Consider the following 144179-nt stretch of genomic DNA (forward strand, 5'->3'; position numbering starts at 1 on the left):
AAACTGGGGCCAACATTGTAACCTGAAATGCCATCACTTGTCGATCTAAGACGGGTACTTGATACACTGGGTTGGGTGTGTACCCACCTATACAACAGGTCATGCGTGCATAAAGTTAGGAAGAGAAATACTGTGTCGGTCTCTGCAAAAAACAAAAACGTCTCATCCCTGGCCTCTGGGTTCTGGGGCGCGCGCGGGCTCCTAAGGGGAGCGACTGCCCCGGGAGCATTCCGCTTTTAATGAGCTCCCCAATCAGCTCGCGAGGGCCAGCGCGCTCCCCCCCTCGCCCAGCCCGCGCCTCGCCTGCCTCCGCGCCTGCACTTCGCTTCCGTCTCCTCCCCGGCTGGGCGCGAGGGAGTCCCCGGCAGGAGCAGCTTCCCCGCCTCGCAGTCCGAAAATCCCGCCAGGGCAGGCGCCGAGCAGGGGAAGACCCAGAGGCGAGAGGGGGGAGGCCGGAGCCCGGCGAGTCCCCGGCCCGCAGGAAGGCAGCAGCCGCCGCGGCGCGAGCAGCCACCGGCCACCTGGCCCCCGAGCGGAAACCTCGCCCCTGGCAACAAAGGCAGCCGCGCGCCCGCCGCACGTTTGCAACTCAAAGTAAGTAAGCAGGGGCGCGCGGCACCCCGAGGGGCCGGCCACCCAGCTTCCCCCCAGCCCGCCACTTCTGGGGGCCTGCAGACGGCGGCGGTGGTGGTGGGAGAGAGGCTGCATGCCGTCTTCGCTGTAGGGGCTGCTTTCAAAACCGATTGGTCTGGAGGCAAACTGAGGCATATTCTGTGGGTTGGGGGGCCAGGTCAGGGTCGTCGGGGTGCCCTTCGGTGAGCCAAAGGGGGGAAGCTTTTGTGTTCTGCGTGCATGTGCACAGAGCTCCTGCACCACTTTGCTCTTTGTACGACCTGCACTGGTAGGTGTGTCTGCGGCTGGGCGGGGAAGCGAGCTAGTAAGGCAGCCTAGGGGGCTAGCAGGGGCTCGTTTCCCCATCCTTTCTCGGCCTGCCCCGGGCTTGCTGGCTGAGGACCCTCAGCTGGGATTCTAGGTAGGATGTGGGCTTGCTCCTCCCAGTGCCGGCCGACGGTCAGCGTCTGCAGAGCCGCGAGCCCTGGAAAGGCTCGAGAAACGGCCAAATTCGAAGTTTAAGAGACACACCTTAAACCCCTTCTCTCGTTTGAATGCTAATTTTAATGCTGCCCACTACACAGACACTTGAAATTTGTTTCACTCACGTGAAGCAAGGCATACTTATTAATCTGCCAGATACTTAGTTTCTGAGTTGATGTGTCTAATTAGTTAACAAAATATTTTTAAAGCGAGGAATGTGTTTAACTTCTTCCCCACTAAATAAAACTCCCTGTGTAACACACGCACACAAACACACACGGAGTTCATATACATACTCTATTGTTAACTGCCCCGTCTTTGTTAACTGCTGCTTTGCAAGTCGGGACAGGGTGAGAAAATGGGAGTGGCAAGTGGGGGTGGTGGCAATAAGCAGGGAATCAACTATGTGAGGACATCAAGGCACCACTCATCTTGGGGCATTTTGCTTTGGCGCGCGCGCGCGCGCGAGGGTGTGTGTGTGTGCGTGTGTGTGTGCGTGTGTGTGTACGTGTGTGTGTGCGTGTGTGTGTGCGTGCTGGAGGGGAGGGCCTGGAAGGAGACTCAGGCACTACCTCGAAGAGCTTTTGAACTAACCTAATGAAGCAGGTTCATGATCCCAGGCAAATTTGCAGTTGATGAAACAGTAGAGCCTATTTTAGGCCCTTGCTCACCTGGGGATGAATTGATGCATGGAACTGTTACAAGGTGATAGGAGGGAAACAAAAGAGCTGTCTCCCAGCATAGAAAACATAGCGCGGATTTTCTCCCTGCGTTGTGAGCCTTTTTAGGTCAATTATACACTTTACAGCAGGAAATAATTAAAAAACGTTTATAGTCCAGTCAAGTTAAAAAAAAATTAGAGTGATATCTCTTTTCCCTTCTTCGAGACATGAGTTACCGAAGTGGCAATGATAGTACTTTCTCATTTAAACTAGATGATGAGACTTTTTAATTTTATTAGGAAAAAAACCCTAATGCTGTTATTCTGTGCTTTAAGAAACTTTTATGCTGTGAGTTCTCTAATTGTACTTTATAAGTTTAGAAGGTGATCTTTTCTTTCCTGCCTCCTCATTTAGTGGACAGCCTCTGTAAGGAACGGCCCCCAAAAGCCACACAAAACTGCACGAGCTGCTGGATTGTGGCTGTTTGCTTGTGGATGTAATTGCAGTATATTTTCAAAGCTAGAGCTGTGAGGGAAATTAATTTCTGTTTAGATATAACTTTTTATTATCTGACTTTTAAATGAGGTAATATACAGAAGGCAAGTATCATATATTTAACGGTATATTCAGTATAATCTATATATTATAGAATAATACATAACTGGTTTCCTAGGTCTCCTCCCCTGATATTTGGAGTAATACATTTTCTCATTTGTTGAACGTTCACATGTACTTCATTTGGTCATTACATACCGTGATATGTAGCAGGATCCACATTTTTTTTTTAAAGGGCATTTTTGTTTTTTTTTTACCCTAGCAAAGTCAGTGGCCTGGTTTGAATTTTCTCAAAACCTGATCATTGGAAATAACTGAGAGAAATAAGGTCCCCAAAGAGTTTAATTGCTGTTATTAATACACTCAATCTTCAGTTTGAATGTTTTTTCCCCCTTTCAAGATACTCTTGGATTTTCATTTAAATGACATTCTCACGCGGATTCTGATCATATTCCTATTTTCCATGTGGTGCTTTTATTGCTAGTCAAAAGTGTCAGGAGACTGTATTTAGTTGGTTTGTTCAAAATGGTGTACTAGGATGTGGGTGGTGTCTCAGAATTAGAGAGAAAGGCCTCATACTTGATCTGTAAAATGGGATAGTGTCTCATGAGCTCTAAGATTATTATTCTATTATTCAAAAATTATACCTCTTATCCTTAAATCTAAGATATTTGGTTGATGGGAGCACCAAATAAAATACACTTTTATTAGATGTGCTATAGCTATAAATGAACAATGTGCTTGCAAAAAAAAAGGTATAGTTAGTGGCAGATTGGCAGATTGAGGGCCAGAAGTCAGAATTCAGAATAGACATTGCCATTCTCCAAACACTTATGCTTTTTAATATGGTGGCATAGTGATGGGGCAGTTGTCTTGACATCCCTCATGAACATAATGACTAAACTGAGATCACTGAGGATGATCAGAGAGCAGACGTGCTCCCAGCCCAGACTGCGGTGTAGTTCACGCGGAAGCATCAGGCTGACCGAGGGCTCTCCAGCTGCCCCCGTCCCACCGCTTGGATGCTGAGTGGAGCTTCTCTAGAAGCTGTCTCCTCAGGCTGCTGTTCTAATGAGTAATCATGGCACAAGGCCATGTCATTGCCCTGGGGTAGAATAATATTCAAATATGGACCTTCTCTTTGTGAGCTGAGCCTGCTTTTTTCCATCCAGAGTTGACTGGCTTGAGTGGAATCTGGACCATGGCCTCACTTAGGAAAGTTGTTCTCCATTCCTGATGCTTATGGCCCATTCGCGTTTCCATCCCCTGGGCCACGGTGCCATGCCTCCCGCCAGTCTTGTGGCACGGTTCTCACGGCGTCGTATAATCCTTCTGGACTGTCAACCATAACAAGCCTTTGTTCCTCCCTCTTTCAGTATTTGGTACGTAAGAAGTTAACATTTTTGTGGTTGGAAAGGGAGCTGTGACGTAACATCAGAGGGCATTATAATTATATTGTGGATTTGATTATGTAGGTCGCATTCAGCACAAACCCCGATTTCTTAAGGGTAGGCAAGGAGTACAGTGATCAGTTCATGCCTGAGATATGTGGAGAAATGAAATTTAATTTCTTCTATTGGGCTTAATTTTTGAGCCATTTCTTTACAGTAGGTTTTGATAAAGTGACATTTCAAATTAAAAAAAAAAGATCATCACCATGAGGTTCCTAAAAACAGAATTCTTAGATTCTTAAACTTCATACTTAGTAAAAAAAATCCCCCAAAACTACTGCTGTAAATTAACTTGAAAGAAGTGAATCATAGTAACTGACACTTGAGCTTTGAATTCTAAAACTTGTGCTCAGTAAAAACCAACCCATCATTTCAAGCCAACATGCTGCACCTCTAACCTTTTGTTCCCATTTCTTCCAATTTTTCCTTACCTATTTCCCCCTACTCTGGCCCTCATTCCTCCTTCCGCTGTCCAGTTGCCACTGTTTCCTATCCAACAAGTCCCAAGACATCTTGCCCAGTGTCTTCCCCATGTCTGTGATGGTGTATATCTATTTATGCACATACATATCGGCGATGCTTGTCCTTATCTTGTGAGCTAAAATTTAGATGTTTTTGTGACATGCTTCACCCAAATCTGTTTTCGGGGCCAATGTACTCTCTATCCACTTCACTGGGTTTTCTTCCCTGTTGACTCAGACCATGGCTAAGGGCAGCTTACCCATGCACCACTGCAGTACCGTTGGCATCATCCCCCTCTCAGCTTCTCCACTGCAGTGTGGTGGGGGGCCAGGCTCGCTCATCTCCAAGACACCCTCCCAGGGCCTACTTCAACACCATGTTCCTTGGGGCTACGACGGTCAATTAAACAGTAATAAACAATACTTACTGTATATATGCTGGATGCCTAATACTGTGCTGGACCACGTCCTATTGCTAAGAAATACGAGGTTTCTTTTCTGTAGGGCTTACAGTTTTACAGTCCCAAACACTTTGTGTAGGTAAACGGTGCTAACTTGTGAAGTCTTTTATTAGAAATTCATTAAGAGATCTCAAACAATGAGATACCATTATGCTCCCACCCACCTTTGGAAGAAACACTCTAAAAGTCACTGGTCCTTTCATCAAACCAATGACTTTTGCATTTCCTTACCACACAGCAGAGTTGCCTGCTAACACCGCCTTCTTGTGATTATCTTTCACTGCGTCCTCGACGTATTCTCTTAATTTTGTTCAGCTTCTTTGGCCATTCTTTTCATCTTTTTCTGTTTCCTTTCTCTCCCCTCAACTTCCCAATGCAGACATTTACTTGCAAATAATTCAGGTTTTCTCCTTCCCTCTCTCTTCAAATGCTTCAGAACTAGTCAGGAAAACTCTTCTTTGAGTTTCTGCTCCAGTTTTCATTGAGAGTGCTCTCAGATCTCTCCATTCTTTATTGAGTTCTAGACTAACATTTTAAATTACTTTTTGAATGAATACTGAAGGGAATAATTTAAGTACCATCCTATTTGAGGAAGGAGACTGAAGTAAAGGACTTCTTACTTAATTCTTATCCCCAACAGATTTCTACAGATCCTGGCTGCCCTGTGCTATATCACGTAGTGTGATGGGGGTACAGAGTAAACAAATATGCATTCAAACAGCTTATGGTCTACTTAATGTGTCTGTGAATAAGAAAATTAAACACAAATTACTCTACAAGTTAGAGTAAGATATGTACATACAATGTTTTTGTCCTAAACAGTTCCAGTGATAAACGGATAAAAATAATTTTTATGAGAAAAAGGAAAATGTAACTCACAAAAGGCTAAACGGATAAGATGATAATATTTATTTCAAAAGCCTCTCTGTCTTTTTGTTGCTTTAATGTCATTCTGGAAGAGAAATTGAGCTCTCAATTCTTTTGTGTTTTCATTTCACGTTTGCTCCATAATAGAGCAGAAAAAATGATTGAAAGTGACATTCTCTGAGTTCAGTCTGAGTTATTTAGAATAAATGTAATATTAAAGGCTTGACACATCACCCTCAATGTTGTTTTCAGGAAAATAATACCAGACATGAGATACTATCCTTCAGTGAAAATACAGATATGGAGGAAAAGAAAGCAAATTCCCCAGGGTCACTGTGGTATGTTGGCAGAAGTGTAAATGAGCTGGAGATTGGAGATGCCCAGGGAGAGAGTTTTCCCAGGCAAATCCTCCCTCTAGGTGGAGCTCAGATTCTCCCTGCTCTTCCTGGTCTCCCCATCACTTCTTCCAGTGACTTCAACTCCTGCTTTCCCAGAAGTGTTGACACTGGAAGAGCACATCTTTTAATGGAATTATTTTAATGGAATTGCTCACCATTACCACCAGCTTCACTCCCCCACACCATACACTGTTGAAGTCCAGGACTCATTCATTCATCTCAAGAACCCTAGAATATGTAGCATAGGTCCACTGAAAATGCCCAATACACGTTGGGGTGAATGAGTGAAAAAATAAATAAATGAATGAATACAATCTCTTTGCTCCTCATTCTGCAGTGACCTGGACGGTCTGTCCTCTGTACCTAATTCCTTTAAATACCACCCGTTGCCAATTTCCTCTAGTAGAAATCTCCTCCTCTCCCTTTTCTTCCCCTCTTCATTTCAGAGGTCATAGTGGCCTGCTACGGAGTGTCTTCCTAGTCACTCTCCACCTCATTCATGTTAAGGCCCCAAACCTTGTATGGTGTCTGACTCATGGCTACTTCCATAAAGGACAGGAATCTGACCCAACCTCTTTAACAAACCACATCCTTCAAAGCTACAAGACTGATCACTTGAAGTATTATTTTCATCACAACTCCAGTGTGGCTGTAAGACATTTGTCTCTTCAAGCCTTTTCACATTTATTTTCTCATCGTATTTGCATAACAATTCCACTTAGGCTGAGGAGGATTTTTTTTTAACTGATGTAGACACTTAAGCTTAGGTTAAGGTGACCCCATTAAATGCCGTACAAGTAAAAAACCAAAGGTCTTAATTCCTAGTTCCTTTTCCCCTCTACAATGTGATGCCATTTCTTCCTTTGGCTAATTAATTTTATCTGCCATTGCCTCTTATATCAAATCTAAACTCCAGTGTATGTACAGTAAGAGGCCATATAACCTAGGGTGGCAGTTCCCTATCTTGAGTGTTTATCAGAGTGACTAAGAGTCTTGTCTTAGCTTCCAGATGCTTAGGGCCCATCCCCAGAGATTCTGGTTTGAGAGGTGGAATCAAGGATCCTGGCTACATGATAGGCCATTTAGATGCAAGTGGTGCATTGGGAACATTACCCCTAACACCTCCAATATTTGAGCTCCAAGGTCAAAAAAATGGAGATATGTACCATAGCTGTCCTTCTTACTAGCTTAGTGACTGTCAGCAAATACCGTGGTCTTTCCTGTTTCAATTCCCTTATCTCTAAATGAAGGCACTAGTACTTACCACCTAGGACTGACATTAGTACCAACTGAGAAAGGGAATGTGAAGGGCCGAGCCCAGAGTCTAATTTCTGGGGAGTGCTTGATGAGAAAGCTGCTGCCGTCCTGGAAGAAAGCCCCCTGCTCTCCCTGCGCCCCTGCTTGTATTTCTCATGCCCGCCCAGCTGGGTTCTCCAACAAACAGAAACCCAGGTGAGGCTGTGCCTCTTGAAATGCTCCTCCCCTCCACACTCTCGGGTCATTCTCTCTAAATGCACGTCCGAAGCTCCTGCCTTCTGTGATCATGTGATCGTGCTCAAGGCCTGGTGGTTTGACGTGGAAGGGCCCCAGGTCAGACTGTTGGCCCTGGCCTTTCCCATGGTCTAGGAGAGCCTTGTGAATACGGGGTGCTCCCAATCCGAGGTACAGCCCTGGAGGGGATGCCCATAACTACATTCTCCCTGGCCCTGCTACCCCCATGAGTCATCGGCTCAGTGAAGGAGTCCAGGTTCGGGTGCAGGAGCCCACATTTACTTCATGTTGCTTGGTATGGGATGCTGTGTAAGTCACTGAATCTCCTGGAAGCTCAGGACTTTCAGCTGTGTAAGAGGGCAATGATGGCACTGATATTGCCTGCTCTGTCTACCCGGCAGTTTGCAGACAACGGTGAATTGTGACAATGTCATGCTTATAGATGTAAGCTATTATGCCAAATGTGAGCTATTATTGAGAATATCAGTGGGGCCTCTTCTTTCTCTTTCCCCAAGTCTGTTGCTTGTCATTGTCATTTTCTTAGGATGCCTGGTGATTGCCTGCAACGCCAGAAGGGAAGTTTGACCCGATGAAGTGAGTCGGAGGAGAGATGGGTGGTGGGTGTGAAGAAAAGGAAATCTGAGTCATAGAGGAAAAAAAATCCTGCATAGACAATCCCCAAAAGGCTGAATTAAATGGTTATGAATCCCTTTCCCAAATGTTATGTTATAGTTCTTTCTAAGAGTTGTAAAGGAGACAGACATACTAAGTTTTTCAGTCAGTTATGGTCACTACCTTTGCGCCTTACCATTGACTAGCCACCCTCGGTTTATGCTTTAGCTGTGCTGCTCACACTTTATTGTGCACGTCAGTTACCTGGGGATCCTGCTAAAATGCAGATTCTGATTGAGTCGGTCTCCATGGGCGCTCAGAGTATGCATTACTGACAGGCTCCCTGAGGAGAGCGGTGCAGCTGACCCAGGGACTTCACCCGGAGTAGCCAGCCGCCTGTATTTAGTCTGACACCCTTGGGAGAATAGGAGAGACCTCAGAGCTCTCCCACCATGGCACCCATGGCTAATGTCAGTGAGTGTCACTGGCGGTAACATGTCCTCTACACCCAAAAGCTGCTCATACCTGTATTTTTGTGTCCAAATAATATTTACCATGTCTGAGTTCTTAAAAAAAAGCAAAGCAATACCTGAATTGCTGTTGACTCACTGAAGCACCTTCAGCGTAAAAGGCCATTTGCCAGTCACGTTGTTGGGTCTCTTTACCAGCGCTTCTGGGAGAGCCTTCCCCTGGGAGGGCTTTAAGGGATCCCAACCCTTCTTTCTGAATTTGCCTTAAAAGCTAGGGAGAAGTACTTAGGAAACTTCATTCTTAATATGAAAAGGATATGCTGTAATTTATTTCCTTTGTGCTAGAGGGCTCTCTTCTTTAGGGTTTGAACATCTCTCACTCCCTTTGAGTGTCCCCTTCTACCTGTAATGGAAGTTGAGCAGGTGTCATTCATGACTTCCTGGGAGACACGAGACTGCTCAGAGCAGGATCCAGGGATTTTTTTGCCTCAGCATCTGGATTTAATCAATGAAGAACATATCTTGATGACCATCTTAGGTAACAGAGAAAAATCTTCGCTCAAGCTAGACCAAGTAGAGACCATACAAAACTTTAAAAGAATGTTTTCATAATGGCCTTCCCTGTTTGCCAAAAATATGGCCTTTTCTAAACCTAGCCATGGGATTCTTGCTGTCTACAGCAGAGAATCATCTCTGAGGTTTTAACATAGAGCGGTCCTCACTTCTGAGATTAAGAACATCAGAGGGGCATCTGTCAGCTGGCCAGATGGGGTGTCCATGTTAAGCCAAAAGTTGGATCTTTAGCATAAAAAAATACCGTGCAGCTTTGGAGACTCTTATGCAGAGCTCAACTTTGTTCTTAAAAATATTTCCTCCAAAAAAATGTTGTCTTCTGTGTGCAATATATTTCTTTAGATATGGTCCAAGGGATTCAAAGGAGGAAGGCTGAAGCTGCTGCAGGAAAGAAAGCAGGTAGCTTATTAGATATTTTAACAGGTGTAGGTGCTTACATTTTGAAACAATAAAATAAAGCCTTTCTTCCTATCCTTGTTTCTTGTTTGCAGTATACCCCTACCTGTGAAATTCGATGTCTCTGACAGTATGCAGAATCTTATATATAGCTTGATACACATCAAACCTGTGAAAAAGCTGACATGATTAAAATTCTTTTGTTTATTATTCAAATTATTAATCATGTGAAAAAATTATGAAAAGGGTTTTCTTCATTATTATGTTTGTTATCCAGAAATCATGAATATACATAAGAAAGACATTTCTTCCCATTCTAGAAAAATCTATGCTCAAGGTACAACCTACTCAAATTTTAAAAAATTATAAAGAAGGAAAACTCACTTATAATCCTGCTTAAAATAGACATCACTATTAACACTCTGACATGCTTTTGCCGGTTTTCTGATGTAGTTTTTAACAATAGTTGTATGAATAATTGTGTCTCGCTTTAAAAAAAATCAACATTATAATTAATGTGCACTATATTTTTAATAGCTTTACACACATTAACATGTGCATTTGCTTCTACTAACTGGGCCCATTAAAATGGCAATTCAGTTTGTTTAGTGTGACATGGGTAAATGTGAATCACAAAAAAAGCTTGGTAAATTAAAATATGGACTCTCATAAAAAAGTTGGAAATAGAAAAATGCAAACAGACCAACACAATCCCAAGAAGGAAACAAAAAAATCTTTGTCCCAGCAAAGGGTGTGCTGTTTAGACAGGAACAAATAATCCGGTGGAATTTAGTGCGTGCCGATCAAAGGTCAAGCTGAGTAAACACTATCTTCCATTCTTACCCTTGAGGACCTGTAGGGATACATATCCAGGGGGAAAGTCTCCCCGGGGGAGCCACAGCTGCCGGGTTCCGCCCAGGTCCAACCTGAGTCCCATGGCAGGTCCCAGGAGCCTGGGGAACTTCAGCTGCTCTGGGCTGGTAGGCGCGGGCCTCGTGCACCACAGGTGGGCGAACTCCCGGCACAGCGGACCTCTTTGATGCGTGTCGCTGCAGGGCTTGGCACCCTTTGGGGAGTTAGTTATTTGCTCTGTTATTATTTGGAATGACTAGTGTATACAAATTGGCTCCAGTTTAAAGTGAGTCAGATCAAATTTGGGTTTGATAACCGCATTCCTGTAGAGGATGGTGAAATTTAATCGCCTTTACCGTCTGTGCCAGTGTTGGGATTCCTACCCCTTTGAGCCTCAATTGACTTTTAGCCTTTCTAAATAGCGGCTTAAGTCTGAAAATTAGGGATCGCAGAGTTAGTCTGCCTTCTGGTATGTGATATCTGGGGAGTTGAAGATGTACTTCAAGGCTCTCAGAAATGAGTTTGGTTTGGGGAAGCAGATCAAAAGCAATTCAGCAGGAATAAGTGAGTAGAGGTGGCTTTCTACCAAGTTCTAACTAGATCCACATTTCCTAAAAGCAGGCATATTCTGTGGATTTCTAATGTCTCATCCAGTGATGTGCGCTTGCAAGAGCTTATAATGAGAGCAGTTAGCTTCAAAGGCAGCAGAACCAAGAGGACAAAAGAAACAGAAGTGGCCTTGAACCGAGACCTTAGGGAAAACATCCAGACATCTGACGGACAGAAGCCCTGTGGCTTCTGTGGCTTGGTAAGAGAAGCTACAGACCTCACAGAAAATTCTGTTAGCTAACACTGAGATTTCTTCCATGTGGATGGGCTATGGGGCAACTACCTCTGGGTCCTTTGGGCCCACTGGGCTCTGGTGGGGTTCGTGAGGAGATTTCTCTGGGGTGCATTTGTCGTTTTTGTTTTCCAAATCTCCTGGGCTCTCGAGGCCTCTTCGTGGCATACTGCCATGCAGTCCAGTCCAGCTCTGCGGAGCAGCCCTGTCCCCTCCTTGTTGTTCTCAGAGGAAGCATTTGAAGACAAAACAATGTCTGTTGTTCCAGTGAAGAGTTCCTGCATCAAATGGGACCTGAGCGATCCTGGGTGCAGGGCCGCGAGTCAGACATCTGGTTGCTGGCGCCCTCTCTTCCATAAAGCTGCACACCAGGTCTTCCCTGCCCTTGGGGATGGGGGTCGCTACAGGAGATCCGGGGGAGATGGAGAGGCTCCTTTTCCTGGGCTTTCCAGTAAGCTTCCTGGTTACTTTTTTTTTTTTTTTTACCATCACTTCCGTTTCTAGCTGTCACATGTGACTTCAGGTATCTTGTTTAAATCCCAGAAAGTTTAGGTCTGGGCATTTCCATTATAAAGTCCAATTTTATTTTGAAGAACAAATATTATTCCCTTGTCTTTTTCCCCGTCTCAGATTGACCCCTTCTTGTCTGTGTTCTAAGTACACACCAAGGGTTAGCCAGGATTATCATTAGCTGTTAGAACTTGTGAGCAATTGCAAACAAGTGCTGAACAGAGGAAGGTGTGAGGATTGGTCTAAGGCTGCCTTAACATTTCGTTGTGAGGAGGGCAGTATACTTTAGACCTGCAGAGAGGGAGGGGCATCTGAATTAGAAGAGGTGAGTAACATGGCAGTGAGGAGCAGACCAATTCGTTAGGCTTTAAGGAGCAAGTAACAAAATTCTCCCAGAGGGTGAAATGGAGAAACTATGGAACTGTGGCTTATTGGTAAATTTGGCTTTTAGTGAAATGAGGACAAGGAAATACCCACTGAGAAGCCCCATGTGCAATTGAGGGATATTTACGGTACGTGCTAGAAAGGATAAGACATGAAAATACTGACTGGTGTTTCGTGAAGCAAATCTGCAGGTCTTATATCCTCAAGATAGTATCTAACTGGTATTGTTTCCACTTGTAGGTCTCTGTATGAAGATGCTTCAGTTGTTAAATCATCTTGGATTGTCGGTCCTTTGGGTTTAAAGGGAGTCACTATGTTAATTCTGAGTTCTAATGGTCATGTATCTTGTTTGTAAACCTCTTCTGCTAGGTCATTCTTTACTTGACCTCTGCTCAAATGGCAACCAGCACATAGTAGGCATACATTCCTGTCTATTGTTGCATAGAATTAGGATAACCTTTTGCCTAGTTCCTATCCACCTGTCGCCCACCTTCCCTCTAGCAACCCTGGCAAGATTTAATATTAACTGGCCAAAAATTGTGACATGAGCATCATGTTCTTTGGCCTCTCCAGCTTTTCCTTCCTGCTCTATCCGTCATACCCAGGGATATTTCCATTGTCAGTGTTCTGGCACCCAGAGGCTCACCCCCTGCTAGCGTAGGAGGGCACCTTGTGTGCAGGCTCCATGCTGGCCATTGCTGTCCCTAGCTCCTTTGATGTGCTCTGGGAACGTGGGGCAGGCAGTCAAAGTTCAGGACCTGCCAGCACCTCTGAGGCACTGTTCCTAGGAACTTCTAGGGCCACACTTCGTCCCTTATCACCAGCTGCTTCCAGAAGTTCAAGACTTTGCTTTCTTATTATTTCCCCCCTTTTTCCTTTCTGAGTGCAATTCACCAACTTTAATAATAATATCTATATTCATTGGGTGTTTTCTCCCAGGTGGGCCCAGCACGATAAATTTACATTCAGGGCTGGGTTAAATGCTCCCAATAACCCAGGGAATAAAGGCTATTTTCCTTCTCAGTTTAAAAATGAGGAAACTGAGTCCACATGGTTATGTAACCCATCGAGGATCACAAGCTAGTAAGAGGTAGAATTGCAATTGCAGCCCAAATGTTTCTGACCATAAAGCTCATAAACATCATGCTTTTCTACCTCCATCCTTCTAGGACAAGATATTTTGGTTCAATATTGCTTCCTCTCCCCCAGCCAGCATCCAGGACAGGCTCTCGTACTATGCACTTTATTTCTGCCTCTCATGCGCAGGAGAATACCCTCTCTTGGACAAAGAATCCTGTCATTAGAATAGACCTCTTTGACTGAATATTATTGTATATTGGTTAATCCTCTATGGTTTTTTCAAGTATCAGTTTACCCGGCCTGGTGGTTCAACTGGCTTGTGCTGAGGCAGGGGACGGGGGGAGTGTAGGCAGGAGGGCGTCTGGCTGAGGCTCTGTCTGTTCCTCCAGCCCGCTATCACCTGACTAAATTGTTTGCTGGACTGCTGGGTTCCAGGCCTGGGGGAGACCACAATGCCGTGTTTGTGTGCCTATGAGAGTCTCTGGCTTTGATTAGCAGCTAGTTCCAGTGCAGCTGGACATACAATGGGGACCGTAGGATGGGAAAAAAGTCCTGCCACAGTTTCCCATTGGAAAGCATTCACCGTCAAGCTTGGACATCCAACATGGGGCCCAGAAGGACAGAGGCTGGGAAAGGTTAGGCCTGTGTGTGTGATGAAGCCACGCCTACACGTGAAGTGTCAAGCCTGTATCCCTCTCAGTGTTTTTTATGCTTAAGGTTTGAGGCTGGTGTTGATGGGGTGTGATGAGGGGCAAAGCATGGAAGGCTGAGAGCATGCAGGAGCTCCAGGGCTACAAAGGCCAGGGTAAAAACAGTGAAAGGGGTACACTTATCTGAAAAGGCAAAGTCACACAGTAAAAACAAAACAACAAAAAGGAGTCGTTACTTTGGCTGCATGGAAGAGGAAAAAATAACTATAATTCTGTCAATGAAAGAGAGAAGTAGGAAGTTTTTATTTCATAACATAGGTAAAATTAGTGATTTCACAGCATAGACAAACTGACAAAAATAGAATTTTTTCTTCTCATTAAATTAAATCTCACATCTCTGGTAAGCACCCCCATCTACTGGTAGCTGGATAGTAAGATGTCTGCCTGGTGAAACCTTCATGAGAGTGTGTATCAATCATACCTTAATAAAAAATTAAAAAAAAAATTACCCCAAAATAAGTAAGTAAATAAATAAAAGTTCACAGTTAAAAAAAAAAAAAGATGTCTGCCTGAAGTAAAGACCTCATATATCCTTAGAGGAGTGCTTAATTTACTGAGAATTTCTAGTCAATAGACTATTTATCCGTTCCTATCTCAGCCTATAGGTGCCTTATTTGGGTGCTCATAAGGGAGACAAAACTGACTTATAGTTAGAAAACTATGCAATGATGAAATGGTAAGAGAGGGTTCAGTCCAGTTAGCTAGTGGAAGAAAGCATTCTCGTCTGGAGCTGAGTGAAGGGGTAGGATTTTTTTTTTTTTTGAGAGGGCATCTCTCATATTTATTGATGAAATGGTTGTTAACAACAATAAAATTCTGTATAGGGGGGGTCAATGCTCAATGCACAATCATTAATCCATCTCAAGCCTAATTCTCGTCAGTCTCCAGTCTTCTGAAGCATAACGAACAAGTTCTTAGATGGTGAACAAGTTCTTACATAGTGAATAAGTTCTTACATGGTGAACAGTGCAAGGGCAGTCATCACAGAAACTTTCGGTTTTGATCACGCATTATGAACTATAAACAATCAGGTCAAATATGAATATTCGTTTGATTTTTATACTTGATTTATATGTGGATCCCACATTTCTCCCTTTATTATTATTATTTTTATTTTTAATAAAATGCTGAAGTGGTAGGTAGATGCAAGATAAAGGTAGAAAACATAGTTTAGTGTTGTAAGAGAGCGGGGTAGGATTTTTAAAACCGAGCGGTTCACATATGGCAGAGAGGCTGGAGGAGCATTCCAGCTGAGGGATGGAGAGAGAAGAACACCAAAGAGATGATCAAAAGCAAGGTATGTGGGAACAGAGAGCATATGGGCTGGATTTGTACAGAGAGTGAATGGCCACAGAGTGACAGGTAGGATTAGCTAACAGTGTTGGGTAATAATAGCCAGACCCTTGAGATACAAGCTGACCTGCTTGAATTCTATCATGTTAGATAGTAAGGAATCACTGAAGGCTCCCCACAAGCAAGGAAGAAAAGAAAAACTTGGGAAGTACAAGAAAGATTATTTTTAGAGAAGCAACAGATTAGAGGTGGAGAGAATCCATCCAATTTTTAAAAGGAATCCTCTATGTACCACCTCTCCCCCACAAGCCCTTGATCTTTCCGAATTCTGGAAATCCTTCATCACTTTGCTTAAATGATATCTCCTCCGTGAACACTGGCTTTATGCCCCTAGCTACAGCGCATGCTTACTCTTCTTGCTGTTCCACAACTTTCTGTGCTTTTTATTTTACAGTTTCTTATTCATTCACTCAAAAATGTGCAATGCACACAATATGCTCGGCTCTATGTTAAGTATCAGGAATACAGAAATCAATACAATAAGTCTCTGTCTTAAAATCTCACATTCTAGTTGGTGAGGGGCAGGGGGCATAGAAATAGCTAATCAGTGCATTGCACATTTCACATCTAGATAAGCACTTGTGAAAATCCACTGGACAGACCTAATTCAGTTGGAAGTGGATTCAGGGCAGGCTTCCAGGAAGAAGTGTCTCCTGTCTCATGTTTAAAGACTAAAGATAAGGGAGAAGGTGGGAGTTCTAGGTAGAGGTAATAGTGTGAATCATTAACTGCATTTTTGTCATGTAACAGTTACTTGAAAGGACAATCTCTTTGCTACTGAACTATGGAGCCCCTAGCCTTATACTCTGCACCAAACCAAATGGGTGAAACAGTGAATGAATGGACAGATGTCTGGATGAATTTCTGATGCCTTAGTGTAAGTAGGTGCTTAGGAAGAATTATTTCTGGAGACACTATGAAGCAAAATAAAAACCGTCTAAAGTCTAGATGTTAGGAAGGGAGGTAGGTACATCAAGAGTGAGTGGAAAATGAGATGCTGAAGCTGACCAGTTTGGGAGAAGTCTAGTGCCGTCAGTGGAGAGAAGACATCCACAAAAAGAGCTGATTGGGGAAGAGGTGAGTGTCCTGGGCCTGTAGGATTTGTGGAGAGACGTGGTTATCCTCAGAACCAAGCATGCACTGGACCCCAGCTTCTCAGGTCCCTGAACTTTGTGAGAGGCCTCAAAGCCTGGGGAGGCAGCTTGATAAAAATGAGCCTCAGGCTATAGGACTCAGGCTATAGGTCAGTGATGACCAGTGATCATCAGAACACGAGTTCCCAAGCTCATTCCTGTATCTTCCTCCCCAGGAGGTCTTGCAACGTATTTTAGCTAGAATGAGAGCAGATCATGTTAACAGTTTTATTTTCTGGGGACTGTATTTTATGACTTTGCACCTTACTTTAAAGTTTCCTTGGATGTGTCAACTTTCAAGAAAACTATAGTCAGGTCCCAGCATTTCACACGCACGTGGAACCATTTGAAGTCACATCTCCCAGAAGGGATCACTTGGCCTCTGAGAGCCTTCTGTAATTTGAGTAACTGCATTTTTCATGCACACTGGTCATCCACACTGAATGGCCTGCTTTTTTTCTTGAGACCACTCATTTTCCTTTGTTCAGAGGAATGGTCTTCTGCCAGTTGTGTATAGAGTCATTACTTCTGCAGCCAGTGGAAAAAGTAGTTACTCATGGAACTCAACACCAGAGTGACAGTAAATGCCAGATTGTATGGCTCAGCAAATATTGTTTAAAATATGTGGAGAAAAACAAGTGCTGGGCTCTCACAGGGAAAAAGTTTCTTATGTTCTCTGTTGAAAGGGCTCCTGTCCTGGGAGGATATTTGCAATACCATTGCTGCTTTTGCTGTGCAAAGTCAGCACCTCTTCCCCATGAGTCCTGCTGGGATAGGAAGACACTCCCTTCCTTTCCAGTATTTTTTCTTTATCCAACTCCAGGATCCAACTTCATGGGGTGGTGGGGGTGGGGGGTGCAGAGTGGAGCTACATGGATCATTTTCATTTTTCTTTCTTAAAAATTAGTTTTTCAGCTTTGCTAAGAGAAAAGAAAGTTCAGGAAGTCAAAATTGCCTGGTTTCCAATCCTCAATTCATTTGTGATTTGGAAGAGGCAGGAAGTGTCCTGGGGACAGAGATTAGATGAGATATTTTCTAAGAAGTCCATTCAGCCCAGGATATATTATATTTAATATTGTTCCAGATTAGGGTTCAGACCCTCAGGTAATTTGGGGCCCATGAGGATGAAATCTTGAGAATTCATGGAGCCTTTGCCTCTTCTGGTTCCTTTGACCATTAACTAAGCTCCTGCCAGGATGAGCCTAGTACAATACAATTAAGAATCTTTTATCTGCAGGCTCCCCATGTGGTATTTATTTTTTTAAATCATACTCCTTTTAGTCTTCTGTATAATGAAGCGAACAGCTAAAATCCGTGTGATATTTTACCATTTGCAAGTTGCTTTCATATCTCTTATCTCATTTTATCCTCAGAACAGTTGTATAAAATGAGTTTTAATATCTTTACTTCTTATCCAGATGAAAAGGAGGCCCCAAGCATAGAGGAGATTTGTCCAGATTTCTCCAAGAAGGGAGATTAATGGTTGCCTCATCCACCTCATAGGATAGGCGTGGGAGTTTTCATAGTCTGGAGGTGTTTTATTACAAATTTTCAGAGAGAAGTTGGTATTGTGTTCTTCGCTGTGTATAGATTCTGTGGCTGAACACACTGGCTTACACAGTTCTAGAGCACTATTTCTTAACAGTTCATCTGCATTTGAATTCCATGGGGTTGCAATCTAAAAGTGCCTCCTTTTCTCCAAATGACATCAGAACCTTTAAATGAGGGCTTAGGAATGTTAGTTTTTAACCTGGCCATTTCATATGCAGTGCAGTTTAAGAAACTCTTTTCGTGTGTGTGTGTGTGTGTGTGTGTGTGTGTGTGTGTGTGTGTGTTCACCATATGCCTGTTGAGAATAGGATCTGTTATGATGCTTCCTGTCTTCCAGAAGTTATTGGAAGTAAAGTCTAGGTTCTAGACCAGACTCTGTAACTTTGCATTTTAATTTAAGCAGTAGAAATTTGCAATAGAATTCCTTAATTCTAAACCCAGGGGTGTAAACTGAGAGATCACTCAGATGCGCATCAAAGCTTTGATTCAGTAAGCTCTTGCCAGATTTTGGTTCCCTGATTATTTCCTCTCTCCCTGTGGAATACCCTTCTGAGTGTGATTAAGTCAGTGGTTCTTAAAACCCGGTTCCTGATCTGCAGGATCAGTTCCATCTGGCAACTCCTTAGAAAGGTGAATTCTCAGGTACTCGTAAATCTACCGAATCAGAAACTCTGCGGGTGGGGTCAGTGATCTGTGTTTTAATAAGCCTTCTGGTGATTCCAGTACACGATAAAATTGGAGAACCACTGGTTTAAGCATTTCTGATTCTGGCTAGTAAGTGCAAATATAAACCTATGTAATTACAACATTTTGTTTTTCTAGATCTGTGCTATGACTAAAAATCTGTAGTCTGTTTCTCAGGAAAAGACGTTAAGAAGTATAATCTCTCTGCTTTTAATACATGACTTATGAAGATAAAACCCAATTTGCCATGTTTCTAAAGTAGCTTTTCCCATACATAGAGGTATTTAGAGGTCATCTGAACATTTGGTAGAGAAATGAAATTTTAAATCATAGGCAGTTTTTGCTTTGCGCAGTTCCAGTCTGCAAGACTTTCGGTCACCATGGTTCTGTTAATTAAATTGACACCAAACCCTTCAACAACATGGCTCCAGTAAATTATATTAATTATTAGTAATTACATAGAGATTTCATGGCTAGGTACTCAGCCTACAAAACACTATATAAATTACAGATTTGCCTTGTAACCTGTGCTCAGTCACATCCCTCTTTTCATTGCTTGTCTGTCACTGGTCCCTCTGTATTTGTCAGTCCTTTTATGCACAGACAGCGATGTGTGTCGTATTGCTGCCTCCTTGTCCTCCAGTGGAAACCCACATGACATTTGTCAAAAGTGGCTAATTAAAAGATGGAATTGGCCACCCCAGGTGAAAGTGCAGGCAAGAAATGAGAAGTGATTTAACACTGCAACTGAAATTCAGACGAAACAAGAGTGAAGTTAGGCAAGAAATGAGAAGTGATTTAACACTGGAACTGAAATTCAGACGAAACAAGAGTGAAGTTAGGCAAGAAATGAGCAAAGGTGGGAACACTGACATTTCTACAATTTGAGACTCTGCAAGTGCAGCTGAAGACACCTAGTGAAGACAGACTTGTTAGAAATGAGGAAAGCAGATAAGAAAAGAGGATGGGGATGTCCCAAAGGAATTGATGCTGGCAAAGTAAAACCTCACTTTGATGGAATTATTGAGTATATTTTAACGCACTGAAAGCATGAAGAATAAAATCTCGGAGGCTAATTCAAACCTAGAAAGGTGTATGACAATTTGCCATGGCACAGAAAAGATGCCCACTCTGTGTTTTATAACTTACACAATGAGACAAAGAAAGCAAGCTGTTCAAAGCACCTTTGATAAATATTTTATAAAAAAATGAAACACTTTAAATATGTCTAATGATGTTAATTGTAGTATATTAAATAGGTATAGGTTTGCTCTATTTTTAATTTTCCTATGCATTTAGAACTGATAGAGTTTTTAATGATTCAGTCAACATTTTTTAAGTTCATAGAGGAAAAATAATTTTTCCCCAATGATGGTGAAGGTTGCCTCCCAGGGTTTCAGTTGACATGATCATTTTTATGGTCCCACATGACTGTGCAAAGTGATAACTGCCTGTATATATCTGTTTACATAACTCACTCCTGAAAAGTAACTACATGAAATTATACATTTTACATTTTCAAAACAGGGCATAAATGTCACCACTTGAACACATGCATCCAGTTATTCACTCATCATATATTTAGAGGATGCCCACATACTATTCTTCTAAGCCTTGTAGCATGGCAGTGAAACATAAAAGGTACTTGCTTACATTGGGCTTTCATTCATTATAAATGAGGGAACAAATAAGTGGACAGAATTTCAGTTCATGGTAAGGTCACGAGAATATTACAAGAGGGTCGTGTGATGGAGAAGGACTGTGGATGTATAAGGGAGGAAGGGATGGTTCAAGGAGAGGATCAGTAGAAGGCCTGATGGGTTCCCCACAAACACAGTTCTGTCCCTGGGAAGGGATAAAACAACCACTAAGTCTCATACAATTTTAGTGACTAAGTCCAATCTTCTTATTCTGTAACTTGTAATACAATGTATTTACTACAAAATTAGTGATTAATATTAAACATACTATTTTGATTGTCCTAGTCATATATGGCCTGTTTTTTAAAATAAAACAAACAAAAAACCAATAATGAATTTATAAGTAGAATCTTAGCCAAGACTATGATAATTTTTTCTCCCATAACTTAAGCATAAAACAATGTTTTGCTTTCACCAATTATATATATTTAAACATTTCATCATATGTTTGAATTCCAAAGTCTGTGTCCATACCTCAGCTGAGAAATGAATATTAAATAGTGTTTGGACAAGAAGAGGAAACCATGTTTTGATGTTTGTAAAAAAATTTTACAGACATTTTTTTATTTTGTAAGCTCTACTCAAGCTTTAGTCAATATCTAGCAAAAACGATACTGTTACAGAGAAATTATAAATTCACATAGAAAATATCTTTTATCACCTATCATTGAAGAACTTGGCATCAATGATAAACACTATTCATTAATATGACAAGAGAAATATTACCAGTATTTCATGTGAATTTTCTAGTTAGCATGTGGGCATGAACAAAGACATTGGATTACATTTTTAGGTGGTGAAATATGAAACTAAATATACATATATATATATATAATATACATGAATAGAAATTTTATATATATACATGCATATATACAAATGTGTACATACATATATATAAAGAGAGAGGAGGAGTGGAGAGAGAGAAATCTATATAAAAGTATTTGGTTAAAAACTATTTTAAAGCCAAACAGAAATCCAAACTATATTTGGTTTAAAGGAGTTTCTTCTTACAAAACAAACTTTTCTTTGATTCTCAGCCAAGCTGTGAGCAGGTAGAAAGCCAGCCCTGAAGCCAGTTTGATGAGTGGAATTAATCTCAGAGTTTGGAGGGAGAGAGGGTGACTAGCAACCCCGCTTCTCCGCTTGTTCAGCTGAGCATGTGTTGTATAGTTCAGCACCGCCTGGAGCATAGAAACAAGATTGGTGGTAGCAAGGGAGGGGGAGGCCTACTAGCTGTCCGGTCATTTCCTTAACTCTCCATTAGGTTGGATGCTCTGAATGGGACACCTGTGGACACCGAGTGCATTCTGGAATACTCATTACAGAGCCACGGCACATATAGTTCGCCTTAAAGCTGACTTGGTGTCTGTGAAAAATAAAGCCAGAAGTTATGACCCAGAGGGTTCTCGCAGTCCCAGCTAGCTCTTTAAAATGAAACACAACCACATCAAGATGTCCAAAGAGGAATAACAAGGTCTCCTGTGGGGCAGGTTGACAATAAGCTGCAGGACAGGTGAGGCCAGAGTGCTGGTCTGTGTAAGGCTATTGCTGTTAGGAATGACATTCAATTCATAAGCCAATGTCAGATATTCAAGAGAAAGCATATTATGTGAGCTTGAAGAAAACCCCTGTGTTGTACAATGTAGTTATTTTCTCTATTCAGTGTCACCTTTCTATTTCTTTCTGCAGTCCTCGTCATTCGCGTATTAGCTCTTTTTAACTTATTTAAACACTTTCCAGAGATTTCTTTTCCCCCCCTCCCAACATTAACTTTAAGTGTGACATGGGGCAAAAGTGTAACAAACACATGTCTATTAATGCTGAGATTAAGTATTAATCCCTTGTAGAAAAACAGCAGAGCAAACTTCCCTGGAGTGTGGGATCATCCAGTCCATACTCGGGTGCAGTGGGTAGGATGGTTAGAAAATGTAGTCCACACTTTCAACTTAACACTACAATGTTCTGCTTTAAAGGAAGATTTTTATACTTCATGTGTGGCTCTCCTTTTCTCTCTCAGGTAAGTGAGGAGTGAGTGTGAGCATCGGGGAGGTGGCAGTATGGGAGTGTGTGGTGAATCGTGGTGAAAGATGAGCCTGAAAAGAAAAATATATGACTCTTTCATTCCCCTGTGGCATAAAATAATAATAATAATAATCAAAATAAAATTGAAGATGCTCAATGGTACCATTCAAAGATTAGTATATATTTGTGTCTTCCAACTGAACAAGCTCAGACTGAGCAGACATATAGTGTGCAGGGGGATTTCAGAGCTGGAAGGAGGGAGAGATCTGTTTTTTTGCCTTTTATAATGTCGTGGGAACACAGACAGGTGGATTCCTAATTAGCAGAATATGTATTAAGGGGGCGTATGTAGGAGGGCAGTAGTACTGAGTGTAGACAGAAACAATGACCTAGACCATCTTAACATTCCTTTTGACCCTTTGTTGTCACTGGCATCCTACCCTAAGTGTAGAAAAATACAATGCCCATGGGTCCTAGCAAAGCTACAAGAGGCGGCAGGCCAGGCTGCAGGGAGGTGACACAAGTCTGCGTCCGGCCTCTGGGTCCCCAGTTCTGGGCGGTTCGTCCTCTTCTCTGCAGGCTTTAATAGCCTCTGTGGATACAGAAAGACAGTCTGAGATCTCAGTCAGATTCTGATAAAATGGAAAACAAAACCCTACAGGGGAGAAATACTGAGTTTTCCATTTCAATGACTACAGAGGAAGCTGCACAGCCAAAAAAGAACCATGAGCTGTGTAGCAGGACAGCTGTCTTGGTGAAATGACAAAGAGATGTCTGCTTGCAGTCCCTTGGAGAGCCCTGATTCAATGTCAAGTCTTAAGAAAATACTCAAAAGGACTCTTAGGTTGTGGGTATTCAAGTCATGCACTCTTTGGGGACTTAAGCTTCTTTAGAAGACATGGAAGAGAGGAAAGAGCTAACCTTTGTAATAACCAATATTTTTTGAGCCAGGAACTCTGACAAATGCTCTGTGTATATGACTTCAATTACTCCTTACAGTAATTCTGTAAGGGAGACAAACTGCTTCATCCCATCTGACATGAGAAAACTGAGGCCAAGGGTTGCCAAGCAAACTGCACAAGGTCTCTAGGTTAGTAAGTGAGGCTTGAAAGCAAGTGTGTGTATTACTCTGCAACTCAGGTTGTCAGCAGTTATGCCATATCCATAGAAAGACATAGCTTGGATATTAGTGGGGTAAACTTAGAGAAATAGATGGGTAGGTAGAAAGATGCATCAGAAAGATTCTCCCTTTAGAAAGACACAAACGACACTAGTCACTAAAATACCAGAGAACAAACAAGGGAACTTGGGTGCTGGTTGGGGAGAAGTTAATTCTGTGCACTGAAGGCCCTGCTTCCTGCTTCCACATGCCTCATTTCACTTGAAGGGTTATTATCGCGTTGCACCAATAAGGAAAATGAGGTGTCAGGAAAGTTAAGTAAGATTTCTCAAAGTCATGAGCCAGTAGTTAGCAAAGGCTCCATCTGAACGCTGAGCCCCAAGCCCGTGCTGTTGACACTCTCGCGGTGAGGGCGAGCAAACCCCCCTAGCTGGGGGCCGGGTGGCGTGCCATTCACAAAAAGTCTGGGCTGTGTGTCCGTCCACCTCATTCATTCAAAGGGCACACATTCGCGGTGGGCCTCCGAAATGAAACGGAGAGCCTACAACGTGTGGTGTGAAAGTCTTACACAATGAGCTCAAAGTACACAAAAGTTAATATCCAGCGTGGAGCTACTTAACGATAAGATGCCGTATGAAATAATCTATCGAATTCCACCTGACTTCCCTATTCTTTGAAGTCTGAAACTGCTGGAATTACTCTCAGGGCCAGCATGGGAACGATGAGATCATGAAATTCTTGGCTCTTTTCACAGCTGCCCCTCCCGTGTGGGCTCTCTGCCACTGGGTTACTTCTTATGAAGACAAGTTCAGGTCCACCTTATCCAGGAAATCTTCCTAAACCTTCCAGCTGACATGACCATCCACTCCTTGAGTTCCAAGGGTCATTCATGTTGACACTTATTCCCACATTACATCACTCAGTTTCCCAGCTGACACACCTTCTTCTTGCAAAGACTGTAAACTATTTCATAAAGGGACTGTGCCTACTTTTTTTCTTTTTAACATTGCACAGTACCCTGCAAGCCATCACTGTTCACCTACTGAGTGCTACACCATTAATTATTTTAGTGCGTTTAATTAAGGTATGCCCCCAGGAAGGCTCTATAAAATCCAGAGACAGAAAGAGAAGAAATACATGGTTATCCCCTCTCTGCGTCCGTTGATGTGGAACCGGAACACTGGAATTTCTGGGATAGATGAAGAGGACATTGGTAAAGGTCCAATGTCTATAGGCTTTCCCCAAGTGGGACTTCCATGGGCATGTGGTCAGGAGTTTGGGGTGTAGAGGATGCCACATTGGGGACCTCTGGGATGCTTCTCCTATTCTTTACCCACTGCTTGGTGAGAAAATTTAAAGAAGAAACTATGTTTCTGGACGTGCTTGATCACTTATGAATTCTTGATTATGAAATTTAACTCTCAACCACATGGGAAGAAACCTAAAAATCACCCTCAGACTTTTGAACTGAGAAAGGCAAGGGCAGAATGACAAAAACACTTGTGATCAGGAGGCCAGGACCTGAGCCCGAGCCTGCCTTCCTGGCTGGCTGTCTCCACGCTCCCCCATGGCCTCCTGTCATCAAGCCTGACAGACGGAGGGGTGGACTCCCAGGCCCAGTCTCAGAACGCTCCAGGTGACCGATGTGATTTCTGATTAAGATTGCTACGCATATGTGGAAATAAGAAAAGGAGTGAGGGAGAGGGGGAGAGAGACCCCCAACCCGAGAGGAGCCCATGTCCCACAGAGAGGCGGACTTGGCGACGGACAAAGCAGTTAACTGTGAGCAGCTCCACGAAGGGGCCTGGGAGACTCGAGCACAGAGGGGCAGCTGTGACCCATTCGGCCCAGGCAGTGTTGGCCTTGCGTATTTCAGCATCCTTGATGGGCAAACACCTGGGTTACCTCATGAGTGCAGCCCTGTTCTTAGAGATTTATGCTGTTTACCCAGCCTGACAGCTGGCTAATTTGTAGGAAAGGTAATGCTTTGGGAACCCACTGTGCAACCCGATACTCCCCAGGAGGGCTTTAGTCTCCTGTGCCTCTAGTTCTTGCTGAGTTGCTGGCCAGTTTCTCTGCAAACAAAGTGCTTTCCATTCTCCTTTGGGCCCTCTTGACCCTCTGGTGTCTGCCATTGGTCATTTTTGAAATCAGCCCCCTCCTGTTTGGAAGACAGGAGGTCCTTGTTACTAATGTGAGGTGACCTCGGCCTGTCTCTATAAAGTTTTCCCCATCGCATCACTTGACACACATAGTTGTGGAAAATGCCTGGCTCTGCATTTCTCAGGAACACTCTGTGTGTGTGTCCTCCCCAGGGTCTTCTTGTGTGATTTGTATTCCCTTCCTATGGAGGAGACTCTCAAGATAAAAATCCCAGGGATAAAAATGAAAGCAGAGGGTAAGCACCTTGTTCCAAGTGCATGAGCTGGAGACAAGTGTAGAGCTAAGGCAGTTGGAGTTTAGATTCTGGAACATTTCATTTCTGTTGAGTCTATGGGTAATATGATACTGTCGGTCTGAGGAACACACTTTTAAGAACAGGTACTTCAGACATGAAGAAAGAATCTCAGAATCAGTTACCTTCAGAGAAAAAAGGGTCTTAAGAGATTGTTTTATTCAGAAGTTTACTATGTTCAGTAGAGCCTTAGGATTCTGAAGAGGTGCTTCAGGACAGATGCTTGGGCAAGGGGAGGTCCCCCACTTGGGTACAAGATATAATCAGAGCAGCTTGTTTTTGTCTGTGCTATATATTGGAGTTTTATAGACAATTTTATTTGATGAGATTTTCACTACTTAAAGGTGAAACTACCAATCCAGTCTGATATTTTCTTTTGAAAATGAAAATGCAGGAACAGAAGCAGAGACTTAAGATCACAGAACTGCAAAATGGACTTATTTAGGATTATCTGTCTTTCTGATGCATTTTGCTACCTCCCATACTCTATACAATTTAGTTGCACATTTGTGCTGGGTATGACGCTCAGCTCTCAGCTCCAAACCCACACTTCTTACCCTCATCCCATGACGCTGTAGTTTGCACACTACAGAGCACATTTCTGATTTACCAGCTGGCTCCAGGTTAGGCTGTCAACAAAGGGCCCCAGAAAGTGCCCCATGTGAGAAAGTAAGAGTGACTCAGAGGTTTAAGAGCTTGGGTTGTATCTGAGTCCAACTAGAACTCCCCTTTCCAAGCTTCAGGAACTCTGCTTCTGAAGCAGTGTCCTAACTTGCACATGAGAGAGCTGATGAAGTTGTGACTTTAATGTAGCTTGTAATCCTGTAATACACCCAGTTCATATTGTGCTTGATTTTCAGTGATACCAGCACCCGGTGACAAGAGATGAATTTCTTTTAAGGCTGCCACATAAGTTCTCTTTGGTGATTTGTGATAGGAATTTAGACTTGAGCGACAGTTCTTTTTAAAATTGCTCCATAGTGCTCAGAAGAATCCAGCCCCCACCACAGTCCTCATAGTCACCATCCCTGCCATAATGGTCAAGAACAGCAGCCACCTGGGCTCTCAAGGTGCTTGCTTCAGTAGGTACTTTATCACAGTCAGCTGCAGGTGTTCGTTGATTGACTCTGATGCCATGGCATTCATTGCATAATTATTAGCTTCCTCTTTTCCTCTGGCATGGAGCCCATCACTGTGTTCAAAGCCAAGAACACAACCAAACCAATCCTAAATGCCATCTCTGAGGGTCTAATTCCTGATCTCATACCTGTGATCAATGTCTGTACTAATCAGGGCCAGCAAAGAGATAAACCACACCAATTATTTTAAAAGAGAAGTCATATAAATATTAGTTAACTAATAATATATAAAGTTATTAACTAGGAAACTGAAAACAAAACACTAAAGAATCATGGAGCCTCACAGAGCAGCATGAAGAAGGATGGGTTTGGACCTACGAACTTAAAAATAGGCATCATGTTACTGTACATTTGTGTATTTAATTGCCCTTGACTTCTAAGCCTATCAAATCTCCTGACACACAGTCTATATTCCTCTGACACTCCCCCCTTACTTCTACAGTGTCAACTTGGCACTGTGCTATAAATACCCCACACAAGTCTATCTTCTGTTAACATAGGTACCTCAATGGTGGCTCTTATCTCCACCACATAACCTGATACATGGAACACGTTGGCCAATAAATGTAGAAAATAATGAGCCATGATACTGCTGCACCTGCCTTTGTTAATGGAGTACTCAGTATAGACCCTGTTCCAGAGAGCATGTTTTGGGAGTCTTTTAGGGTAGTCGACAGCCTTCTGAAAATTTTGGCTGTGTTGTACAGCTTGAAGCTATCCTTCAATGACTCCCAACTAGATACTTTCTTCTGCCTTCCTAGTGTGATTTCCCCATTGCTGTTCATCATCTAGCAGCTGATTGAAGAAACTAAATAATAATTCTACATCTGGTCCAGTCCAGCAAGATTGTGTATGATGAGCATCCAGTGCTGAGAACGGGTGTATTCCAAGAGGGTGTAGGTTCTCAGCTGGAGTCCTAAGTGGATTAAATGAAGCTTTTTAATCCAACAGATAGGATATCTATAGTACACTAGGTTTTAAAGTTCATTGGAGATAGAGAGGACCTGGCTTCATGAATTTTCAGAATAGGTACTCAAGTGTGAATTAAAATAAAAAATCATAAATGAATTTATTCCATCCTTTGACAGTCATGGGAGGGTTGACTGAAAGTGGAACTTGATAGAGGAAAGAGGAAGTATAGGTGATGTGTTTTTTTTTTTAGTTGCAGACAACAAAATCCTCTCTGGCTAGTTTAAGCAATAAGAGATTGATTAAGGGGGAGAGATAGTTTTCACAATTATTGAGAGAGCTGAAAGAATAGATTCTAGGCTGAACTTCTGAGAATGACTCTTAAAAATACACTGCAAAGCTGGGTCACTATAGCAGTTTGTTTTTTTGCCACTGCTTTTGCCACAGTCAAAAAACTGAGATTCAAGAAGCTTTTACCACAATGACTGGCTCTAGAGCCATGCCATGTCTGTCGGGAGCAGGAGGAAGGGCTTCAGGAGCCCTGGCTGAGTCACGAGGTAGTGATCACGGAGCTGCTGTCCGCAGAACCCACGGCCAGAGTCCTCATCCACGCACCAGATCCTGCACCCGTGGTTGTCCCCTCATGGCTTTCTTCCCAAAGCCTCTGATGTGTGCATCTGACTGGCACTTTCCCAAATCACTTGCAGAACAGCTGTAAGATAAGCTTGGAAGTAGAGTTTTCTTTATAAAATTAGTTTTATGTTTTTTTTTTTTTTACTGCTTGTTCCTTTTCCTGTTTGGCATGCTGGAATAAGGTTGGGGTGGATGGGATAGATATATATCTATACATGATATAGACTTGAAGATGAAGAAGTCAGATGCTTCTTTAAAAAAGTATCTCTTTGGAGACATAAGGGTGCAGTGACGGCATCAGGAGGGCTCTGGGCTTTAGCACAGTGGGTGAGGGACGGGGAGGTGTAAGGGAGAAAAAGGGATTGGGACTGAAATATCTGCCTTGAAACCTCCAGGTGTGCTTTGTAACAATATAATAGTATGGATAACATGTACCATGGTATAATATTATTTTGTAAGTTTTATTATGCTCAATATTTTTAAAATTTGATTCCTCACAATCTTGTGAGTACAGAATCATTGCATTAGTTTTAATATCAACTAATTCCCTCGCGCCCTGATTTATCTGTTTCAGCATTTGTTTTATAGTGAGTTATTTTGAAGTGGAGTGTGAGTCTATTTAAAATTTTATTTAAAAATATAGAATTTTTCTAGCCTTTTCTGTACCTTCTTTTGTCTCCCCCGGACCAGATGTTGAAAATCTCTCCTGCATTAGTAGCTTCTATTTTTCATTAAATATGAGGGAGGGATGGTGGAGTGTTTTTCTTTTTTTTTTTATAACGCAAATTAAATTGCAACAGTATTTCAAAAGGGAGTATTTAAACTGAATTTGAAAGCTGAGATAGAGTGTGGCACAGGAAGTGTGGAGATGCCAGGTAAGCATCAGGTCAAAAGTGCGAATGGGTGGAATAAACCACCCAGACAAAATGTTAAACCAGGCAAAGATTATCTCCGAGCATCTTCCATTTCTTGTTTTAGTAGGTATCCCACTGCTTAGCTTCTGTTTCATTTACTGCGCTGTCTGTCATTGGAAGCAAAGTAAGTAAAGAACCTCAAATAAAACTGTCCTAAGAAATGTCCGCTGCAGAGATTCCCCAAAGGGAAATGGGTGGATTCATTTGGCTGCCTCTTTGCTGCACACCCTCATGTTTATATGTATATTCATTTTCACTGGAGAATGATTACAACTGTATAATTTAAAAACTGGCTTTGAAACTATTGGCACCAAAAATAGACAATAATTAATATACTGTCCTTCAAATCAGAAGACATCACACTGCTTCCATGCTGACAATGTCTGGTCGGTTTCATAGATTTCACAGAGCTTCAGAATTGCCACCTGTTATCTTAAAACCAGGTCCATCTACCTTTGTATGACATGGCCAATCAATGATATAAGCTAATTTTCTCAGGCATTCCAAACACCCATTTCCCAGAGAAATTGTATCTAATTCTCACTCTTTACTCTGCTTTAGGATCCGTTTCAGTGTCTATTTTGGAATCATCCTCTTACTTTCTCTTTCAGTCCCAGCTTCATATGGACATTTGAATGTCAACCCCTTAGGTCTGCAGGCAGCTTAATTTCCATTTGTTCTTGTCAGTTGGCAAAATTCTAATCTCAGACAAATAAGGGTAATTCAGGAAATTAAGGGTTAGCCAATTGAGCAAAACCTTTATGCTCATCCTAATCTTTACAATCCCTAAAATAGTGTCTAAGTTTCAGGGAACTTACTGAATGCCAATGTGCATGTGGAGCAAGATGGAGAGATGAGTTTGGGTCAGGAGCATCTTATTCTTGGTCGTACTGTTTGCTGCAAAGATTTTAAGTCTTACCTGTCTTAGGGTATAGACTGTGATCATGACCACATCTCCCCAGGAGTTCCTATTGTGATATCTTTAACAAAAATTTCCCTTACCAAGCTCTGAACCCCAAAACTCCACAACCCCAAAACCAACAGCTTTGCATAACATCCCATGAAAAGGAAATACAGCAGATGGTTAACCCTGCTAGTGGTTTCAATAGGTTTTCGTTAGCTGATTTGAGACTCTAATTACCAGTGATAGGATATATGAGTGTACATAAGTATGTATGTGTTTCTATGAAGTAATAATGTGAAATAGAAGATAAATTCTGCACTGATTTTTTTTTTCCTACTGGTAAATCCACTCTTCCTATATCCCTTCTTCCTTTCAGCAGCTAGACAATCCTGAGAGCGTGGTTATGGCAGATCACAGGAAGAGAGAATGAAATTTATGACTTTTGAGTAGCAATCAATTTTGGTGCCTCCAAAGCCATGGGGGACTCAGGGCATGAAAGGTATAACAATAAACCATGAATTGGCTCAGTAGGAGATAGTTCTTCCTCCCCTGGGACCAAAGATTTTACAGGCTGTAAGAAAAGCAAGTCAGAGGGAGCAGAATTGCTAAAACGTAGGGGTGTTCCTCAATAGAGAGCTTGTAACTCTTCCCTTCCTAATCCTAGATAGTTTAGAGATTCCACGAACAGATGAAGCTGTATGTCACTTCCAAAGAATACAGCGAATCTTGTAGTGTCCTTTCATTCCAGCTCCTGGAATTTTTCTGGAACAAGAGCAGGGTAGAAACTGCGGTGGGGGTCAGGGGTTATGCAGAGGAGTTGAAGACCTGCTCTGGCCCTGGCTCCGCCCCTCATCAGTGACTTTGGGCAAATTACTAAGCATCCCTTTCTGTTGGGCAGTGGTGTTGGTATTATCAGATGACATAGTGTATCTTAAAGCATACTGTGAACTCTCATCTGAAAATTACAAGCCATATTACACACAGAAAATACCAAACTGGATGACCCACATTAAATGTATGTATGTGTGTGTGTGTGTATATATATATATACATGTATGCATGCATTTGGATAAGAGAAACTTTCAATAGAAGTAGAACTACACATGATAGAAATACCATTGGCTTAGGTGTCTTGATATATGGGTTCTGATTCCAGCCTCAGCACAAGCCATGTGTATGATTGTATGATTTCGAGCAAGGCATTTCATCTCATCTCTCTTAGCCTCTTACTTCTGAAAAATAAAATGGGTAGACCAGATGGTCTCAGTAATCTGTTTCATCTGTGCATCACCATGATTTTGACTATTTATACTTATGTGTTTAGTCTGAGTTCTTAACCAGGCAAGAATTAATTTTAATTCGTTGGTTTGGTCAGAAATAAAAATGAGAATAAATGGGTTGTTGGAAAGAAAAATTCAGTATGAATAAGTCAGCCCTCTATCCAGTTAGAGGCATTCTCAAAAACATTTAAGTGGCCTTTCCATTCACAAGTTTATGTAGTGACTTATTTTAACAAACATGCATTGAGTGATTTCCAGGTATCAGTTCGGGGATCCAGGTCCCTTCCCTGTCCTGCCCTAAGAAGGAACGTAACATTGACAGGAGTTAAGTAGCTTTCACATGCTGAACCTCAGTGGATCCAGCAGGATGTGGTAATCACGAGTTGGGACAGGGGTAGCAATGAACCTTCACGGAGGCTGAGACTATCCATTAGGAAAATGAAATGTCAATACCCACCAAAGCCCAAATTAAAAATTTTATATTCGGAGTAACTGCCATGTACACCATTGATATCTGGATTGAATTTTAGCTGTTCGCCTGAGCATTGACTAGGTGTGGCATGGATGGCAAATTAGTATCATAGATCGAGTGGTACTAGTTGATGGTATACATCAAACACCAAACCTGTTATTTTCCTATGAGGAATCTGAGGCCTTGGAAAGTGAAGTGACTTTCCAAGAATGTGTACCCATAAGTGACAAAGCCAGAACTAATGGCCTATATTTCTGTTCCTAGTGCTGGGACTTTTCCCACCATATTTAGCCCTACTACCCAAACAACAGCTTATTATCATGACCTCTTAACACAAATGTGATCATCCTAAAACACAAGTCAGATTTCATTTTGAGGATATATTTAGATACCTGGACATCTCAGGAGTTCTCATATTTAGTGATGGAAAGTGAAGAGAAGTAGATATTAGTAAGGAGGTTAATAAATTCAGCATATATTTCCAAATATGCTGGAAGATGAAAACTCAGCTCTTTTTGTTATCTTTGGTACAGGTTTTTCTGTTTCTATTTAAAAAAATTTGTGTGACCATTGGTTTTGGCATTTTTTCAAGGGTTTCTTTCATTTTCCAGGAGACCTCATTTATTCCTCGCTCTCCCTCCTCCCAGGGTTTGGAAACTCAGCCAGGGCATCTGATTTATATCATTAGCCTTTCGTGAGTATGATGGCCTCTCGCTCCAGCATGAACTGAGGTGAATTTGAGGAGAAACACTTTTCCTTTATCCCCCTCCTTATGCTCCCTCCCAATTCTAGTTCCCATTTGTTACCCAATTTACCAGGGAAATCAGTGACTCTACAATCTGATGTGATCTCACCCTGTCAGAGCTTTCAGCCAGAAAGACTTAGAGCCCATCAATTTTATAATAATGGGTGTATAATGACGGTCCCTTTGGTATTGCTCTCACCCAAATCCGCATTTAGAGACGGCGACTGGAGGGACAAAGGCTAGTGTTTCAGGAAGGGCAGATGTAGGCTAGATCAGCCATGGAAATCAGCATCGGCTCACATATCCAGGACCTAATGAGAACCTGGCAGCAGCCCAAAAGAAACTGAATCCACTGCCTCTGCATTCTAGTCCCGACTTCAGGGCTTTTCATGAGACTGTAGAATTCTAAGGGGAGGAGGTAAGCAAACAGCACAGGGAAGGGATAAGAGTATTTGCTACAGGTCAGTCTCTGCCTTTCTAGTACAGTGATGCCTATGGATAGAGCTTCTGATTGGTTCTTCTATAAGGGGTTCTTCCACATTCATCTCTCTCTGCATCCCGTTTTGTGACTTTTGGAGATGTTCAAAGGAAAGCTCTTGAAGAAAGGTTGCACACTTGAAGCCCATGAGGTTTCCATTTGATGATTCGAGCTCCTGTAAATTTGCCAGTTTTGCTATTAGCCTCATTCTTATGTTCTCCCGATCACAGTATATCACCTCTTAAAAACTGGACGGTGTTAAGTATGTAGTCAGAAAAGTATCACTAGAGATGAAAAAAAGAAAAGGAAAATACAAACAGATATTTAGGACTAATGCCAAATTTTCTGGCAAAATAGTTTTTAGAATTCCATTTGAAAGGAACTGCCATGTGTCAGTGAGGAAGTAGGGAGACTTTGTTTCCTGCAAATACAGTTCTTGTCGAGCTGAATGGTGTAGGTGATGTCCTATTGGTGGAAGAGAAATGGACTGATAGGTGGTAGAAACACTTTCTTACCCCCACATTTTTTATCTGAATACATGTAGTGTTTTGTCTGATTCACATAAAATGAAAACTTTTTGGAGTATTGATCTCAGAGATTACAAAAACAAAACAAAACAGATTTTTGGTTCGAGGATTAATAAATTAGGAAATGTTTACATCGCATGGGAGCAGATACAGTGAATACAGTAGAATGATTGGACTCTATCTAGTTTTGAGATTGATCTGAATTGAATGCTCATGTCCCCCCACCCCATCTAACATTCTTATGTTGAGAGGAAATACTCTCGTTTGCCAGCCTCTGTGCTGTTATCAAGTTGGTTGATTGGGAGGACGCCGGCCAGTTGGATGTGGGTCACCTTCTTATGTTGATTTTGGGCACAACGAATTTGCCCACCTGAGGTTGTTGGAATAAAGATTGACTACATGTGTGACTCAAAGACTATACATCTGCTACAACTTGCTTTCTGACCTGTAAAAACATTCTCTCTGGATGAAGGGGGGATTTTATGGGAGTTTTCAGTTCCCAACTCTGAGCTGTGCCACCACGATGCCTCTGGAATGGCGACCCCAGAGGCGCCTCCTTCCGCTTCTCCGTCAGGTTGTGCTCTTGTTTGGAGAAGGTGTAGTAAGAGTGACGTGTGCTCCGTTTTGAAACACGGTTACCCGCTACGTAACTCAGTTTGGGGAAATACTCAGCGCTGCCTTTCATCTTGAGGGCGTTTCTTTCTGAGCCCCCGCGACGTGCCCTCCTCCCTAGTTCCCTCCTCCGCTCATCTCTTTCCTGGCGCACCTCCTCTTTTGCTCTCCCTGTTTCTTGGCTTGCTTTTCGGCCAATAGGGCTTTCTTCTTCATCTCCTGCTTATTGATGAATGAGTTTCATTCATCTTTCTCTCTCCTTTTTTTGTGGGTGGGGGTGGTGGTGGTCTGTGAATAGCTATAGACTTTGCCTGCTCCCATTTTTCCACTTGGCTATTCAGTTCCATGGAGACAGAAAATGGAGGGGAGCAGCAGGGTGGGAGGCACCAGGGTCAGAGGTCAAGAGTGGCCACCTTTTAAATTAAAGCTTCTCATTTCCACTGGGGATAACATATTGTTACTCAAAGTAACGGTGCAAGCACTTGGCTGTCAGAAGGCTCAAAGCAGAGGGAGGGAGGAGAAAAGAGGTAAAGATCAGAGGGAAGGGGAGGAATACAAACCTTGGGGTCAGTTAACATTATCTGCAGTGCTTTTTAAGATAGCGCTGGGTGACTGTATGAGAGCCATTATGCTTTGTACCACTTTGCTTATCTTTCCAAGGGTTGGTCCTGGGACATACTGTGCAGTCTATATACAGAAGATTATAGCTTTCCTACCTTATAATACCACTTAATTTAAGACTATTTAATTAGGTAGGTAGCAAACTATTCTGCAACATCAAAGCTTTCTTTGGGTTATTTGATGTGTCAAATGAATTGTCACTTTGTACTGACAGCAAGACCAGCAGCACTCAAGAGGCCATTTGTCCTCTATTCACCATTAGATACACACTTGAGTTCATCTGTTTGAAGGCCTCAGTGACTGTCTCATGGCTCGTCTGCAAGAAATTCTGTAGAAGGAGGTCAGTGCGTGGGCTTTGCTTGTTTTTCACTCACATGTGCTGTCTTAACACCCTAGATACCATGTTGATGAGGAAAGGATTCACATCAAAATCACATTGCAGTTTGCCCACTGAATTTTTAAGGGCTTGGTCTCCTTTCTGTTTGTCTTCATTCATGTAGCCAGACCTTAGCAGTGTTCGGTAATTGTGTGTGGAAAGAATGAATGAGAAACAAAGGGGATTTAAGATTTTTCAGACGTCTTAAGCACTTTCTATATGCTAGGCTATTACTTGCTTTCTATCAAATGATCCTAATACAAATCGAGAGTCACACCAGGAGAATTTTTCATGCGATTAGGCTCTAGTTCTGTCTGGGGAAAGGTTTTCATTCTAATAATACAACAATAATCCATTAACAATACAACACAATAATACAATTAATAATAGTCTGATGGAATCCTCAAAATATAATGATTCAACCTAAATCTACAATAAAATCAAAGGACCTTCCACAGAACAGTCATTTTAAAGTCTGGTAACGCCTCAGAATCACTTGGGAAACTTAACTGTCTTTCCTGGGTTGGTGAGTCTGATGTATAACCTGTTTTGTAAACTATCCTAGTGCAGAGAAAACAAAGAGGGAAAAGGTCTTACAAACCAGCTCTCCAAGTCTGCAATATTTAGTAAAATTCTGAGCCATATACTACAAAATCCCATTACAACACAAAAGTACAAAGAGAGGGTTATGAAACCAAGCTATTTCCATGTTTCCTGCAGCTGGCCCATAGAAACAGTGCCTTATTGATATGATTACAATAAATACTATACAATGAATAAACATTAACATCAAGTGCTTCTCTTTGAGGCCATATAAGTAGTAGCTATTGTTTCATGAGGGAATTAAATTGTATACAGTTTACATTGAGATAGGGGAGAGCAGAGCTGGACTGAACACTTTTTGAAATATTTTGAGATATTTCTGTAACTGTGTCCTACCATTAAATGGCACAAGTTGTGTATTTCAGCCACCTACCAAGATAATAAAATGAGATGATTCAAATGGAAATGCTTGAAAATTGCAAAAGCACCAAATAAGTGTAATCTGGAGTCCATTCCTGCATTCTTTTTAACAAAATTTCATTTCAATAACAGCAACAATATTGGATATCTCCTAAAATTCTTTATCAAAAATATTAATCTGGAGAACATACCCAGAAGTGATTTGTGGGAGAGGATGCTGATGGTCCAGAAACTTCTTGTGATATTTGTCATTGGTTGGTGGTAAATTCAACTCTTTGCATCCATTTCTGATTTCTATTCTTCTGTGCATTACCTCAGCTATTCCTCTGAATTTTTTTCACTGAATTTCACCTGATTGCTAGACTGTTTATTTTCCTTTCAAAAACAACCAGATTCTTCCTTTTACCAGCATTTAAGTGTTGTGTTATGATGTCCACAACATTCAAGCTATTTGGTAACTAAGAACCAACAGATACGGTATGTTGCCCTGTCTCTGTTTCTTAGCAGCTGTGTCAATTTATGACATTTAGCTTCTCTGAGGATTGGGTTTCACCTCCAGAAGATGGGGGTAATACAGATTGCTCTGTTTGCTTTATGATGGGTTCAAACAAGAAAAGATGCACAACATTCTTTGTAAACTACAAATTACTGAACAAATTCAGAGACTGATTAGGTTGTAGTTCCTTCTTTCTTATATTGACTTTGGTTAAATCTCTGCATGATTTTTATTTTACACAAAAATCATTTCTCTAATATGTATTTCTAAAAAGAATGCATTTAAGATGTATTATTTGAAAAACCAAGCAAAAAAAAAATAATAAGTTACTAGATCTCTTAAGGGACATATATGAATATGGTGATTCTTACCCTGGAGTTTTGACAATCAGAAGTAGAGAGTTTTGGAGTTAACCTCTGCTTTGAGAGGTCCTGATTGTCAAATGCTAAGATATGTTTTTTAATTATGACAGTAATTTTAAAAGCAGAACAGGACAAAACATATTGCTATTGCATTCAAAGAACAAGAAAATGGTTTGCATGTTTTCGTCTGTTTGTTTGTTTTAATCTGAGTTGTGCTTATTTTATTCTGCATCTGTCAGGGAGTTCCTGGTCGTTTTCCATGCGAATCCAAAATGTAGCCATCTGTTACAGATGGTGTTCCATACCAAGTAGGCTTGCTATACGTTTCTATTGACTTCATATACATAATTAGCCTCTCTTGGCATCATACAGGAAACCCGGGGAGCCTTCTATTTGTCGTTCACCTATCTGAGTTGACCAATGTGCTTGCTAGTCCTCTGTCTTTTTAAAGATCCAGTCCAATCATTAAGTGAGCTGGTTTCCCTCCAGCACTAGCACAGCTCACACTGCCACCTCTCTCCTCGTGGAAATGCGGACAATTCCAGTGAAGGTCCTGTGAATGGCTGGCTCCATGCCCACCTGCAGTGGCCTCTCTTCACCCACAGAGCCTCATGTGGCTTGGGCTCTCCCTCTTGCTTTCTTTCCCATGGCAGCCAAAATGCAGACTGCTTGAGTTCCACACATCAGTGTCATCCCAAGTTACCAGGGTTCATTTCTCTCTGACACACTTGCACGTCCTCAGGATATTGTTAGGAAACTCTAGTTATATGAGGATGTTGATTGCCAGTGCCACATTTTTAGCAAATATAGCACAATTCCCTTTGTACATTTTCTCTCCAGAGTCTGGTCTTGATATCCTCAAAGAACCTGTTTGCACAACATTCAAAATGGAAATGAGGGAGAATTCCACTTAGGGCACAAGTAGAAGAATTAAATTATAAAGGAGCTAATCCCTAATAGCAGGAATAGGTTAGAGAAACTTGGTGCTATATTCAGAATAGGATTTTGAAAATGGACCCTTCAGCTGGGCAAAGTGGTGCTCAGCAGTTGGAGTTCTGATCCTTTGGGGTTGAAGCAGGATGAATTCAAAAAGCCAAAATATTATGAAGATAATTTGAGACATGAGATCTGCTTTCATGCTCTTACTGCAGCCCCCTTCTCCAAACCACCTCTGGCCTTCCCGGTACCCACCGTGCTGAGCAGGCCTGCCAGGCTCAAGCACCCCTTTGTCTCTGCTGTTAGATCAGGTAATGCTGACAACTGCACATCCCTTCCAGGGGCCACCAGGCTTTACTATCTCTGAAACACCTTCCCTAAGTCACCCCTGACTCCCGAGGAAGACTAAGGTCTGTGCTCTTTCTCCGTCACCATCATGCCCCAATACCTTCTCTATTAATGTTGGCTTATTTGTTGGTTTCCTCTGCAGGTTGTGACTATCTTGAGGGCAGGTACCATGCTGTGTTTTGCTCTGTGTCTCTGGTCTCTAGCACAGTGGCTGCCCCCTGTGAAGTCCTTGATCAATATTCATGAGAATGAATGCATGAAGGAATACGGGGACAACTGTTGAGTTCATTTGAAAAAGCTGATGCATTTTTATGCTTCTTAAATTATATTGCTGGGATCAGCCACCTCTGCCTTAGCTGCTGAGGCCACTCTGATGATCACACAATTCTGAACCATTAGCATAAAAGATTAGAAAGTGTTTCAGTGGTGAATTTTAATGCAGTGCTGATGTCTGTCCTATCATCTATCTGTCTGTCTACCTGTAGATAGAAAAGAAGCAGCCTTGCTGCTTTGGAGGGACAGTCATGTCACCTGAGGCCGATGGTCCCCATGCTGCCTCAACCACAGACTCGGGGCAAAAGGCCTGACTCTCCAGGCAAGGAATTTAGGCTTAGATCTGATGAAGGGGACTTCTAAGGATTTGGCTCCTATGGTAGAATTTGGGGCATCCCTGGCTTTTAAAATAATGAGTGCCTTTTACTGGGGACCACTTTGATTCTAGGGCCAGGATGGGGTCTCTGCCAAAAGAGTCAGAAGATTAGTTCTTCAGGATTTGTTCTCAGGCAGAGAAGTTACAAATAGAAGGGTAATGTTTCTTGACATTTGTCCCTTTCACAAGGGTAGAAACAGGAATGTGCAGTCAGGGCAGATGCTCAGTTTAGGTCAAAGGTTACACATTTGACAGGGATGTGTCTTCCGTACCAGAGCGTAATAGTGACAGTAAAAATATTATCAGCTCTGCTAACAGTTTCTGCCTCCTCTTCAGAGATAACTGCCTGCCACATCTGGTGGGCTCGTCAGGAATGCCCTTTCTGTCCTGCATGGTGCTGTCCCGTGGCCCTCAGGCCGCTCAGAGGTGCATGCCATGGTGTGCTTGGCACTGGGTGGCGCGGTGCTTCCGACTTTGGACCTAGCTCCTTTCCTTGGGAAACTTGCCAAATGACTTGATCGTCTTAAAACTCAGCTTTCCCATTTGTAAAATGGGGGGTTAACAGTGATGAGTAAATGAGATAAGAACATACAAAGCATTTAGTATTGTGTCCAGAACGAAAAAGAGAGCAATAACAACAAATAGCAGCTAATGTTAACTATTATACTTAGAAATAGCCCATTCTGGGCACTGGGATCCCTGAAGAACGTGACCTCAGGAGCTGCCAAAGGTTGGACATAGGGCTGGACATACTTTTGGGAAGCCATGTTCCAGCAGCGAGTGCCCACTGGTAAGCAGCAGGACCCACATGGGCGTGTGAAAGGCTCAGTGCAGCTTTCTGTTAAATCCCAAGGGGCAGTGAACATTCTCTTTGTTTTTAGTACTTAATCAAATATTCCCTAGAGTTCCCCCAGTTGTTTCCGATCAGTCAGGCTCACCAGGTCTCACCTGGAACCGATTCCCACAATGCCTACAAAAGAAAGCAAGAACTGAAGTCTTGCCACTCACTCAGTGCTATTAGCCAGGCCTGCCGCCGTGTCATTTCTCTAAATCCCTGGATATATTACAGATCTTGCTTCATTTCTTTGCTCACAAGCTAAGCTCTGGGTAAGAAACCAAAACAGAGTCAGCTTTTTTTGAAATTCCTGGCAGTGAACCCTAACCCCTGCAGAGAGGTGGTGCCATGAGCAAAGTGGGTTGAAAGAGTTGGAGGTTTCCTGCTATTCTGGGCAGGAAGGCAGGAAATAGTCGTGCTTTACAATAATTATGGGCAACAGGGTTAAGAATAAAGCAGGGCTTCTATTAAAACAATCTGTTCTCAATATGGTGTGCTGAGCCCCACGAGTGTGCACAGAAATTGGACTGGGTCTCACTGTGTCTTAGTGGCCAGCTACCCAGTGGCCATGTATTTGTTAACATGACTTATAATAAGAGTTTTGTAACTCTTTCATTACAGACATATATATGTTACAAACTATGGAAAGATCAGAAAATTTGAAAAAAAAAATCACATTAAATAATCTACCATATTAAATGACTGGGATACTTTTCTCTGTTTAATGTCTACTCAGACAGTCAATGAGCTTTTAGATAGTTCAGGAAAATACCTGACTGTTGAGAAAAAGAAAAAATGAAAAAAATGTATTTATACTCAGCTAACAAATACAGATCTTGGGATGAGTTCAATCCAAATTTGGATTAACACAAATTTTAGGATTGTAGAGAGCTCAAGATTAGAAACAATATATATATATATATATATTTTTTTTTTGAGAGGGCATCTCTCATATTTATTGATCAAATACAATAATGCTTTTATATCTGACAATCTTATGGTAGATTTACAGTTGCACGTGGACGTATTTCTTATTCATTCTTGCTCCTTAATCCTAGATTTAGGTAGTTCATGTTGAAAGTTGTAGAACGCTGCTTTAACGGCTCTTCTTTGCTGCCTACGGCCTGAGCAACCTCTGTCATGTGAACGGTAGGGATAGATTCAGAGCATGCTTGTGACAGGATAGGGGGTACAGACAGGGAACATGAACATTGCCTGTGCCCGCCCACCATGTAAAGCTTCTAGCCCCACGATGTCCTATTGGTCTAACTTAATAGCTCTTTGGGATATGCTCTACGTGCCCTTGCAGCAATCCTCCCCAGTCTTCTCTCTCCTGCTCTGAATACAAGGAGGCTGCCTTCATGGAAATCACCAACAGCTCCCTTTGCCATCTGGCTTTCACTTGCCTTTGGCCAGTGGAGGCACTGTCAAGAGGTCAAAGAGTGGGAAAGTAGAGAATATGAGTCCAGACCATTCACTTCTCTCCCTCCATCCCTGCCCACCCCTGAGTTCCCAGAGATTGACCTTCAGGCTGTCCTTTCCCATAGTTCCAGCTGTCCAGAGGCTTTGACCCTGTCCACCCCAGACCTACTGGTAGTGAGACCTTCTAGTGGTTGCTCACCTCAGTATGTTGCAATATTCCCCTTGGTTTTGCTGAACTCTCCTTGCATCATTTTAAATAACACATGCATTAAGCTCTCTTCCAAGAGTCCGCATGGGTGTGCCATCTGCTTCCTGTTGGGACTCTCCTCTCTATGCCGTTCATGAAACCTCCATTGCATTCAGACTGAGTCTTAAATGTCCTCTGTGACTTTCCCACCCCCACATGTGAAATGCCTGTGCCCTTTCATACCACAAAACCATACCTAACTTAAGCATGCCACCTGGCTGGCCATTGTAGAGGAAAGCAATGGTACAGGTTCTTTGAAAAAAAAAAATGATTATGTGCTATTTTATAACATATCCTATTAAAAAAAATTTTCAACACTATCTGTCTATGCCTTATGGATGCTTCTTCAGGCTAAGTCCATTTCTTTCAATTCTGCATATTTCCCCATGATGCCAACCCCTCTGTCATGCTCACAGCAAAATGTATACTGATTTAAATTAGCTCCAATTTGGAGTACTTTTTGAGTCTTTTGTGCAGTCAAATAAGCATAAAACAGCTCAATTTTCTACGTATCGGTAAGCTTCCAGACTACAGAAACACAGCTGAAGTAGGACTTCTGAGGCTGTTGGATCTGCCTTGATTCTCAGGGTTTGATGGAGACCAGGAATGTTAGGACTGGCTCAGATACCCAGAAAAATAATCGTGTCTCTGTGTTTCACTAGTGGGCAATTATGGGCTAAGTGGTGTGGTGCCTGGTATTGCTAAGCCAGAAATTGTACAAAGTACCCTCTGTTTCAACAAGCTTCAGCTTGCACAGTGTGAAATCAGAGGCCTACCACCCACCTTTTATTACTGCAAAAATATGCAAGCAATTGAACACAATATAAATAGGGTGGATTTGTTTTTTACTCTGTAGTATATATAAGAGAGTGTTCATTGGAAAGGCAAGTAATATCAAAGAGATCTCTTGGCATCAGGAAAGGATACAGCTGTGAACTCCAAAACCAAGCTGTCTCAACTCTTTTACATGCTTCTACTCTAAGTCTCCACTCCTTTGACTTATCTCTTCTTTTATCAACCTTATTATTTAAACATTAGTATTTTAATATATCTACTTGGGTTTTTGTTGTTTCTGAAGTTTCCCCAGAATATGGTATTTTAGCCTTTCCACCTCAAAAGTTCTCTTGATTGCTTACGAAAGTATTTATTACAATTATTATTATAAATGATAATAGTGGCAATATGGTTTATACTTTATCAGGTGGTTCCACATATGTTTATCTTGCTTACTACAATTCCTCTGAAATAGAACAGATTATTATTGTATTTATATAATGTATATTATTGTATTTATAAAGAGCTGGAGATTCCGTAAGATCTCATGATTTGCTCTTGATCTTTGAGTAAGTGAGAACTCTCTGAGACCAAAGAAATCAAGGTTTTCTTATTAATAGCTCCATTGTATCATGTATCATGCTACCAGATATTTGAATCCTGTTCACTAATCATTCAAGGTATAAGTGATCCTCAAACAGAAAAGGAAAGAGGGAGAAACTGAGGCAGCTTATAGTGCCCTCGTTCGGTTCAAGCTCCCCCGTCAGTGGTTCCACAGTTTCCTGGAGGGCAAAGCTGTACCTGGGGTAATGATTTGCATCAGTGGAACGGAAAAAAATCCTTAAGAGAAGTGCAGGCCAATAAAAATATATGAGTGACATATGTCATCTTAATTTTTCTTATAACCACATTAAAAAACATAAAAAGAAACAAGTGAAATTAATTTTCTAAGGTATTTTATTTAATCTGATATATATAAAATATTGCCTTTTTAACTTGTAATCAATATAAATATAAATGAGATGCTTTATATTCATTTTCATACTGTCTTTGAAATCTAGTATGTATTTTACACTTACAGCATGTCTTAATTCAGACTAGCCACATTTCAAGTGTTCGCCTGGGACAAGTGGCTCTTTCATTGCACAGTGAGAAATCGCACATTTCCCAAGTGGAGATTGGTAATGTACTCCTAGCACACATCCCTGTCCTTCACTTTGCAGCAGGGCTACAGCGTGTCTGTTTGGAGAATATCAGAAGAGTAGTCCAAGTATTCATGGGAAAGGGCAACCAATAAGGGAAGACAGTTTTCAATAGCATCTACTGGACTCCAAGCTGCATGAAGGACTGAGCTTGTCTAATTCATTGCCCTATTTTCAGTGAGTAACACAGTGCCCAACTCTTGAATGAATTAGTGAACTATTGATGGAATGTATGGAACAACCATATTTGAGATATTTCTGCATTCTTTTTTGTTCATACTAAATCTTGAAATTCTGGTGTGTGTTTCATGCTCACAGCACATCTCAAATGAAACTACCCACATTTCACATGCTCATTTGTCCCGTGTGACTAGTGGCTGTTGTGCTGGACAGGGTCTGTATAGATTATTTGAGATATAAGACTCAATCTATCGTCAACATGAGTCACCAGAGGTATGATCCAGGGCAATTTATCGCATTTCTTTTGTTTGTTTGCAGCTCTCTGAAGCATGAGTTCCAATTTAAAATTCTGAGTCATTTTATAAAAAAGGAAACAGTAAGAGATCTGATACTCACACCTAATCCCAAACTTATTTATCAAAGCAACTGCTCTTACCTTGTTAACCAACCAAATAACCTGGCCAATGCAAAGGGCGTACATTTTGATTTGCCCTCCCCACCTTTCCGAAAATATACGCATGGGCAGTACCACCATACACATCACCAGAAGCACTGGGAGGAGACTTTAAAGGCACAGTGGAAAATGGGCTTTTCAGTAACTGCAACTTGGCCTGTTTTCTGGTAGCTGGGGTGGATGGCAGAGAAACTTGCCAACAGGCCAGACTCTGTGGGTAAGGCATGAGATGTCCCAGTGGGGAGCAAGTGACCTTAAGTTGGCTTCTGACTAGATACTTGACTGCCAGGCAAAGCAGCCAGACTAAATTAAAAAAAAAAAAGGAAACATAAATTTTCAGGACCAGGACTATCACATCATGCAATATGATGCAAAACTGTGCCCTGCACAAGGACACCCAACCCAGGTGGAAAGTGGGTAATAACGTACAAACCAGCATGCGCTGCATGGGTTTGTTTTCGCCTGGAGGAAGAGGGACATCATTAAATTTAATTTTGTACAAGGACGTTCAGTGGACTAACAAGAGCCAACTTTAGGACCTCAGCAGCGATGTTCAACAGTCAAGCTTTGGCTAGAAGGAAAAACTCCCTTCAGCTAAGCTGTAAACAAGTAACAATGCTAATAAAAAAAAAAATCAGGTTGCAGCTAAAGCCTAAAATACAGAAGCCCTTATATATTTGAGCTTGGTCTAAATATAAGTGAATGTTATTTCTTTCTAGGAAATAAAATAAAAGGAAACAAAAAGCAACAACACTCTAAGTACAAGTATAAATAGCAGATTCAGGTGATGCTTACAATGCTCTATCAACATTTTTTGCTTGGGTGGTATGCCAAAACTATTATTTTCCTTAAGTATTTTTAAAGCAAATCCTAGACATTTTATTATTTCACCTGAAAGTGCCAAGATCAACGCTTTTTAAAAATTATAACCACAGTGCCATTATCACACCTAATTAAAAAATAACACCTAAGATTCATTATTCTACCCTCTCATTATATGATCTGTGGCTATTTCCACAATAAGTCATTCAGTGTAAAAAGTAAGGTCCAGGCATCAATATCTGATCTTCATGGTGCTGTGCATGGTAGCATCACCCAAAGCTTTGCTTCCCAAGACAAAACATTTCTGTCTTTTCAGTACCAGGTACAAGGAATTACTTACTTACTGGCATTTGAAGTATGCTAGTCTGGAAACTTTATCAATTGTGTGGTGAATGCCTTGTGATGTATTTAGGGGTGCTTGCACTTCCTTTTACCCCAGTGAATAGTTACACTGCTTGGGAAATGGAAGATTGTCCCCCTCACCCCCACCCCCAATCAGCACAAACCAGTTCAGATACTTATTTCTGATCCCAGGAGTCAGGAAGTAGGGGCCGGTTCCATGCCTTTTATTTATGGATTCATCTTCTTCTCTCTTATCTCTTAACTTTACTCATAAGCAGTTTTAGGTCTAAACAAACTCTGTTGTTTAGCTCCATCACAAGTCCCAGTTTATGTTAACTCATTTACAGGACCAGGAGTAGCTCTCAGATAGGAAGGCAGCCCTGGGGGTGACATGGCTGGTCTGAGGCTGGCAAGTGAGCTGCAGGATACAGCTTTGCTGCCTGCGTAGCTTTGTCTAGGGTTTAAGCACTAATCTTCATTTGTGGAAGGTGGTGAGAGGGGGAAAAAACAGCTGGCATATCAAACCGTGGCACATCTACTTGGTGGGAATTCGTCAGCCTTTATAAATAGAAGTTAACGTATTACAGGAAGCATGGAAAAAGTGGTATGTCTTTTTAAATTTTGAGAAGAACAATGCAAAAGTTTATGGGACTGCAGCTATGTAAAAATAAGTATGAAGGTGGGTAAAGTATTTGAAGGCAATTAAAAATCAAAACAATTTTGCTAGGGAGTTAGGATTAAGGATTCAGTGTTCTTTTCCTTTAGGCAAATTTTTTAAGTGTTGTTTTATTCCACATTTTGATTATTTCTTTTTCCCCTTTTGAAGATCCTGCCAAAATGCTTAAAACTCCCCCACTTGACCCTAAGTGGAATATTTTCCAGTGGTAGCAATGGACATAAAACTACAGAATTCATGTGCATTTTCATTGGTTCAAGGCAGGCCAAAGACCCAGAGGTCCTCATGCTTTATTAGAATCCAAGTTTTATTCTTCAGACACAGAGGGACACGGAGTGAATGACCTTAGGTCATTAGAGGAAGATGCCAAAGGACATAATCCCAATCAGAGTGGGCGGTTGAAACCCTGGCCAAGTTACACCTACTTTTTGTGTCAAATGAACTATAGTCATTTTAAACCCCCCGACTTTGGCTAGAAATTTCTAGGTTTCAACAACTCTGATTGGAAGCTCAATTTAGAGAGTCTGGCGTTTCACAGCCCATGAAGAAGAAAATGAAGGAAAAAATTCCTCTCGACTTCCTCGGGTTTGGAACCTTGAAGAAACGGAGTCAGGGGAGGGGAGAGAAGAGTTCCTTCCCACTTAGTTTCTTGCTCAGCATACCTGGCCGGGCCAAGGGTGCTGTTGACATTCCCATATCAAATAAGTTTGATGTGGGAAGAAAAGTAATCATTCCAAAGACAGAATTCGTTTGTTATTCTTTGAATATTGGTTGGCACTTGCTACTCAGTGAAAACTGGTAGTCAAGACCAGGCAGGGATTTCCAGGCATTGGTCAGACAGCTGTAGCTGTAGCCTGGGAGCAGAGGTGCACACCCAGCCACGTTAATGGGGTCACAGTGATTTGTCAAAGACGAGGGCCTCACTCCATATTTAATTCCCAACCTTCATAGAGCCTCCTGGATATTTAATAAAAACCACGTTGCTTGATACAACTAGGCTGGGAGTTATGATCAATTATTTTGTAAAATGAAAATGACTTCAGTGTTATCCTTTGAATAATAAAAATACACTGTGAAATACCATACTTATAAGAAATGTAGAAAATTTAGAAAAGCATTAAAAGGAAATTTAAGTGCCCACATTTCACAAGATGACCTGTAAATTTGGTATATTATGTATGTGGGTATATGTGTTCACATATGTACATATTTTTTATAAAATGGGATGGTAGTACATAAATGGAGCCAACAACTTCTCACATGAATAAATATATATCACAGTTTTTCATGTGGATAATTGTAGATCACATCTTAATGACTACATAGAGTTCCATTTTATAGATATATTTAGTGAATCCAATTTTAGCTATTGACAATTTTTCATTATCATGCAACTTCTGTCATTTTGAAGGTTAGTTCAAACTTTTGCAAAATCAGTTGGAAGAGTTTTTTTTTTTAAACATCAAAACAATTTAAACTAAAGTGTCCTTTTAAACATAAAAATAAATGTTACAGATGTTTTAAGTAGCTGACTTTGTGTAGGAAAGTTGAATATGGGAAGAAAAGCAATTAGTGCAAAAATCATCTAACTACTTTTATTTCTTGAAATAGGAAGAGGAGGAAACGAGAACTAATTCCTTTGTTTTGCCAAAATATTTGTCAGCCCTGAGAATAAAATGTGGTTTTGAGGTAAATCGTAAGACCTTTATTGTCATCTACTGGCCACCCCACTACACCCCAAATTCTTGTGGTTGATCTTAAGTCAGTCACTTGCCTTTTCTACATATTCATTTCTTATGTTATAGGGAGGGATAATAATGGCTATTATTTGTCACTGGGTTATAATAAGGCTCAAATGATATAATGAATTTAGAAGTACATTGAACACTACAAAGTATCATTTACATATGAGTATTAATATTTGTAAATTCACATAATTAAATGAACAGAGGAATTTAGTGGATTTATTTATTAATTTATAATTTAATTGTACACCAGTGATGTTTTCTTGCCAATGAGTTTATAGAAAGTTGGCTGTACTACTTACAGATAAGGCAAGCTCATATTCAAGCTAACCTCAAGGACGCGTTAAGTCCTAATCACAGGCTAACACTCTCGCTTCATGAAAGTGTTTAGCCCTTGGTTTTGTTTTCTGTTGCCATGTGACAACTGACTATAACCTTCACGGCTTTAACAGCACCCATTTACTCTTTCACAGTTCTTTAAGTCGGGAGTTCGGGTGTGATGGGGTCAGGTTCCCTGCTCAGGGTCATGAGGCTGAGAGCAAGGTGTTGGCTGGCCTGTGTTTCTGGAGGTCTGGGGAAGGAATCTGCTTCCAAGTTCATTCAGATGGTTAGCCGCCTTCAGGTCCTTGCTGCTGTAGGACTGAGGTCCACCAGTCGTTGCTGGCTCTTGAGGGGCCACTGTTAGCTCCTAAAGGCCATCTACTTTCTTTGCCACATGACCTTCCTTCCATCTCAAAGCCAGCAGGAGAATGTCCCTTGTGCCAAATCCCAGCAGAAGTCCCTTGTGCCAAATCCCTCTCACACTTCCCCTGTCTTTGACAGCATGACCCTAATTCAGTGGCCTAATTTCATGTGACTAAATCAGGTCCACCCAGATTACTTCCCTTTGTTAAGGTCAGTTGATTTGGGACCTGATTGCATCTGTGAAATCCCTTTACTTCAACACCTGGATTCTAGTTTGCTTGTACACCAGGGGCTGGGAATCTGGGGGACCTCTTAGAATTCTGCCTGCCACAGAATTCTAAGATAAAAGCCAAGTGTCTTCTTTTCCCACAATTCAGAGGACTGCTCTTCTCTCTAAAAACAGAGACCTTGCAGTGCATGAGTCATCCATAGGTCCAAGTACTAGAGAGCTGGGAGATCACATTGATTACCAAGGTTCTAATTTCATGACAGTCGTGCTAACCGCTTCTTATGAATCCTAAGAGAAATGCCTAGAAATAAGATATACAAAGCTCAAATCTTGTTTTTACCAAGACCTGTATGAGTTGAGCAACATGCTTAACATGTTTGATTCTATTTTTCCTACCTGTACAATGGTGATAATACTACCTATTTTTTAAGGTTGTTGTGACTATTACATAAGAATATGTGTGTACAAAGCTTTAGTACAGCATCTAAATGTAAGTGCAAAACAAATAGTAATCAGTGTTTCAGTGGGGAGGAAAACAAAGAAACTGCAGAATTAGATTACTGTCTCCTCTTGACTTTTAAAATTTAATCCACCATTCAGCGGAAGGGCTGATTCTGTCTTTAGTGCTATTACTGAAAGTGATAACCTATAGTGATATCACTTATTAATGAGTATAATATTCTTAAATAAATACATAATATAAATATATATATATATATACATACCATATTTTTAGTTTTCTACGTGTTTAGGTATGCAACCTATTTCTCGATATATGATCGGTCCAAACTTTGTAAACTTCAAAGGAAGATTTTGTTTTCCCCAAATAAATGTTTCTTTCCATCTGTGCAAATATATATTCTCTGTATTTTTAGGTCACAGCCCTCAATTAAAAGCTGAAAATACAGGTGGCTTTTGATAACATGATAACATTAAATAAATACATTTGATAATTAATATATGTGCTGTTTTCATTGGAGGCCCCTAGAATGTGATCAGATACCCTTTAAAGGATAACCAATAATCATTAATTATATTTAACAGAGAAGTGAGATGCGAAGTGAGGAACAAAGCTGAGAATGAGGCCATGCAGAGCTTGTGAGTTCCTCCTGTCATTCTAGGAAATACTAGAGAGGAGGTTAGTACTGTAAAAACCAAGTCATAACCTTGTTGCTCCAGAAAGTTCCTGAAAGCTGATAAAGCCAAACACAGAGCTTGCTCATCTGAGCAAATTGCCCTCCTATTAGAACAATAGACTGCTCGCCTGAGTAAACAGTTTTCTTATTCAACATTTACTTATCAAGACTCACTTGAAGATCTTTGCCTCACTAACCTATTAGATTATGAACTTTACTGAATCCTAGGCAGTTTCTTGCCTTGAAATATTCAACTTCAGTTACTGAGACCAGACCTGGAAATATCCTGGACCTGCTCCTTCTAACACGCAAGACCCAGTCAAGGTTACGCCCTTCCTTGCTATATATAGTAGGTTGAGTAAAATTAGCTGGGCTTAGTCAATGGATTTTTTTCCAGTTGGTTTTCTGGGGAGAGTCCACAATAGATCATAATTGTCATATAGGTCTTTTATAATTTGAAAATTTTTCATTAAACGTAAGAAGTCATCTAATAGTTCTCCCTGGCTTCAGAGTAGACTACACTGTAAATATTTTGACAAGCAGGTGCAATGTAAGGCTATTCATTTTATGGGATGTTTTGTCATATTGAGCAAAGGAGCCAAATTTAAATTTTCATGAAAATCTTTACTTTTAAGTTCATTATGGATAAGGGCCATATATTTATTTTTTATATCAACAGAGTCTTGCACATAACAGCACTGAATAAATTCTAGTTGATGGACTAGGAGCTGATGGATCAATTTAAGGTCACTCCTCTTTCTTAAATTCTCTGAAAAAAGTGTGTATTTGATTTGTACTTACGTCACATCCTGAATGACCCAAGGCAGAAAGGAACTCTGTGTTGTCCCAAAAATAGCTGACAAGCTTTACATATATATAGTAATCCGGCTTGGTAATTCATAAATTACTTTTTGTAAGTCCTGAAAGAGCAGTTATTTCAAAGAAGTACTACTAAGTAGAGATAGCAGTGAATTTGTTCACAAATTTTGCATGTGGAATGCCAAGAGAAGAGACAGAAAACTTGACCATCAAAAGAGCAATTATTCCACCATTTGGGCAACAAGCCTCATTTATTCAATATGCTATTTTGTAAATATCCCACCAGAATGGGATTTCAGTCTATGAAACAGGATAGCTGAGGATTCCCTATCATAATACATGAATGAAACATATTGCATAATTAATCAAATAATCATGATTCAAATCAAGTTAACTTCTTATCTGACTTCACTATTAACTAGCTGTGTGGTTTGGGTTAAGTTATGTAATCTATGAAATCTTCAATTTCATAGTCTATTAAGTGCAGATTAATAATACCTGCTGTCGTTTATCTCACAGTGATTTTGTGTAACTGAACAAAGTAGAGTCATACCTTTTTTGGGGTTGAAAAGTAGTTCATGGTTATTTAGTCTAATAGGTGCTTAAAAGAAGAAAAGTGCTTACCATTTAGTACCATATGTGATATTTTATACCATCAGGACTTCTGATTTTTAACTCATCCTGAAACTATTTCTCCAATTACTTGTTTCTGTTTCTATTTTCTTGAGAGAGTTCCCTTATCTCTAGGTTTCTGTCACCCAGCATGGAGCCTGGTATTCAGCACACATCCACCGCACAAAGTAATTCCGCCTAAATGAATGATTAAGTGAAAAACAAAACCTTACCTTTCAGGAGTAGACTGGTCTTGTTTTCTCCTGATTTACTTTCTTTGGTGTTAATTTGGTTTATGTACCCCTGAATTGGTAGAATATCCTCATTCTGCCACTCAGAGGTGGTACAATAATTGAAGTGAAGGTAGGAATTCCCGGAAGGTAGTAACATAGGTTGCCATGGAGGTTTCTAGAAGTATGGTGACGAATCAAGTGACCATAAATTGTGGAGTTTGGAGTTGTCTTTGGAGCTGAGGGTTTATGCCTTTATGTATTAGTTTTGCAACTGACTTGTTTTGTAGAGATAGTGTTGTGAACTTACTGGTCATACTTTCTTATGTTGCTGATCACATGTCTCATGAACAGAAGTTCCTTGATGACTTTAGCTATCTTACAGATATCAATACTGGCTAGTCTGTGGGTGCTCTTATCAGGGAAAACTGAGTTGTTGGAAGTTATTTGACTTCACCCTAAATGACTCATGTGTGCCTATGAGTTTTTAAAAATATTTTTCCCATATTTTCCTTTATGTGTTGGCTGATACCAGCATACTTGACAATAGCATTTATTTTTTATTTACTCTTCCTTCTAATTTAGTGTAGACCTGGAAACCAAATAACCAAGTCTGCAGAATTATATGTAAAATTCAAAGGATGATTGATATTCTAAGGGTTTCCACCAGGTGATATTGTTTCATTATGTTTTGCTAGTCAGTCTTTACATTTTATTCATTCATTCATTCAGTAAATATTTACCAACTGCCTAGATACTTTCCACACATGGGAGTAGAAAGACATATAGGACACAATGTTTTAGATACATGAAGTTTCTGGACTTATATGCCAATAAAACATGATGCTATTCTACTGTTTTAAGGAAATAATAGGATCTAGGTTAGCAACTACTTTAAATCTTATAAAAATTTGCAGTTGCATGGTGATAATCTCCGATCTCTTTGAGGTTGTTCCCCGATGTCATAGTCACATTAGACATATTATGATCAGATTTAATTTTGTATCCCGTTGTTTGTGTATGAGTTGCCAGGAATTCAATCTCATTCCTCTCTGTGAAAATTAAAGGAAATCTACAGTGAATAGATTCCAGGTCAATGTAAGGAAGAAAGACTTTATAATAATTTGGGCTTCACAAAAGTGGAATGTACTGATTTTCTCATTAACATCATTTTTATTCTCATTTATCATTTGTATATTAAATTAAGCTTGTGGTCCAATAAAACTTCCACTGTATCCTGTGAGCCGTGGTGAAATGAATTATCTTTGATAAATTAAGTTATTGATTTAAATCCATTCACTGAGGGCTTTACAGTTATCACTGTTAATTTATTTCAAGTCAATAGTGTAATTCTTTGCGAATATAATGAATTTTGATTTTTATTATCAACACAATTTCATATTTGCCAAAATTTTCAGTAGTCTGCACACTTGACTAGAATCCTTTTGATGTTTTCATTCTAATCATTAGTGTGTGTGTATATATATATATATAAACAAAATAGAGGTAAGAGAGAATATTCTGTAAATTTCCTGTAGATACCTCTTCAGGTTGGCTTCTCCAGAATGGTCATTATCTAACAATGCACCTGCTTTCTTATGTTATTTTCTAACTTGAACTTCACTATCTTATTCAAAGGTATGTTCTTAGAATATGTGTCAAGTATTTCCTGAAACCAAGATATTCCGTGGCCATGAGATCTCTAGTACTAGCCACTTTCTCACACAACTAAATAGATTTATTTGGCATGAGTGAACCATTTTGATCTCTTAGTTACTCTTATAAATTTCAATGGCAGTTTTAGCCCTTAAGCTAATTATTTCTTGGAAGGAGGGAGTTCAATGAGTAGGCATCTGATGCTCCCAAAGAAAGGAAGGGAAAACAATTAAACAGCTTCTTTCTTTGACATGGAAACCAAGCAGAAGCACTTCAGAGGATCTCGGAAGGGGTAGGAAGCAATTGATTTTCACATACCACGATGGGACCTGCTGTTCGTGTCCACATTCATCTACAACACTGCACACAGTGGATTATCAGGTAAAGGAGAACGAGTGGGCTATGCATATGAGACAGAAGGATGGTGGAAATGAGGCCACAATGACCATGTAAGTAGAAAAATAAATCAGACTTTTAGAAGACAAAATGAGTGAGAATCATGATCCCTGATTTTACTGTTTCTAACTTTGAATCAGTTGCATTTCTTTCCAGCATGTTTTAGTAGCAAACTTCAACATTACTGATAAAAGTATGATGAAGAATGCAAAAAATGAGTCCAACAGAATGAATGGGGATGGGGGACCCCTACCAAACTACAAGGTCACTTGATTTTAAACTAACCTGATGTAATGTTCTGGTCTTAGAAGATGCTACTACGTCCCTAATGAAGTGAGTTTGCCAGGCTTCTAACAAGATTTTCCCCTTTCCCAAAGCAACACTCTGCATAATCAATTAAGCTTTTCCTTGATTTCTTTTCTTGTTGGTTTTTTTTTCCGTTCTTCTTTATTTTTGTAGTCAATGAGCTCAGTCCTAAATGAAAGCTGGAGTTGTATGAACTGAATCGGCTGGAAATAGTGGCTGAAAGGCGTGCAAATCAAAGCTGGCAAGTTTCAGCTCTTCCGTTCTTGAAGGAGAGGCTAACTTCAATCCAAATGGCTTCCTGAGCAATTGTTTGATTATTCTAGGGCTTTGTTCCTGGTCTGGAACCAGGCATTAATAACCCAGACTTTGGAAGCTGAACCAAGAAAATACACATCACATCTTTACCTTGCCGTGGCTTAGTACCCGTTTGGCTGCCTCCTGGTAGTGTGGGAACTGTGTAGGAAGGGATTTTACATAACACATGGGTTGGGGTATTGGGGGGATGAAAGGGGAAGCCTTCAGGCTCTTTGATATTTCCTGTTGCATCCTAACCTAGCCTAAGGCCTAAACTATAGACAGAGGACAGACTCGGAGCTCAGGAAGTCAGCAGCCCCATCCACTTTGATACGTGTACCAATGACAGCTTCTAATGTCTCCACAGGAGTATCTCTATCTACTTATCTATCTCCATACACATATTTAGGGGGGGATGGTGGTAAAAATTGTTTGTCATTTTGCTTTTGAAAATCATTTGCCTTCAAGCAATTCATTTCTCGACTATCACTAAGTGTATTCAAGAATTCCTACAAAGTGAGAAAATCTAACCTAAAGGTGATTTTCAAGTATAGTGAATTTTTATTGCTAAATATTATACTTTATCAAGTTAACATAATTCTTTGTTTTGTAGCCATTGTTTAGCACAGACTTCCATTTTTGTCATTTTAAAGTTTTAGAGACTTTTTTTTTCATACCTAAAACATTTTGAAGGCCTCCAAAAAGCCTATTGTGCTAGTTGTCTACATATAGTGGCCAATGGATAAAATGGCCCTGAATGAGAGGGGTTAGTTCCTGACCCTGTATCTTGCTTCTATATTAACACTTGCCCCCTTCCCACCTGTTTTCAGAATAATAAATAAGTAGTCTTCCATTTAAAGTTTATACAAGATTTTGCTATGTAACATTTAAAATTTCTCTGGGTATACTTTACATATGTATTAAGAAATACGACCTTCAATTCATAGTATACATTTCAGTTTGTTCAGATTTTAACATAATTTACACTTTAACAAGGATGTATAGCTCTTCTAAAAAAAGTCAGTGATAGCTCTCTTCTACCACACAAACAACATTATGATAGAGAATTTAATATGGACTCTGTGGGTGTTGTTCTTATCTTCTCTCATGACATTACCTTCTAGAAAGTATAGAGCTGAATGTAGGGTAAATCATTTATAAGTACATAAGAATACACAACATGCATTTTTTATTTTAACCTCACTATTCAACTTTGTAAGTAAAAGCCCGGGTCTAATTTGGTTTTAACCAGTCCAGGTTCAAACTTTACTTTAAACACTTTGTGATCTTGGACAATTTATCCAAGCTCTCTAACTTACATTTTCCTCACCTGTAGAATTGGAATAATATTGACTGTCTTCTAAAGTTGTCTTGAGGATAAAGTCAGATAAAGCACAGAGCAAAGCCTTTAATCTATGATGGCTCTTCTCTTCACCCATTCTTATTTTCCCTTTGCCTTTTTCATTACTCTTATTATTTATTTATTTTTTATTTTGGTATCATTAATCTACAATTACATGAAGAACATTATGTTTACTAGGCTCCCCCTTCACCAAGTCCCCCCCACGTACCTCTTTACAGTCACTGTCCATCAGCATAGTAAGATGCTGTAAAATCACTACTTGTCTTCTCTGTGTTGCACAGCCTTCCCCGTGCCCCCCACACATGGATAAAGAAGATGTGGTACATATACACAATGGAATATTACTCAGCCATAAGAAAAAAACCAGATCCTACCATTTGCAACAACATGGATGGAGCTAGGGGGTATTATGCTCAGTGAAATAAGCCAGGTGGAGAAAGACAAGTACCAAATGATTTCACTCATATGTGGAGTATAAGAACAAAGGAAAACTGAAGGAACAAAATAGCAGCAGAATCATTACTCTTATTTTTTAATCTTTCTTGAATGTATAGATCTATAAAAGTGACCTTAAACTTCTTGGAAAAAGTTGGGCTATAAATAAGTAAGTAATCGTACAAATATTTACTTTTTTATTTCTAAAGAAATTGCGGTTTAGAAGAAATGTTTATCAAGCTTCCTCGTGCACCGGAGTTCAGTCAGGGATCTTGACCTTGTTAAAATGTAGATTCTAGTCCAGAAGGTCTGGGGTGGGGCTTGAGAGTCTGCCTTTCTGGTAAGCTCCCAGATGGTGGTGACGCTGCTGGCCCTTCGAATAGCACCTGTGCAGTAAGGGGTTCAGAAGGGAAGGGTGCATATCATCTTCAGAGCTTTACACAAACACAAAATGTCCAGTGCCCAGGACTCCTTGAATCACAACCAAAACCAGCGAGACAGTCTCTTACTTCTCTTACTCTTTGATGAGTAAAAACTTCCTCTCTCTAACCATGGAAACGTTTCTAACCTGAAAGGGCCCCTTAGGATTCTGTTTCTGACTCTAGTCATTGTCTTGGCCGTTCTTCTGAGTCATACCAGCTCCCTTAGCGAGCATGTGGTTCTCTGCCTCTTGGGCGGAGTCTTTTCGGTTACACTGTACCAGTGCTCAAAGCCTTTCATTATGTCACACTGAGTATTTATTAGGCTCTTCTAATGTAACAACTTGGCTAAGTCACACCAGCCAAGAAACGGTCCCTAAACTAATGTTATCTTAACGAATGTTTCCAAAAGATATTTGCTTTTTCAACTTCACAGTTTTCCTAAAACATACCTCTCTTACTTCTTGAAACTTCCTGTTTGCCTGGTTTCCATGATTCAATTCCCTTTGCTTACCCCCTCTTACTCCTATGCTACCCCTAATTCAGTTTGTAAAAAGTAGAATTCTCACCTCTTGCCTACCTCTTCATTTCTTAGTATGACTTCCTTACTGTAATTTCTCTTTGGGCAATCCCAGGTCCTCTTACTGATTGAAATACCATACACTGACTCCACTTTAATTTAGATCTTCAGACCAGAGCTTTCTTCCAGATCCCTAACTACTATCTATTTTAACTCAAAAGGCCCATGTCCTAACAAATCTTTAGTACCTTTCCTTAACCCCAGTCACTTAGCATCTTCAAGTCTTAGTTACTGATCTGAAAAGTAAGGATAGTAAAAGAACCTAAGTAATCAGATTTTCTGAGAATGATATCACATTTAATATATACCAGATGCTTAGAATACTGTCCTTAGTGTAGCTCACAGTACATATTACTTATGAAATGGCTATGAACCCTATTCTTTATATTGCCTGTCTCTGGATTGAAGATCAGAATCTGGGAGATATACGGGCTTTCTCCCTCCATGTATACTCAATTAATTTGGCAAGTCCAATAAATCTTGCCATTCAAATAACTTTTCTTTTCCTCTTTCTCCACCTCCTTTCCAATGTCACAGTGTAAGTCTTTGTAATGTCTAGCCTGGAATATGTCAAACAGCCCTCTTTAAGCCGCCCTGACCATAGCCTCAGCCTCCTCCATTCTCTCTGCTTCCTGCTTGCTGAAAGTCCTTGCAGAAAGTCACCGCTCAGGAGTTCATTTGGGGATCTTGACCTTGTTAAAATGTAGATTCTAGTCCAATACATAGAAGATATGTTTTATATTCTAATTACCTGTTGTCATTTGAACTTTTCAAAAGTTGTTCCTTTTCTGTTTCTGAACTCCTCACTAATGCTCCAGCACTATTTAGCTGATTGTTGATTCCTGGAATGTATCACACTTCCTCAAATTTGCAGCCTTTGCCTGAATGTTCATCCTCCCCTTACCTGTTGAGACTAAACTCCTCTGAGCTTTCCTTAATGTCTCTGAGCATACTTAGGTAATTATTTATGCCCATAAAAAATATTACAACAGTTTTCTAATCTTTAATTCATAATTTTAACAGGAAATCGTGTTGGACTTGGTTCAATTCTTTTATGTCATCTGTTGAGATGACCCTATGATATTTCCCCATTACCCTAGTTTTCAGTTAACATGGTGAAATACATTGGCATTCACTTGTTAAAACAATCTTATGTCCTAGAATAAACACCACTAGTTCTGACTTGCTAGCTTGTATTTTATATGTGTGGGACTTGATTTACTAATATTTTAACAGAATTGTTATGTTTGTGTTCATTAGGATTACTGGTCTATAATTTCTTATAATGTACTTTTCAGGTTTTGGTATCAAGTCAAGTTCACTCATACTGAATTGTTTTCTACTTAATGTAAGTTAGAGAGCTTTTTAAAACCCCAGGTTATGATTATAGACTAGTCTCTTCTTCCTTTAGTTCAGTAAACGGGCAAGTCATGTCTTTGGAATTTTGTTATGTGCAAATCCATTTGTTATTGTCTTCTAGATTAATAGATATTTTCTAATTATGAAATGTACCTCCATTTTGTGAATTCTCCCTGTCTTGAAGTCTATATTGACTAATCATATTACAGCCACACCAGCTGTTTATGATGACCGATTTTGAATAAGTTGGCCTACATTTTCACTTTCAACTTTTAAGGAAAATATATCCAAAATGTATCTTTTATAGATACCATACAGTTCAGTATTGCCTGTTTATCTAGTTTGGCAATCTGTGATTTCTGATTAATATGTTTAGTCTTTTTGCATTTAATATACTTATTCATGCATGTGGGTTTAAATGTACTTTCCTGCTATTTCTTTTTGTCCCATCTGTTCTCTGTTCCTTTTTTCCTCCTTTCCCATTTATTTTATAGGTCAATCAAACCTTATTGTAAGTTTTGTACTTTAATTTGTTTGTACCTTTTAAGCTGTAACTCTGAATTATTTCTATGAGTGGCTGCTCTCGCAATTGCCATATGTATCTTTGACACATTTAAGTGAACACTGTTTAAAATGAACATTGCACCACTTCATGTAAACTGCGAAAATCCTTAAAACAATGTAATTCCATCTCTCCCTATTTTTATTTAATTGTCATACATTTACTTCTTTATGTTCTATAATCTCCATAATAATTTATTATACTTAAATAGTTATCTATTAAAAGTATTAATAACAAAAAGTTACTATTTTATATGTGCATATTGCCAATTTTTATGCCTTTCATTCCATTCTGCAGATCTGAATTTGTATTTATAAGATATATATGATATAATTATATATTACTTATTTTTAACATGTATAATACACATATAGCCATACACAGCATAATACAGCCATTGTCCCTTTGGTTTGAACAACTGCATTTACAATTTATTGTAAAGAAAGTTTGCTGGTATCAAATTTTTTCAGCTTCTTTTCCATGAGAATGTATTTGTTTGCTCTCAGTTTTGAAATATGTGAATTACAGTTTGTGATTTTTTTCTTCTGTTAGCTGTTGTCCTACTGTTGGCTTCCTTTGTTTAAGTTAGAAGTAATCATCCTTGTTCTAATCTATGTAATGCACCTCTCTCCTCAGTTGCATTTAAGGATTTTTGTTTTGTTTTCAACAGTTTGAATATGAAGTGCCTATGTGAGCCTTTCTTTATGTTTATCATGCTTGGGGTTTACTGAGCTTCTTAGTTCTGTAATTTGATATTTTAATCAAGTTTTAGAAGTTTCCAATTATTATTTCTCCAAATACTTTTGGTGCCACATTTCTTCTTTTCTCTACTTCTGAGACTCCTTAAGTAGAGTATGTCAAGATGTTAATACTGTCCTGCAGGACACTGAAGCTCTATTCATTTAAAAAAACAATTTATTCCTCAATTTTTTAGCTTAGATAATTTCTAATAATCTATTTTCAAGTTCAATGAATCTTTCTTCTGCTGTATCTAATATTTTATTAACCCATTCAGCAAACATTTCATGTGATTTTTCAGTTCTATAATATCCATTTGATCCTTTTTAACAATTTCCATTTTTCTGCTAAGATCCTCATTTATTATCATGGTGTTTCCATCTTCTCATGGAATCATAGGTATTTATTTTATCTAGTGTCCTTGTCAGCTAACCGCAACATTTTTGTCTTCTTGAAATCTGTTTCTGTGGTTTCTCTTGATTATGGCCTGCTTCATAGTTCTTTAATGTCTACTATTTTAAAGCTTTATTGAATTTAACTGACATATCATAAACTGCACATATTTAATCCAGCCATTTGATGACTTTTGATTTATACATATATACACTTTTGAAACTATCACCACAAGATAATAAGTATGTCCGTCACTTCCAAAAATTTCCTCGTCTCTTTGTAATCTGTCTCTCATGTTCCTCCCAATGCCCCCATATTCCATATCCAAGTAATCATTGACCTGTTTTTTGTTACTATATGATTTGCATGTTCTAGAAATTTGTATGACTAGAATTGTACAGTGTATGTTATTTTTTTAATAACTTTCTTCCTTCAGCACAATTATTTTGAAACTCCTACATAGTGTTGCATATATCAATTTTTTTTTTTTTTGCTTTGTGGGGTAACATTATATGGATATGCCACTATTTATTTATCTGTTTACCTGTTGTTGGACATTTTGGTGTTTCCAGTTTAGGCTGTTACAAAAAAGCATGCTGCTATGAATGTTTGTGTACAAGTGTTTGTGTGACCCTAGGTTTTCATTTCTCTTGGGAAAGATACCTTATTAGTAGAGTAGTTGGGTTGTATGATAGGTGTAAGTTTAAATTATTAAGAAACTACCAAAATATTTCCAATGTGGCCCCACCCAGCAGATCATGAGAGTTAAAAGTTAATTCCACATCAACACTTGGTATGATCAATCTTTAACTTTTAGTCCGTTGGGTGAATACGTAGTAGTATCACTGAGGGTTTGCTGATAATGCTGGACAGCTCTCCATGTTCTTATTTGCTATCTATGTGTCTTTGAAAAGTGTTCAGTTCCTTTTGCCCATGCTATCCATTGGATTTTTGTATTGTTATTGAGTGGTAAATATTCTTTATGGATTCTAGATAAAGATCCTTTGACAGATACATGTGTTACAAATATATAGTTATGTAACTCATATTTGTATACAGATCTGGTCTCCTGCAACATTACTGAATTTAGTCATTGATTCTGGTAGCTTTTTTGAGTAATTACATTGAACTGTAAATAGAATTCTCTTCCTTGCAGGCTCTTTGGTAATTCAAGGTATCAAATTGAGAAACCTGGTACAGCCTCTCAGATACAAACGATATTTACTGGTAAAGGTTTTCTGTGATTTCTCTGTGGCCAAAAGTAATAATCAGTTCCTTTTCTGGTCCTAATTTAAAGGTCTGCAATAGACCAATCAACAAATTAAGATTCTCTTAAAAATTTTCACTTCCTAAGTAGGCACTGTCATTAGGTATTTGACCTTTGTGACAAACGTAGAGAGTTTCTTATCTGAGTTGGTGCTCAGTGCTGCCCTGAGAAGCCTCTGCCTCACACACCCATACAATATTTATTCATTACCTCACCCCAAATACATGATAATGTGGGACAGTCCTCGTTTGCTTAGAGGTATATTAGTGAACATGAAAATATGCATGCAGTTTTGTCATTTATGTTTTTAACTGAGTTACTTTGTCTGAACAAATAAATCCATCAGTTATTAGAGATGCCATCTGAACTCAATAAGGCTGTAATGAGTTGTTAGAATTAGAGTATGAAAATGTGGTAATAATTTGATGGAAATGCCTTTTTATTTGAAGCTGAGATTTACACATTTTTTTCTTAATCAATTATGTGGTAGATTTTTGAATTTTGACTGTCAAACCAACTGAGCTTGGTAATTCTTGACTGTTTTAGGTAACATCTTATTTAATAAGTTTTCATCTCTGTTCATGAGAAGTTACCTATACTTTTACTTCTTCACTTTCCTGGTCTGGTGTTAACATGAAGGGTATGCTGGCACTTAAAATGAGTTAGTGAGTATTCTCCTGTTGTCTGGGAGAATTGGGTAAGGCTGGAATGAACTGCTCTTTGATGCTTTGTGGATATTACTTTTTTGTTTAACCTGAAGAGATTTTGTACTTCCTTTTTTTAAGTAACATGAAAATTGCAATAAATGTTTGCACATGTGTGTACCCATGAAATCACCACCCAGATCAAAGTAGAGAACATGTGGTTACTTACTGAACTAGGCAGAATGAATATTGGATTTTTGTTTTCAGTCAGCATGGGGTATTTATCCATGACTTGTTAATATATTATTGACTTTTGCTTTGAGGAACAAATTCAGTTTGCCAATAAAGATCTGTCTCTTTTGATTTTTAATGCCAAAATGGAGAAGTGTCCTTTTATCTACACAAAAGAGATTTTGGCAAGAATATTGGACACTCTTCTTTTATCATAAACATTATAGTAATGTTTATGATAGAAGACACAGCATTTTTATATCTTACATAAAAATATGGTTTATATTCTAATTGTCTTGGTCAACAGAATGAATTTGTTATCTTGTAGTGTTCATGAGATCAAATGTAATTCACATCTGTGTCTCCCTTATAACCTAGCCTATCACCTTATATATAGTAGGTGATCACTAAATACTCATTAATAATGATTATGATTTCAAAGCTCTGCCAGCTATGGCTCTAGCTTATCTATACCACATCTCCTTTTTGCACTACTGAACTATAGTAAATGAATTTGTGAATTAACTATTTACTTCAAATTGATTTCTTGATTTCTCACCTGAAACTTGGCTTATTCTCATTCCAGGTTTATTTTTCAAAATCAAACAATCTTAAAAGGTTGTAGTGTCACTCTCTTTCAAGAAGATATACACTCTTCTATCTTCACTGTCTTCCTCTGAGAACCACAGGAACTGCCATTGATGGAGCCCCTGGTATGATAGGTGCTGAAAAGATGCCAGGCATTTTATATCTGTTATCGCACTGTCTTCTTCAAACAAATTATAAACCCATGTAATAAAACTAAGTTTCCATAGAGGAAGCTACAGAGAATAAGAGATTGACTCCTTTTCCGAGATCACAGATACAGTAAGTGATGAAACTAATATGGAGGAAATCTTGCTGATTCCAAAACCTCAATATTAATGTTCTCTCAATGCCTTATGATTTTCTGTTCTATTATCCTCATAATCATAATTATACTTGTTTCAGAGCTTTAATAAGAGGATAAAATCATGTCAAACTCTATTGTAAAGTATGGAACAGTTGAAATATGCACTTATAAAATTCTTATTTTTTGCTACCACAACCAAGGCATTTTACACACTCAAAATATACTTCACATTTACATCACCAAACTTGAGACATCTGACCAATTCTGTTTTTTAAACAAACATTTTTGTATCATTGTCATGTCCCTTACTGTATAGACCTTGAAATTGGCTAGACCAGTGACTTCTGTTTTGACACATGAAACCCTATGAGGAAGCCAATATGGAAAGTAGTTAAAGAGGAGCTTCTCTAGGAGACACGGGGGCTTCCAGCACACCCGCTCAGGACTTCTTTAAGGCCTCGCAGCAGCCCTTGATGCCACTCTCTGGAAACGCCAGTGCTCTGAAACTCACAGCTTTAGCTCAACTTTGTTTTTCTAATGAAAACCAGAGGGAATTTTTTATGCATGTGTATGATGTTTTGAGTCTTAGAATTTTTCTTGACACCCAATTATAGTACTTTTGTAATAAGCAAACATTCCCAAATGAACTGAAGTACCTAAAACGTCCACAAACATAAACAAAAATAAAAACAAAGCCAAAGAGTAAAGGAGGTGCTGCACTAAAGGACGTCTGGATGAACTGCTGCGTACGGTGGTTGACCCCTTGGGGTTAACTCATGGTTTTAGCCACGTTTGTACCCGCAGTGGCCCTTTCCTCTCTCTAGGACCTTCCCTTGCTTCTCTTCTCCTGACTAGTTAATGACTGTTCTCTATCTTCCTCCCTCACAGCCCCCAGAATTCAGTCATTTCCTCTTTCTCCTTTTGAGGTCCATCCATTGCCGCTGTCCGCTGTATGCTTTATATTCTAATCACTTGTTGTCATTGAATATATTATAGCATCATCTCCCCATATTTGCTTATGTGGTTCTTCCTTCTGCTAGTTCCCTTCCTTCCCCCCTTCCCTTATTTAGAAGACTTTAACTTATTTTTGTCCCAAAAAACATGAAATATGTCCCCACTCTCTACCCCACTCAACCTTGCTAAGCACAAGTATCACTTGGGACTGTGGGCTCAGATAGCACTGTGTGTGTGTGATTTTTTTCGTAATATTTACCACAGTGTATCATCATACCCATTAATGTACATTCATTTATATACTCTCAGAGCTCTTTGAGGGGGAGGACTGAATCATATTCCTTTCTCATATTCCCTTCTCATATTCCCTTCTCATATTCCCATGCTCAGCATAGACCTGGTCCTTAGTAAGCTCTAAAAACTGGTGAATAGATGTCTAAGGAAAATGTCCTAAGATATCACACTTCTCCAGCAAGTACCACCATGCCATGAGAATATTTTAGCCTGCAATTTCCCTGTTTTTGAGGGACTGAGTTACACAATATTAAATGAATGACCTACTTTATTAATCTAATTGATGTGTGCATAGTTAAAATCAAAGATGGAACACTACTGAATTCATTTTTGTACTGTGAGTGGAGTGCACCTGAGTTATGCACACATATGTGCTTGGGACACATTCTTTTCAAGGCTTGGTGTTTAAATAAGGTAGCTTAATGAGGCCAAAGGGAAGGGCTGATTTAGCAACAGATTCCATTACGAATATTACAAACAGTTTCCTACACAGTGAGACTTTAGGAATCTAAGGCAGTGATCAGCCATTTGAGAGTTAATCAATGTGAGGATTTTATGACTTGAAGAATGAAAATAATGAAAAATGAGGTGTAAATAAGGAAAAATAAAAATTACTAAATCCCCCATAGGAACAAATATCTCTTAAACATAATATAGGACAGAAGAAATCAACACTAATAAGTACATTTATAAAGTGGAAAGACAACATGTGAATGGCATATTTATCTAAGTGACCTTTTGTCTTTGTAACCTTAGAGAACTCCCTCCAATAACACTGTACATTTCTTAAGCAAGGTGGAGAAAATTGACATAAATAAAAAGATAAGCTATTCCAAAATCAAGAAGCTCTTCAGCTATTGAAAAAAACATATGAATTAAAATGTGTTTTAGTTACTGTTGCAGATAATACCTAGTGCTCAGCATATCCCCTGGGATGTCTTTTTACATTCCTGTGGCTAAACATCCCCAGTCTTTGCATGTATCTCAGTGGCTCATACCTGCTGCTGTTCTTCAGAGGCCTGTCATCTTGGGAGAGAAGATAATTAGCAAATAAAAATAAAGATGTAATATATCCAACATCAATTTGAGGGAACACAGATGTGTGAAATTGGTGCTACTTTAGTATTGTGGTCAGTTTTCATACTGGATACCAGGCTGTTTTTTATTTTATTTGTTGTTCATTCATTTAACAAGTATATAAGTGATTTATGTGTCAAACACTGTTTTAAACCTTATACAGGAGCATGACAAAAAGGTAGTATTCTGTCCCTTAAAGTTTTGCAGATAACTGAAGGAAGATAATATACAAGTTTTTGGATACACACACACACACTATCATATACTCAGAGACACAATCACATGTGCAATACACTGAAAATTACATTATAATGTCGCAGGCTTTTGATAGAACTTCAGCATTAGAGGTTAAATGTCAGTCCTTCTAATAGGGCCTCAAAAGATGCCCAGCTTTTATGGCCAGTAGTTTCCCTAAAGTGAGAATCTACTGCCTGGCTGGGACGTGGAAGCCAGTCAGTTAACCTCAGGGGCCTGTGCTGACTTCTCTGTGTCTGTCTTTCAAGACAACTTTGTTATTCTCTGCTTGCTTTGTGCATCACAGTTATAATGTATGTTTTCATTTGTCTTTGTTTACTGGTAAGGAAATAAATCTGTACAAGAGTCAACTGCTAGTACTGGTAGTAAATTGAAGGGGCTTAAAAATGTGATGGTTCCTAAATATAATGGGCTGGAGGGCTCACACTATTTTTTTCCATTGTATATGGTACAGTTTATATCAATAATATGCCACTTGTACACTCAGGGTTGTGAATGACTGGAGACTATGAAGTGGATATGGCAGAGTGGGCTCCAAAGATAATAAAGACGACAGTGTTGCTTCTGCAAAGGCTTCATCGAAGGTGAAATCCTTGTGCTAAGCCTTGGAAGGTGATAAGGGTTCTCCGGGTGGAGAGGTGTGGAAAAGAACTTCCAATCTCATGAGGCATCTTGAGCAAAAGATCAGTTATTTGAAATAATGTTTCTGGGTTTGAGAATTCTAAGTACTTCTTTCTGGCTAAAGATGTATAGATTAGATAAAAAGGCAAGAAGACAGAGTGCAAGGGATTTCTGTGAGAAAGATTTTGAGATCTTCTAGACACCTTGGCTTTGTAGCATAATTAGAAGGAAATAAAAAAGGTAGCAGGAAGGTAAGTTACATCAGAGTAGCAATGACCTGGAGGGGGAGAATTATTACAGGAAAATTCCATCCAAAGTGCCAGTTTGTTGGCTTAGAAGTTAACGATGGAGAAGGGAGGAAAAACATGGCAGAGTGTATAGGCAAGGTGGACAGCTCCTCCCACACACACACCAAAGAAACAACTACAGCAAATACAACTAACCAGAGAACGACATGAAGACTGCAGAGCAGAACACCTACAGCTGGTGAAGAAGCTATCACACAGAGAAGGGTACAGTGGCAGAGTCAGGTGAATTGGGACCCCAGACCTGCCCCCATCCCAGCCCACAAGGGGGAGGAAGAAGTATGAGCAGGGAGGGGATGGACACTGAGGAACTCTGCACCCCTGACCTTGGTGATCTGCTCAAGGAACACAAGTCCACATTGCATTGGGCTTTGATGATTAATGGGGCTGGACACCAGGGACAGTTGGAACTCTTTGGGGGTCTGGGACTGCAGCTGCTTGTGGAGGACAGGCATGATTCTTTGGCCCTGGTGAGACCTGAAACAAAGGTGAAAGTTTAAAAGATTTAGCAGCAGCAGGAAGGGTGCTGAGGGTTAGACAGGGCTCCCTACACAGGAGAAAGAGCAGGTGTATGAAACTTCCACAGTCCTCCCTTAGTCCAACAGGTCAGGAAGTCGTGGGAGCCTCACATGTCTCATTCCCTTTGCCCCAAGGTGCTTCCCTGCACCGCTGCCCAAAGGCAGAGGGAGTCTTTCCCAGCTTTCTTGGCCCTATCTCAGCCCAACTGGGAGGTGCATATGGAAGTGAGCTCTAAGAGCTCCTTCCTCCTTGCAGGCAGCCCAGCCCGGCACCACTCACTCATGCACACAGTCTCTGCACAACTGTGCAGCCTTGTGCTCCAATGCTGCACACCCAAGTACCCCACCACCACAGGCCCCAACACCATTTTACTGTGTGTCCTGGCCGTGCCTCTGGCTGCCCACCCAAGAGCTTCATGACTGTGTCACTGACCCCATTAGCCCAGCAGCTCTACCATCTCTGCAGGTCAGGCAGAGCGTGGCTCTGTCCACAACAATCCCAGCAGAAGAGCTGCTGCTTAGTTCACAATAGACCAGGTAAGGCCAGATGCCATCCATGGCAGACTGAGATAGGATAGACCACTGCCAGCAGACAGTCAGAAAGTGGCCACCCTCATAGCCAATCAACAGCAACTGGGGCTCTACCTCAAAGGAGAACCAAGTGGAGCTTCTGCGCCCTACAGAATGCTTTCTTCATAAAGCCATTACTCTCTCAACCAGGAAGCACAGCAGATCCATCTAATACAAAAAAAAAAGAAACACAGAAACTCTGACAAAATGAGGAAGTAGAGGAATGTGTTCCAAACAAACTACAGGATAAGACACCAGAAAGAGGACTAAATGAAATTGAGATCACCAATATTCTTTATAAAGGTTTCAAAGTAACAGTCATAAATATGCTCACTGATCTTAGAAAGAGTACTAAAGATCTCAGGAAGGACTTCAACAAAGTGATAGAAGAGTTAAAAATGAGTCACTCAAAGCTGAAGAATATGGTAATTATAATGAAATATACAATAGAAGGAATGAATAACAGATTGCTCTAAGTAGAGGAGACAATGAGATGGAAATTAGAAAACAGAAAAGCAATGAAGCTGAGGAACAGAGAGAAAAAAGAATCCCTAGGAACAAGAGAACTCTAAGAAAGCTATGTGACAACTCCAAATGAAACAATATTCACATAAAAGATTGGTACTGGTTATGTAGAAGGAGAGGAGAATGAAAAAGAAATAGAAAGTCTCTTTGAGGAAATGATTGTTGAAAACTTCCCCAATCTGGGGAACAAAATAGACATACAAGTCCTGGAAGTGGAGAGAACCCCTAACAAAAGGAGCCCTAAGGAGAGAACACCAAGACATATAATAATTAAAATGACAAAGAATAAGGATAAGGAGAGAGTCTTGAAAGCAGCCAGAGAGAGAAAAAAGACTACTTTTAAGGGAAAACCCATCAGGCTATCAGCAGATTTCTTGGCAGAAACTTTACAGGCCAGAAGGGAGTGGAATGAAATATTTAATTTATTGAAACAGAAGGATCTTCAATCAGGAATTCTCTACCCAGGAAGATTATCATTCAAATTTGATGTAGAAATTAAACATTTCCCAGCTAAACAAAGTCTCAAGGAATTTATAACCACTAAACTGGCATTACAGGATATGTTAAAGATACTTCTGTAGATAGAAATGTTCTTAAGCCCAAATAGTTTTCAGCAGTGAAAATAAACCCACAGTAAAGGTAGTGGGCCAATTACTTACTAAGCAGGTATGAAATGAAAACAGAACAGAAGTAGTAAAATCAACTATACACAAAATCAGCCAAGGAATACACAAAAAATGCAGATTATGGCATCTAATACATAAAGTATGGAAAAAGAAGAAGAAAAAAGTACTTTTAGATTGTGTTTGAAACAGAGCAATCATCAACTTAATATAGACTGTTATATAGGTAGAAAGCTATCCATGACCCTTATAGTAACCACAAACCTAAAGTCTGTAATAGTTACACAAAACATTTCAAAAGAGAAGTTCAATAACAACATTAAAGAAAACCATCAAATAACAAGAGAACAATGTAAGAGGAAAAAAGGAACAGAGAAGAACTAGAAAAACAACCAGAAAACAATTAGTAAAATGGCAATAAGTATATACCTATCAGTAATTACCTTAAATGTAAATGGACTGAATGTACCAATCAAAAAACCCAGAGTGGAAGTATGGATAAATAAAGAAGACCCATCTATATGCTGCCTACAGGAGACTCATTTCAGAACCAAAGACACACACAGATTAAAAGTGACGGGATAGAAAAAGATACTTCATTTGAATAATAGGGAGAAAAAAGCAGGCTAGCAGTACTTATATCAGACAAAATTGATTTCAAAACAAAGAAACTAACATGAGACAAAGAAGGACATTACATAATGATAAAGGGGTCAGTGCAACAAGAGGATATAACCATTATAAATATCTATGCACCCAATTTAGGAGCACCTAAATATGTAAAATAAATACTAACAGAATAAAAGATGGAAATATACTGGAACTCATTCATTTTAGAAGACATTAACACACGAATCATATCAATAGATCAGCCAGACAGAAAATAAGCAAACAGAGGCAGTGAACAACACATTGGATCAGATGGACCTAATAGACATCTACAGAACATTCCATCCAAAAGCAGCAGGATACACATTCTTCTTAAATGTACATGATACATTCTTTAGAATAGATCACATATTAGACCACAAAAAGAGCTTCAAAAAATTAAAAAAGATTAAAATCATATTAAGCAACTTCTCAGACCACAATGGTATGAAACTACAAATGAATTACACAAAGAAAACAAAAAAGCCTACAAACACATGGAGGCTAAACAACATGCTTCTAAATAATCAATGGATCGGTGACCAAATTAAAACAGAAATAAAGCAATACATGGAGACAAATGAAACCAAAAATACAACAGTCCAAAATTTGTGGAACACTGCAAAAGTGGTTCTAAGAGGGAAGTACATAGCAACAACTGGCCTACCTCAAGAAACAAGAACAATACCAAATAAACAGTCTAAACTAGGAAAAGAAGGGCAAATGAAACCATAGTAGGAGGAGCATAATAAAGATCAGAGCAGAAATAAATAAAATAGAGAAGAATAATACAATAGAAAAAGTCAATGAAACCAAAATCTGGTTCTTTGAGAAAATAGACAAACTAGACAAACCCCTAGGCAAATTTATCAAGGAAAAAAGAGTACCCAAATAAAATCAGAAATGAAAAAGGAATAGGTACAACTGACACCACAGAAATACAAAAGAATTATTAGAGAATTCTATGAAAAATTATATGACAATAAACTGGACAACCAAGAAAAAATGGACAGATTCCTAGAAGAGTACAACCTTTTGTTGATTGATCCAGGGAAACAGAAAATCGGAATAGACCAATTGCCAGTAACAAAATTGAATTGGTAATTAAACAGTCCCAATAGGCTGAAGCCACAGGTCCAGGTGGCTTCACAGCTGAATTCTGCCACACATTTAAAAAAGAGCTGATATCCAACCAAACATTTAAAGAAGAGCTAATATCTATCCTTATTAAATTATTCCAGAAAGTAGAAGAGGATGAAATACTTCCAAACTCATTCTATGAGACCAGCATCACTCTAATACCAAAACCAGAAAAAGACACTAAAAAAAAAGTATATATATATATATATATAAATATCCCTGATGAATATAGATGTAAATATCTGCAACAAAATATTAGCAAATGGAATTCAAAAATACATCAAAAGGATCATCCACCAGAACCAAGTGGGATTTGTTCCAGGGATGCAAGAATGGTACCATACTTGTAAATCAATCAATGTGATACACCATACACCACATTAACAAAAAGAAGGAAAAGACCACATGATCATCTCAATAGATGCTGAAAAAGAATTTGACAAAATTCAACATCTATTTATGATAAAAACTCTCAATAAAGTGGGTATATTACTTCAATATAATAAAGCCCACATACAACAAACCCATAGCTAGCATCATACGCAGGGGTAAAAAGCTGAAAGCTTGTTCTCTAAGATCAGGAACAGGACAAAGATGTCCACTCTCTCTACTTTTATTCAACATAGTACTTGAGGTCCTAACCATGGCAATCAGACAACACAAAGAGATAAAAGGCATCTAAATTGGTAAGGAAGAAGTTAAATTTTCAATATTCACAGATCATATGATATATATAGAAAACCCTAAAGACTCTACCAAAAACTATTAGGATTAATAAATGGATTCAGCAAAATTGAAGAATATAAAATTAATACACAGAAATATGTTGCATTCCTATATACTAACAATGAACTAGCAGTAAAAGAAATCAGAAAAACAGTTCCATCTATGATTGCATCAAAAAGAATAAAATACTTACGAATAAACCTAACCAAGGATGTGAAAAACTTGTACTCTGAAGTACTATAATACAGTCATGAGGGAAACTAAAGAAACAAAAGTAAATGGAAATCTATTCCCTGTTCATGGATAAGAAAAATTAATATTATCAAAATGGCCATCCTGTCCAAAGCAATTTACAGATTAAATACAATCCCTATCAAAACACCAATGGAACTTTTAATTAAATTAGAGCAAATAATCCTAAAATTCATATGTAACACAAAAGACCCTGAATAGCCAATGCAATCTTGAGAACGAAGAATAAAGCTGGGGGTATTACACTACATGACTTCAAGTTACACTACAAAGCTACAGTAATCAAAGCAGTTTGGTACTGGCACAAGAACAGACCCATAGGTCAGTGGAATAGAACACAATAGAGAACCCAGATATGAACCCACACATATATGGTCAGTTAATATTGATAAAGGAGCTATGAATATACAATGGGGAAAAGACCATCTTTTCAATAACTGTTGTTGGAAAAACTGGACAGCTACATGCAAGAGAATGAAACTGGATTACTGTCTAAATACATACACAAAAGTAAACTCCAAATGGATTACAGACCTAAATGTAAGACATGAAACCATAAAACTTTTACAAGAAAATGTAGGCAAAAATCTCATAAACATAAGCCTGAGAATTTTTTCCTGGACACATCTCCTTCAGCAAGGGTAACAAAATCAGAAGTGAACAAGTGGGACTACATCAAACTAAAAACTTCTGTACAGCAAAGGACACCATCAGCAGAACAAAAAGGCATCCTACACTATGGGAGAATATATTTGTAAATGATTTATCTGATAAGAGGTTAACATCCAAAGTAGATAAAATACTCATAACCTGATTAAAAAATGGGTGGAGGACCTGTATAGACTTCTTTCCAAAGAAGAAATGCAGGTGGCCAACAGGCACATGAAAAGATGCTCCACATCACTAAGCATCAGGGAAATGCAAATCAAAACCACAATGGGATATCACCTCACACCAGTTAAAAAGTCCATTATCCAACAGACAAGAAATAACAAGTATTGGTGAGGAAATGAAGGAAAGGTTACACACCTACTGTTGGGAATGTAAATTGGTACAGCCACTGTGGAAAGCAGTATAGATGTTCCTCAAAAACACTAAGAACAGAAATACCATATGACCCAGTAATTCCATTTCTAGTAATTTACCTGAAGAAAATAAAATCCCTGATTCAAAGAGATATATGCACACCTATGTTTATTGCCATGTTATTTACAATAGCGAAGATGTGGAAGTAACCTAAGTGTCCATCAATAGATGAATGGATAAAGAAGATGTGGTACATATACACAATGGAATATTCTTCAGCTATAAAAACATAAAGAAATCCTGCCATTTGGGACTTAGTCCCAACATTAGTGGATTTAGAGGTTATGCTCAGTGAAATAAGCCAGGCAGAGAAAGACAAATACCATATGATTTTACTTAAGGAGGAGGAGAGGGAAGGAGATAAAAAGGCACAGAAGTTCTCAATTACATAGGTTAGTCATGGAGATGGGGGTATCATGGAGAATATAGCCGATAATTCTGTAACATCTTTCTATATTGATAGACAGTAATCACACTAGTGGGGGTGAGGATTTAATATGTGTAAATGTTGAACCACTGTGTTCTATGCTTGAAAGCAATAAAAGATTGTGTATCAACAATACTTCAATTTAAAAAATTCAAGTCTAAGAAAGAAGATGAAGGGACAAGGGGGCTGCAATATAAATTCAGAGAAGACACTGTGGTCTGCCAGGTACCAACTACTGTGTTGATAACTTTTCCTGCATAATCTGTACCTCAAAACAGTGGGACAGGCTTTACATCCATGTCTACAGCTAAGGAAAAATAAGTTTCAGAGAAATCAAATGTATTGCTGCATTACCTAGCCAGGCTTGGGGTTGTTAACTCAGGTCTGACTTACTCTAGAATCTTTACTTATTCCTCCAAATCAACTTGCAGCCAGAGAGATATAAAAAGGATTAAGAGGAAACTAGAAAATTCTGAGAGTCCATCTCTAGTTACTCTTGATTATAACAAATGGAAGCAGTAAAGGGACAGTACAACTAACCCAAGTCCGTCTTGAACTCATTCGACTCCAAAAAAATAATTGAATAAACATAGCTTTGCATCACATTCATATCACAATGGGAAATCAAATCCATTTCCAATAAATACATGTTTCAGTTGATTAATTCTTTTCCTTTCTCATTCCTGAAGGCTTTTGTGTATTTAGAGTTGAATTTGAAGTAGATAGCAATTTTCAAGAAACTTACTCTGATTAATAGAAGTCAGAGGTTGGAAAGGCTAGCTTTTAGTTATAATGGATTTCCTACTATAGTACCAAGTCAGAAAAATTGAGAAAAGAATACTCTAGAATATCATGTTTAAATTAAATAAACATTGTTCTTTTTCTTGGGAAAGAGAAATGGTTCTTGAAATTATGATTTGTTTGGTTTTTTTTTAATACAACATTAGATTCTAATACAGATTCTAAATCAGTGGATTTCAAGTTTGACTGGGTTGCTTACTAGTAAGGCAACAGGAGTGAGGAATTATTTGTTATTGGTCAAACCTTAAGTGGATCTGGAGATTGCGGTAGAGTGGAGAAAACAGGGTCTGTCAGGAGGAGTGGATGGCTACTTATTGAATCCCAGAATTATAACAGCTTAGAGGCAAAAATAAGAATGTCTCATCACTGAAGAGAAAAATAAGGAATGAAAGTGGTAATTGGAGCCCCTGATGCAAAATATTTATCAGTAAAAAAATATCATATTTCTCTGGCTCTTTCTCAGTTAAATGGAAGAAACCATCTGTAATCACCCGACCTAAATAGTTCTCTTCAAGTCACTCTTTAAAAAAAAATTTCAACTTTAATTATAGAATATTTCAAACATACAAAACTAGGCAGAATAATGTATCTAGCTTCAACAATGATCAACTCATAACCAAATTTGTTTCATCTATAACGTCACTCAAGTCACTTTTATCACATCTTTTTATTTTGTTCACAGAATTTACCACAGAAATAAGTGGCAATTATCTTATTTATGAATTTGCTTGTGTGTCTATTTGTTCACCTGTACTTTCCAACTTGCCCAGGAAATGCAACCATCCTAGGGTCGGTCAACAATCTTGTCCATTCTGTTCAACTCCTTGTCTCCATTGCCTAGAACAATTTGTGCTACAAAGAATGCAACTCTTACATAAAGATATTTGAAAAATTTAGTAAATGGCTACCTGTGATATTTCAAATAATAAGAGCAATGTAAGTTAATATTTATAAAGTATGTCTTTGCTTTATACTAATAATAATAATAAATTTAAGAATGAATACCTCCCTAATTGACACAAGCTGATCAGCTGATCAACTTCCCTTAAATGGAAATCACTTGTGATAAATAAGAGAAAATAGACATTTAATTCTATGACTAAAATCACCAGAAACATGATTCACAGTTAATGCTCCATAATAGAATTTCCAGCTGTAAGTAATTTTGTTTGCTTTACAGGGAACGGCAGAGAGCTTAAATCTTTGGTTTTAGTTGAATCCTTAAGTTAGTTCACAGTCAAGAAAGCGGAATGCAAAACAATTGTTCTTCTCTTGTATTTCATATTTTGTAGTTCTTTCCGAACATTGTGAATCATAATTGGCTATTTGTCAGTGTAAATTTTATTGGAGTGCAAGATGCGTACGAACAAGTGAAAATGTCTGTTTTATCACTTGTCACTGTTGTATCCTGAGAATATAGCTCAATGGTGGGTATAATAAGGTCGACGCTCCAAAAATCTTTAATGAAATTATGTGCTAATTTGGGGAGGAAGGTGGTGTCAGGATGTTTTCAGAATCTTCCAGAATCCTCATATAAAAACAGATGGGGAAAAACAAACAAACAAACAAACAAACAAACAAACAAACAGAAACAGATGGGGCAGTTGGTTCGATACAAAACTACAGCCTGTGCACAAGGCTTAAAGCAAGTGCAGGACAGACCCATTCCCACAAACCTCAAAATAAAATTAGGTGGGTGAAAACCACTGTCCCCCAAGATGCATGCAGTCGGTGTCTGAGCAGAAGAAGGCGGAGGGAAGCAACAGAGAGCATCTGAGACTTGACAGAGGGAAAATCTCAAAGCAGCCCACACTTACTCTCTCCAAATCATGGCGAGCCACTTGAGAGAGAAGCTGACCCAGCAAGATCCCGTTCCAGGACAGGAACCCGCAGTGAAGATAAACTGCTGGGTTAAATGGCTCAGGGGAGCAACAGTAGAAACAAAGAAAGTCCAGATAAAAGAAAGGGTAATAAAACACAACCAGGGAATCTCAGAGAGATGGCTGCCACTTCTGAACCATTATTTGGCAAGAGCAGAAGAAGGAATTTTGTAAAACTACAGTAGCTCTAAATATGAGCTAGAGAAATGTATTGAGGTCAGGTGTCCTATAGAAATGACTACTAAAGGAGAAAATGAAGAGAATAAGCAGCAGGATAATATCCCTAGAGGCAGTGAGAGAGGTCTGAACATGCTCGAGAAACAGGTACAAAACCCCAAGCCTGTAACGTACAATTTCAAAATGAATTAGAAAACAAAATAATGATGTGAGATGTCAAAGGTCATAAATCACCATTAGAAAGCTCAGGAACAAGGTGACAACTTGTGTAAGAATTAGAAATAAAAACATTTTAGAAGTGAAGACTATTAACTAGAAGGAATACAAGATTGAATAAACACACATAATGCTTCAAGATACATAGAAGATAAAAACAAGCAATATTTCATCTTCTTAAAAAAATGGAGATAAAAAGGATGTGAAATACAATTACAAATAGTGAAAATAGCCAAAGAAGAACTAATCCACAGATAATAGAAGATCCTGAAGAAAAAACCACAATGAACTGTAATATAATTAATAATAAAAATTCTAATTCCCATAAAAAGGAAAACAAAACATTTTAGGCTGCATATTACAAGACCACATCATTATCTGAGAATATGGACCCAAAATGAACAACACCAAGTCATTATGTTAGGAAAACTGTTGTACTTTAGAGAAAAAGATACTTTGTACATTTAGCGAAAATACTTCACATTAAGGAAAAGAAAATGAGATTATTAGACTTTTCAACCGTAACACTTTATGATGCAAGAAAATGAAACAATGTATTTTGATACTTAAGGAAAGAAGCTGTAAGCCAAGGATGCTACATCCAGTGAAAACTGACCCTCAAGGACAAAAGGGCTTAATAATCTGATACCAACATTCAAGAACTCAAGTAGTGGTGATTTCACAAGCTTTTCTGAAACTTCTAGAGAATTCTTTCAGACCAAAAAAAAAAAAATGCCTAGAAAGACATCAACATAAGGACTGGTGGTGAACATTAAATATGAGGTTGCTTTTATAGCTAAGATTAACCAGAATTTAAAGGGAGATGATATAGTATGTAATGGCTAAAATTTCTGATGTAGATATCAAGTAACCATAAAAAGGAGGGCAAATGGAGATCTCATATGCTAAAAATAATTTAAACTGCTTTAGGCTTCATAATTGCTGGTCATAGTATTAATATTGTTATTCTGAGACTATTGTTTATGGAATGTAGGGTAAATCAAATGAGTAATTTTATGATATTTAATTCTGTCATTCCCCACGTCCTTTCCTAGCTCTGCTCACAGACAAAGGCCTGGAAATAAAGACCAACTCTGTTATGTTGAGCATCTCTGGTCCCCAGATTTTGGTTTTGAAATTTTATTAAAACATTTGAAAAATATTAAAACAAACAAGGCTTCTTGAAGGAATGGTTGATTTCAGGTTTGGAGCAGAAAGTGTGCAATATAGATCTCAAATATTTTGGCACATCATATAGCAAAGACATTCTCAAAAAGATTACAAGGGTCATGTCAAAAGAATTCAGGAGCCAACTTAATGAAGTTTACACTGGCCAAAGATGGGACAATTAGAGCCTCAATACAGATACAAATGTGATGGCTTAAAATCCATCAAATATGAATAAATCCATGAGTTCATAATAATATGCAAAAGAAAAAACAGTCACACCCTAATGATGATAGGGGAAAAATTCATAACATTAAAAATTAGATTTGTAACAGGAAAGCATGAAGCTTTTTTTTCCTGGATTACAAAAGAATAGACGAGAGGAAACATCTCTTTATGAAATTATCTCATAATAAATGAAAGGGAAAGGATAGAATTAGAATATCACCATTTTGCAACCCCTGTGTCTTACCTGAGGCTGTTATAATAAAAACAACGTAGACTGTATAAACAATAGAAATTTATTTCTCACAGTTTTGGAAGCTGGACGTCCAAGATCAGCATGCTAGGATTATCACGTTCTGGTGAGAAATCCCTTCTGGGTTGCAGACCGCCAACTTGTGATTGTATCCTCACATGGCAGAGAGCAGAGAGGGAAAGCAGCTGCCACAAGACTTTCATGGGCACTGATCCCATTCTTGAGGGCTTCACACTCATGACCTCATCAGACCCTAATTACCTCCAGAAGGCCCACCTACTAATACCATCACATGAAGAGGGGTAGGGTTTCAATGTAGGACCTGGGGATGGGCACCAGTATTCAGTCCATAATATCCCATCAGTAATCACTGAGTAAAAATGGTTAACATCACAAAAGAGCAAAAACCAAATATTATATAGCCCCTAGTGAAAGAACACTGTCTTTTACAGTCTTGCCAAAGGAATAACACTTGAGTCTGATTAAGCCTCTGCATCTGGCTGCCAGTTTGCAGCTGAACGAAGAAATGTTGCATTGCATCGTGACTTTGCAGTCATCATAATCCAGAATGTAGGGTACTGCTGATTAAATTTCCTGGCTTGTCCAAAGTAAAAAAAAAAAAGAAAAAAGAAAAAGAAATGGATGGGGATATGCCTATATAATAAAGGCAATTTAAAAGATGTATCAGTTTTAAAAATTAGACATGTCTAGGGAAGCATGCTTAAATAAAATCCTCAAGAAATTCAAAGAAGTAATTACTCCGTAAGCCACTTTTGGAGGTGCGGGACTATACTTGGGTTGGGGAACGTGTAAAGCCTTTTGAAGGGACTGGAAAAATAATTTCTTATCAGATTTCACTGAACTATATAATTGTTTTGTGTGTGTTTCCATATCTTAAGTTTTATTTTACAATAAAAAGGTCAGAATTTTTACTATTTTCCTGGGGTTTAGGCAAGTAGATCATAGACTATCTGGAAAGGTCTAGTAATGTGCAGTATTTAAGAAAGAAGCAGTGCAATTCATTACTGATGACTCTGCTTCAGATTCTACTTGGTGTTTCCAGCCCAAATTCTTTAGTAAATTTCATATCCCATGGCATAGACAAAGGACTGAGACATCATTTTAGCATGAATATTAATTTTTCTGTTTGAGGTCATGTTTTGGTGGTATTTTTCACTAGCAGAAGTTTCTCTGAATGGCAACTATGTGCTAGGGCCCTGCCCCAGGTATTTAAAATAAAAGGAGGGAGGTGGAATGGTTTCTCCCATAAGGGGCATAAAATACAGTTTGCAAAGTGAGATTTTGGGTTGTTGTTTTTCTTTCTCTTCATACAAGAGAGAGCTTGTGCCTTTACCTGAGAAATTACCTTGACACACTCTCTAATTCTCAACATGGACTCCATGAACTCCAAAGAAAGAGTGGGGATGAAGGTCCTTGAGTTTATTTTAACCTTCCAGGAAGACTAAAGGCAGAATGAATTTGTGCCCCGATATGCACGTAGTTGCTATAATCAGTCCCACTTTGCAGATGTCAGAACAAAGGTTCAAATGGTTGTGATTTGTCCAAGGACATTCCAAAAAGTAGCTGGTGGAGCTGAAGTTTGACAGGTTTCAGCCTCCAAATCCCATGTTAGTCCTTCCCCACAGATCACTCAGGGAGCAATTCTAGTATCCAGGTCTTGTGTTTACACCAGATGTTAATCATCTTTAAAAATGCTAAAGAACAGGGAGCTCTCTTTTCCTTCTAATCAGCTACTTCCCTAGAGAAGAGATCAGAATTTAATCAGTTAACACTTTCCCTCTGAGCTGATTTCTTTAACTTTAATTTCATTCTTGAGCTTCAGGCTTATTAGAGACTGAGATACTCAACAACAGTTTCCAGACCCTGGTACCCACGTACAGTAGCCTTCAACTTCACTTTCTACCCTGTGAAGTTCCATCTGTCAGGACAAGTACAACGAAAGATGGCAGTGGGAAGGGGTGAGGGTAGTAAATTATTCAAAAGAACTGAGCCGATTTAGCAAGGCCTCTTCCACCACTTTATTTACCTCAATGTGAGAGTAAGTCATGATCCTGACCAATGTTCTGGCCTCTGCGCTCACCCAGCACACCGTTGGAGAGCAGGCAGCTTCAACTGCATACGGAGAGAGCTTGTGCCTTTACCTGAGGCCAACCACAAATGAACAATCAAATATGCAAATTCCACAAGCAAGAGACACTGTTATCTGCACTCTTACAAATACTCAAGTATTTTCTACAGCAGCAGGGCACCAGCCTGCCAATTAGCTGTTGTTTGGGCACACTTGAAGTTTTAGATAATTTAATCCTCCCTTTTCCAAATCCCCATACCCTCTTCTTTTAAATAATCTTCGTTCATTTTCTCTTCCCACAAAAATCTAAGCTATCAAAATACAGACTTAAGCAGAATGGGAGGCTAAACAGGAAGAAAGAGAGAAGAGGTTGAGAAGAAAGATATTCTCCAGCTCCACCCTGTTGGGGATGATGTGTTTTATGCAGATGACTCCCTGTGCTCACCGACCTGGGTACATTTTCCCTCACATCTAAAAGCTGAAATTCACCATTTATTCACTTCTGAAGATTCTGAATCATTCTGAACTGATATCAGAAGCAGATAGAGTGCATTTCCATTCTGCGAACTCTCCAATTCTCATCCAGTTTCGGTCTTTCCTTCCTTCCTCTTGGTTCACGCTGATGTTAAGATAACTTGTTTGATAGACCACTTTATGACTCAAAAATTTTTTATGGTCAGGAATTTCTAACTCACATGGGAGTTTCTTCCTTGAAATTAAGTGAATTTAACTTGATGAAGAGAAAGCTTTTAAAATAATTATAAAACTCGAATGTACATGTAAAACTAGAAATGCCAAGTTTACCATTAGCCAGTGATAGCACCTTTCTATTAATAACTGTGTGTGTGTGTGTGTGTGTGTGTGTGTGTGTGTGTGTGTGTGTGTGTGCATATGTGTTATTTAAGGAAGGAAGGGTTCTTTCTGTTTCTGCCAAGTGGCCATTTTTCCTTCTGTGGGTGCTGAGGTGCTCCTGCTGTATGTGTTACAAGGGTCTACAAGGGTCATTCCTTTGCTTGGTCAGAAAGTTCTTTCAAGAACTGTGTTTTCTCAATGGGGATTTCTGAATTCTCACAATGATCTAATTCACACTCTCGATAGTTGAGGTATTCGTAGGCACTTGTTAAATATGAAGGCAAATTCTAACTTGGAAAGAAATATATCACATTTTAAATGTTCTGAATTTAAAAGTTAACTTACCCTTTAGGAAAACTCAAAGGTAAAGTTTTTGCCTTCAAAATGATTAGTCGCTGAGAGTAGGTTCATGGACAGCCTTTGGAGAAAACAACCGAAGACCTCCACTTTGGTTCACTTTATACGTAATAACTTGAAATGATATTTAAATGTATGATTTCTTATAGACTGTGATGCACCAGGGCACTCCACTCCAGTAAATTTAGACAGGCATCTCTTATCTTTAATGCCCGATGGAAGGCACAAGAAAAGTCCCATAATCAATAGCAATTCTTCTGTGTGACCCTCAGTGAAGTATCGTTATAAAAATTTAGCATTAGGAAGAATGAAAAAGCAACCAGCATTAGATTTTAGAAAGTGATGAGGATGGTGACATTTGTCAAAATGACCTAATTAGGACTTAACAATTCAATTAAAAAACCAAATTACCAAAATATTAACTTTAATTGGTAAATGGAATATGTTTCATCCATACAGTGAACTCCAAAGTCATTAAGTAAAAGGAAAAAAAAGCATTAATAAAGGATAGCATTTTCCAGTGTCACAGAAAGGGAAACAAACTCACTGACAAGAATATCATTTCCTAGATATTTTTGAATAAAAAAGCAAGTGACAGAACAAAATGATCTCAACCCTTTGTATCTATGAGCAGTTTTATTGTTCACTCTCAAGAGAATGTAAAATCATCTAAACTAATTGCCAATTCTGGGAAAACATAACCTGAGGGCTAATGACCATAGGTCATTTTTATATGAAATATAAAACACATGCTAGATGGAGATAACTAACCACCAGGTGAGCTGCTGTAGTCATCGGGAAGTGGGTTGTCCTGGGGTTTGGGCTGAGACGTCTTCAAATTTGCTTTTGGCAAAATGACCCAATATAGATACTCGGCTGTCACAAGTAACTTCAAGTTGTAGAGGAGTCTTTCTAATGTTATTCTGGGATTTTGATTCATCTCAAGTGTGGAGAATTTCAAATTATGAGTGAGTATAAACTTTGTATTATATCCTAGAATTTAGAGGATTCTCATACACATATGAGTCTGTAAGCATGTTTGATATAAATCAGAAGTGCACTAGCTCTGCTTCTATTTCATACTTTGCTCTGAATGAATAATGGAGGAATGGTGATGATATAATCATGATCATGGGAGACAATAAAAAACAAGAGCTGTTGGTCTTTACTGATAAATCTAATGATAACAGCAAACACATACTTGCACAGATAATCCATTCATTTTGTCCAATTGAATTATCCATGTTTGTGTCTAGGAATTGGAAGGAGTTAGGAAGATGACTAGTTACTGATACTACCAAGTAGCACTTTCAGCAAGATTTACTTTAAGAGCCCCCTCAAACACATGCCATCCAAATTCTTCTGCTTCCATAATTCGTGAGTCATAGTTAGCAAATGGTTGTGTATGAAGTCTTCTCAGGAAACTGTTGTATCTTGGCAGTGAATACATGACTGATGGCAGAAGAGCACCTATTTTAGTGGCTATTGGAGAGAAAAAGATAGAATTCCACCCAAGATGACTTACATGAAGTTTCTTAAAGTCAAATACTCCAGAAATGGAGGATGGAGCCCTTCATCCAGGAGTTCAGTGAGCCTTCCTCTTTGACTTAGGTTGACACCACCTTCTGCTTCTGTTTATTCCTAGAATGCAGTCCCAACAGTACCTGCAGCAGCGTCAAAAGTTTGCAGCAGCTGTCCTGGCATTCATTTTCATTTTGGCAGCGGTGGACACTGCTGAAGCAGGGAAGAAAGAGAAGCCAGGTAAGCAGTAGGGGCATGAAGGCAGGACTCATTGATTGATGTCCATCTAAGCGATTTTTGTCCTTCCTTGCCCCCCCACCTCCCTCCCTCTCTTCCTTCTTTCCTTCCTTCTTCTCTCCCTCCCTCCTTTCCATCCACCCGTCTATCCACCCAAGTATTTAAAGGAACCTAAGCAATATGTGCTCTCATCCACCTCTGAACTCTTGAGTCATGAAACATCAATAAGGATTATTAACATCATGATCGTATTAATAGCTACTATATGTACAAGAATACTGACCAGCACTAAGGTGTTTTACTTATGCTGCTTCTCATTCTCAAAAAGAGTCTTGTGTGGAATTTTTGTTTTATCACATATTAACCAAGAAGGAAACTGAAGCTCAGAGAGAATAAAGCAACTTTTCTAGGGCACTCCCCATGTCATAAGTAGGCTGTTAGCTGGGAGTCTGTTTATATCTGTGACCCACCACACTTACATTATGCTATTCAATCTGTAGGACAGAAAAAGGGACATGGACCTGGATTGAAATGGCTAATCTGATAACTGTTACTTCTAATAGAATGTTTTTCTCTTTCTTTTTTCTCATTTCTCTTCTCTATAAATGTTTGCTCCTAAAAGGAGATATCAGTAAATCACATAGCACAGTCCCTGGCACATAGCAAGAGTTCAGTTAATGTAAGTTCTAGCCCCTTTCGCAGTTTCTTTCTCCCTCCTCTTGGTCATTCATTGATCAATCGCTGGGCTCACACCTATCAAATTCCCACTATGACTGGACACTGAATAGGGGGCTAAGAAGCCCAGACCCTGCAGTGAAGGCACTCAGGAGTTAAAGAGTCTTATGGATGTTGACTGGTTTTCCTTCTTTCCAGAAAAAAAAGTGAAGAAGTCTGACTGTGGAGAATGGCAGTGGAGCGTGTGTGTGCCCAGCAGTGGGGATTGCGGGCTAGGCACCCGGGAGGGTACCCGGACTGGAGCTGAGTGCAAACAAACCATGAAGACCCAGAGGTGTAAGATCCCTTGCAACTGGAAAAAGCAATTTGGAGGTAAGTGCCACCCCCACTGGCCTGTCTTCCACTCTAATTCATGCATTCTTCTACCGAATATCTTTCTGAGGTTGACTGTAATTTATTTTAAGTAAGTTTATTTCACTGGATACAAAATAACCAGACATCTTGTTTAAATGGGTGCCTCCACTTTGGTACTAGTACATTTTGGGTCTGAGAGTTTTTTATTGTGGGGGTTATTCTGTGCATTTAAGGATATTAAGCAGCCCCTCTGGCTTCTACCCACTGCTTTCCAGTTGCACTTTCCACCTCCACCAAGTGTGACAGCTAAAAATGTCTCCAGATATTGCCAGATGTCCCCTGGGAGTCAACCTAGTCCCTGATTAAGAATCACTGCCTTACCAGTAGGGACGTAAAATGTTGCCTTGATCCCTCCTAACAGTGCTCATTGACCTATCTTCACTTGCCTTTCTGTCCTCTTCTATTTCTCAGTGTCTTCTATCTTCCTTTCCCCTTTTCTTATTTACTTCTCTCCTTCTCCAGAACTCTTTCTGTAGCTTTCAGGCCCAATCCCTCTTTTGGCACCTCCCCCACTCTCCACGCTGGTTCACAGATTTCCGTATCACATCCGGCAGGGCTGCTTACAGCCACTGTTCATAGGCCCTCCTCTCCTTGGCTATTGCCAGTCTCATGCTGGCCTCACCCACTTGTCTGAGAAGAACTCTTTCAACACTTCCGAATTTAAGCCCACTGTTGAACACCCAAACTACCTGTTTTCTCCACATTCTAGAATTTTGTCTGTCTTAGCCATGGTGGGACATGGTGAAATTTAGATACATTTGCTCTTAAATTGTATATGAATACCTAAAGACCCACCTACAAAAAGTTTTAAAAAGTATATCTTAAGGGACTTTTATCTAGAATATATAAAGAACTCTCAAAAGTAAAAGTCCAATTAGAAAGTAGGCAAAAAACATAAACATTTTATTGAAGAAGACATGGAGACATCAAAAAACACCTGAAATGATGTTGAACATCCTTTTCCCATTAAGGATATAGAAATGAAAACCAGGGAGATATCACTATACAGTACACATCTATCAGAATGACTAAAATTAGAAATAACATCAAGTACTAGTGAGGGTGCAGAGAAACTGGGTCATTCATACATTGCTGATGGGAATGTAAAATGGTACAGCCACACTGGAAAAGAGTATAGAAGTTTTTACAAAATGGAACAGCATTTACCATATACTGGTTTTACCATGCTATTATAGAAGTTACCCCCTTTCATAAAAAGGACCTCAAAACTTGTAAAGAATGAAGAGGTAATGTATATTCATTGTCCTTTTTCACTGGCCAATAGGCCAGAGTGAATTTCTATAGAACAGTGAAAACATTTGAGGTTTTGTATCCCACCATGGCTAATAAAGAAAAGCGCAATGGCTTTACTTTGGGGTACTTATCCCAAGAAATGATAAATTATATTCCTATAAAAATCTGTACACAAAGGCATGCAGCAACTTTATTGGTAATAGCCAAAAGCTGGAAACAACCCGGATATCTGTCAAATGATGAATGGTTAAACAAACTGTGGTATGTCCATGCCATCCATGGAATACTACTCAGCAATAAAAAGGAACATACTATTGATACATACAAAGAAGATGGACCTTAAGGAAATAAGGCTGAATGAAAAAAGCCTGTCTCCAAAGGTTATATACTATATGATTCCACTTACATAACATTCTTAAAATGACAAAATTTTAAATATGGAGAATAGATTAGTGATTGCCAGTGGTTAAGGAGAGGGGAGTGGAGGGAGAGGGACATATAGGCTAAGAATAAAAGGATAACCCAGGATCCCTGTGTTGGAACTCTTGTGTATTAGTAGTATTGGTATTTGCTCATATCTACCCATGTGATAAAGTTGCTAGAATTAAATGTACACACACACACATGCACACACACAAATGAGTATATGTGGAGCTGGTGAAACCTGAACGACTTTTGTGGGATGCCTCCCTGTTAATTTCCTGGCTGTGCTACTGGATTACTGGTACTCCAGGTCTCACAGTTGCGGGTACTGGGGGAAGAGTACCTGGGATCACTCTGTATTTTTTCTCACAACAGCGTGTGAATTTGCAATAATCTTACTACAAACAGTTACAAACAAAGTGTATCTATTTTCAAGACACTATATGAGGAACTCAGAGATTTCTGTCTGGTCCTACCCTACCTTTAGCCGAGTGCAAATACCAGTTCCAAGCCTGGGGAGAATGTGACCTCAACACTGCCTTGAAGACCAGAACTGGAAGTCTGAAGCGAGCCCTCCACAACGCCGACTGCCAGAAGACAGTCACCATTTCCAAGCCCTGCGGCAAACTGACGAAGCCCAAACCTCAAGGTAGGTCCCTGCTCTTCCTCCACAGTTTGAATAGGAATGGATTGACAGACTCCCACAGGACCTTCAGATGTAGAAGCTCAAATTTTCCAGAAGGAAATCGTAGATGAATTACCTTAAGAAAGGGATTGGAAAAACCCCATGTCTTGAAAATCACATAAATACTTTTCAGCAGGCAATGGATGAGTTCAAAAGGAAGTCCTTGGCACAGAGGGGGGACTGGGACAGTCTCCTAGCACAAACGAACGACATAGCAAGCAGGCCAGTTAAAACAAGTGGTGTTTTAGAAACTACATATTCCAAACCCTATACTGGGACTATATCTTGACAAGTATAACAAAATTATGAAAATCATGAAGCAGAAAATTTAAAATCAAGTCTCTTCTAGATTATCTAACATATATAGCTTTCATGAAATCATCTAAATTATTTTATGTTTTTCCTTCTGCTGCTGCATAACTTGATAGGTTCTGTATTTCTCATATTTCTTTCAGAGCCTTTATATATTTTTAGTTGAATTCACTTACCAATTACATTTATCATTGAATGTTTAAAACAGGTAGAGCCAGCTTTCTATTCAGTCCCAGAAAGACTCTGCTCTCTTACTAGAGAAAATAAACCAAAACAAGTATCATGGCCATGGTTACATTCAAATAGAATCTCAGCTAAGGGAAGACAAGGAGTCATTAAACTCTTTTTTTTTCCCCCATGAGTATATGATTCAAAATTCAAATGATGAATTCCTAACCCTCAGAACCTCAGAATGTGACTATTTGGAGACAGGGTATTTAAAGTGGTAATTAAAGTAAAATGAAGTCATATGGGTGGGACTAATCTAATATGACTGGCATATAAGAAGAGGATATTAAGACCCAGACAGATACAGAGGGAGGACCATGTGAAAACACAAGGAGAAAACATCCATCTACAAGCCAAAGAGACAGGCCTCAGGAGACATGACCCCTGCTGACACCTTGATCCTGTACTTGTAGCCTTCAGAACTGGGAGAAAATTCCTATTGTTGATGCCACCCACTCTGTGGTGCAGGGTGTACCAGCTCTAGCGATCAAACTAAATGGGCCTCAGCAAACTCTAAATTAAAATGTCTCCTTGGCCTCTACTCGTATTTGAGCTTTAAAATGAACCTGAGAATTCATATTAGCCAGATTTAATTATAAGAGAAACTCATAAAACTGAACATGAAGCCCATAATAAGTGAAAATAGGGAAGAAAAAAAAAAGAGAAAAATCCCAAGACCGTAAAGGATGGGCTCACTTGCTGCTGATGGTCAGCGAGGGCTCCTTTCAGAGGCGTATCTCTACTGATGGGCTTGTCCCTAGAAATGGTTACCTCCAACTTCAGGATGGCCAGATGCAGGCTAGGTCTGTAGAGGACCTGTCTAGGATTCAGGCTGCCTTTCAAGGTCATGGACAGCTCTGCTGGTTGTAGTGTGTACTTGGAGGGCATGACGTGGGGCCAGGTCAGTGCACTGACTGTGTATGCTGGCTTTACAAGTGTCACTCGTGCGTAGACTACTGCACAGATCTAATGCAAGGTAGTGGCCATGTCTAGTCAGTGAGACAGCTCTGAAACTGGAATAACTCAGATTTACAGTTTTCAAATTAATTTCTGTTTAGCCCATTCAGAGAACCAAAATAATTCAGCATAAGTACAGAACGGAAAAGAAAAGGGATTAACCACCTTCCAGCACACTAGTTCTCAACCTGGGCTGCACAGTAGAATTTTCTATGGGAGCTTCTAAAAATCCCAGTGCCCAGGTGCCACCCAGGCCAACTAAATCAGCATCAGCAGTTTAGAAAATAAAATGTTCCACTATGAGCCAAATTTGAGAATTACAGCCCTAGTGTGAAGTTCATGGAGCTCACACACACACAACGCCTCTTTTTTCCTCTGGAGGGTGGGAGATCCTGCTGCTTAATGGACAGGGAGACAAAACAGAGAGGGTGATGAGGCGGTGGGGCTGGTGAACATGGAGAATGCGGGAAAGTCTGGAATAGGTAGGACAACCAGGGACACGATTAAGGAAGATCCCCCTCAAGAGATTTTGTAAACACCGTGTGTGGGGACACCTTTTCAACTGGACTGGTGGATAGTTCACTATTTTCTTTTTTTTTTTTTTGCTTTTCCAAACTAGGACTATGTAATGAAGGTTAAAAGTTTGGATCAGATTTTTCACCCTGAAAAATGATGGTAAAAATCTTGCAAGTGGGTGGACACTGTAATTTTTTTCTACAAGGTATATAATGAACAGAAAACAGGTCCTCCTAGTTGTACATTTTTTCATAGGTTGTTAAAATGCAACTTGCCCTTTGTGCATAACTGTCCTTTGTTAAAACTGACCAATCTTTACCCTCTCAACAACGGAGGGTTTTAAGCATGCTGTTTTGGCACCAGGCACTCTGCACAAGGAAAGTTCTTATGGGAACAGTTGAGCTAGAGAGATGTGTCAGATGCAAAATGTCACAAGTGGCCTGTGCAGGTTGTGTATTATTTCTGTGCCATTTTCCCAAATAACCATGAGAGGATAATCAATAATCTTGAGAAGATAACCTTGAGATAGCTCATTTTTTTTCTGATCAATGGAAAAACAAATAATAAAATGAAATCTCTGTTATCATCAGTATTGTTCTGTTACTACTCTCATGCCTCATTCTAGGTGTTTTACATGTAACATCTTATGAAATGTATATTCATACAAGCTGAGATTGTTATGAAAGAAACCGAGGAACACTGGTTACTTTATTCGGCCAGGGATACATCTCTAACAAGTGACAGTCAAGATTTGGATACTCTAAACTTCTATTCTCTTTTGTACCCTGCTGGTTTCTCACCTAAGTCGCATATGGGCCCAAGTTAATCTCCACGGGTTTTATTTTTCTTTGAAATAGGAGAAGATAAACTATGTAAACCCCAATACTTATATGCAAGATGATTTGCAAATGGAAGAGGACATTTTCTAGAACGTATTTCTAGAACTGTTCTGGAAGGCATCCACCTGAATATACAGGTTTCAGAAGGACAGGGACCTGGCCTATTTTGTTCTCTACTCTGTCCCCTTCACTTAGAACAAAGAGTAGCACACAGTAGATGCTAAATAAACATTCATATAATAGATAAATGCTGAAGGGAAAAAAGGTTTCACATGCTAAATTTACCAGAGTGGTGGAAGCTGCAGTAAAGAAGTGATTTAAGTAAACTTTTCTCAATGTTACACAATTGTAAATTATTTTCTTCCTTTATTCAGGAAAGGATAAGTCATCAGTATATAAAAAGGATAGATAAAGGTAGGGAACCCACTAATTTCAACCCAGACCCCTGTTAGCCACCCCTCATTTAGTTAAGCTTCAAAACAGCTCTGTGCAGCACATTTTACTTATCCTATTTTATATAGGAGAAAGCATTGACTCAGAGAGGTTGAACAAGTTGCCTGATATTTCACAGCTTGTAAGTGTTGAAACCAGCATTCATATTCAAAGTCGGACTGACATCGAAGACCGTGAATCAAGTCACAACGATACTCTTCGAGTCTTTCCTGAGTTTAATGCTGGGTATAAAACTCATGAACCTCTGGCCGTATGAGATAAATCTCAGTGTCTAGAATCATTACATGGTAGAGCTCCTGGGGATCTTGCCTGTCATCTGATGTAACCTTCATGTAACAAATGAGGACAGAGAAAATCAGTGATTCACCCAAGTCCATCCTGTTTGTAGCAGAATCAGTTCCCAGTTTTGTTCTCTTTTGACGTCATCTTTCTGCCTTTTTAACCTCGTCACTGAGCTCAGAGCAGAAAAATGCCTTTTGTCCTATCATTATCCTTCTCATCAAATACAGCATCAGATTTTGTTTTGTTTATCTGGTCTCACAGATACAAATGAAAGACATATATGCCACTTTTGCTTAGTTTCTAGCCTCTTTTGTTTTGGGAGATGGTAGCAGATTCATTTGCAAACTGTATGATTTTCAGTGTGAAAAACATGCTCTTTAAGTTTGAGAATGGAACATAAAGATGTTGGTGAGGCTGTGACACCCAGCATTAAATTCAGGAAAAACTGGAGAGTATTGTTGTGACTTGATTACTTATCAGGCTAAAAGATTAAAAGACTTACTTTGTATCTAGAAATTTCTAGAGGAAGAGTGCTTAATATCTAGAGTTGTCATTTAAACTCTGGAAAATTACTACCTACCTCACCTAACTTGGTTTAAAATTGCCTTGAAATTCATTGCACTCCAGTCTAACAGTATTACCTATTGAGGTATAGAAGTGATCCTTCCTATTGCTATGTCAATATTGTCCAAACTCAATGCTTTAGTCTTTCTCCATAATTTTGATTATACTATCTATCAAGTTGGAAACCCTTATCTAAAGATTCTCTTGTGTTGGAACCCCACTTAATCTGAGGTGAGCTTTTAGTTACCCCTTTCTGTATTATAAACTTAGAAGAAAAGATAATATTTTGAACCAGACCCTTGTTAGACACCCCTCATTTAGTTAAACTTCAGAAACTCTGTAGACATAAGAACTGAAAGATGTGTAATTGGAATATAGCTGTCCTGGGCATGGGGATAGGGCTGCTCTGGGGAAGTTATTGATTGACTGGAAGATGATAACTGGAATTTGCTTAATGCCACCAGAATCTAGCAAGGATTCTGGTGAGCAGTTGTGTTGGACACTTTGAGATTTTAATTTTCTAGGAAAAGAGATTGAGAGTATTAATTAAAATGATCAATTAAGAAAATACTGTATCTGTCAGGGTTTTTAGTTGTAGCAAGATCTAGTGTAGCTAGTTGGCAGAAGTGGGTTTATTCAAGAGTATTATATAGCTTACAGAATCTCCAGAAGGTCAAGAGGATATGAGTTGGATCCAGCAATATTACAGTAGAAAGCAACAGATCCAAGAGAAATGTCTAATCACACCACGCAGAACTCATGTAGCAGAAACCTACCTGCTGAAATTTCCCACTGCTCAGCCCATATGCCAAGCCCTGAACACAAGAAACTCCACCATAGCTCCCTAGAACCAGACACTTCCACCTCCTCCTTACTTGCTAAAATATCCAATCTCCCCAAATCTGGCCCTTATTTCTGGGCATTCACTTCAGTCTCTAAGATACATTTGGGTATGTCTGCTTGATGGAAACTAGGTCACATACAGAAGTCTAGAATACGTGTCTTTCACTTTTCAAACTCTACTTATGAGAAGAGAAGCTGAAAGGTCTTGAATTGGCATTTAGTGGACAATCTGTTAGGATGTATGCAGGAATGTTGGAATGGAGTGAGGCTCGCACAAAAGGCTTCTTTATGAGCTGAGGATTTCCTAGGGACCACAGGTGATATGTCCCAGTGATCATCTTGGAACATTCTAGAATCTTGACTTATTGTCACGGAAGTTATTAGTTGCTACTGTTTAAACATGATACACCAATAAGAGCTATTGTGAAGTTCCTTTTGATGCTGACAGGCCAGCTGGGCATTTATGTCAGCCTCTGAGTTTGCCTTCCGGAAGAGTGTGGCCAAATGTTTACCAGGACAGGTAGAGGTGGGACATGGCTGATGTCTGTGTTACTGGTGGCCCAGGGAACAATGCTAATCCCTCTTGCTGTCCTTACACCAGTTCACACTCTACTGTTACCAGATTCTTGTTAATTTCCCTACTCATGAGAGTCCCCATTCTTTTTATGTCTTTCCAGCTATTTTAAAAAGTTTTGCCATCTTGCTGCTCTTTTTTTGGACCATTGCCTAGCTCTCTCTTAGGTTTGACAATTCATCTTTAAAGATCAAAAGAAGGGCAACAGTTTGAGTGCCAGACTCAGCTGTGTGCAGGTCACAGCATTTGGCCGCTGATTATTAAATGGGAAAGGAGGGCAGCAAAGTGATGCTCCCAGCATTCTCGATTCTCTCCTGCTAAATAGGTTCTTTTGTTCATTCTTCTAAAGAGAAAAGAAGTTTCCAACATTTCTTTCTAGATTCTGGGCTCTGACGTCCCTTCGGAATGAGCATGGCGACATTCTGTGTATGAGCTTTGCTAGGCAGAGAGCGCGCGGCTGTGCTGAGAGAGGTGGAGGGTCAGCATCCCACCGCGGGCCCAGCTGCGATGGGCTCCCCTCCTCCCCGCACGCTGGGGGCTTGATGGTTGCTGCCCTTTCCTTTGACCAGAAGGAGGCAGCCGGGGGTGCTTTGGGGGAATTTTGTTCTTGACTGAGGGGGAAACAGTCTTATTCAATTTGGGTTTAATGAGTTGATTTCTTGTTTATTTTGCTTATGTCTTTCAATGTCTGTGTTTTATTTCCCATCTCTGTTACTGTACTTGAAGTGAGAAGATCTAATTCTGACCCTTGCTTGTTAGACTGATAACTGTAAATTAGAGTCTATAATGAATACCTCATTGCATTATTGAAGATGAAACGAAGTAATCTATGCAAAAATAATGAACAAATGTATGGTATTTTTAAGACTATTTCCTACCTTCCACATGAATCTCTTGAGGTGGGTGTTTCCATTAGCACCTTCTCAAGCATAAGAATTATGGTGGTGGAAACAATAGTGATTAGAGTTAATATTTTTTGAGAGCCTCGTATGTCTTGAGCATATTTTAGTACATAGCCCATATGTACTGTGTCATTGAATATTCACAAGAACTCTGTGAAATAGTTACTGTTATCATCCCCATATTACATATGAGAAAACTGAGGCTGAGAGAAGTTAGATGCCTAGTGTAAGGTGGTACGGCTAATAAGCAAACGGGGGCCAGGACTCAAATACAAGGCAGTCTGGCCCAAGATCTCTGGCACTGTGCACACAGCTCCTCCTTCTCTATCTATTTAATACAGGTATCTCAGTTTCTTATCTAAGAAAGGTAATGAATTTCAGACCCACTTACTCTTCCTAAAACCCTCTATTATCATGGCTTTCCGTCTGCAACAGATCAGATCCTGGCTTCTTAGCAGGATGTCCAGCTGAGGCTCCATCTGATTTGGCTCTTGCCTGATCTTTGCCCAGACATTGCCCATATGTTCTGCCCCAGCCACACCTAACTCCCAGAGGTGGCCAAATGGGCCATGATTTCTTATACGTCCATTTCTCTGCACCCGTGGTTCTAGAAACCTGGAACCTTCTCCTATACTTCACGTATTTTGTTCTGTAAAACCTAGCCTGTTCATTCAGCAGACACTGGTTGAGTAGGCACCATGTGCCAGGCATAAACTGATGGCCTGCATGGACCTACGGTGCAATGGGAAAAGCAGGATAGATCCCAGCAAACTGCAGCGAGTGACAAATGCTATGAAAGAGATGCATACAGTCCCTTGACATCATTTCTAATTTACTCATTTGTTTATAAAATTATTTCAGAGTCTGCAATGGAGCAGGCAGTGTGGTAGTTGCTAGTGATATTAAGCAAGTTTCCTTCCCTCTTGCTGCTACATTCTAGTAATGGTGGTAGGTAGACAATAGTGGCAAAAATAAATAAATAATGATTAAAGTGATAACTACATATTGGAGTAATTGACCTTAAAAACTAGAGAGTCAAATGTGAGAGTGACTGGGTTGGTTTAGGGGCAAAGGGTAGGAGATAACTTAGATAGAGTAACCAGAGAAAACTTCTTTGAGATAATTTTTAGACTTGGTCTTGAAGATAGGGGAGGAGCTAGCCATACTAGTGTTCTAAATGAAACAGGAGCAGGTTCAAAGTCCCTGAGGCCAAAAAGAGCTTGTTTTGTCCAAGGACCAGAAAAGAGCTCAGTGTTGAAACTTGCTAGGTTTCCCTTCCCAAGCGTTAAGTCACTGCCTTCTCTGTAAGAACTGACTTCTCTGATGAGCCATTCATTCATTCATGCCTCTGTACTGAGAGCATATATGCCTCTCCCAACACTGAACTTCTTGAGGCAGTAGCCACATCCCATTCACCTTTGTAAGTTACTACTTCTCACAGTCTTTAGTCCATGAGAGGAACTCAGCAAATAGTACTGACTTACATGAATGAATGAATGATGTGTCCAACTACGTTGTCCCATCTGGCTCAATAGGGCACATCATTCATTCATTCATTGGCTCCAAAATGTATAGAGAAACCACTATTAAGACACAGTTCACTTACCTGTAAGAAGAGTCATCTGGGTGTTTACTCCCAGCCTTATTAAAAAATTTTTATTCCTGATTGCCTGATTGCCAAGACAAATATATATATTTGTAGGGTTTACTTCACACTGTGTGTCTGCTTCCATCTCCCTTGGTAAATTCCATGCTCAGAGGCTCATTAGCTATGCACACAAAACAACTTTATAATAATTAGTATTAAGGAAGGCTGAATAATTGAACAGTGTTCACACTAATTAGTTACTGGGTTGAGGGACTTTCTTTTTTTTCACCTCGAAGCTTTTGCACTTTTCCCTTCTAACCTCATCTGGATTGAGAATTTCCACTTCATGTTTTAAGTTGTAGCTGTCGAGCATCATAGAAGTGGTTCCTGTTTACTGAGTATTTATGATGTGACAGGCGTTATACCAAGCCTTTAGCATGCATTGCCTTGTAATCCCCACAGCAACCCCAAGAGGTTTCATTCACATTTTACAAATGAAGACACTAAGGTTGCAATTAGTACAAGGTCACCCAGCCAGTGAGGGGTCAGGCTTGAACTTGAACCCAGGGCAGTCCTTTACCAGAGTTCTTGTCTATTATACCAATGTGTCCCAAACTGAGTGCTCTATAAAGAAATAAGTAATTTTTCTTTTTCTTTCAGTAATAATCCTAAAACATTAATGTAATCATGTTGGGGTCATTTATGATTGGTTGTATCACATAATTTGTACTCAAGTTTGTCTTTGTGTAATGATTGCACTGAAGCACAAATAGCTTTTAGTGCTACAGTTCTCAAGCTGGGGTCCTTCAAAGGGGCTACATTCCTTGAGAGTAAGACAACAGTGCCATGGACCCCCTGCACTTATGCCCAGTGGCCTCCCAGGCTGGACCCTGGGCTGGGTTTAGGATGGCCTCCTCTCCACTCTGAGGTTCCTAGCAACTCTGATGCTTCGCAAGGAATCAAGGCGCCGCTGTCCTAGTAACACATGCTGCCGGTGGGGACACTCAGTGACTGATGCAAAGCCTCTGGGAACCTACAGGGATGTCAAAGTAGGTTTGATTTCTCAGCACACAGAGGCAGGGAAAAGAAAGAGAAGAGACTTTTTCTAGAGGAGTAAACAATATTTGTAAAAGAGCTCATCAGAAAAACCAAAGGGCGAGAAGCCGGTACACATATTCCTGGCGTCCTAGTGCTTGGCACACAGGGGACAAGACCCAGAGCTGTGTAGGGCAGGTAATGCATTTACTACCCTCATTCTTGCAAGACTTTCAAAAACTATTTTCATTCTACAGAAAACAAAAAAACAGTATTTCATGATCTTCACCCAGATGCACAAGAGGAATACATTAAGCTGCTAGGAAGGCTGCGGTCTAAAACAAGCGAAGTCTAGAGGGATCTTCAGATCTAACCTTTGCTGCTGCTGTAGACAGTGCTGGTTGTGTGGAGGGTGGGGAGTCACGGGGTGGGGAAACAATGTAGCTCAGCCGCTGGCAGTTTGGGGGAGATGCGTGGAGATGAGCGAAGGGATTCATGCAGTGGGCGCTCATGAAATCATGAATGAGCATAAAATCCTATGTCACATAATACCAAGGTCACACCTTAAAAGGATGGATACTTAAAATTTGGGAGGACACATAAAGAACAACAATAAACTCACAAATATTTTGCCGCTCTACAACTAAGGAAGGCCCTCTGACAAGTATACAGAAGTGGAAGATAGCGTGAAACATAATTCAGTGATGTATTAGTTTGCTAGCCCTGCTGTAAGAAAGCACCCCAGACTAGGTGGCTTAAACAACAGAAATGTATTTTCTCACAATTCTGGAGGCTAGAAGTCTGAGATCCAGGTTTCTGCAAGACTGATTCCTTCTGAAGGCCATGAGGGAAGGAACGGTCCCAGGCCTCCCACTGGCTCATAGATGGTCATCTTCTCCCTAGGTCTTTGCATCCGTCCTCCCCCTGTGCATGTCTGTGTTCAAATTGCCTCTTTATATAAGGACACCAGTCATATTGGATTAGGGCTCACCATAATGACCTCATTTTAACTTAACTACCTCTCTGTAGACCCTACCTCAAAATACATGCACATTCTCAAGTACTAGGGGTTAGGAATGCAACATGAATTTCTGAGAGTGGCATAAGTCATCCACAGCAACTGATTCCTAAAGCTGATATGTAGAAACAGTTAGAAACAAAAAGAAAAATCCACTGGGGAGCAAATAAGAAATGATTTATGGAGCTGTACCTTCTGAAATGTTAAATATTCTAGAGTTCAAGATTTTCTCCTTCTTCATAAATCTTAATTTTATTTTCCAGGAGCATCAATCATGCAATATTAGACATCAGATTTGATCATAGAAAATGATGATGGGCTAATGGGTATTACTTAATGTTTCTATATAATACACTTGATTTCTAAAGTAGGCTATCAATATAATTTATGAAATTTTATAGGAAGACAAATTTCCTACCTGTCATAATGGCAGAAACAAGCTTTAGAGCATTTAAGTATACAGAAATAAATGTTCTTCTTTCCTGTTTTGGGCTGGAAGAACTTAATGAATCTGTGTGTGGGGAGGTGACTGTCGAGAAGTGTAAAGTCTTAAGAGTGGCTACGAATTGAGGAAGGAGCAGAGGCTTTCACTGAACAGAGAAATCAAACATGAATCCCCATTCCCCTGTTTTCAGTGTGTGTGTGTGTGTGTGTGTGTGTGTGTGTGTGAGCATTTCAGTGTGTTATTCTACTCTACCGAGCTCTGTACACAGGGTTCTTCAAAGTAACTCTGGAGACATGGGAATGGAGTTACGGCCACTAGTTCCACCTTGTGGGACAGCATATAGGAACAATCAAATCAGACACACACACTTACACACACACACATACCCTGAGTTTTTTAACATTGGTACCAGAAATGTATATTAATCACACCAGAATATACACAGGCATCATTATACACATTCTCAAAGCCACCTAAATAAATTGCACATCACTTGCTTTGGCTATATGTGCCTCTCATCAGTTTTATTTAGTACCTATAAGCATTTTTTCACCAAAGGTGTAAAAGACAAAACTGAACTGCTGGCTATTGAACACACACACACACACACACACACACACACACTTCATTTTCATCTGTAACCACATGCAAGTGAGAAAACCCTGAATTAAAGGACTTACAGGTGAAGCACCTCTGATTCCCTTCACTTGTCTTCTTTCTCTTGATACTCAGGAAAAATCCACAAAAATGTTCAGTTGTTTTTACATTTCCAAATAAACGAATAGGTGTCCATAAAGATAATGTAGATGTGTTGAGCTACAAATGGAGGTTTAACTTGGTGGTTTTGTACACGCATATGTAGGTCAGATTAGGGAGTGACCCCAGCACACTTAGGATACCACTGTGTAGAGAAAGTGCCTCCTAAAGAGGGTCCTTTTCTCTGGCTTGGAGAAGCCAATATATATCTCAACTGCTTCCCCTAAAGAAAGGGAAATGGAGAGACAGGAGGGAAAAGAGGCCCAAAAGGCTATGGAGAGGAGTCTTTGGGTGAAAGGAGAGGAGCTTAGTCTACTGATATGGGGTGAATTGCTTTGGAAAGTGACCAACATGTTTAGGGACTTTTACTAAACCTCCTTTGTGTAGTTGATGAAATAATTTGTTCATCTCCATCGAACCTATTCCATTAACTCTACATTACTCTCCAGTGCTTCCATAGCTGAACTTTCTATGTTTAAGAGGTGCTATTAATGGTAAGTCATGTCTCTAAGTAAGTGGGGGTAAGAGAGGTTCCCCAAGGGTCCAGACATGTTTAGTTGGTGTCTAGACACAGATGCATACTCTCTTTTATTCACATCTACTTGGTATCAGAAAGGAAACATGTAAAAGGGCAGAAGTTTAGGAGGAGTGGTAGATACTATTATGAATAGAGTGGGTGAGCAAAAAGGAAGGTGGACAGTGAGGGAAAGAATAGGTATCAATATGTGGATGGCATTACTGAGGAGCAGTTATATATATGTATGGATTCCATACATAATCCTAGTTGTATGTATGGATGCGCAGATTCCATACCTAATCCTAGAAGAAAATGCATTGAGTCCATTGAAGGGGAAACGAAGCAAGTGGTATTACAAAATAAGAAAGTGAGGAAGAAACAACAAAACTACTACATAGACATTGATCTGCACCATACCTAAGAATGATATGCTAAGAAACCATTTTTTAAACATCATCCTATCCTTTTGATTCTTAAATAGAAATTTCTTCCTCTCTTGTGCCACTTAATGTCTGCTACCCTAATTTAAACTGAAAAATTGGGAAATCTAATGAATATTGCCATGTCAGGAAGCCCAGCCAACTCGTACCTGGATTCTAGGTGGATCACTGAGTTGTGCATTCACGGTTCAGCACACCTTATTATCAGTGCTGAGCCAGAGCGGACGGGTTGTGCAGGGTTAGATATTTTCAGATGACTGGGCAGCTAGTTCTAAAGCACAAGCACAAGTTCCTTTAAATAGGTTCGTGAAGCATTAAAAGGATCTTGGTACTATCCAGGCTTTTGGACATATTTACATTGAGATAGTGCTGTTGGACAGCGATAGAATCCTTTTTCCTTGCTCTGTTCTCCCGATTCGCTGAATGAGTCCCCGAAGGTTAGCGTTAGTGGTCTCTGCAGCATGCCTCCAGCTGTCCCCTTCCGGCCAGCATGTCTGACCTCTGAATCTGCAGTGCCCATTACTGAGTGTCCACAGCTCCTCAGACATGCATCCTACCTCTGAGAAGCTGCACATCTTCTATTTCTAGTCAGTTCTTCCTTCCACTGGTTTCATGACCCAAAGCTGCTTGATTTGTCAGTAACAAACAGAGTTTAACTCACTTTAGTTTAAAATCAGTCTTTGTTTCTTCTCTTAATTCCTTTTCATGTTTTCTGTGTACACACAGACCATCTGAAAAAAAAAAAAGGAATTAAACCAAAACAGTTTGCTAAGAAAATAAGATAAGCTTCTACCAGAATTCCCAACTCTTCTACTTCTTGGAATAACATCTCCCCTCAAAGCCTTTGGAAAACTTTTAAATTGATGTCTTTCCTTTTTTCCAGGCTCAGGCCTCACCCTCTCTCTCTCCGATTTCCCTGCATTGAAAATGGGAGCGTCTGTTTACTTGAACCAACTATATGGCGCTCCTATTCCTAGAAAGGCCTGTGAATAGATGGAAAAGAGATGATGTGTGTTGTTTGGTTATTTGCCTTTTGAGAATAAGTTTGCTGTGATAGAGTCTCAGATCAGTTCCTGATAAGAATTTAAATTTAAATCAGTCCTTCCTTTCAAGAAAGAAATTTGCCAGTACATATTTAGAGCTTTAAAAATGCCCTGTTCTTTGGTCTAGTAGATCCTCTTCTAATAATCTACACAAAGGCAAAACTTAAATACACCATGATTTTTCTGCAGAAACATGCATTTGCCTCATTATTTATAATAACAAAAAGTGGGAACAAGACAACTGAACAACAAGAGGAAAGGTTACAAAAAATACGGGAATACTGCTTGGTCATGTTTCAAAGTGTATGCAATGGCACAGAAAATACACAATGGGATTTTTAGTATAAAATACTTTGTAAACTATCAATATATTCCTTCCTAAAGTATCTTACATATATTCATAGAAAGAAAACATAAATAGAGCCGATTGTTTAAAGCATCCTCTCTATATTGTGGAAGTATGGGTAATTTCTGTGAACATATTTATTTACATTCTAAATAAGCCTGTATTGCTTTTTAAACCAGAAAAGCAATATTTTTTAAGTGAATGAAATAACTCAGAGAGGAAACACTCTCTCTTTCCATCAAGCTAAATTTACTGTATTTTTCCTCCCTAGTAATTTATTCTCCCTGTGGACACTCTATCTTTTACATCCCATGCATCTGTGATGTCGTAATAAACTAGCAGCAAGAGAAATAGGCATTGAAGCCATAAAAATGGCTGCCACATACCCCTGATTTTTAATACAAACATATACTTTTAGAAAACTTTGCAATTTTGAAAGACTGTTGCATAGAGAAATCTTGGAAACATTATTATTATTTTTTTGTGTGTGTTGAATATTTTTTTTTTTGAGAGGGCATCTCTCATATTTATTGATCAAATGGTTGTTAACAACAATAAAATTCTGTATAGGGGACTCAATGCACAATCATTAATCAACCCCAAGCCTAATTCTCAACAGTCTCCAATCTTCTGAAGCATAATGAACAAGTTCTTACATGGTGAACAAATTCTTACATAGTGAATAAGTTCTTACATGGTGAACAGTACAAGGGCAGTCATCACAGAAACTTTCGGTTTTGATCACGCATTATGAACTATAAACAATCAGGTCAAATATGAATATTCATTTGATTTTTATACTTGATTTATATGTGGATCCCACATTTCTCCCTTATTATTATTATTATTATTATTATTATTATTATTATTATTATTTTTAATAAAATGCTGAAGTGGTAGGTAGATGCAAGATAAAGGTAGAAAACATAGTTTAGTGTTGTAAGAGAGCAAATGTAGATGATCAGGTGTGTGCCTATGGACTAAGTGTTAATCCAAGCTAGACAAGGGCAACAAAACATCCACGGATGCAGAAGATTTCTCTTTCAAAACAGGGGGGCGTGAGGTTCTAAGCCTCACCTCTGTTGATCCCCAATTTCTCACCTGATGGCCCCCCTGCGACTGTGCCTGTCTTAGGTTGTTCCTCCCTTGAGGAATCTTACCCGTCGGAAACATTATTTTTAATGTCAGCTTTATGAGAGCAGAATTTTGTCCTGTTTGCCATTATATCCCAGCATCTAGAACACTGCCTGCATATAGTGGATATAGAATGTATACTTGCCAAATGAATAAATGAGTTTGTTTGAATGGAAATGGTAAAATAGGATCTTAGAAGTTGTAATATCATCCAGTATTGATGATGGGCCTCTGAAGAGGAGATACTGGTTTTTTTTTTAATCCCCAGTATACAGGAAACAGATGCAGAATGATTGATTTGCCCACAGTCACAGAGTTGGTAAATGAAGACATTGAGTAGAAGCAACTCTCTAGGTGAAGACTTGTTCTCAGTGTGATCCTAACAGAACTTCATTGTTTCCTTATTGTCCTACCACCAAATGGCCACGATACCACTTACCTACCTCAAGATTTTGTTTCCAACTCAGAATTTTAAAAGTGGGCTCAGAATTTATTGCAGCATAGCTCATGTTAATTCCTGTGCAGTCTTCTCACAGCCTCTTCTTATCTTATCAGTAGTTGCTATGCATTGAAAGAATTTTCTTGGCTAAATTTTGCATTTTCTAGCTGAAATATGGTAAGGTGCTCCAGGGACTCTGACCCAGCTGAATCCTTCCTAGAATATTCTTTTTAGGAAAGTCAGGACTTTCTGAACACTATCAAATATATCTTAAACAAAACAACCTGTTTTCTTTTCAAGTAGTACAAAGTATACACCTGCCATTAGAGAGACGAGTACTACCCCCATCAGCTCAAAAACTGGCCAAGGAAAGGATGGAAGGTCGTAAACCCAGGAAGTGCAGGCACACCAAGGGCACCCCTGTGCATTTTGTTTCCAGGGCAGTGATGTCAGGTGGGGATCGTCCCAGGGAACAGAACTAGGCACCTTTCAGGCAGGTGCCCTTTACTCTCACATTTTGGCAGCAGCTCACTTCCTACTCGTGCCCATTTCTGCTTTCCAGCCTCAATCTGGTGGGGAGGAGCAACAACTTAGCCTGGGGTGTCACTTGATACGTGGCTGGGTGTGCTTCCTTCTCTTGCCTTGGTCCTTTTCAACGTGAACTATGGTGTCCTACTGTTTCCCATCAGGACAGTGATCACACTGGCTACTAAAACCTTCGAGAGGCACCACTGTATGAGAGTATCCCAAAGCACGTGGCTTTACTGAGGTATAGCCCTGCTCCAGGCCAATTTGTGAAAAGGTGACTGAATGGAAAGGAATGGGGGTTTTCAATTTAAATCTTCATGGTTTTATACTTGATTTAGGCCAGGTTGGTACATTTCATTTGCTTTATCCAAGACTAGGAATCCCTACAAGGTCAAAGCTCTGTGTGGTTCATACATGGTCCTTCATGCATGAAGAGCTGGCCAAAAATATAAGCAAAGAGCAGATCAGGACAGGAGACACTTTGCAATTGTTTGTCTTAACAAAATGCATATCAACAGTCCCATAGAAAGGGATTGTGGGAAGGGAGGGATAAGCAAAACGTTTGTACCTCTTCATTGGGCAGTAACCTGGCTTGTTCTCTGAGGCCTGCTGTGTTTCTATTTTCCAAGTAAGACAGTATTTCTATATCAAGTGGAAACAACCATAAGACAATAGGCATAGACAGATGTTCATCTGCCCATTTGCACAGGCACTGTCCTGGCAAAAGCAGGTACACACGTGTGCACACACACATAAACACTTACACCTTATATATCTAATCATTTCAGTCTTGGCCAATTATAAGTGGCTCCCCCCACCTTAGCTTACTAATGTGATGCTTTTTTTTTTCTCTTTCTTTTATTTTTAATCACAGCAGAATCTAAGAAGAAGAAAAAGGAAGGCAAGAAACAGGAGAAGATGCTGGACTGAGATGCCACCTTCTGTGGAACATGAATAGATGTCAGCAAACAGGATCAGTTAACCATTGCATTTATACCTACCGTAGGCTTTTTATTCAAAATTTATCTATAGCTTAAGTATACAATAGGCAGAAACAAAAAGGAAAGAAATTTTTTGTAGTAGCATTTTTAAAATGTATACCATAGTACCAGTAGGGGCTTATAATAAAGGACTGTAATCCTATTAGAAAGTTGACTTATAGTACAGGATAAATGATAGGAAATTGAGGTAAGTTTTTTGAAGTTATGTGATATTTTACACTTAAAATTTTTTTACACTTTTTTTTTCTTTTGGCAACAATTTAAATGTTATGGCCATGTAAACTACTTCTCTCATTAGGCATTTTTTTCACCTAGACTTTTTTTCCCAATTGAGAAAAATAGATACTAAACAAAGCAGCAATAAAATATAATCATCCTATTTGAAGAAAATATCTTATTTTCTGCCAATTGATTTTTTTAAAAAATCAAAATGGATGGAGGGGGCAGAGCATGCCTTATTTCAATGTTGACTTTTAAAAAAAAAGAAAAAAGAAAAGCATTAATACATGAAATTCTTTCATTTTGGCAGAAACATTTGTTTTCTTGATGAAATTATTTTTCCATCTGAGGAAAAAAAAGACTAGGAAAATAAATCAAGGTAATGCTGAATAAAAGGTGCTTTTGCGTGCAATAATTTGATATTGTAACCCTCTTTCCTTTGTCTCCCACTCCCCCCAAGTCAACCTGTTAGCAGTGAGATTTTATCATACAAACTAACTGAATCACTCTTGGGCACAAATGTTATAGAGGTTTTAAACAGATGTAGATGTAGACATAGCTGTATATCTGTATCGGTATATTTTTAACTTTGAATCAGTATTTAGTAAGTTAGACTGGTGCTACTGAATTGAACAGAAGTCCCAAAGTAGTCTAAGGTTTTGTGGAACAGAAAATCGCTCTTCTTATGTTGAATCAGTTTGAGTGTGCACCGTCCAAATCAGGAACAGAGTAACACAATGCAAAATGGTAGTTTGCCCTTGGTATCTATAAACCAAGAATTCCTACCCTATTATCTACCGTATGACCGCTAAGGACTCTGTACAACTTCCTTTTCTGCTGGGCTCTAAGCACAGTCTTTAAGTAAACAAGTCTATGCTCCTATTATTCAGAGAAATAACATCTCAGAAACCAACTGGGATTGGATTAGCTTCAAAGTATTTCTCTTGAAAAAGTCCTCTCTAATTTTACAGTGATAAGACTTAATAAACAAACATATATATGCCATTTTCAGAGATAACAGTTTCAGCATACCTTGGCTAGCCAGAAAATAATTACAAACTGGTCTAAAGATGCAGCCTAAGTGTCCTCAAAGCTAATCTGCTTTTGCCATCTAGTGGAAGACACCACTTGAGCTGGGAATTTGAGGGGCCCATAGAATCAGCCAACTCTGTCAAAGCCAAAGCCAACTGCCAGGGTGGAGAAGAAAAAGGTGGGCTTCGGGCACACACACTGAACATTCTGTGGAATGGTGCTTAATAAAAACAAGAGTACCTTGTAAAGAGCAAATAACAAAAAGATGAATAGTGACTGCAGTCCTTCTATAAGCACACGTTGATAGGAAAAGAGCACCTGTGGAGATGAACGGAGATGAAAGAAAGACCTTGTTTTGAGTGAGTGGATTTTTTGACAGCAAAGTCCCACAAGGACAGGGTTGGTGGGAGAGTCTGCAGCAACTTTCGTTAGCCTCTCACCTAATGTTGCTCCTCCGTCATCATCATCATCTAGCAGCCCATGAATCAGTAATGAGCCAAGGGAAATAAGAACAAAATATCCCAAGGGAAAAACAGTCCTGTAAATAATTGTGGCATCCCCCCTTTATTCCCAGGGCATGGCAGGAAGCCAGGGGCCATCTGCTGTGTCAAGGAGGATTCCTAACAAACCATATAACTCCCTGATTCTCTGTCAAAGCAAGGGTTGAAACGCTCATCTATATTCCATAGAGTATGAAATTCAACCTCCTCTAACTCTCAAGAGTTTTCTACCCCTGCCCCAGCTTTAAACATCATGTTAAATCTCACTGAAATATTGAAAACATAAAAACGAAAAGAACAAGCCTCCCAAATCACTGATTCTCACAAATGGGAAAAAGCAGACCATCAACAGTCACTTCATAGAGTGCCTCGGCAAACTCTTTCTCTCCCCAGATGTTCTGAGTTTTATGAACTTTGCCCTAAAGTGCATTAAGCCTTGAGGAAGGAAAGAGGAATGTAAAGAGGTCAGCTCTGTTTCCTTAAATGGCCTCAGAGTGAAGATAAGTTTTCTTCCCAATAATTAGGAAGGTGCAGAGCAGCCTCACCAAAACCCTAGCAAAAACAATCTTTTTCATTGCCAGAAAGTGTCCCTGTTTAGCTCAGTGATTGCATCCTCCACACATCTTCTCTGGTAGACTTTCTGATTTATTCTGACTATATGAAAGCTGTCACACTCATGATACATAGATATTATCAAGCAGAGGATCTTGGATAAACACATTTTGACTTCATATACTCCTGGAATGGAATGATATTCTCACATCTTGTTAACTCTGTAAGAGTGGAACTCCAAACAGAATTTAGTGCTCTGAATAGTTATCAAGTAAAGTTCTACTAAATGGTGTGGTTTGGAAGGCATGGCTATAAAAAATTTCAATGATGTCATCTGTGGCTGCTTGACTGTAAGAAGATTTATTTGAGGAAAGAAAAACTGCAGTTCTTTACCCATTAAGGCAGATATTTCTTTAGGAATAAGAGATACATACTTTTTACCCCATAATATGGAACTCTTGGCTCCATATTTCTGAAAATCTTACATTAATTACATTAATTGTAACTTCTTTAAATGAACAGGTAAATATGCTTTAGGAGGCACTGAATGAGGCCATAGAAAATACTATCTTTCACAAATTGTATTATTTTAGAAGAGTTTCCAAACATAAAAACTAGAACTTTATCAACCTTTAGTCATGGGGTTTTCTAATGAAATGAACCAAAGGGCTTTCTTCCTATTAATCTCCAAAAATTATAAGGCAGATGAACATCCTTTGATGTGGAATATCAAAGTACTCTATTACCCCTTTTTTTTCTGGCTTGCTTTTAATTTAATTAATTTTAAGCCTTAAGCTTTTCAAAGTGGGATCTATCTGTAGGCCAGGTGTAGGGGAATAATTATGCAACACTGCTCATGTAAACTCACATTGTAGATTCTTCTGTGGAGGAAAACAGGCTCTTCACTGTACACAAGGTTATTTCTGAATTGCAAAAATTATCTCCATGTTTTTTCCCTGTATGACCATGTTTGTTTCCTAGAATCTCCCACTCAGTCTTGGCTACCGCAGTCAGACAGAAAGTGAGAGGACACTTGTTTTTGCATCTGGAAACGAGCAGCAGAGATTAACTGCTCCAGCCAAATAAATACATTTAATTTAACTTTTCAAAGAAGATTCTGAGTCTTGGGATACATTCATATAAGGAGAGAGGGGGATTATATTATTCTGAGCCTCCAATTAATGCCTACCTCAAATTTATGTGGACTCTAATTCTCCCAGAAATAAAAGATCTGGAATATTTTTTTAATCACAGAAAGATATGTTTGGAATTCCACCTCCTTCCCCCACTGCTTCTGGTCTTCCCAGTACTTGAGTCTTCCAAGCAAGGCACCAAAAGTGAAGTGAAATGCTCAAGCCTGTTAGAGTCACAGTGAAATAATGTCATTCAAGTGTATTTCAGCACAAAGAAATGTAGACTTACACATGTTTGGTTTTTCAATTTAAAAAGAAAAATAAAGAACAATTAGCTCTCAATATTTGATTTCTGTGAAGTGCTTTTTTTTTTAATGGATAAAACCTTAACAGGCAACACCCTGTTTTAACGTATTATGTGTATATCCATGACAACTACTGTATTAATTTATTCATGGGGTTCACTAAGGAGGTTACAGATCTAGATTATCACCACAGATTCTCTTTTTTTTTTTTTTTAATGTGCGTGGGAGCCATACACATTGCATTAGAGAATGAGAATGTGGGAGGTCCTGACATCATATCCCCTCACTCCTGGGAATGGAGGGAGGTCCTGGACACGACGCAGGTGCTGTACGTGTATCCATACACTCAGCCTGCTCTTGGCGGGGACACAAAGGTTACATGAAATCATCAGAGGACAATTTTCTTTTTCTGTCTGTCTAGCAGAGTAACTAGCCTTTTCACATGGTGGCAGAGAACTCTCCAAAGCCCTTGATTGGAAGCCACCAAACCTTGAGGCTCTGGCCTGGAATAGGGCCCACACCGCATCGGCCACATTCTAATGGTTAAAATGAGTTACAGGATCAGCTCAGATTCTAGAGGAATCCAGGAGGTATGGTTCCCTGAGGGCCATATTTGGGGACAAGATACACAAAAGAGTAAAATACGTATTAGACGGTGGTAGGCGCAACAGAGAAAAGTAGAACAGTGAAGGGCAATATGTAGTGTTGGGCAAGTGTACAATTTTAAATACAGTGAAAGAAAGGCCTTAGGAGAAGTTGACCTTCAGAGTAGCAAAACTGAAGGAGGTGAGGGAGCAAGTCATGCAGTTATTGGCAGGGAGAACCTTCCAGGCAGAGCGAGCAGGCAGGGCAGTGAGTGCAAAAAACTCTGAGATGTGAGTTTCCAGCTTATTCCATGAAGAGCAGGCTGTGGTTGAAGTAAGAAAAGGAAAAAGGATTAAGATATCATCAGAGTAATGGAAAATGAGGGCAGCATCGATGAGGGTTGGGCCCAGAGGAATCATTTTATTTCTCCTGTGAGACACTTCTTCCTCAAACAAGGGAAGCCAAGTGGGAATGTTGGCAGGAACTTTGGTGGATGGGGTTTCGTCAAGTGCTTCAAATTCTTCCTAATAAGGCTGCTGAACCACTCAAAGCCTGTTATTTTCCTTGAGATTCATGTAAGCTCTGTGGCAAAGCTCTCAACTGCCCTGGTCTAATTTGGCAGCTGAATGACCCATCTCTGAGTTTGGTTTTCATCAGTCTCAGTCCAATGGCAACTGGTAAAAAGAGATGCTTGGGGCATGGTGACAAGAAGACTTGGATTTTAGTCCATGCCTCAGAGTGAAAATGGTGACATTTGAGCTTATAATTCCCTCAGTTTTATTTATTCAGGTCTATTGCAAAGGCCGCCAGTTCCTAAACGTTTCACCAACAGCGTCCCCATCAACGACCTTATTTACCAGCTCTCCACTACAGATCATGGACTCTCAGTTTCCCATCTTAGAATTTTAATGTCAGGCCCATTGCCCATTGCTTTTTATAACATTTTGGCTCTGTAATTATTTCCACCTACTTCAATAATCTCTGCAGGTCTGAGTCCTATACCCAACGGCCTCCTGTGTGCTTTTGTGTTCATTCTGCATCAACGAGTGCTCTTTGGTTGCAAGCAACAGAACCTACTACACTTAAGCTGAAGTTTGTGTACCTATGTGTGTTGTGCATGGGAAGGAACTTCTTGAAAGGATATTCAGTAGCTCAAATTTTTAGTAGAAGAGCCTAGGGAAGGTCAGAGGATCAATGCAGCATTAAGAGAAAGACACATATGCACATACATAAAAGACACAAATACTCTGGGCACCTGAGCATCCTAAGAATTCCTCACATGACTCAGTTCTAATCCTTTTTGGTTCCTCTGTGTTCTTGTATTCTTGGGACGTTTCCTTCTGGGAAAGGGACTCCAGCTGGCCTAGCTAGGGCCACACATTGTCGAAAGTCCTTGGTGTTCAGATTGGCAGCCTACCAAAATCACACGGAGGTGAAGTAGAGCAATTCTTCAAACAAGGGCACACTTATCAGAAATAAAAGGAAAAATTAACACTGAAGCCTTAAAATAAATATTTTAACTAATTATGTTAATTATGTTTAATAGTAAACTTGAAAACACGGAATACTAGGAAATTAGTGTTGACATGGGTTGGAAATATATTGTACAGGAATTTTAATTCAAAGGGACTTGTCAGACATTAATGAGTTAGTATTTTTTAATAAAAAACTGAAGTAACAATGTTTACACTTGCAGGATTTTAGTGTGTTACCTGGAAGTGGTTTATGGGATAAATCTGAGTAGCAAAGCTTTTAAGACAGGAAGACATTAGGAAGTTACTAGAATTTTCCAACTGAGAAATAATGAAAGCCTTTTGGACCTGTCATACATTTTGCCTCTGGCCACCCAGTCATTTTCTCTCTTGATTATTTCATTTTCTCTTCATCCTTCCTGTTGCCTTGTTACTTTCTTTGGGTTCCAAGGAGATCTGACTTAATAATACATTCTGCTGCATGCTTTGGGAGCCTCGTTTCATAGGAGTAAATATCCTCATATAGTGAAGCCCACTTAGCTGACCGGTTGTCATTAACATCCTGGTTCTCTGCCTTCCTTCCTTTCATTGCTTTAGCGTAAATCAGGTCATCTTGACTAGCAGACTTAGTCCCAGTGTGAGCTTTGTGAACCATCCCCTGCTTAGTTATGTAACGTCATCTGGCTCAAAAAGAAATTCAGCATCAAGCCAATCTTGCTTTCTCACAGCCTCATTGTGGCCCAGGTGTAAGAAGTAGGAGCACACCTGAGACAAAGCCTCCAATTTATTACTTTTTGCTAGTGTGTTCTTAATTAACTCCCTGTAGTCAGCCCAGAACTCTAGCCCTGATAAGACTGGCTCTGCTTTCCTTTCTCAATCCTCTGCCCCAACCACACCATCACCACTCAGGTGTAGTCCTGTCCTGAACCTCTGATCACATCCACACAGACTTGGATGCAAATCAAACCTCCAGGCCAAGGGGTAGGTCCTTATTTTACCTGATTTTAGAGTACCTGCTGCCATGTTCCCTGGGCTACATTTCAGCAAGCATTTCACTTTTTTCTGGACTTCCCTGATGCTAGCTTTTACTCGTTACCCTCTCACTCACACCTGTGGCCTATGCCTACATCTTCCGGATGCTGAATGCTGGGCTGTATTTCCTCCTGCATCTGCAGCTTTATCTCCTCCCACATCACCTTTCTTTCTTTTCCTTCCTCTCAGCAGCTCCTATGCATGTGGGGAGATCTCTGCTTCCAGAGGTAAGTTCTTCTGAATCATCCGTACCTGCTTGAAGTTATCTTCTGAGCTCCAGGTTTGTGCTGAGATAAGGGAATTCATTCAAATGGAAGGGAAATGGATAGATGGAACTGTTTACTTGGAGAATTTTGGAGAACTAATTTGATAGAGAAACTGGTGGGGAACCATAAAACTGGAATGCTAAATCTAATGGAGGGGTATCCCATGAATTCCTTTAGCAGTCTGGAGAAGACTATGGATTCCTTCATGGAATAGTGTTTTAAATGCTTAAAATAAATTATGTTGGCTTATAAGTGATTGCAATTATATTGAAACAGTTGTCACTATACTAGGAAGACAAATTTTTGGTATAGAAATATTTTGCTTCCCTATTTTATTAAATATTACTAAATATTAAATAACAAGATCTAGAGTTCAATTTAATAGTGATACATATAAATGGTACTTGTAGGCATCTGTAGCACCTGTAATACAATGAGATGCTCTGTGATCTCTAGTCACAACAAAGTCACTCATACTGCTAATACTGCTGTGATTTGCTGCCCCATTTGCAGTGGAAGAAACTGTTAACAGTTCTGGTTCCATTAGAGCTGAATGAAAATAAACAAGAATTTGTTTCCTATTTAAGTCACGAACCCCCAAATTTACTTCATGCTCATCGTCTAAGAACCCTATGCCAGTGGAAGTCACAGTCACAGTCAAGAGGAGAGCGCTGTCCTGACTCTGTGGCACTGCCCTCCTTAGGGGGGCCCTTTGGCTATTTCATCAGACTGGGATCTGCATTTCGTCCCAACATTAGGCTGCTTCTCCGGCCAAGCCCCCATCACACCACCGTCATTTCTCCCTGGTGCCTTTATGCCTGCTCTTGCCCTGTGTGGAATACCTGCTCCTTCCACCAGTGCTCCTGTGGTCTCTTCTCCCGATTCTTTGGTGAGCTTCCGTGTTACTCCATATCCTCTCACTCATACGTCTATTTACTCACTTATTCATTACCAGGTTTTAAGTGCCATGAAAAGGTATGCTACGTCCCCATCCAGACGAGATCCCCAAGTCCAGCCCCACCTACCACTCTTGCAGTTTACTATCTCATGCTTAGTACTCACTTCCAATAGCAACAATGTTCACGCTCAAACTTTTTTAGTAGATAGTAAGTAGTGGTGGCTACAATATATATCATACACATTTGCAGATAAGACCATTTCTTCTGGGTGGATAATAATAATTTTCCTTTCCTACAGATCAAATCCTATATAATGGATTTGAAAAGTAGGACACTTTGAAGACAATAACAGCTTTATTGAATTCTTACTGTGCAAAACACTGTTAAAATGGTTATTGTGGATTATCTCTTTAATTCTCATAACAATTCTGTGAGATGGGGGCTATCGAAAGCTTCATTATATAGTAAAATAAACTAAGGTTCACAGAAGTTAAATAATTTGCCCAAAGAATGTACTGAAGAACAAAAAGAATTGTATCAATAGTTCTTAGACACTTTCCACCCACCACTATGTGAAATGAAAATTATATAAACTCAGAGTTAGATGAATATATAGCCATATTTATAATATGTAGCCATATTTAAATGAGGATCACTGGAATCCATGCTGCTATTTGTATATAAATAACTGCTGAAAGTTATTAGGTTGAATAACAACCATAAGTCACAAAATGAACAGATGAACACCCCCCCTCCCCAAGCCCTCTACAGGTGAAATGTACAAAATACCAACATTCAATTGTACGTGGGGAGTAACTTAATACATAAATAGCAGTTAGAAGTTTTGGCACATTATATTCTCTATTGTATTTGTACTCATTATGTTAAGAGTTTGTATTTTGTTATAAGCATATTTTTTGTTCTCTTTTTCTAAATAAGAAGGCATTGTCTTCATGTTGACAATGAAGCAAAATCCTGAAATTCTTATTACAATAAAAGAACAAGATTGTTTTTTATCAGGTTAATTGAGAATTGCAGGATAGGGAAATAAGACGAAGAAAAATTACAAAAAGGCTTTTTGGCGTTATGGAGACAGTACATTCCATACCTGGCAATCACTGGTCCGGCCCATACAGCAAGCACAGAACTGTCAACATTGCATGGGACCTTAATTAGGAAAGGGCTCAATGGCAGTTCCAGGCAGTGGTATAAAGAGCCCTGAAACTTTGGTATCATGATCCAGCAGTCCCTGTAGCCTTGCATATGCGTGTCAGTGGTGGGACAAGACATGATAGGCAGCTATGGCAAGCCCCAGGGCAAGAATGACAGGACAGGCCCTGGGGATTCTGAAGCAACTAAATTCTTGCAGATTTGTTTTATAAAATTTTCATCCTCAGAGTAGAGTATGGGAGTTTCCATTACTCTATGTTCTTGTTAATTCTTTGTTCTGTCAAAGCTCTCAATTTTCTTAAGAAATAAGTGGTTGATTGATTGATTGATTTTTTTTATACTACTCATATGGGAAAAATGGGAAATAAAGTTATTTTCCAAGCATTTTTGCATATTGTAGATGAAAGTTTTTCATAAGGAATAAGCAAGGTAGCTGAAATCCTAAGTTCCTTTCACTCAAAATAACAATTTTTAAAAACCAGGGAACATATATCTTTATAATACTGGAGGAAGGAAGCTTCAGAAGTTTTCATAACCTTTACACCAGTTGATGCTTTACAATTATTTCTTTTTCAGTATTGCTCATTACTCCTACCTCAGATTCTCAAAATACGTGACAGTGTTCCAATTCTTGAGATTAGTCTTTAGGTAGTAAAATTGGAAAAAAGAAAAAGGATATGTATGTAAATACATACACACTGACTTACAAAATAAATGAATTTAGGTAGCTCAGTTTGGCATATTCAGGACAATCGAAAGCTAATTGCCCCATGTTGCTGTACTTGACTATGGCTATATAATATTTAACTCCAGAGGATACCAGAGAATCTGGGAAAAAATGAAAATGCTACATGGAATCATAGGTGAATGATCATATTCTTTACTTTTTCTCCCAATGCCTGTTTTTATATTTAACATCCACTCCCTGGTTGAGATTCCTCCACTTACCAGGAATCAGGAATCCTTAGCCTCTGAGATATGGTCCAGACCTTCCTCTGAACTCTGCTGGCCCCTGTTATCTATGAGACGTAGAGGAGCTCCAGCTGCTGTCTATGTGGTAGATAAGACTAGCATGGTCTGAAGAAATAGATATTAATCTCTACATAGAGAGACAATTAATTCCATGTCCAAGTGATCCTTCCAGCCTGAGATGTCATTATTTTTCTCATTATAAATTAATACCAGGGTGGGAAAACTGTTTTAAGATGGGTTTCTCACTTATACTCTGCTGTCATTTGTTTAGTTTTGGCAATAAACACGTGGTTCTCAAAAGGAAGTCACATTATTTCCAAGAGCCATAAAGATGTTTTTTCTGACATCTGCCCTGTTCTCAGCTTCTTGACGGCCACCCTCATGAACTCTGCTTCAAGTTCCTCTTCTCAAACTTGTTTGAAGTTGCCATATTCCAATTTCTACTCAGTTATATAAAATTACTTTTACGTATCATCAGTAGTTGGAATCTATAGAGAGGCAGTCTCTGGGGATTTGAAAATATATTTTAAAAAGAAATGGAATACCATTGGAAAGTGAATCTCTGAAATCATCGTTTAATGGGTCATATGCAAAGGCCACTTAAAAAGGATGGCTTTTATCCAAGGAATTGAGTGATGCAAGACGGGCACCACCAACACATTTAGCAAATGAGAGTCTGGGGGTGGGAGGAGTAATTTTAATGATCCCTATCAACCATAGAAATTTCAATAATATTGAATATTACTAATATCAGACACATGGCAGGGGTGGACTCACATTAAACACATTACAGAGCTGAAATGTAAAATCTTCATCTCCAGATTTAGAACAAGGAGTCTGGGGGTGGTGGGAGTTGGTGAGAGGGAGAAACTTAAACAAAACAGCCACCACATCCACCGACTTGACAGGACTGGTCTCATTGAGAAAATATCCATCTTCTGCTCGGGTCTGCATGTAAGAAGGACATCAGGGCCATGTCACAGTGAGTATTGCAGCCTGACATACAGTTGTTTTCACCACTATAAATTGATACACGGAGATGAAGATTTTACATTTCAGCTCTGTAATGCGTTTGATGTGAGTCCACCCCTGCCACGTGTCCAATATTAGTAATATTCAATATTATAGAAATTTCTATGGTTGATATGGATCATTAAAATTACTAGAGTAGAAACTGTTCCATATTAAATTATTTAAAATATCATCAACTTCAGAGTAATACAATACATAGTCAGTGTAATAGGTACTTCTTTACTCTGATATCTATTGGGGCGAATAGAATTAAACCCAAGTTAGGAAACACATCAAAATTAAATTACCAAGAAATCTCATTCCCAACCAGTGGTCTGCAAAACAAACTTTAATAACTTCCTGAAAGAAGCCTCCTCTCACATTTTCTGAGAGTAAAGAGAGACTTCAAGATGATAAGTAGGGAAAGGAGAGTTCTTACATATCAAAAATCTTCAAGACTGAAATGACACTTTTCCTAGCATTTAAATGAGCTGCATGAAGTCTCATAGAAAATGTGTGTATAGACTGTGTCATTATCAAAGTGTCTGACCATGTTCTGGCTACCTAAAAGGTCAATCTGAGAAGGAAAATTTAATAGGGGAGAGATGGATAACATGTAGCAATTTATTTTCTGTCTGTCATCCTGTGTTATACTGGGCTCATTTTCAGTGATACTCCAATATACACTAAGCAGAGTATTACTGAGAAATAAACTATCTTGGAATATAGAAAATTTATGAGATTGGTCTTTCTATCAGTATCTTGCTTAATTGGATAGTATGCACAACAAAATAAATTTACCCTCCAAATTCTCTAACAAAATCTCTCACATACTTTTCCTATTCAGGAACTCATATTTAATCATGTAAATTATTTATTTAAATAAATACTCCAACAGAACAGAGCATGACCAATACTACTGTATTAGTCAGCCTGGGCTACCATGACAAATTACCATAGACTGAGTGGTTTAAACATTAATATTTATTTCTTACCATTCTGGAACCTGGGAATTTCAAGATCAAGGTGCTGGCAGACCTAGTGTCTGGTGAGAGCCATCTTCCTGAAATGCAGGTGGCCACAGCCTTGCTGTATGCCTCACTTGGTAGAGAGCAGGTTCTAGTCTCCTCCTCTCCTTTGAGGTTCTCCATCATGGGGTTCCACCCTCATGACCTCATCATCTGAAACTAATTGCCTCTCAAAGACCCCAGCTCCTAATACTATTCCACTGGGGTTAGGAATTCAACATATGCCCTTTAGGGGTGGCGGGGACACCAACATGCAGTCTGTAACAGTTTAATTTCTGCCTAATGATAACTGTATTTGGTACCTTTTGCATTACATCAAAGGGTCACTAACAGTGCTGAGCAGGAATCAGATCCTTAATATTTACTCAGTATTGAGAAAGATCCTAAAGCCTTCTGATAGATTTTAAATCAATACTAATGGAGTTACAGTAAAGGAGTTATAGGAGAATGGAATTATTAGACATGAAAAAAAACACAAAGTTTTATCAGGATATAGGGAAATCTCAGTAGAGTTTACCTCGCCAAGACTTGAACTGGAAAATGCTAATTCACCACCAGTTTAGAAAACCTCAAAAGCAGCGGGTCATCGAGCTCTAGTGCTCCACAATGACTGTGAAGTCAGATCTATTTTGAGTGTTCTACCAGTCTGGATACCTTCCGGGACAATACCTACATTGTCCACACACACAACAGCAGGACCTTCAACAGGTCTGCAGTGCCCAAGAAATTCCTCCACTCACAGGCTCAGCGTAATAAATAATATTTGCAATTATAAATGATAACCTTGAGACATGATTTGTCTGTCAGTTAAACAGCTCTTCCACCAGGTGGAGCTTTGCTATATCATGATATTAACTAATAAGTAAAAAGCGATGCAGGTTGTTTTGAACTCCATGATGTCACTGCCATGAGAGGTCCTCCCCAACCAAAGGCATCTGGGAATGGTGCCTGTCCAGTCCTGGTCCAGTTAAGCCCTCTGTTCCATTTCATAATTTTAGTGACTGCAGTCAGTCCTCTGTTGACCAAACCTAGAGCTTTCTACTCACACAATTTAAACTTTGGTAGGATGTCCATTTGTATCAGTTCTAAGAATACCAGGATCCTCTAGCTAATACCAAAGACTTCTGCCAGTGAGACCATTCTGATTTTGACTCTGCCTTTCATTCCAGTCCTCATACATCTCTTGTTCTTGGTGATTTAGTACCACCATGCAATCCACCATTGTCATTGAAATCAAATAAGTCACTTCAGTGTGGGGTACACCTGCAAGAATAATTCTACCGTGAAAATTCATAAGGAGACTTTCTCCTCTATCAACCTTATCTCAGAGTTTCTTTGACAAGTACTGCAATCCCCCATCAACTCAATCTCTTTTTAGGACCGATCAGTTTTCTGTCTCCTCACTTTTCTGATCCAGAATGGGAGGGAAAGAAGTGTTAACATGGCTTGCTGAAAGGCAGATCACAATTTCCCAGTACCCAATGTTGCTTTTGTAAGCTCAAAATTGCAGGCAAATTAAAAGCAATAGAAACATTTCCTTCCATGTGCTGCCAAGAACATGGCATGTTATCCCAGTTTTGTCTCACCAAAGTATAATACAATGGAGTTTTATCACCCTGATATAGACAGCACATTGGCACCACCAGCAAGAAAACACGCTATTTGATTTCTTTGAGGTCTTTTCATTTCATTAATTCTCCTTGCCCTGTGAATAGTTACTGTCCTGGATGGAACCCATTATTTTCCTCTGGCTGGAATCAAGGTGTTCTTTTTTGTCATTGGGTGACAACAGTTTTGCTATGACGTACTTAGCTATGGTTCACCTCATCTTCATCCTGATTGGGCTTTACAAGCCTCTAAAACCAAAATATCAGAAAACCACAAAAAATAAAATTGTCTCTCATGCAATTGGAGGGCGTGGTGGCAATTAAAAATTTTGTTCTTACCTCTTCTCTTTCTGGAACTTTAATTACATGTATGTTATACCTTTTTGGTGTTGCCCCCCCAAAATCTTGAGGTGATTGATTGCTTTCAGTCTTTTTTTTTTCCCTCTCAGTTCTTCAGGCTGGATGAGTTTTATCCATTTGTTTTTATTGCACTGTCTCTTTACCATGTTATCTCCATTTCTCTGTTAATCCCATCTGGTAAAATTTTTATTTCAGTGATTACATTATTTTTGTTTATTTGCTAATTGTCCACATTCTATTTCTTATACAGCATATTTTCCTTTACAACTGTGAGTTTAGTTACAATTGCTTTAAAATCTGTCTCCTGCTCATTTCAAAATCTGGGTCATCTGCATAATTGTTCTCTTGGTTGATGGTCTTTTGAGAATTAGTTATGCTTTTTTTTCCCATTCTTTGAATATCAAATAATGCTTAAATTTTTCCCTGGACATTGCGAATAGAATGATGGATTCGGTTATACTCTTGCAATAAGGTAAATTCAGGTCTTTCTTTATACCTGCACCATTGCCTCGGTTTGTTGTGCTAGATATTGGATCTGTGTAATGATTTGCTTTTCTCCTCCAGGGACACAAGTCATACAAGTCTTATTCTCTGTTGTCTGTCTTTAATGTCCACCACTTCTCTCTGACCCTTTCCACGTCTTTACTAATCTCATTTTCTTTATCGTCAGTATTTTTCTGCCTCCCTTCAGCACCTATTATTAAATTTTCACCAAGGCCTCTTCTCCTTTGAACAACTTTGAATTCTGTAGTATTTTTCTGAGATGATTTTGTCTTTTTCTTTCATTTCTTTCCTAAATTCAATTGATTCTATTTTCATTTATTTCTGTTTATTGGCATTTCTATTTTTAAGGTTTGAATGTCTGATCTTGGATGTTTTACCTCAGTTCCAAATGCTGTTCTCAATCTCCTTAATTTAGTCCATTACTGTGACCGTGTTACAGTTTTCTTCTGTTTCCCTTTTTTTTTTTCCTGGGAGTTACTTTAGTCTTCCCAGTGGATATGTGTTGGCTCTTGTTTTCTTATTATTTTTATAATAACTATGCAGGACTTATTTTTTTTACTCTTCATTTTCCTCGGATTGGGTCATTTTGAAGCATCCTGGTTCAAAGGCAGCTTTAGTTTGACAAAGTCCTGATTCCTTCATGGACATTTTGTTTTGTGTGAGGACAGGGATGGCCTGCCCTCCACTTGTTCTGTTCTCTCTTCTTTCCACACTCAAAAAGCCTCCCTTTGATTTCTTTTCCCTTTTCCAGATGCCACATACTTTTTTTTTTGTAATCATTAATATAACTACCATTTATGGAGGGCTTACAATACTGCTAGGTACCTTACCAGGTCCTTTGTATGTGTTTTTTTTTTCTAGGCTCCCCCCTTCACCAAGTTCCCCCAACAACCCCGATTACAGTCACTGTCCATCAGTGTAGTAAGATGCTGTAGAATCACTACCTGTCTTCTCTGTGTTGTACAGCCCTCCCCATACCCCCCCACAACACTATACATGCTAATCATAATGCCCCCTTTTTTTCCCCCCACTTCTCCCTCCCTTCCCACCCATCCTCCCCAGTCCCTTTCCCTTTGGTAACTGTTAGTCCATTCTTGGGTTCTGTGAGTCTGCTGCTGTTTTGTTCCTTCAGGTTTTTCTTTGTTCTTATACTCCACAGATGAGTGAAATCATTTGGTACTTGTCTTTCTCCACCTGGCTTATTTCACTGAGCATAATACCCTCTAGCTCCATCCATGTTGTTGCAAATGGTAGGATTTGTTTTCTTCTTATGGCTGAATAATATTCCATGGTGTATATGTGCCACATCTTCTTTGTCCATTCATCTACTGATGGACACTTAGGTTGCTTCCATTTCTTGGCTATTGTAAATAGTGCTGTGATAAACATAGGGGTGCTTCTGTCTTTTTCAAACTTGGTTGCTGTATTCTTAGTGTAAATTGCTATAAGTGGAATTCCTGGGTCAAATGGTATTTCTATTTTGAGCTTTTTGAGGAACCTCCATACTGCTTTCCTCAATAGTTGAACTAATTTACATTCCCACCAGCAGTGTAGGAGGGTTCTCTTTTCTCCACAACCTTGCCAACATTTGTTGTTGTTTGTCTTTTGGATGGTGACGATCCTTACTGGTGTGAGGTGATATCTCATTGTAGTTTTACTTTGCGTTTCTCTGATGAGTAACGATGTGGAGCATCTTTTCATGTGTCTGTCAGATGGCACATACTTTTAAGTCTCTCCCTTGTAAACTGTGTTGTGACTTACCAGAACGTTTTTAAAAATATATTTTCAGGTGGAGGGTGGACTTACTCTCACTCAACCTTTGGCCGATTGAAATTTCCTATTTTCTCTTTCTTGAAATGTTATTTCTAAGCCTGCCTTTGATTGCCACAAAGTCTTGCAGCAGCTTGAACATTATCTTTGCTCAATTATGCTGAAGAATTTTATTGTATAGTTTTCTTTATCTTTTCATTTTTTTAGGGGGTGAAACATGGGGAGGCAGTAGGGATCTAGGCAGCCCCCAATGTCTTCAGGTACCTAGCAATCTCAGATTTCTGCTTAAAAATACCTTTATGTTACACTAAAGAAATTCAGATTCCTAAAGGAAGATAAATACAGTCAATTCTTATAATTTGTGGTAGTTATATTTTATACAGTTGCCACAAACACAATTAGTGACTACTGAACCACAGCTGCCAGAAGAAATATAGTTAGGTTCTCATGACCCTCTGCTCACAACATTTTCCTCAACCAGTCAATAAACAACCCTGTTTTATCTGTGTTCCTGCTTAAAGGCACCTTATTGAATATAGCTTGTTGGTTTATCAACACTGAACTCATGTTCACCTGCGCTATAACTCACGTTGAACAAAGCTTCTCTAACACATGAATTTTCTCCCTCTCCCACATCACAGATTCTTGTGCTTAAAAACTCTAGGCAGCAATACTGAGGGCCATTTAAACAGCAAAACCATATACAAAAATCAGGATGTGAAAATCATGGCACTAAAGAGACTATTCAAAGGACACTTGCTGACAGTATGAGAGCTGGAACATGCAGTGTCATTTTACCCACCCTCAGCTGGGACTGTGCCTGTTCATCACCCAGATTTCTCACTGTGCCGAGCATGTGCATGTCTGTAATCAAACATAGAAGGACTATGATTATTCTGGGGTTATGAATGAATTTTAGCAAGGAGAAAATTCACAAATAGCAAATCCAGTAATGAGGATCACCGTACATGTGCTTGGCTTGCCGCATAAACTAGAAGTCCTTCAGCAGTAGAAAATTAATCTTCACCTAAATAATTTTTGGAGACTTTTTAAGTGTATTTTTTTGGTTTTAACCTGTGGTCTTTAAATCTAACTGTACATTGTGATTACCTAGAAAGCCAAAGCAAGCAAATATTCAAAGAAAAGATAATGTCGACGTCAGGGCTTATCACAGAGCAATTGAATCTGAACAGTATGGCTTCGCGCCAGGAATGAGCAGTTGTAAATGTAATCTTGTTACTTGAGATTTATTAGTTTAGAATAAATGGGGTTTTGAACCATTTAGGGATGTTAGGTAGACATATTGATTGTGAAAACAGCTAGCTATATTAATGCACACTTAAAGTAAATATGAACCCAAAATGAAAGTCACAGAACCTCACTCCTTCCACAATTACTGTATGTTTAAAACAAAAAGTGTAATTTCTCAGGGAACATTTGCTTCCCATGCATTTGTTTTGTTCTGTCCTAGTTCACAAAGTAGGGTTAGAAGAATAGTTGTGATACAATGGCTTGTCCCTGGAATAAATAATGCCTTTCAATGAAGTGCACACATACAGTCTTAGACCTCAGTTATTTTTGTTCAGGGATTTAAATCTTTGCATTGTTACTGTCCAACTCTTTCTGAGACGTTCCACTCTTTATCTAGTGGTAGTTTCCTAGGATCTGGTGCTGAATATGTTTACTCCTTTCTTACTAGGTTTCCCAGATCAACCAGCATCATGTGATTTCTCTCTTTTGAGCAGAAAATGATACCAACATAGGAATAGAAATACAGAAAGAAAGGTGAAGGAATGGAGAAAAATTTGTTGATTTAACACCTTCATTTTTAAAGTTGTGGGATACACACACACACACACACACACACACACACACACGTAAATAAATGGCTTCTGTTCCCATGACTTATATAATTTAGCAGTAACTTGCTCCTGAAAAATATATGCAAACAATTAGAGTGAGTTGTCTTTTTCATTTTTTGTGTCATTTTCATTTTGCTAGGTCAATTTGATTATTTTACAAGGTAAGGAAGCATTTGTTCTAAGTCTTGGTGCGGCATCCTATTGGATGATTGAGACTTTCCACTTTTGCAAAAAATAAAAGCTTTTGTATTATCTTCAACAGATTTGGGTGTAATGTCACTAGACAACTTGGGTTAATATCACAGCTTCTTCAAGTCTTATGTGACTTTGAACTTAACTTCCATGAACCTAAGTTTCCCATAAGCAAAATAGTAACAATAATATTATTACTCTCAAAAAGTTGCTGTGAAATAATCTATGAAAAGTAGTTAGCCCTATTTGAGACATCTAGTAGATACTTTAAAAGTAGTTGACATCTAGTAGATGCTTTAATAATAGTTATCATTATTAGCTCTTTCTTGTCATGTTGTAGTAGACACATTTTTAAAAGTAACAAGTAACAAGTGACATCAGTCTTAATAACATACTTCATTTAACCCAGTATACCCAATGTTATGATCATTATCATATTAAATAAGCATAAATAATTTTATATTATCTTTATTCATATTACATCTTTGAAATCTTGTGTGTATTTTACATTTACTGCAGATCTCAATTCAGAGTGTAGCATTATTTAAGTTTCACTATGCATCTCCATCCTCCATCTTCAGACTTGGAATTGAGCTAGAAAAAAAATATTTTAACAGAAAAAATCAAAATCAAAACAAACCACAGTTGTGTAAATCAGCATTTGCAAATGTTCAGGTATTCCCACTGCTCTTCTGCAAGCATCAGACCGTTCACAAGCCCCGTGTCACAACAAGGTGGTGGAGCCCGAGCTGAAAACCTTAGCCATTTGATAGGGGCTCTGGGTAGTGGATAGGTGCATTGTTAAGGGAGCTCATAACTGAGGCCAATACACTGCCAGCACAGAGGGACCTGAAGTCCGTTTTGAGGAGACAAGGCCCCCATCATGTGGCACCTGGCGGAATTGCAGTGAGATTCCCATTCGCATTCCCTGGGAGAGATGCAAATCCCCAAACACCAGCACATCCCCCGAAGAGAAAACTTAAAGAAGGCTTGCTGGGCATTCCTGAGAAATATGCGACGAACCTGGAGAAGATCCAGAGAAAGTTCAGAGAAGACCAAATACTATTTCAAAAGAAATAAAAGAGAGCCTGAAATAATTAGATAATATGTGATCAAAATCAATGAGCTCTTATACAAATCTCTGCATACTGAAACCAGGATTCTCATGATAAAGTGTGAAGACTGACATTGGATTAAATTCACACTTTTGTGTGGGAAACTTTTTGGAAATCTTTATTATAAGAGGAGATAGAGATTTTAAATAAAGTAAATCCTATGGAAGGATGAGTTCCTGTTTTTGAAGACTATCTGAGCCGGTGTAGTTGGTCCTCAAGAAGATTTAAAGTGATGAGATGTGCTCCAAATGGTAAATTGCTTTAGCAATGTCAGGGAACTTAGTCTATTTCTAAGACAATTCTATACACAGTCTATCTTCTAGTTTCAAAATACTGTAACATTGCACACAGTATTACGAGAGTTTCAAACACATACGACATAGACTCATATAACTGGGAAGCTAATGAAATGGCCAGGGTGTATGTGTTGAGAAAATGGGAGACAATCACATAGTATTAAAAGACATGGTATTGTAAATAGTATCAGCTTGTGTTTTCACCATCTTTTCCACTGAAAGATGCATGTTTTCTTTTTCCAGAAACAAGACCCCCAAGTACGCAGATACTTACTTATGTGATTACCAAGAACCAATATGAATTTAACTAAGCATATGTTAAACTAATAAGCCTGTTTTGATAGGTTTGACATGTAGGGTATAATGATTTCTCCATGGCATTTGAACAAAGGTTACTCTTATTTTCTGGTTAATAATATGATGAAACATAGTCTGAATTATCGTACTATTGAGAAATTTCTCCAGAGAGGTTTAGTTCTTTTGATATTCAGGGGGCATTTCTAATAGAATATTCCAAAAACTTCATGATTTATCTTGTCCTTTTAATATTTTAGCAATGACATGAATAAATGCTTAGAAAATATGGTTATCAAATGTGCAGATGACATAAAGTTTGGAGGCTACCTAATATGATAGATGTCAGAATTGAGTTTTAAAATGGCAGGCCTAATCCAAAATGATAAAATTTAACAAAGATAAATGATCTTGCATTTTAGTTAAAACAGAGAATTTTTCAATTGGATTGGGAAGATCTTTCTTTGAAACAATTCATATAAAAGTAATCTGGGTTTTTTGTTTACCACAAAACAAACATAATTTTCATAACTCCCACACAATTTTATTTTACTGAAATGGAACTGTTGGGCCCAAATCAAATTTGGTAATAGTCCCAGGGCACTCTGGGCAAGCCGGGTACCATCTGAGACATTGTGCTTGTTTTGTTTTTGTTCTACAATTTCAGAGAGATACTGATAAATTAAATAGTATACGGAGAAAGGATTTTGAGATGGTCTGTGATATAGGTGCCACTTTTATAAAAGGTCCATTTTAAGGAATTGTAGTTATTTTCACTAGAGCAGAGTAGTTAAGCTCATAGTTTATGGAGTGAGAGAGTACTAAATTTGAGTCCAAAAATAGCCATTAACCCTGGCATTCTGACTGTGGACCAATTATTTAGTTCATCCGAGCCTCAATTTCTGCATCTATAAATCATTCCTGGTAATAATGATGAAGAGGATAGATGCTAACAGAAGTTAGATTTTCAAGAAGGGGTACACAGAGGTCCACATACCCTGTTTAGCTTTAAAGGTGAAGTCCATAGAAGAAAAGGGATTTAATATATTCTAATAATCTGAGTTACTCAACCATTTAAATTACCCATGTTGCTTTTACAAGTAATGAGCTCTTTGTCCCTGAAGTTATTCAAGAGTCTGAATTACCAGCTCTCAGGGGATGTCTGCTATAAATTGGAGGCTTGACTGTATGGATGAACAGTGATTTTCATCTATATAACCACGTCATGTATTCTTTTACATGGAACTTCACCAGGAACTTCACAGCCAACAGGCAGGCAGGTGGCCTCCCTGTGGGTCTCTGAGACTAGTGGAAATAGACACACACACTCCAACTATGATATTAAAATGGGTAAAGGAACAAGCATGGAGCATTAAGGTACAACCAAGAAGGGTACCTCAGAGAGCCACCGTTCACTTGTCTGGGACGATGTCCTTTGTTCATTAAAACTCTAGAATGACTTAAAATTTGTAATAGTATTGCAACAAATAATCTTCTCCAAAATCAAATTGTCTTTCTGTATATTTCTCTCTCACCCCAAACTCTTCCAGGACTTTACCTCTTTAAAAGAGGAAAAACTTAAAAGTTTTCTCATTTCATCTTTCTAGGGGAGTAGAGTGGACAACACAGAATACTTCTTCTTTGCATCCTGTTTTCCTCCCCTCAGGACCATTATTATATTTTTTATAGATCAAATCTCATTGTTTGCCAAGGAGTATAGAAGAGTCATTATGGACCTTGATTGAGATTCCCAAACCCTTTCTATTGACAACCATTTCTTCCAATTATTAAAACAGTCTCCATTCAAAGGCTGAGGGCTGAATTTCCATTTTGACTAGATTTAAGTGTTTTACAATTGCTTTGGTTCTCTGGAAAAACACAACCAAATATAGTTTCCTAACTTTATTCCCCAGCTGTATGGACCTTCAGCCATATCCTTTCTCTGGACCATTGCCTACCTTGGCTTTCAGTGATGAAATCAGCACAAATCATATCATTTTGAAAGCGAGAGAGGGAAAATATCTTTCTGTTAATGAAACTGTTTTACTTAAATTATCTGGGCGACGTCTGAGAAGAGCGGTGACTTACTTGTCTGCTGATCTCTCTCTGCAAAGAATGCATCTAGAGTGGGCACATTCTGTATCAAATTTAAAAGAAGAGAAGCACACCTCTTTGGAGAGCCAAATAGGATTGCTATAGATGTAGGATGCTGCTGCTTAAAACAGCTTTTACCTAAGTCCTACCACATCCCAAATAATTACAGCTTTGTTTTTCCACTTCTTCCTCTGACTGCTGAATCCATTCCACATTCACTGCACAAATTGATTAGGTAATGAAGATGTATAATCAATCACTAGCCTGGCAGAAAGACATGGAAGGAAGCCCAGCCAGAGCTGTCTGGTCCCTAAGGAGAGAGGTTGTGCTGAGGCTGGTGGCTGGCCAGAGAGAAGCTCCGCATGTACATCATATCATCCGTTTGTATTTGAATCCTTGAAGTATTGCAAGTGTTACTTAGCAGCATGTAGTTGCCCCTTTATTCACAGGGCTTATGTTCTAAGATCCCAGTGGAGGCCTGAAACCAGATAGTACTGAATCCTATATATGCAATGTTTTTTTCCTATACATACATTCCTCTGATAAATTTAGTTTGTAAATTAGGCCCTGTAAGAGACTAACAGCAATAGCCAATAACAAAATAGAGCAATCATAACAATATATTGTAATAGAATAGCTCTCTTCCAAAATATATTATTGTACAGATGATGGGAGATGATAAAATGCTTACATAATGAGATGAAGTGAGGGTGAATGACGGAGGCACTGTGACCTTCCGGAGGCTATTAGTGACCTGATAATTCGTCAGAACGAGGATCATCTGCTTCAGGATGATGGTTGACTTCAGGGAACTGAAACCACAAGAAGTGAAACTGAGGAGAAAGGGGAACTACTGTAATTTAATTTCTAGATGCTTTTGTTGTTACTTTTATTAAAATCTTGGTTGAATTTCTAGTTTTTTTTTTAAATTTCTAGTTTTATTACCTAGTGATCAAAATGTATGAGATAATAATTTCTGCTTTTTGAAATTCACCAAGGCTTTGTTGAGGGAAGGTACACGATCCATCTTTGTCAACATACCAAGAACTCTTAAAAAAAGGGTACTTCGGTGTTCATTATATAATATTACTAAAGGGAACGGGTGGTGAGGAGGGGTGATGGATAATTCCAAACCATGGCTCAAACAGAAACTACAGCCAATTCTCGATGATTCTGTGGCACATTAACCAGTAGACAAATGAACTGTGATGAAAACAGCCTAATCCTGGGGTGACCGTCCCACAGAGCTTTTACTCCCTGAATTCTCTTTTTTCCCCTATTAAATTGTCTGTTAAATAACCTGAGTTTTTTTCTAGATACACAATGTTTCCATCTTCAAATAGCAGCTGAGACGGTTCTGTCGCTTCCTGACCTCCTTCTTGCAGAAGGCAACGGCACTCTAAATCCAGGCAGATTTTTTCTTTCAACATAACCAGATTTTCTATTTTTAAGCTGTTTTTAATGACTTATTTTATTTTTATCCTGAATACTTATAGAAATGTCTCTTTCGCCCTTGTAATTACAAGGAGAAAGTTGTGTCGGTTTATTTTCATTGACTTCTCTGACATATGATGATCCAATTCTATCTTCAGACCAATGTTTTTCTAATTGTTTGATTTTTAGCCAAAGAAATGTTAACGACATTTCTTCTTACTACTGTTTTGGATACATTTATTCCCCATTGCTCATTCTGGAACAACTACTATTCTTAGTTTGTATCTTCCTTATTTTTTCTCATTTTCTATTGTATTCTTCATTGTTTTCTTATCTTGTACCTTCCCACTGCCTTTCAGGGAAGTTCTCAAGTTTCTCGGATATATCACTGATTCTGCACCTTATTGCTGAAGATTAATATTCTTCTTTTCAGCTGTTTTTAGATTCCATGAAACTATTTCATATCCCACGCAGCTCTGGTACATTGTTCCTTGATTTGTCTTTCAGCTAACTTGTGCTCTTTTTCCAGTTTTCTTGCTAATTTCATAGAAGCAACGTTTAAAAAATTTTTCAGATAATTAAAAACTGTTTTTAATAGCATTTTTAAAAATTTCCTGGCTATGCATAAATCTGAAAGGATTTTCTTTCTCTAAATTCCTTTAAGTTGTAATTCTCCTTTTTTACACCTCAACATTTTAACAGAATCCATGTGTAGTTGTTGTTTTTTAAATTTTCCATTCCCTTATCTAATCAGAAGAGTTTCTTTCCAGACATATTTTTTGCACGAGCAAAATACCTTAACTCTACCCTGTCTTTGAAAGTCCAATACCTCTTTTGGTTCATAGCTGGGAGCAAGAAGTTTTAAACTTTTCCGAATGCCTGGCAGAATTTCATAATAATAATAATAGCTGGCATGTGCATCACATTCACCATTTGGCAGGCATTGTTCTAAGAGCTTTATATATTTCATTCACTCACTTCTCTCCAAAGCCCTATGAAGTAAATGCTATTATCACCCCTATTTTACAGGTGAAGAAACTGAGAAACGCGGAGGTTAAGGAACCTTTGAGGTCACTCAGTTGCTAAGCGGGAGAGCCAGGATCCTAACCCAGGCTGCTTTGACCTTGGGCTCTTCCTCCTATTCTTGCCTGTGACAGTTTGTCCTCTCTTGTTGGTTTTTTCTCTACCCCAGAAATTTGTAAACTTTTTGGATCTCAGTCACCTCCATGGGGAAAAAAACACTAATATGCAGATGATATTTTACATATGATCTTGTGCTATCTTGCATACAATCGATCTCTGGACACTCTAGGTTTAGAGTCCCTACTTTAAACTAATCAAATATAAAGTAAACTATGTCTGGAACATTCCCATGCCAGGGCTTTTTCTGACATTCTTGATCTCTCAAAATATGTCATCTACCTTTCCCTTACATCCTGTTTAACTGTTTTCCAGAAACTGTGTCCCACTGACTGGTGGGGTAAAGTGGGAAACAGCATTCTGATAGCATACAGTCCAAGCCCTCATGTAATAAGAGTGTTTTTGATTAACTTTCTGGGCATCATTGTTCAAGGGAATGAACAAGGTGGCAGAGTTTAGTCAGGGTGTCTTCTGTTTTTTCTAGTAAGTTACTGGCTGTGTGTTATAAAAATTATATTTTTGTATATAAAAATTCTATTTTTCATTAACTACAAAACTGGGAAAAATTTGTGGTTTCATTTTTATTTGTGCTGTGAACTTTTATATTGTTTCTTGCAATCTCATAAACATATTAGTAGAAATGAAGGTCATATCTGTTCACAGGGAAGCATCCAAGTTTCATGCTGGAACTTTTGCAATTTTAAAGATCATTTAGAAGTTTCCTTTTTCAATTCTAAGTGATGAATAGTGTTGGGGACAGGATGTCTCTGCCCCTGCCAAATTTCATATGTTGAAATCCTAACTTCCACTCTGAAGGTATTTGGAGGTGGGGCCTTGGGGAAGTGATCAGGTCACGAGGGTACAGCACTGGTGAGTGGGATTCATGCTCATATAAAAGAGAATCTAGAGAACTTTCTTGTGAGTTCCGCTCTGTGAGCCCACAGCATGTCCATGAATTGGGAAGAGGGACCTCATCAAACGGACTATAGAATATGCTCGTGCCTTGACTATGGACTTCCCAGTACCCAAAACTGTAAGAAATACATTGTTTAAGCCACCCAGTCTATGGTATTTTGTTATAAGAGCTCAAATGAACTAAGACAATTACCAATTAGGCCCGAAATCAAATATTTAGAAAAGGAAAGGAAACCGCATTAAAAATTTAAAAGCTGGCAAGTACTGGTTTAATGATTACACTTTTTATTGTAGAGGCTGATATCAGCCTTCTGCTTATTAGCTTTTAATATTTCTGTTTAAGTAAGTAATACAACACCCATGATATCTGCTTATTTATCTTGCAGCTGGAAACATCATAATCATTTGCATATATCAGCTAGGCAATCACCTGAGAGAAAAATTCCTCTGCAACCTTTTTTCCCCCTTTTGCATTTAGCAAAGGACCATATGTAGCAATAGAACCATTTTGCAGAGGAGCCATAGAATCATAAAATTTTAAAGCAACTATGAATACAAAAGATGGTACGTAAGTGTCTCATGAGGTTTTTTTTATTTCAATATAAATGAAAAATCATTAAATTAAATGCTGGCATCAAAACAGCATATAGTTTGTAAAATACCATTTTGTATCATAGCTAGGCTCTTAGAAAGATATCAAATAGTCTAAATACATATTTTTGCTTAAGTTGAATGTCTCAATTTAGTTGTTTATATTTCATTTTGAAAGTACTTTTAATACATACTTATGCATTTACATGAAAATCTTACTAGGCATCCAACATTAAAAGGAAATTCAGCCCATCTTCCTTCCTACCTGTTGAAGAATTGCCTTCTTGTCACCGTTTTCGAAGGGCAGAAGCACACAGCAGCTTAGACAGATCTGAGCAAATTCTTGTTTCCCTCTCTCCATTAGGGCTTCAGCCATTCTCACCTATTTTGTAGGTAAATGGCAGAAGCCAGTGACAGTTTAAAACAGCTTGAGTTCATCTAGTAGCTTGGTATTTGGTAACTGACCTAAGACTGGCTTATGAAATGCCAAAAATTAAAGCTCTGAGAAAATGATCAAACTGTTCCTTGATGAAAGTCTTAGTAATTTTAGTTCTTGAGCCATTGTCTATCATCTATCATCACCATCATCTCTTTATTAAATAGTAGTTATAAGACTAACTTTTATTTATGGAATTTTATGAGCCTTCGTATCTTTTCATAGGACATATATCTTTGGTATTAATACTATTTTTTGGTCTGCAGTTTGCTTCAATATCTAATCAGCACAAAGCAACTTGGTTAACTTATTATTTCTTGTATATTGTATATTATCTTATTCATCTGATATACTAGAAATCTGCATGTTCATGATCTGTTTCTCTTCCTCAATGAAAACAGCTTCATTTTAAAATTATAATGCATGTTTTTTATTAAAGTTCAAACTATAGACATATAAAGGATAAAATAAAATATTCCTGAAGTCCAATAATCAGTTATCAATTTATTGTATTTGTAAATATAATGTGCATACAAATATATACATATATATATATATACACATATAAATTACATTTTGTAAGCTGTTTTATATGCTGCCTGTTTTACTCAGTATATGTTACATATGACTTTAAATATCAGGTGATAGAGATTATGATCATCATTTCCAATGATAATAGAGAACTATATTAATTTTAAAAGTACATTTAACACTGATGTTATAATTTAGTTTTCAAAATGGAACAATTTGAGAGTGAAAGGGGGCACTATTTCTAATCATGACAGGCACCAGCATGAACTGGAACTATTTAGCACAGCCTCACTCTAATGGACATTTGATTGTTTCTAGTGTTTGTAATGTTCTGAATAATGCTGTGATGAATTCTGTCTATATTAGCTCATATATTTGCATGCTTATCTGGTCATCAGTTTAGAAGATATCCCTGGATGTGACTTCCCAGTCAAAGGATAGGCCCAACTGATGTTTCCAAAATTCAAAAGTTTCTACATATTTGCACTTCCCCTAAAAGTATCAGCCATCATATTTCCTTCACATTATCTTCAAAATAGGCATAGTTGGTCTTCTTAATCTTGGTCAGTGTGATGGGTAAAAAGTAACAACTTGATTTTCAATTTTAAAAATTTTGCTTTTAGAAGATTTTATTTATTTATTTATACTAGTTAGTGTCGATTTGTATATATGACAAAACTGTAGCAAAGGTGTCAGCCGGGAGAAAGGAAGAGGAAAGGTGTCACTCGTGCTTGTATCTAAGTGATCTTCCTTTGACGTAGTCCTTTTTTTGACCCTCACTGATCCGCACGAATTTTTGTACAAATGGATTGTTACCGTCTTGTGAGTCAGAATTATAATTGTTAAGCACACAGACTTTGAAATCAATGCAAGCTTAGTGCGCACCCCAGTTCCTAGAATTACTAGCTCTGAGCCTTTGAGCAAGATCACCAAGTCTTGTAGTGCCTTTGTAAAAAAGCAGTACAGCAGTGTTGGGAGGATTACCTTACGTGATGGATACAAATGTTGAAAGATCACCTGGTAATTAACTAGAAAAAAATAATAGCTACGTATAGCGTTATTTAAATTAGGTTGCAGATACATATTTCTGTTTCAACAGTTGCATCTTAAATTTCTTAAACTAGTTCAGGTTTTGCAGAATTGCTTGTTCCTCTTTTAAAAGTGCAGAACGTTCAACAATTTCCTTCCTTTTGCTGCCAGGCCCTCAGGAGGAGTTTTCTCAATGTCTAGTTAGCCATCATTGCCTATGTTGTCTTCTAAAGCCTTTAAGGTTGGGTTTTTGCATTTTGCGTCACCTGGAATATAATTTGCTGTTAGAAGTGAGACAGAGCTATAGTTTTATTTTATTTTTGCTGCCAATAGATAGCTAGTTGGTCAAGCTACTACTGAAGAATTGGTTTTTCTTTTCTTATTTGAAATAACACTTTTATCCAATACCAAAGTATAGTTGAACCGATTTCTGGATAGGACTCCCCACTGATCCATTTATTCTTTTCTGTTTAACTGCTGTACATTCTCCATTCCACTCTGCTGCTCCAATCATGCAATCTCCCTCCACACTTTCATACACTTTCCAGCTGTACCAGATGCTAGTTTCCCAAATAAATCTTCCTATATTTCACACTCTGTACCTAGTACTTCATGCTATTTGCCTCAAGAACATCCTGCTGCCTTCCAGTAAACGCATATACATACTTATCATGTGGCTCTTTCATGTCTTCAAATCCTCAATTCAAGTATTACTTCCACTAAGCAGTCTTTTTTTAGAGTCTGGTCCCGTTTTGACATCCTTTTCTACACTCCCATGAAATTATATCTTTATTTCCACGACCGTAGTTTTCCCATGGTCAGTGACTGATCACTTCTGTGCCTCCTCCTTTAGAGAGCACCCAGAAAACTGTCATTCAAATTACACCCCCAGCACCTGGCGCAGAGTAGGCGTCCAATAAATATCTTTAAGTGAATCAGTTAGTTTGTCTTATTAAATGTTGTAAAGTGTTTGGAGAAAGAAAAACACATTGTTCCCTTTAATAATTCAGAGCCATTTCAACCAAAGGCCCCAGCCAAATGGGAAATTATATAAACCAGAGAAGTAAGCAAAGCCTGCACTTTTGTTAATGTCTGCTACAGTTGGAAGAGGGAAGTGAGTGACTTCATGGCCAAAAGTCACCTTTTTCTAATGGAAAAAAAAATTTTTAAGAGGTATGCCTGGGGGAAAGTAGTGGGGAGGAGGTGCCTCTAAGAGTTTTAGTTTACTTGTTTCTTTTTGTTACTGGCCCCTGAAAACAGGATTCAGATCTTGGAGCAGAGAACATCAGTTTGATGGAAAGTTTCTCCCCCGAGGGAGCGCAGAAAGGTACTGGACTTGAGAGACAGAGGAAGGAGAATTCTGGAATAGAACAGCTCATGTCTGGCCCTGGCTGCTGGGAATGAGGCCGGAGAGGCCTGGAAGGCATCTGTGCAGTAATTATTGATTAAACTAGAGCCGTTTTTACAGCAGAAAAAAGAAAGTCCCCAAGACATAGAAACTAAAGGATTGAGTCTCCGCCAGAGGGGGTGCATCCCCAGTGACTTCTGCCTCTGAGAACACAATTCTTTCATTCAACAAATACTTGTTAAGTCTCTGTGCTCCAGTTGCTCACCGCAGAGAGTGTCAAAGTCTCCGACCTCACTGAGACAGAGTGCTGGGTGCTCAGTCTGGCTTAAGGAGTCATAGGGGTGGGTGGTGGTCAAATTACAGTAAGCTTAGATGGAGGGTAAGCAGTGTGCACTTCGTTGCTTTTATTCCTTTCTTTGACCTTTGTTTCTGTCCAATGGCAAATAAGTGATTAAGTGACTGACATTTGAATTATTACTTATTTTTCCAAAAGACGTCTTCTTCACTTTGTATTAACCCATCTGGTAGAGCACATGTCCGTTTGCTGTCAATGGCTACTGATATTCCAGCTATGGCCGCCTGGCAGGAGTCAGGGTCTCCCCTAAAGCGGTGCTTAAAGGCTACACAAACGGGTGTCAGCTGTGGGGCCTTTGCAATGGGCCTGTGCTCTGGAAATCTGATATCATAGGTGGGAAATGGAATTATGTGGTTTTAGGGGCACCCCAAGTTGAGAATCACTATTCTCTGAGACTGAACACACACACGTATTAGTGATTCCAGATGACATCATTGTTTACAAAATAAACGGGTGGTGTTTGAACAAACATCTTTCTTCCTCAAATGATTGAAACCCCTACAGATATGAAAATGTTGACTGTGTCAGTGAAGTAACTGTTCCTACAAATGGGTGAGGAAAGAATTCCCATTCTTCGGTGGGTAGTGGTCCTATTCCACATATATAGATCTGGGTGAAACACTTAGCTGTAGATGAGAGAGCTGTTGCTTTTACATGGTCTTGGTGTTTAATAGATACTATATATAGTTTAGATCATCACCAGCTTGTAATAGATACATCTCCAAACAGCCCCATGTACAGGTGACTGGCATCTAGTTCAGGAGCTAAATTTTATTATCTGATCCATCAGGGCATAAGTGGTATGCTGAGCTTTATATGTGTTCTACTCTTTTCCCTCTTTAAAAAGCCATTACATCATTAACTCATGAACAGGCACATAAATCATGCCAATGATGTCATGCTTTTTCCCGCATGTGTACACCCTTACCTTGGCTGACTAGCAAATCCACCTCTCTCCCTCCCTCTCTCTCTCTGTCTCATACACACACTAACTCACACACACATACACCATATGCTACAACAGATTCACACAAGCACACAAATAACCCCTCTGTAGATTTTTGTTGGACTCTTCTCTTTTGTAAAACATCCAGGACAACAACTGAAAAAAAAAAAATGGAAAGAAATATTTTTCTTCCTCTTCTCCTCTCTGGCTGCCTCCCAAGAAACTAAGCTATGCAGTTCTGGATTCTGTCTGACACATCTTAACTACTGACATTTAGCAGATGCTTCTCCAAGAAATGGGGGAGGGTGAAGGTGAAGCAGGGGTGTGATATAAGTAATTAGACTAACGATGTCTCAATTATCAAGATGTTCCCACAGTGTCCCCTTCTGTTAGCAAATCTGGAACAAGAAGGCTGTCTTTAGGAAAGGAAAGTTTTAGTAAAAGGATACGTTGATTTGGGCGTACAATAGGATGAAGATAGAAAGTTAAAGAGTTCCAGTTCATGTGTTCGTACCAAACAATAAGCAGATAAATCCAATCCTTACTCTGTATGAGATCACTGAACCTGCAAACGTAGACTAATAGAGATGTTGAGTCTTGTAATTTCCACCATCACCTCCGTTGGCATGTCTGACTTGCCACGTAATGGTCCCTATTAATGTTAATGTGAAATAATTTACCAGCTTCTCTCTGACTGTGCTTTACAAACTGGTTATACTTTGGTAGACTGTAAAGAAGTCCAGGTTTTGTTCCTCAGCTCAAAAGTTCGATTGATTCAGTTCCTCCAAGAGCAACTGTACACATTTGTAAATGTGCGCCAGCATTTATTTCCTGCCTATAGATGTGTGGTGCTTTGAGTTCCCTTTCCAACCAGTTGTAACATCTACTGCTCCCCTCATTAATTTAGGAGTTAAATAAAATCCTCAACATGTGTTTATTCTATATCTGAATAAGAAGTACGTTATTATCACTTTTTAAGAATTATCCTGTGCCATCCTCTTAACAAATGCCCCCTTTCATTACTATTTTATTCAGTAATTTCTGTCACTTGCACCAAAAAGTTCCGTAATATAAAGTATCTTTTTTTTTCTATTGAAACAATTGACATGATAAAATAAACTCTAACAAGAAGGTTGTTTTGATAATTTATGGTTCGAATAAATAAAAAGATGTAAGATAATGAAATACTCTTTTAGAAAATGCTGGGTAAATATTAGTGCCTATTGCTAATGAGCGGAATTGAGTGCTGTTAGCAGGATGCTCATGAAAGCTCTGGTGAGACCCCTTCCTGTGGGGGATGTAACCACCAAAGGGATTGATTTTTTTAAGGCAACAATTTGAAGCTTCATTATCTTTAGGCAGTCCTGCAAGTGGAAAGCAAATGTCTGTTTTCAATGACTTTTTCAGTATTCCTATCAGTGTCCAAAGCATTCTGCCATTACAGCATCACCTCGTGACAGAATTATTGTAATCTCCGTGATTGCAGCTTAATTTTGATCGTGTTTGTTTTGTGTTTGGTTTTGGCGCCTTTATTTCAAAAGAAATTCTCTTAAAAATGGCCCTCAGGCTGAGTTATGGATGCACTCAGGCGTGGTTGTGCTGTGTGTTGATTTTGTTACCTTCAGAGCCTGCCTTTTCCTGACCTCGTCCTAAGATGGTGTGCTCTATTCCATCTCCGGTCCCATGGTCTCGTAACTCCTGCCCCTAGTGAGTGTAACTCTAGGCATCTGGCAGTGCCTCAGTAGAAAACATGGAGGAGTCTGGCTCTGCTGCCTAAAGGCATGAGAAGCCTCTGATATTCCGGTATTCGAAAATCAAACTCCCTCTTAGGTCAGATGACTTCTCCCACTCAGAATGGAGGGCACGGGCAGGCATGGAATTGGTGTGATTCAACAGAAATGAAAGCATCCACATTTCAGTTAATAATATTTTCAGGGAAACTATTTAAAGACAGTAGTTAAGACAAGTCCACGTAGCTTGCATTATCCATGCAACAGAGTCCTTTTATTATGTGTTGACCATTGTGGTTGTCTGAATTCTAAAATGCCCTCTACATTCTCATCCTTGGTATAATGCCTTTAGTGTGGCTGGGACCAGGGAACAGAGAACAGGACAGAATATCAATCCAGTGATCAAGTCACTAATCAGTTGACTTTCAGCTAATCACAGGGAGAGTATCTGGGGTGGGCCTGACCCAATCAGGTGATCCCTTTAGAAGGTCAAATACTAGCATCCTCCTGCTGCTTTGGAAGAAAGCAAACAAACACGCCGTGAGCCACCTGTGTGTGAGAGCCACGTGGCTAAGACCTGAAGGCTGCTTCTAGGAGCCAACAGCAACCCCCACTGACAGCCAGCAAGGAAACAGGGGCTCTAGTCCTGCAGGAAACTGAATTCTGCCAACAGTCAATGTAAGCTTGGAAGAGCGCCTTGCATCCCAGATGAGCTACCATCCCTGCCAACAGCTAGACACCAGCCTTGTGAGAGTGTGAGCAGAGAGCTCAGTTACATTGTGCTCAGCCTTCTGACCTCCACAGACTGTGAAATAATAAATGGGTGCAGCTTAAAGCCACTCAATTTGTGGTAATTCGTTATGCAGCAATAGAAAACTAACACAGCCACCCTTCAGAAGTGGGTGTTACAGACCCTGCAGGACATGCTTATATAATCTGAGATTTCTTCAGAAAACAATGAGGAGGGGACCCTCAGAGACACTCCCCATTCGGTCAGTTCAATAGAGTGGAGCAGAGCCTGCTAAGAATGTCCTGGTGAAATTGAATGCAGATACGCAATCTGGCCGGGCAAAGTGAGCATTCCCTAAAGCAGTGCTTCTCATGCAAAACTGGAGAAGGGCCATTCCACTCCCCTCGGTCTGTTGCGGACTGATCCTTTAGTAAAATACAATGAACATAAACGAGTAGAAAAATAAACCGTTTGCTGAAGGACATACAGAATGCAAACTTCAATGTCTTGTTATTTAACTGATATAAATTGACACTATTAAATTGCCATCAAATTTTCCAAATGCTTTCTCTCAACTTATCACATCGCAGAGCAGTTACAAACAGCCCACCCCCACCGGCGTGTGAACCATGCTCTGAGGTGTGCTGCTTTGAGAGGCATTGAATGCCCAGAATGCCCTCTGCGTCTCTGCCCAGAATGGACATCCAGTGCTCAGCAAAGATAACTTGTGATGTTCAGGGAGGACTGTGCCTAATAACAGAGAAGTATTTTCCAATTTTGGAGCTAGCTAGTCATTTTTTTCAGTTTGGTGTTGATAGTTCCCTGAACTCGCAATAAAAAATACATATACACTATAGCTCCAGCTCCTCCATTTGAAAGTCCTAGGATCCTGGCAAATTACTTATGCTGGCTAAACCTCATTTCTCTTGTTTGTAAGAATGACAATAATATTAGTAATCTGTCTCATATGGTTGTAAAGACTAATGAAGTGATATGTATGTATGTGTTTTAGAAGCATGAACTAACAGTATTACTATTCTTAAGTTTTCTCTCCATAACTCATCCCAGCATGCTCTGTGCAGACAATGGAAATGAGAAAAATCTGACCACGTGTCCTAAACTTGCTTTTACTATTACGAACAGTTCCCGGGCATGACTGGGATCTGATGTGTATGTCAACTGCAGCTACTGAAAGGGTCTCTGATATATTAGTAACAGGCGCCTCTGCACATCTTGTTTGTGGGTAGAGCGCTCCTAGTTAATAACAGGAGCAGGAATAATGGTCATTGAACCCCACCCTCTAATGACAGCCTCCATTCTACAGTTATTCTCAGAGGTATGTGAGGCAGGACTGATCCTCAAATAACTCCGACCATACTGTCTAGTACCATTTGTGAGCATTGTGCCATCATAACAGCACAATCTCTAGAAATGGAAGTGGCAAGGAAGACAGAGTAGCATTGGGTTTTCTGACCGGAATCCCAGCCTGTAACAGAGCACGGTTCTGTGAGACTGCTTCAGCAATGCATTTATTTTAGACACAAATAGAATAACAATCTTCAGTTACTGCCAGTGTTTTCCTTTGCTCTCATAAGGTTAACATATTCTTCTCTATGGTTCTCTCCTACCTTCTCCCTTTAAAAAAAAATCACTTTAAAATATATTTACTGTCTGATAGTCTCATTCTATTTTGGAATTAAAAGACAGGAACAATATTGTGGTCTCCTGGCTGTTTTTTGCCCCTTCATGGAAATAAAATTATTCCTTAAATATTTTTTCCAGCTCACTGTTCATTGCATATATATTTTTCATTTTTATAAGTAAAACTACAAAAAAAAAAAAGAAAAATCCCTCATAGAGAGGAGGCTGAGTCTCTTGTGAGTAACTCATCATGAATCACTTTGTGTATTTGTTATGGCCTCAGTATCATACCACTTTCATGCCTTCCGTATTATCCAAACATTGTTTTATAGAATCTTTATAAAAATTGAGTATGTTTTGGGTGTGTGAGATACCAAAAATTAACATCATTTATCCAATGAGAAAGCACATTCCTTAGCTACAGTGGCTGCAGTTTGGGGGTGATTTACAATTCAATAAACATGCCTAAGAGGCAAGATCCGAGCAAAGACCCACGGAACCATCTCTGTTGGTCCGGTCTGCTCAATTTCAGGTGTTGACAGCCACTTCAGTTAAGAACAGGCCTGCAAGGAAATGTCCCTCTAAATGGCAACCTAGTAGTCAATGGATTCTGTACTGGCATTACAGAACTCCATCTGTAATGGAGTTAAGTGTGAACAGAACTCATAAAAATGGCAAAGTAGAAAAAATACGAATAATAGGAATGATGAACAATGTCATTTTAAGGTAAGTTTTGATGTATATGGTGTAGTGGGTGAGTGTGCAGAGAACAAAGAACCCAAAGATGCTCTGTGTTTTCTCAGCTTTTCTGAATTCTGTCCAGCTTCTCAAATCAAAGCTTCTCTTCCTGTCCTAATTCATATTTTTTAAAATTTTATTCAGGGTTTCATGCTATTCAAGCAAATTTGGAGGCAACCATAATTAGAAGGATAATTTTAAACTCTGGCTTTCTACACCCAATTTGACAAGGGCTCTTAGGCCTCTTGCCTCAAATGTGTTTATGTGGGTCTTAGCACACTATTAAACTATATTCGTATATTTATAATAAAAGTAACAACCCAAACCTACCTCTACAATCCCTTTCTGCAGGTTTTAGAAAAGTCTTCCAAACAATACATCTTGTCAGTGTGTGATGTCCACTGCCACTATGAGGTGGGGACTAGGCTGAGTGACATGCCAAAGATCTGCAAGGTTCTAGCCCCATCCTTAATCAGGCCACAACTTCCATCTACCATCCACAGAACAAAATCAGGGGATGAGCAAGTGAGACCCAGGAACACGGTTTTACAAGGTAGTACTAAGAGCACATCAAGATAGTAACAAAAGGCACAACATAGGTTAGAAGCAGAAATTGAATGTAGAAAGATACTTGATTCAGACATGGGTGGCCTGAGAATTCAGCTAGAAGGATTATTTTAATTACAGTGTTTGTCCTGGCTTCCCCCTCATTCCATAAACCTGCCACCTGTTTTCTGGTCCAAAGGCTGCCTGGGTTATGGGGACCTATGCCAGTTCAGGTGTATAGAAGGAACATTCGACTAAAGCTAGTGAATGTAGACAGAAACTTGGGGAGAATTATCTGCAAATAATGTCTCCATCCAGGCATGCAGGCTTGATTTCTGTGAATGCATCCTCTCCATCCTTATATGATTCTGAAGATGCCAGTGATCCATTGACCTCTTAGTCCCAAGTTTCTCCACCCTGTGAACACTGTTCTTTGGTTCTTGGTTTGGTCTTACTTGTATCCTTCTGTTCTCAGGTGAGTTCTCTCCCTGGCTTTTATGTCACTTGCTCTGATTTCCTTGTTTTTATTTTTATTTTTATTTTCTGTACCCATGACTACACTCTTGACTTTTTTCATCTCTGTTTCATGAACAAGTCCAGCTGGTCCCTCTGTCAACTCCTTATGTTGACATCCCTCTCTTATCTCACCTACAACTGGATAAAAATATCCATAGCTTCTGGCAGCTTTGGTTCCAGCAAAACTTCAGGTTCTGCCTGGGGACACTATCATGCAATAGTGATAAGACATTTTTGCTAACCATTTTGTTGTGCCAGTATAAATAAGTGTATAAAATTCTCCAGGAGAAAAATGGTTTGAAGTAATTAGGGATGTTTGTTTATTATAAAATAATTAGGAGAAAAGGTTTGGCAGATGTATAGAAATGGACTATTACCATACTGGTGATGCATAAAAGTGTTATAACACTGTGAAAGAGCTGAAAACCATAAAATATGAGGAATTGTTGACAGGACAGTGTCACTGAAGAAAATAGGATGAAGATCCTTAGGAAAGAAGCTACAGGAACCCTATTTGTCTTGAAAGGAATAACATGATTTGCATTGTTTTAAAATGGAATTTTTTTTTTTCATCTGTAGTTCTGAAGTCCCTTTCAGTGGAAATGTATGAGAGCTGACCAGATAACAATGAGAAGCATGCAGTGGAAAATAATGTTCTGCAGGAGGAATTTTATAACATGTTATAACTATAACACCCATTTTAGGTGAATAGTTAGATGGATTTTGGTAATGGAATACAGTCCATTTTGGTAGTGGAATAGTCAGAACCAAACCCATAATACACAATAATTAGCGGGAGGCTTTTCATAGGTGCTCTTTATCGGGTTGCAGAAGTTCCCTGCCAATTCTAGTTTGCTTAGAGTTTTTATCAGAAATGGAAGATGAATGTGGTCAAATGCATTCCTGCATCTATTGAATCATCCGATATTTCCTGTTTTTTGGGTTTGTTGGTATGATGAGTTGCGTTGTTGGATCCTTTGGACAGAAAACCAACCTTGCATTCCTGGGATAAACGTTGCTTCTTCATGATATTGATGTATCATCTTTTAAAAAATACGTTGTTAGATTCAACTTACTAAATTTATTTGCATTTATTCTCACGAGGGATATTTACATGAACTTTTCTTGTAATGTCTTTAGCCAGTTTGGGTATCAGGGTGATACGGGTTTTGTAAAATGAGTTGGGAGGGGGTGTTATGGACTGAATGTTTGATTCCTTCCCCAGACTCAAATGTTGGAGCCTTAAACCCCAATGTGATGGTGTTTGGAGATGGGGCCTGTGGGAGGTAATTAGGGTTAGATGAGGTCACGAGGATGGGGTTCTTATAATGGGGTTGGTGCTCTTATAAGAAGAGACACCAGAGTTCCTGCACTAGTCCTCTCCATTCCCTCCTCCACCCCCAGCTCCAAAGAAGTCAAATGAGAGCACCCAGGGAGATGGTGCCACCTACAAGTCAAGAGAAGAGGCCTCAGAATGAAACTGACCTTTCCGGCACCTTGATCTTGGACTTCCCAGCCTCCAGAACTGTAAAAAACACATTTGTGTTGTTTAAGCCATGCAGGCTGTGGTATTTGGTTACAGTAATGTGTTAAAGTAGGCATTCCCTCCATTTCAATTTTCTTAATGAGTTTGCATAGAATGAGCATTATTTTTTCCTGAAATAGTTGTTCAACTTCCCTAGTAAAGCCATCTAGGCTTGGAGTTTTCCTTGTAAGAAAGTTTTAAACTACAAATTTAACTTCATTAATAGATATCAGGATACTCATTTATTTATTATGAGTGAGTGAGCACTGATATATTGTGCCTTTCAAGGAATTTGTTCATTTCATCTAAGTGGTTGAGTTTATTGCCTTAAAGTTAAAAAAAATAGTATTTCATTATCATCCTTTTAATACCTGTAGAAACTTCAGTGATGTCACCTCTCTCATTTATGATATTTAGAATTTATGTTTTCTTTCATGCCTGGATGTTTATCAGACTTATTACTCTAAGAAATAGCTTTTGGTTTTATTGATTTGCTTGTTTTCCTGCTTTCTATTTTATTGATTGTCACTTGGGTCTTTATCATTTCCTTTCTGCTACTTTTTTTTGAAGTATCATTGATATACAATCTTATATTGGTTTCAAATATACAACACAGTGGTTCAACAGTTACCATAGTATTAAATCCTCACTCCCATTAGTTCAGTTACTGTCAACATAGGAAGATGTTACAGAATCATTGGCTATATTCTCCATGCTGTCTACTTCTCTTTTGGGTTTAATTTGTTCGCCTTCTTTTAGTTTCTTAAAGAGAGTTGAGATAATTGATTTGGTACGTTCATTTCCTGATGTAATACAGGTGTTTAGTGCTGTAAGTTCTCCCTCTATCAGTACTGCTCTAGCAGTATGTGTGTTGGTAGGCTGTGTTTTCGTTTTCATTTCATTCAAAGTATTTTTTGATTTCTCTTTCGATTTCTTCTTTTACCTGTGACTTACTTAGTTTCCAAAATCTAAAGATTTTATTGATATCTTTCTGTAATTGATTTCTAACTTAATTCCTTGATAGAAAACATACTTCGTATGAATTAAATCCTTTACATTTATTCTGATTTGTTTTATGGAGTAGAAAATGGTCTATCTTTGTAAATGTCCTATATGCTCTCTAAAAGAATGTATGTTCTGTGATTGTTGTGGTAGTTTGATTTACAACTGTCAGGTTAAGTTGGTTGATTGTGTTCAAATCTTCTCTATACTTAATAATTTTCTGTCTGCATTTCCTGCTGATTATACACAGGGAGATATTGAAATCTCTGACTATAACTGTGGATTTGTCTTTTTCTTCTTGTGGCTCTCTAAGTCTTTGCTTCATATGTTTTGAAGCTGTTATTAAGTGTATAAATGTTTAGGACTATTATGTCCAGTTGATGAAATTATCCCTTTAGCATTATGTGATGATTTTCTTTTTTTATTCTGCTGATAATATTCTTTGATCTGAGATATACTTTGCCTGATATTTATATAGCTACTCTAACATCATTTGGAAGTATCATGGTATAGCTTTTTCATCCATTTACTTAATCTATTATTATCTTTTATTTGAAGTGCATTTTTTCTAAGGAGCATATAGTTGAATCTAGCTTTCTTATCCCTCTGACAATCACTGCCTATTAATTGGCATACTTAGACCATTTATATTTACATGTGATTATTTCTAACATTATATCAAAAATTATTTTCTTACTATTCTTTTTTCTTTTTATGCTATCTAGTCCTTTTTCCCTTTTTCCCCTTTTCCTGACTTTTATTGGATTATATGAATATTTTTATTATTCCATTTCATCTCCTTAGTTGCTTGTTAGCTATAATTAATTTTGCTCTTTTAGTGGTTGTAGTTTTTATCTTTAACTTACCATGTTTAGCTTCAAATACTATTCATGTGTTGTATAAGAGTCTTACAATAATATTTCCTGCCGATTTCCTTTACTTTCATTACTCCCTTCCTGATCTTTGTACTACTATAGTCATATATTTTATTTTTTGACATGTTTTCAATTCAACATTGCATTATTATTTCTGTTTAAAGATTCAGTTATCTCTTAAAGACATTCTTTCAAATGTAATAAGAAAAAATATATATGCTTATGTAATTTGTAATTGTCTTTTCTAAGTCTCCTCATTTCTTTGTGTGGAGCCATGTTTCCTTTTGGTATTATTTTCCTTCTGCCTGAAGAACTTCATTTAACACTCTTTCAGATGGGTCTGCTAGTGATAGATCGTTTTAGGTACTGTATGTATGAGAATGTCTTTATTTCACCTTAAATTTTGAAAGACACTTTGATTGGGTGTGGAATTTCAGTTGACAGGTTTTATTTCCTTGGGACATGACAATTTTTTCACTGTCTTCTACCTTAAATTATTTTCAATGATAAATCTGCCTTTCATATCTTTGTCCCTCTGAATGCAGTGTCTCCTTTTCTCTGGATGCTTTGAAGAATTTATTTATCACCAGTTTTGAACAGTTTTTTATATATCTTCTTAAATTGTCATGTACTTGCATTCATTGTTTTGGATCTGTAAGTTTACAGTTTTTATCAA

The 144179-nt window shown here is 39.0% G+C and overlaps 1 protein-coding gene across 2 annotated transcripts; it reads left to right on the forward strand.

The window, feature by feature from the left end:
* Positions 1–294: 294 nt before the first annotated feature.
* On the forward strand, positions 295–106985 carry PTN (pleiotrophin). Of its 2 annotated transcripts, none has more exons than XM_036994584.2 (5): positions 295–594; positions 82882–82997; positions 83868–84041; positions 86248–86409; positions 103082–106985. In XM_036994584.2, exons 2-5 carry the CDS (start codon positions 82883–82885, stop codon positions 103132–103134), a joined length of 504 nt encoding a protein of 167 aa, XP_036850479.2. In that variant the 5' UTR covers positions 295–594; position 82882; the 3' UTR covers positions 103135–106985. The 2 variants fall into 2 exon arrangements, with proteins under 2 accessions (XP_036850479.2, XP_017506829.3); XM_017651340.3 differs by having other exon boundaries at positions 301–594; positions 103079–106985.
* Positions 106986–144179: the final 37194 nt, after the last annotated feature.

Source organism: Manis javanica, chromosome 6 (assembly GCF_040802235.1).
Source record: "Manis javanica isolate MJ-LG chromosome 6, MJ_LKY, whole genome shotgun sequence".
In the NCBI taxonomy this organism is placed as follows: domain Eukaryota; kingdom Metazoa; phylum Chordata; class Mammalia; order Pholidota; family Manidae; genus Manis; species Manis javanica.

Excerpts from the sequence above, each read along its gene's own strand:
- PTN (XM_017651340.3), top strand. The coding sequence starts at position 82,883 with ATGCAGTCCCAACAGTACCTGCAGCAGCGTCAAAAGTTTGCAGCAGCT. Across the intron at positions 84,042-86,247 it reads CTGGAAAAAGCAATTTGGAG|CCGAGTGCAAATACCAGTTC; the intron begins GTAAGTGCCACC and ends CCCTACCTTTAG. Across the intron at positions 86,410-103,078 it reads GACGAAGCCCAAACCTCAAG|CAGAATCTAAGAAGAAGAAA; the intron begins GTAGGTCCCTGC and ends TTTTAATCACAG.